This window comes from Mixophyes fleayi, chromosome 11, assembly GCF_038048845.1.
Source record: "Mixophyes fleayi isolate aMixFle1 chromosome 11, aMixFle1.hap1, whole genome shotgun sequence".
In the NCBI taxonomy this organism is placed as follows: Eukaryota; Metazoa; Chordata; class Amphibia; order Anura; family Limnodynastidae; genus Mixophyes; species Mixophyes fleayi.
Window position 1 is genome coordinate 24,596,130 of NC_134412.1, and position 126,815 is coordinate 24,722,944.

Below are 126,815 nucleotides of genomic sequence, written 5' to 3' on the forward strand. Positions count from 1 at the left end.
ACTCATAAGCTAAATGATCCTGTCACACAACAATGTTGGTCAAGGGGTAGTTGTATAGCGGGTGGTAATAGGGTAATGTAGTGAGGTTAAGAGGGTGGTTGAGGAATATTATAAGCTTGTCTGAAGAGGTCAGTTTTCAGAGAACGCTTGAAAGCTTGTAGACCAGAGGAAAGTCTTAATGTGCGAGGGAGAGAAAGAAAATAGTGTATTTGCACAAAGCGTATGCATTTCTGCATTAAAGCTCTACGGAATGTGCTGTACAAAATAAATGTTAATAATTAATAATAATAATAATAATTGGTATTATTATTTTCTGCTCTATAAGTGACTCTTTCTGTATTGCTCTAATTATGAAAATGTTGATTTCAAGCAATATCTAATAAAATCTTAACAAACATGAGGTATTCTAGCAATGCTAACATTGTGTACGTCACGCTTGTTTGTTGCAGGGTTTTGTTTTGTTTTTTTCAGATTTCAACATTCCTTTGTGAAAGCACCAATAAGCTGTGAAAATGACCTAATTATCTTTGCTCTTGAAACTGCTTTTGTGACACAATATTGTTGACCTTTACTGATGAAGGTGAGCACTGTGGCAGGCTACCAGCATGTTTATACAAAATATTTAACCATTCAGTGGATGATTGAATAATGTTGCCCAGCGGCTTCCTTCAGCTATTTTACTTTACTTTTAAATTGGATAACATAAGCTGTTACCATGGAATCCTTTGAGGGGATTATTGCAAATAATTAGTAGCCCTGAGGACAATGTGAGTAATAAACTACACCAACCCTAAATTAAATGTGCGGCCAAGTGCTCCTTGCCATCAGGACTCACCTACAGGAGATGCCTTGACGTTGGCAGGTGAACTTATCCCAGTATAGCTACTTGTGCACAAAATTCTCCTATTTATGTATATACTGACACATAGGGGGTATATTTATTAAACTGCGGGTTTGAAAAAGTGGGGATGTTGCCTATAGCAACCAATCAAATTCTAGCTGTCATTTTGAAGAATGTACTAAACAAACGATAACTAGAATCTGACTGGTCGCTATAGGCAACATCTCCACTTTTTCAACCCCACAGTTTAGCAAATATACCCCATAGTGATTTATATATTGTTTGTTTTAGAGTGCAGGACCATATTTTCTTTGGCTCTCACATACATAGTGGTCTTAATGGTCCTGGTTGCACTTTTCAAATAATGTAATTCACTTTTCCCATTTAATTAATTTAAAGAAGTGCCTCTTGTTTTCACTAATAAAATTAATACAGTAACTTCCATGATTATTACCTTGCTCTGGACCTATGTAATATTCAAAGTCTGAGCATTTATGCTGTTTACAGCGACACCTACTGTTAAAAAGACAAATGGATTGCACAAGTGGCTTACATCTGGGGGTATATTTACTAAACTGCGGGTTTGAAAAAGTGGAGATGTTGCCTATAGCAACCAATCAGATTCTAGCTGTCATTTTGTAGAATGCAATAAATAAATGAAAGCTAGAATCTGATTGGGTGCTATAGGCAACATCTCCACTTTTCCAAACCCGCAGTTTAGTAAATCTAGCCCCTGGTTTTGATTAATTTTAAGCCCATTGAAACTTTACTAAGTACAGAATATTTTGAAATCAAGGCGTACATTACAAGCACAATTATTGTAAGACTATGCATGATTTGCACCTAGTAGAGGTTACTACGGTGCAATGAGCAGGCAATTGGGAAAAATGCGTCATTAACATTGAAAACATCATCCTCCCAAAAATAAAGAAATAGTGATCAGTGGATCTCACCGTGCAAAAAACTCTTGATTGTGACAGAGTAAAGCACGATCCCAAACCGCACCATGAGACCTTTCAGTTTTAGGATAGAGTGGGGCAACCTAGTGCTTCAAAAGCACTAGGAGTGTCCCCAGGGGTGTGACAACGTCCACACTTAGGAAGCCAATTGCTACAATAATATATATTTTTAGTTATGGCTGAAAATACACTGAAGAACCAGCTCTCTTTTTTGCTTGCAGTTTTTTTCTATATTGTATGGGCGAGACATTGTCCTATATAAAGAGCATCAGAGCGGAACACACACATATATAAAAATAAGTTCCTTTGGCTTTCAGTATCATCTCTATGCGGATGATACCCAAATCTATCTATCCTCTCCTGATATCTCGACATCTGTGTTGTCCCGTGTAACTGACTGTCTTTCTGCCATTTCATCTTGGATGTCCTCTCGTCAACTCAAACTTAATCTTTCTAAAACAGAGTTAATAATATTCCCACCCGCCAACAAGAGCATACCTGACATTTCTATCTCTGTTGATAACATGACCATAAATCCCACCCCACAAGCTCGCTGCCTAGGTGTAATCCTTGATTCACGCCTATCCTTTGTTCCCCACATTGACTCTATATCTAAATCATGTTACATACATCTAAAGAACATTTCCAGAATCCGCACATATCTCACACAAGACACTGCTAAAACGTTAATTCATGCACTAATCATCTCCCGCATTGACTATTGCAATTCCCTCCTTACTGGTCTTCCCAAAAACAGACTCAAACCCCTAAAATCTATTTTGCATGCTTCGGCAAGACTGATTTTCCTTGCAAATAGCTATTCCTCTGTTGAATCACTCTGTATGTCTCTACACTGGCTGCCTGTCTTCTACCGAATCCAATATAAAATACTTTTACTAACCTACAAGGCCATCAACAAAGCTGCACCAACATACATCTCCTCTCTTGTCTCAAAATATCTCCCAACTCGGCAACTCCGTTCTGCAAAAGATCTGCGTCTCTCATCCACCCTCATTACATCCTCCCATTCCCGGTTACAGGACTTTTTTCGGGCTGCACCCACTCTATGGAACTCTCTCCCTCGCACAATAAGACTCTCCTCTGTTCTACAAACTTTCAAGCGTTCTCTGAAAACCTACCTATTCAGACAAGCTTATAATTTTCCTCAACCACCATCTTAACCTCACTACCTTTAGCCTGTTACACAACTTCACACAAGACAACTACCCCCGGACCAACATTGTTGTGTGACAGGATCATTTAGCTTATGAGTCACCCTACCTTTGCAGTCTGGCTGGGCCAAGATGCAAAATGTATACTTAACCTCATGTGTCAATCTCCCATTGTCCCATAGATTGTAAGCTTGCGAGCAGGGCCTTCTCACCTCTTTGTCTGTTTTACCCAGTTTGTTTATTAGTTTATTACGTTTGTCCCCAATTGTAAAGCGCTACGGAATATGTTGGCGCTATATAAATAAATGATGATGATGATGATGATTTAGGGGCCTATTTATGAAAGGTTTCCCCCCTGTAAAATCCCAGAAAACAACAGTTTTCGGGGATTAAACACTAATTTGCTATTTATGATAGCAGCATCGCAGCAGATATCATAGATATCTGCTGCTTTACATCTCCTATCGTTTTGCTGAGCACTCCCCATAACAATGTATGGGGAGTGCTCAGTAACGCTATTTAACAATGAATGTAATTAACTTTTCAAACATAATAATGTACGTCAGCTGAAGCTGGCGCACATTATCATTAATGAAAAGTTTCAGTGCTGTCAGCTCTGCTCCGAAGAGCAGAGCTGGACAGCGCATGTGTGGAGGGATCCCATGATCCCTCCCTGTCACTCACCGCTCTCTCTCTGCAACTATAGTTGCAGAGCGAGAGCAGAAATGTCTGTGCGCATGCCCGAGGGTTTCACTCGGCGCATGCGCACTGGTGTAAGAAGAGGAACCCCGGTCATCGGATGCTGCTTCGGGAACGAAGATTGAATAATAAGTATGATTTCCACTTTACAGGAACAGCAGTTTTTCGGAACTGCTGTTCCTGTGTTGCTTTTTTAATAAATATGAGAAATAGTTCAATCCTTATCAATGCGATAAGGATTGAAAACTATTTTTCATATTCTGCGAGTTTTGATAAATGTGCCCCATAGTCTTATCCACTGAACTTTGTGAGCTTGGTGACTGACTGCTATCTGCGTTGAGGTGGGTCCTCCCGAAACTGTCTGCTGACGGAGCCCTGAAAAACTTCTTCACCTTTCAAAAGTCAATCCAGCTGTCCATTTCTGTGCCTGCTGAGGAATGTGTTAAAATGAAAAATAAAATGTTTATCACCTCTTTAGGCCTTTTATTGTGGCACTGTTTATTTTTGTGATTATTAGGGTCACAAATTATCCACAGCATCACTCATACATCCCAGTAGTCCTGTTTTCTTAGTGCACAGTCTCAGTCTTACCATGCAAAAAGTTTCATGGCAAAAGTAACAGAGGTACTAGCGAGGTATATAGGGAGCATGGTTGGGAACATCTGAATTGTAGTTGGAAGCACCCAGGGTACAGTTACATCCGATCAGTAGGGTGGTCAAGTGTGTCTCAACTTTTTATTTGGTAAGTGGTCGTAGAATAGTTATTGCCATCCTCATTCTGTCAAATTAGCTTTGGATAGCTTTGCCTCTTACTAATTAGACTCTAATGTTACTTCTTTAAGTAGATTATTACCAAATACAGAAACTGTTTTGCTTTTGGTGACAGACTTTATTTAATACCTGATGCGCCGATTCTAGCAGCAGGAATCAGTACAAGGCCTTGTTAACCCTGCCTGGCTAACCACTCTCCTGTTCATTGCCCGTGCTTCAGTGCGCTGCCAAATCCCTTTCGGCACAGTGGATTAACCAGCTTTAAACATGAAATAACCTCCACTGACTTTAAGAACATTGGCACAATGTATAAAACAACACAATTACAATACCATGTAAAGAGCGGAGCAGTCTTTGATCTCTGAATAGAATTAGCACTGAAACAAACAACCAACTAAATAAATGAATTAAAATCAGGGGAGAAACAACAACTTGGAAGCGTAATCACATCGTCTGGACTGGAATCATTTCCTATTACTATTCTGCTTCTCAGGAATCCAAAAGGAAGCGCTATTTTCACCACAATCCCACCAGATTAACGGATCAATAACACATTTTATTTTTCAAGGCATGACTAGAAATAACTGTTTTTCATGAAATGGGAGCAATGTATGAGAAACATAGATACACATACTGTATTAACTTTGTGGCATACCTTTAGTACATACTTGCCGAATCCCCTGGGAGCTGCCGGAAGGGTGGGCTTGCGGCGGTGGGGGGGGGGGTGGGGTGGTGTTTCAGCAAATTGCTTCATTTTGGTCCCGCCCCCACTACATAATTGCAGAATTGCAGCATTTTGGATCTAGTTCTGCTCACTTCCTAGTAAAGTTGGCAGATGCAGGAGGCTGCCATACTCTACCAGGAGTCCGGGAGACCTACCCGGAATCTGGGAGTCTCCCGGACACTCCGGGAGAGTTGGCAAGTATGCTATAGTATAAAGTTTTTTTGTTGTCTATTCAATGTGGGCAACCCTCTCTTGCACCCCAGTCTGTAGATGGAGAGTGCAGAGGACCTATGTTTGTTTTTGTCTATACAATGATACAATGTAAGTCCCATCTCTCTTGCACCCCATTCTTTACATTAATTAATTGTGTCAGGTGAGTTTCAGGTTTCCCATGGCTTTTAGTGCTAGGGAAAGACTTGCCTTTAAAAGCTGTGTGCACCTAAGCCTTAAGCCCAGATAAAATAGCATAACATTTGATCATGTTAGGACTGACCAGAATGGGAAGACTTTGGCGTGAGCTGGTCAGCTTAACATATATTGCAATATGTGGAACTGACATTCCCTGTTTTTAATATAGAAAAGTAGTTAGTACAGCATTGAGTATGTGTGGTTGAGTATCTCTGTCCTTTGTCTATACAATGTGGGCAACCCCCTCTTGCTCCCCACTCTGTGCATGGAGTGCAGAGGATCTATGTATTTTTTTGTTTATAGTATAAAGTGCTATATAAAAAGTTCCTATTCCAAATGTTAGATTAGATGGAGTGATCTCACAATTACCAAACTTGTCGCTCTAAGCTAACTGAAATGGGCCTGATTCAGCAAGGAACGTAAATGCCGATACGTGCCGTATTTTGCAGTTAATTCAAACCTTATATGAAATTTTCTGTTACATATTAAACTTTTAAAATGTTTTCAAACATTTTTATTTTTTTTACTTTTTTTTTCCACAATGAAAAAAAGTATTTATTCTTAACACGAGTTAATTCAATGGGAAAAGAGAAAAACGATGGACGTTAGGATTGTCCCGTTTTGAAGTGTGAAAAACTTTAGACCATTTTTCCTTTTATGCAGAAACCAAAATGAAATTTTGTGACTTATATGGGGTCATTTGGAAGACACGTGTTATCTTGGGGAAGCTTATCATACTGAAAAGGCTTACTCTCCCACAAAAACACCGAGATGTTTCCATTCCTCCAATACTTTAAATATTTTGCTTATTTTGGGACTTGAGTATGATTCATAAAGCAGGGAATTTTCTAAAGTAACATTATTTCTAAATATTTCAAACCACTGTCAGCCTCTGAAAATCACCCCTGTTATATAAGGCTCTGGACAGTCATTCACAAAAACTGGTTCAGGCAATAAAGTGTTTCTACTGTAAAATTTTAACTATCATCATCATCATCATCATCATTTATTTATATAGCGCCACTAATTCCGCAGCGCTATACAGAGAACTCATTCACATTAGTCCCTGCCCCATTGGAGCTTACAGTCTAAATTCCCTACTATAGACACACACTCACAGACAGAGAGGGAGAGACTAGGGTCAATTTGATTTCAGCCAATTAACCTACCAGTATGTTTTTGGAGTGTGAGAGGAAACCGGAGCACCCGGAGGAAACCCACACAAACACAGGGAGAACATACAAACTCCACACAGATAAGGCCATGGTTGGGAATCGAACTCATGACCCCAGTGCTGTGAGGCAGAAGTGCTAACCACTAGTACAACTACTGTACAATTAATTGAAAAAGGTACATCGTGATGGTTTTCTGGGCTAGAATTTTTTGGTTTAATTTGCACCTTTCCCTTTTTATCAAGGGAAGTAGCTTTATTTTGTAGCCTTGAACCTGGAGCAAATTATTTGAAGACGTGTGTGTTGTTTTTTCAGACATCATATCCATAAACCTTATACACGCCTTTAACCACAAGTTCCAGATACTGTCTTCAGCTTGGTTTGCCTAATGTGACATTGGTGTATTGGTCATGTACCTGACATTATGGTATATGCTTTCTGAAGAAGGTGTCAGAAAATATGCCTCTTTGGTCACCGATATCATCTGAATGCAAACTTCTTCTCCCTCGCAGGTCTCGGTTCTATTCCCGACCATGGCCTTATCTGTGTGGAGTTTGTATGTTCTCCCCGTGTTTGCGTGGGTTTCCTCCAGGTGCTCCAGTGTCCTCCAACACTCCAAAACATACTAGTAGGTTAATAGGCTGCTATCAAATTGACCCTAGTCTGTCTGTGTGTGTATGTATGTTAGGGAGTTCGTGAGTAAGTTCTCTGTACAGCGCTGCGGAATTAGTAGCGCTATATAAATAGCTCATGATGATTTACCTTGTGCTTTAAATGTTTGCAGACTCCTTTTTGGATATATTCCTTACTGCGAGCCTCCTTTAAAGTGTTTTGCTTCTAGTGGGTCTAACTGCTATTAACCAATTAGAGAGGCTTTCTCGTGATCTGACCAATCACAGCAAAGTCAGTCTGTTTTGATCCCATAGTGCCTGACATAGTAGTACATATATATGACATACATGAAAACAATAGACAAAACAAGTACATGGGTACAGAGCAGAATAATAATTGCATGGATGCAATTGACATACGGACACAATTTAGCATCAGACATGACAGGGACGACCAGGGAAGTCAGACTGGACGCTCGTGAGATATCAAGTAGAGGACACTGCCCACGAGAACTTACATTCTCCCTTGCTGCCCCCCTCCACTGGAGCGACCTCCCTCGCTGCACCCGTCTGTCCCCTAATCTTAGCACCTTCAAACAGGCTCTCAAAACCCATCTGTTCCTCAAGACCATTGTAAGCTCCAATGGGGCAGGGACTGATGTCAGTGAGTCCTCTGTACAGCGCTGCGGAATTAGTGGCGCTATATAAATAAATGGTGATGATGATGATGATGAAGACCTACCAGCCATCCATCTAACCTTCTCCTTCCTACTTCTCCTCACCTCCTACTTCCCTGCTTGCGCTCCTCTTGCACCTGTTACCCTCCACGGACTCCTCTTGTGTCTGCTGTTTCCCTTCTGTCTCAATACCATTTCTTCTTCTCCAACGTCACTATACTTGCTATGCTTGGAGCTATTGGAGTCTTGGTTTTATTAATTTTGTCCTGTACCATTGTACCCTGCATGGTCTACTGTTCGTATTATATTTTGTATTTTGTACGGTGATGCAGAAACCTTGTGGCGCAATATAAAGACAAATAATATTAATTCTACAGGGATGCATTAGCTCACTATACTTCCAAGATATGAAAATGTTTCCAGGATTTCTTCTTATGCATTAATGCCAGTCATTCATATTGCAGGAGAATCCAAACATGTTTATATCTTTGAAGTATTTCTAGTCCATTAGATTGTGTAGATGTCACTTCAGTCTAAACACGCATGTGTGTGACATGTAAACATTCTGTAGTGGAAGCTTGTCAAGCCCTTGGAAGAAAAAGAAAACATACATATTTCATTTGTCTTACAACACAGCTCCTACACTGTATGAAGAGAAGTATGAGGAAACCACTGACGCATATGTGTAAAGTACTAATCGTATCCTATAAGCTGATCCGATATAAAGAGGTCAGTGTTGCAGAGAACTTGCAGTAGAAGTTCACATACCAGAATTTCAGAAATTTGAATTTGTAGCTGTAGGTTCTAAACTGCATTCTTAGTGTTACATTATATGGCAGAGTTCCAGAGTTCCAACTAACCCTGATATCTATAGCTAATTATACGGCCCATATGGTGGCATGATATGGCGGTGTGATGGGTCTATATTTTGGCAAGATGGACCTTATTGTGAGCAAGGAGTGGTTATGCTGGCCATAACACCTTAAATGGTGGTCATGTATGTGGTGGGAAAAATCTCTCATTACTCACCAATAACTAAAGTGTCCTATCTTCAAATCACATATTTCCACACAAACTAATACTGAAAGCTCCTTAAGATATGTACAATCATCAATTAGCAAAACTGTCATCACTATCACTGACACCAGAGGCTTCAGCTGTCCCCTAATATAGGGGCCAATGCAGAGTGAGTACTGTGTCAGTTTGCGTAGTCCATGCGTGAATTCCCTGAGCACATGCCCAGGCAGTGGGTGCATGCATATGTGCCCATTCAGATTTGCCTGATTCTGCCACTTACACCATCTGGACCTGGAGAGGCCGGATTGGGGCTTTTAACGTAGGCCTAGTACATTAACGCCATGCTTGCGCACTTTGGAATGGATGCAGATAGATATATGCCTGAGAAAGCCGTATTATGTATGGGTGACGATAACGGTCTCTAGCTTGAGCGAACCACTTATGATTGGCTGTTAGCGATTGCACCACAGATGCTGATTGGTGCTTTCTTCATTCTGTTAGGCTTTTGTGTGCGTGTTTTAAGGAAAACTTTTTTATTACACCAAATACTGGGCGTGGTTTAAGTTGTATCAGAGAGGGTTTTTTTTTTTAAGTTTTATTGATGTATAATATCGATTCCCATTCTTACATATAAAACCATAGGCAGAAGTGGGACCTAATTGTCTCTGGCAGATGCCTGGCATAGAGCGAGCACATACGCTAATGATGCCAACCTGCATGGATCTTAAGAAGCGTATGGCTCAGCACAATGGTGTAAATACGCCAATGGGTGGACCATGGAGCACTACAATTCCGATCATGTCAGGTTTACTGAATTTGATTGAAACATACTTTGTTGGCTTTTTAAATAGTCCTCTCAAATAATATTGGCTTACAGGGGCATATTCAATTTGGCCGCGATTACACGTGACTGCATGGGTCCCGGTACCGCAACATCGCAAATTCCCATGCTCACGACAATCTGCGATGTTGCGGTACCGTAATGACACTTTACACGCGCATAATCACGGGAGCGAATCCCAATTGAATATGCCCCATAAAGCCAACATATTAAAGAGAGATGGTAAAAATTGTATCTGACATGCAGAGTAAAAGGAATTATATTGTGTAAATCTTGAAAAATAGGGACATTTCAAGGGACAATCTTTAAAACCTGGAAAGTAGGGACAGTGGGCGGCTATGCTGGTACTAGATTTATTGAAAAAAAAAAGAAGAAGAAGAAGCTGTATTTTAGCTTTGATGTTTCTTTACCTGTTGAGGATTGGCGCAGCTTATTCAGTGCGGGCAGCTTTGTCGTGCTGTGCATCCTGCCTGGGTTGTGGCATGTTTAAGCTTCCAGATTAGATGTAGTGTTAACATACTTTATAAACGGTTATGGTATTCACACGCATTGAGCCTCAGGAAAGAAACAAATATAAAAACAGAAACCTTTCAATCAGTTTAAAGTGGCTCTAAGAACGGTGGGACCCATTAAATAACTTCCTGACAATTTAACACTTTTCTTCTCCTCTATTGCACAGAAAAAGTAATGACACATACACAGGCTTCCAGAAATTACATCTGTTTCTAAATGAGAAATTATAGTTACACAAGTGCTTTTAGAGAACTCAATGGATTTATAGATGACTATACAGTATGGACAGGAATTTTTCTTTTACAAACTTTAATTTTTAAGCATTTCCGGTAGTTTTAATGGGACTTTTTCATTGGCCTGGCCAACCTGTGGTTCATTGGTATTTTTGTAAACTACAAGTCCCAGCATGTTTGCCAGTAGATAGCCAGCCAATAGCTAGCAGGACATGCTGGGACTTGTAGTTTCACAGCACATGGAGAGCCACAGGTAAGCCAGGACTGTTTATCCCCCCTCCAGTAAAACGACTTCCACTCCGTACAAACCCTCAGGAGATTTAGGTCAATTTATTAAAGCGCAAATTTAAATTTTCTATTATAGAAGTATACCCACATTTGCCGACTCCGGTTCAAATGGTAAGTGTGGGGCATAGTGAGTGATTTGCGTCATCACTCCCCCCCCCCCCCCTGCTGCGCAATGCTGTGATTTGTGGGAAGTAGACCAGGAGGGCGGCCTTCTCTCCCGGAAGTTCCGTTTGACTCCCTTGAATTCGTGAGCCTCCCTGATATCACAGGAGAGTAGGTAAGTATTACTAGATTAGAATTAGGTTTTTTTGCACCATTCATACATTGATAGATACTTGCTATTGATTACAAGATTTTAAATTACACGGTAGTCTTGCTTCCCTGCCGGTTGTAGGTAGAGTTTCTATTTACTGCTACAAGTTTAGTCTTGCCATATATTGTATACTATCAGGGTCATCCGGCATTACGTGGGTCCGATTTGTTATGTGTAGCAGTTTTTATATATTAGCAAATTGTTTGGCAAATAGACCAAAAATGCTATTTAGATAATAAGATTTGTTGCTTTGTCGCATTGTCGTTATGTCGTGCTGTTGTGAGGTTTCCTTCCAACAGTCAAATACTTGTTTACAACCAAAAAATTATGTTTTCAATATTTGTCGCTCTGTCACTTTGATGCATTGTCGCTGTGTGGTCTAATAGGTTACTTTTTCGATACTAAATAACTGTCAGATTAAGATTTGGCAGCTTTAGCTTGAAGAAGATATTTGCCAACAAGCAAACAAGCGTCTTGTGTATATATATTTTTTACGCTTTAAATCATGCACAATCCCCCCCCCCCCCTCCCCGCAAGTGTTTGGACAGAGTGCATGAAAGAGTACTGCGGGTATGCACTCAGATATACATGAGGTGGACAGTTAGGCACAATTCTACAAATAGAAATATATTGCGTGCTGGTATATTTTGTGGTTAGTCAATTACGTTCATTGTATTCATCCTACAAAATTGATTGTGCTGTAGATGAAATGATTGGGTCACAACAATCTGTATCTAATCAGAGGTTCAGAATGTTATCGGAATCTCTGTGTATTTCAGCTTGGAAAAAAATCCTACTTGTTGTTAGGGCTATGGCTATTAGATTAACTTTTACATCCAGACTAATAGAGGTCTTCACCTTTAGCAACCGCCTTTCCCGTAGAACCGATGTTGTTCGGAAGTACTCGGATGCCCCCAGGACTTAAGCTCTAGGGTAGTAAAGGCTTATCAGTGTAACCGTAGTGCAAGGTGGAGGAAGCCGGAATACTGGAAGCAGGTCCTGGGGACAGTCCAGAGGTCGTGGGTCAGTAGAGAGCAGGATAACCAGGAAACAGGCCATAGGTCAGGGCAGGTAGCAAACAGGGGTAATCCAGTAAACAGGCAGAGGTCAGGGGCAATCAGCGTTCAAGTAGGGTCAAAGCCAAAGGTCTCAACAGGAATCAGATCAAATGCAGAGTATCCACAGGATAGAACAGGACAGAGCTGGTCAGCAATTGTGCAGCACACAGACGCCATAACCGGCAGGGAGGCTAAGCCCTCCCTGCCTTAAATACATGAAGTGGCCAATCAGAGGTAAGAGGCTCAGATGATACCAATTGTCCCTCCAGAATATACTTAATTAATTATACTGGTTTGCGCACGCGCCCTGCGACCGCAGATGCCGGGATGCGGCGCTGATTGCAAAGGCATCTCGGCCGTTGCCTTGGTGAGGGTCGGGACAGTGGTACCGGAAGTGACGTCCCGGCTGTTGTCATGACAGCCAGGACACAGGTGAAAGCGGGCGGACGTGAGCCGCCACTCACAGCAGATGTCCATGTGTTCTCAAGTAAGACAAGCAAGACATTGCTTCACTGATCTTAGTCACTTTAGGTTGTCTTCCTGTTCAGAGTTCCCGGTTATGGCTATTATACAAAATCAATTAGATGCTTCATACAGTACAAGTGTTCGGAAATTATGAGATTAGTGCAGTACCATTCTGGCCAGAGGGCCCGCACCTTAGTACATTTTTTCGTGTTGTGGGTCTAGGAAATTCTTCAGATATTTCAATCCTTTAATTTTGTTTACATTAACACTTACTGTTGAGAACGGATGAAAGGTGGAAAGCATCTCCAGATTTAACCATCTACGAGAAAGGAACATTAATCCAGATAAATCCCTATCTATTCTCCAATTAAGCTGTTGCAGTGACATGGCATGACAAGGAAGAAGGCGAGTGTTGACACAAAACAGACACCCAATTATACGACCACAAGCTATAATGAAAAAATTCACTATATTAAAAAAACATTGTTGCTAGTAACATTAAAACTATTTTGCAAGCCACTGGAATTTATTAGAATTAAATGACATATTAAATACTGATGGAATGTTGAAGGAAGGAATCTTTTACATATGCACACTGGATCTCCGGCCTGTTAGCTTGATAAAAGACAATTCAAACAACATTTAAAAGCATTAAAAAACTAATAATATATTATAAAGCAGATAAGTTTTAAAACATCGAAAGATCTGCTATGGTTTTGCAACGTTTAAATGTACTGTATGTTGTTTTTTTAAAACTACCTTGGGTGCTGGAAAGAAAACAAGCCTTCAAATTCGAATGCAGATTTTCCTGGCATCTAATTTAGGATACGGTTAATGCTACAAGGAGATAAAAAAGGCAAACTCCTTACATGACTTAGGCTAGGTCCACACTACAGGTTGTGGGCAGATCTCCATGGAGTTTATAGACTCACAATCTTTTAATCCGATGGTTATGACAGATGAAGAGCACAGATCTGAAGGTAAATCTTATAAAACCTGTATAGTGTGTACAGATCACTCGGCATGCTGATCGGGACTTTCAGTAAAATTGTTAACTATATCACATCGGGAGAAATGTTCTGTAGTGTGTACTCAGCCTTACCCTCCAATCACCGGGCTTAGTTCAGTCTCTTCCACCGCAGGGGTCAGGATAGGCAAACAAGAGTCATCTAACACAGGTACAGAACACACCATCACTTGGGCCTATTACCAGAATTTGGGGTTGTGTCAGGAGATGCCGCTCCACCCTCCTCGAGTTTCACTGCTCTGCTCTCATACATACAGATATTACAACGATGGACAGCTGTAATGCAAATGAGGTGGATTAAATGATGCAGAAGAATACACGGTAACAGCAACAATCCTGTTCTTTCAGCTTTGACTACCTGCTGCTGGTGTTGGGTCCTGGCAGAATGGGGCCAAAGGTCTATTTGCCAGTCACTTCCTGGATAGCGGACAGTAAACAATTTAGTGCAATGCTCCTCCCAACCAGGCCCGACATTAAACCAATAACACCCACTATTAATAGGAGAATAAGCCATACTATCAGGTAGGACTGGCGCCCTGCCCTTACTAGCAGTGCACCCACCTTGTTTGTCAGCCTAAGCATCCTGCAGTAGATTAACAGACAGGGATACGAGCCAGTCAAGCCTGGGGGATGATCCAACAATGGACATTTAATAGAGTGGCTGGTCTTTGGGGAGGCACCAGCTTCCTGGAAGGACCCCAATGCCAAAACCATCCCCCTGTAGACCACCACTGGGCCGATAATCCCAGGTGGGCCAGACCAGGGTCCCAAGACCCCCTTGTCAGTGCAACCCTAGTAACCCATGTTGAACACACCACTGCAGTCACCCCTCCATGTACCGAGCCATGGAGATATAAATGCTACATGGTCTACTGTAAATGGATACTCATATTTTTCCAGTGTGTTCCACAGATGTATGAAAATATATATTTATTCTGTAATGTGTGAAATTGACAGCAATGCTTTCCAGGAAATTAATTGTCCTTTTAAAAAGAGAACGCTGACCAATTTTTAACCATTAAGTAATAGAAATCTGTAAGTTCCAGCAAAACGGTTCAAGCGATATAAAACTGCACATTGTTTTATCAACTTCCACTCAACAACTCTACAGAGAGATTTTTATTTGAACTCCTCCAGGCTCTGAGCCGAGCCGAGGTGAGGTGCCGATGGGGGGGTCAATATCTCTTGTACCACTTGAGGTGGGGGAGGGGGGAGGTTCCAAGGTGGGGGATTTGTTGCCTGGAATTTTCATTTAAAGTACATATATATTGTGACAGTTTTGTCACAAATGAAATTCTCTCTTTATTTGAAGAACATGTCTTTCCTCGTAGACTTTGTGCATGTGTAATCTTATCTTTATTCTCAAATAAAGAACTTGGTAATGCTGGCATCCACTGAAAATACTCAGATAGCAACAGAAACTCACTTGCCCAAATATGGTTCCCGCTCTTCAAGACAGGAATGGTAGACCTTGACAAATTCATTTATTTAATCATTTTTAATTATATCCCACTACCTATCAACAGCAAATGAAATGCTTTCATTCTCTGTACAATAAACCTTATTGTTATTTGACAAGGCAGGATGAAGATAATTCAACTCATTTAATATATTAATGTAGGATCACATGTATCTAATTATAACTGCTGTAGAAAGACTTCACAAAAAGAATTCAGTTGCAACTTATATACAGTAAATCCGATGAACAAACCACCAATTTTACTATTTCTTGCTCTGCCATCTCAAAGTAGCTTTTCAGTCCACATTCATACATATATACTGGCTGCTAATCGTAGCACTTGTTCATGGTCTGCAAACTCAGTTTTGGGGCTAGATTTACTAAACTGCAGGTTTGAAAAAGTGGAGATGTTGCCTATAGCAACCAATCAGATTCTAGCAGTCATTTATTTAGTGCACTCTACAAAATGACAGCTAGAATTTGATATATATATATATATATCTCCACTTTTTCAAACCCGCAGTTTAGTAAATATACCCCAAAGTCTTATGACTGAGATACGAATGGGCTTATTTAATACAAAGCAGCGTCAGCGGTGTGTCACGGTCAACGGGTATCCTTAGGGCTAGATTTACTAAGCTGCGGGTTTGAAAAAGTGGGGATGTTGCCTATAGCAACCAATCAGATTCTAGCTGTCATTTTGCAGAAAGTACTTAATAAATGAAAGCTAGAATCTGATTGGTTGCTATAGGCAACATCCCTACTTTTTCAAACCCGCAGCTTAGTAAATCTAGCCCTTAGAGTCTGCTAGGTTCAGCGACACCTACAGGGAGGTGCGAAGTCTAACGGGACAGAAGGTTTTCACCACAAGGGAGTTTCAGCTTAGCAGCTTCTGACCCGCAGGATGCAGCCCTCAAGTAAGCACTCAGCGAGGCCCTGTGAAGAATGCAGGCTGGAAGATCTGCGGCAAGTAACCACCGAGGTCCAGGTAGCAACAAGCAGGAGACTGGATCAGAAGGTGCAATGTTCTGCAGCAGATATATACCAGGGTCCAGGTAGCAGCAGCAGGTGACTGAATCAGAAGGTGCAATGTTCTGCAGCAGGTGTACACCAGGGTCCAAGTCGCAAGCAGGTAATGGTAATAGAAGCCAGGGATAGTCATGTTCACACAGGGTAAAATAGACACAAGGGGGTATATTTACTAAACTGCGGGTTTGAAAAACTGGAGATGTTGCCTATAGCAACCAATCAGATTCTAGTTGTCATTTTGTAGAGTGTACTAAATAAATTATAACTAGAATCTGATTGGTTGCTAGAGGCAACATCTCCAGTCTTTCAAACCCACAGCTTAGTAATTATACCCCAAGACCTAGTAGAGAAAAGAGAGAGTGCAGCCAGGTGTAATTTATATCCTGCCCAATAGAGGGTGCTGTCCAATGGGAAGGAATGGGAACAGATAATAGATGGCTCTGCACATGTGCAGACCCAAATCAAAGATGGAAACTACAAAAGGCTGCAGCAGGAGACTGGACAGGGGAAGACCCAGGTAAGTGCACGGGGACCCGCCAAATGATCTACGGGTCTGGTGCGTGATATGATGATTGTCTATTGCCGCTTAGCGCCGCCATTTATCCATAAGCGATACTAAGCTGTCTTAGTCATATTTCCTTGTAGCAGCAAGGCTAAACTTACCCCTTCACCGGGCCAGTCTCCGGAGATATGCGCAGGAGTGACCTGGCTAGGATACGTGCATTTGTGACTTTCAGGTTCACTAATAATAATAATAATAATAAGGATAATTAATAATAAAATAAATAGTTTCAAAATAGATAAAAATGATGTAAAAAAATACATATTTTGACTGAAAAAAATGCTTTATTCAAATAATAAAGCATTTTTCCATTAATTTTCTTCTGTTGTCTCCATAATAAAACTAGAGATGTTCACTGACTCCTGTGTTCTGGTTTTGGTTTTGGATCCTGATTTTTTCTCCTAAAATCCCGATTTTTTTTTTGCTAATTTCCCCCTACATTATTATTAACCTCAATAACACTAATTTCAAGTCATTTGCAGTAAATTTTGACCACCTCACAGGTCACAATATCATTTTCATATACTTTCAAACAAAGACTGCCTGCCAGACCCATTATTTCTATTTCAACAATGACAATTAGCGATGGAGCCCTCCTGAATGTCACTGGAGACTTTGAAGAACACTGCTACCCCTCCTCTTTCTTTTCTACCTATGACACTGCCCAACTGCACTAGAGACTGCCAAGAACTGCGATACCCCTTTTGTGTCCCTCTGTGAAATGGCGCTGGATAGAATCCAAAGCTTGCGGTACTTATAGAGGGCGGCACTTATAGAATCCAAATCTCGCGAGATCCGACGACGTAATGATGTTGTTTTGCCTCGTTTTCAAACCCAAACTTAGCAGATCCGAGTACCGAGCAGGCTCGGCTCGGTCCTCGGATTTGCTAAGTTCGGGTGTGTTCGGTTCTCGGGGAGCTCCTCCTCCTGCAGTCACTGTGATGAGCACTGCTACACAAGGTAATGAGGAGAGGAATGCCATATATATAGACATGATCATTGAGCTCCTCCTCGTGCAGTCACTGTGAAGAGCACTGCTACACAAGGTAATGAGGAGAAGAATGTCATACACATAGACATGATCACTGAGCTCCTCCTCCTGCAGTCACTGTGATGAGCACTGCTACACAAGGTAATGAGGAGAAGAATGTCATACACATAGACATGATCACTGAGCTCCTCATCCTGCAGTCACTGTGACGAGCACTGCTACACAAGCACAAGGTAGTGAGAGGAGGAATGTTATACACATGGGGCCTGATTCATTAAGGAACTTAAATTAAGAAGTTTCTTATTTAAGTCTCCTGGACAAAACCATGTTACATTGCAAGGGGGTGAAAATTAGTATTCTGTTTTGCACATAAGTTAAATACTGACTGTTTTTTCATGTAGCACACAAATACTTGATAGCTTATTTGTAAACTGAAATTTAAAGTTGATATTTGTGTGCTACATGAAAAAACAGTCAGTATTCAACTTATGTGCAAAACAGAATACTAATTTGCACCCCTTGCAATGTAACATGGTTTTGTCCAGGAGACTTAAATAAGAAACTTCTTAATTTAAGTTCCTTAATGAATCAGGCCCATAGACTCGATCACTGATCTGTTTCTCCTGCACTCACTGTGAGAAGTAATGGATAAGAGATTAGGGAATGTCAAAGATAGGGTAGGGAAAAACAGGAATTATTTTTAAATATAATTTACTGTATTTTAGGAATGGTGCTTCTAAATGTATGAACTAATAGCACTAAGAGGCTAAAAGGCAAATATACTAATAACTATTTAACAAATAATCTCATTAATTAACCACTTGCAAAGGGCGTATCCAAGAAATACTGTTCCTTTTCTTCTTTAAATTAACTCTGTATTAGACCTATGTATCGCTATATATAATTTCTACAATACTTATATTAATTTGAGATGTTATATATATATTCTTGTTAACACAACAATCTTACACATAATATAAAACATTATAGCACAGATGTTACAATACATCATCATGTTTCCTTTACCTGGGCAGCACGGTGGCTCAGTGGTTAGCAGTTCTGCCTCACAGCACTGGGGTCATGAGTACAATTCCTGCCCATGGCCTTATCTGTGTGGAGTTTGTATGTTCTCCCCGTGTTTGCGTAGGTTTCCTCCGGGTGCTCCGGTTTCCTCCCACACTCCAAAAACATACTAGTAGGTTAATTGGCTGCTATCAAAATTGACCTTAGTCTCTGTCTCTCTGTGGGTATGTTAGGGAATTTAGACTGTAAGCTCCAATGGGGCAGGGACTGATGTGAATGAGTTCTCTGTACAGCGCTGCGGAATCAGTGGCGCTATATAAATAAATGGTGACGATGATGATATTCCGTGGGCCTGATTCATTAAGGAAAGTAAAGCAAAAAAATGAGAAACTTTGCGCCTTGGTGAAACCATGTTGCATTGAAGAGGGAGGCAAATTAAAAATGTGAGGACAACCTTAAATGTCAGTGTAAATATAGAGCTATCAAGTATTTGTGTGCTATATGAAAAAAAAGCCAGTATTTAACTTATATGCAAAATAATAAACTAATTTGCACCCCTTGCATTGCAACATGGTTTTGTCCAGGAGAAAACTTACTATTTTTTTTGCCTTGCTTTACTTAATGAATCAGGCCCTGTATGTTTATAATTATAATGTGTATGTATATGTATGCATCTAAGATTTAATTACATTTCCCAATACAACTCCCATTCAGACTAAAACTCTAGAGTCTGCACAGTCACAAACATCATAGAATTAATTTACGCTAAGTACAATGTATCAATCAAAAGCTTCTATTTTGCGCCATACTATATACTCCTATATTATTTCACATATGCTACCATATACTTTTGCATTACCCTATGTACTGTATATCACAAACTATATATGCACATTACCGATGTCATTCTCATATGTCAGTCTGCATGTTGTCTCTCCATGTTAACCTAACTTCAATATCAATATCACAATCTTAATTATCACTGTACCTAAAACATCCATTCATTGCATTTACCTCAGCATGTACCAAATAGCAATAATACCCTAGCATTATCTAAGCATTGTTATGCTTCCATAACATCACTTTTCCCATTTATCACACTGCTCCCAGTAATCACATCACACTGTTCCCCCATAATCCATACATCACATCTATTAATATCAATTCTTTCAGAATCTACAATATTCCTTACAAGTAGCTTATACTCAGCCTTTGTACTGGACTTGATTGCTCCTTGGGTAGATCCATGTGTGGGTGGGGTTAGAGGAGAGAAATCTCAAAGTTCTGTGAGTAAAGACAAAAACTCTGGGTTTACTCTGGTTTGTTTAACTATGTCTGTGGGAGGAGCCATATGCAGAAAATGGCCATCAGTACACTCATGTGTAATTTGGTTCTGACCTTCACACAGTCTGTATAAAACATACGGCACTGACCTAACCAGTTCCTTGCTATGTGCGATGGGGGAGGAGAGAGGTGTGTAATTTAGATTGCAAAAACTCTTAGTTTAACCACTAAAATGGGGATGGGAGATGTGTCCTTTCACAGCAAACAAAATGGAAACCCCTAAACCCCATGCATCCTGGGTAACAGATTCCATACCTGCATATTTAATTAAATGTATTTATTTTGCTTGCACAAAAAATGGAAAAAAAGAGCTGCCCCCTCCCCTTCATTCTTCTTGGTTGTTGGTTAAATGTGCATTGCCAGCTTTCTTTATATTCATGCAACTTGACTTACAGACTGCTCTATCTTTCTAGACGAACACATGGCATTAATGTGGCACTTACTAATGATAGAAGCTAATAAAGGGCTCATTTTGCTGCTTCAAATGTTTATAGAGATACCAATTATTCATACTACTGATGTGAGGCAAAGCATATATGTCAATGTTTTTGTAAATAGCTCCATGTCTCCACATTTAATAGACCATGTGAATAAAACAAATACATGTCATTGTACCATTAATTTAAATGATTATTGATTTGTGTTATGTTGCAAGACATACATAGTGAGAAAACAATGGACATCTCAGTGGCAGAAGTAGAAGTTTGTGGGCCCCAGAGCAACATTTCCAAAGGGACCCCCCAAAGTCTCTAGAGATGGCCATCTAGTAGGGTCTTGACCAGGGGCGGGCTGGCCCGGGGGGCAGGGGGGCATTGGCCCCCCGGGCCGCTCGGTCAGGCCGCTATTAGGGCCAGGGGGTAGGCCGGCCGGCCGCCCCCCCGGCTGCAAAATACTATGCTTTCCCCCGCGGCCGCATCTGATGACATCAGATGCGGCCGTGTCAGCGCACAGGCGGCCGCATCACATAACAGGGTGATGCGGCCGCCTGTGTGCCCCCCGGCCACGCCTCTCCCAGCCCGTGCCTGGTCTTGACTAGGGCAACCAATGATGTGTCTGCGTCGGGCAGTAGGTAGATCACACAGAGTCAGCAACCTGGCAGGTTAAAAAAAATACCCAAAAGACCTTTGTAATGTGTAATTATTTGTGATGTGGCCAAGTTCACATTCATATCAGAAATGTACCTCTGCCTTTTGGTGTGGGTTGTGATGGGTATTCAGTGGTGATCGTTACAGAAAGACTCAATCAATTGCATGTTGACATACGGAACATCATCATCAACATTTATTTATATAGCGCCAGCAAATTCCGCAGCGCTTTACAATTGGGAACAAACATTAATAAAACAATACTGGGTAATACATACAGAGAGGTAAGAGAACCCTGCTCGCAAGCTTACAATGGGAGTTTGAAACACAAGGGCATGTGCTACATCATATTGTACACTGGACCAGCTAGAATGCAAAGGTAAAAGTATTGAGTGGGCTGTGCGATCAGTCACACAGCAATGTTGGTCAGAGGGTTGTTGTCTTGTGTTAGCTGTGTAGAGGGTGATAATAGGGTAACCTAGGGATATTAAGATGGTGGTTGAGGAATATTATAAGCTTGTCTGAAGAGGAGGGTTTTCAGAGAACGCTTGAAGGTTTGAAGACTAGAGGAAAGTCTTACTGTGCGTGGGAGGGAATTCCATAAAGTGGGTGCAGCCCGAAAAAAGTCCTGTTGCCGAGAATGGGAGGATGTGATGAGAATGGAAGAGAGACGCAGATCTTGTGCAGAACGGAGGTGTCGAGTAGGGAGATATTTTGAGACAAGTGAGGAAATGTATGTTGGTGCAAATTTGTTGATGGCCTTGTATGTTAGTAGAAGAATTTTAGATTGGATTCGTTGAAATACAGGCAACCAATGTAGAGACTGACAGAGTGACTCAGCAGAGGAAGAACATGTGCGAGATCGTACGTCTGTCTCTTGGAATAGGGAGAATGTTCTGGAGGATTCTCTCTCCACCAAGAGCCCAAGCACAGCTAAGTCTTCCATATAGAAAAGGGAGAATGGTCTGCAGTGGTCTTTACACCCTCTCCAAATTGCCACCTGGGTCGTGTACCCATTCCATGGTGTAACCGGCTTCGGCTTCATTTGCTCTTCATTGCTCCTGGCAAACTCCTTGCTTCGTCCTTTTGGTTCTCATGTTCTTTGGACAATTTGTATTTAATTTTCTTGCAATTACCACTGACCCTTCCGTTGTGGATCCAGTTGTGACCGCTCATTCATCAGAGACACAGAAAAATCAAAAGGACATTTAAGTTTCAGTAACACCACCAGTTATTCATTTCGGTCACCATTCTGTGTTTCTAAACATGCGCGTCAGGATGGACTTACAGGGTCTACACCTTCTGCATCATTACAGCGTTCCTGCGGACAGCATTACTGGAGATCATATCTGCGTAGGTGCAATCTATGAATTGTAATCGGTCATGAGTCTGTCTTTCAGCTGTTTTCCTATTTTCCATGACTTACCTATAGAAGACCAAGCAAAGGTGGCTCTGAGTATTGTCTCTGTAACTGGCATCCTATCTCTTGTCATAGCTGCTCTGTTAGGTTTTCTGAGCTACCCAAGTTATCAACCCTTCTCCTTCAACATAGTTCTCAATGGTCCAAGCCCTCGCAAATCCCATATTTAAAAATGAAGTCAATGGGAAAACAAGAACTAATTCAGCCCAGTTCACATTTTAATAACAGACAAATAGTAAATTATCAGTATACACAATAAAATAACAAAAAACAATAACATTAACGTTCACTGATAAATGTGTAGGATTATATTATGTCATAGTGCTTCCAATGTAATCCATTCATAAAATGTATTCCCTGGCTACAGGTAATGGCAGGCACATAAATAAACACTTTATTGAAGTACATTCAAAGCATTTCCTATGCATGCAAAGTATTCAGTACAAATTTTTTTAAAACAAACCTTCATGGAGAGTCCTCAGCATTCAACCTATGTGGCACAAGTATAAAGAACTTGCATTGTGTGATAGGATTAAATAAACCCTGCTGCATCACAAAGGTTATGGATGGAATAAAATCAAGCAGTCCTAGGGGTAAATGTATGAACCTCCGATTTCTGCAAGTCGCCGGAAATCGGCGACTTTGCAGGTAAAATTTAAAGTGGTGATGGCTTGTAAAGTCAAGTTTGCCTTTAAAAGCCATTGCTGCTTTAAATTTACACTACAAAGTCGCCGATCTCCGGCGACTTGCAGAAATCGGAGGTTCATCCATTTACCCCCTAGTGTGTAACTTGTGCAAAGTTTTATTCAATTGCTCAGTAAGCATTTGTCAGAACAGTTTATTATCTGTAACATAGGGACTGTTGGCCTGAATTATCAAGGCATGCATAGTGAGCGCAACGTGCGTTTGTTTTAAAACGCACGAAATTGTTTATACCTTAATTCAACAAGTATCAGATCTAAAGATACGGACACTGATGAATTCGGGTGTAGGTCTGTTGTACTCTTTTACACAAGACGCTGAAGGATATGTCCAATATCTATGTGGATTATAAAATCACAAAAGAACACACAAAAAAAACACAAAAAAACAACTCAATTAAGAAATGATAAAACATTAAAAAATAATATTTTATCAGTATATTATAAATGTCTACTCTACATAAATGTTTATAATTGCTTCTGATTGTAAACACATATTATAGCATGAATACTCAGCCATCATCACTAGTAATTGGCACTTAGACTAGGCCTGTAGCTGGAGCAAGAGATACGACTGAAAAACAAGTACTTTTGAGATGCCCAAAGCTAGGAACAGACGCTGCTGCGGGTGCTCGAGATTGGCACGCAGCAGGGGCGGATCTAGAAAACGTCTGTACCCGGAGCGATTTAGGCCCCGCCCCTTTCTAACAGTTTAGGCTGCCGACGGCTGCACAGTATGTGCAGGTCCGTCCAGCCGTGACAGGTAGGGACAGTGTGCTGCCCGGCTGCTCTGATTGTGTAATCAATCAGAGCAGCCGGGCAGAACACTGTCCCTGCCTGTCACGGCTGGACGGACCTGCACATACTGTGCAGCCGTCGGCAGCAAGTGTGCCGATCGCCCCCCCCCCCTGGATCCGCCACTGGCACGCAGCAGCATGTACATTGACTATGGGAAAACACCCATTCTCCGCCTGGTTCCCTGCCTGAAATTGTAAGCTGTAGTAAGTGGCTTTTGTGCTCGAAGATGAATTGAGCGTTGCTGCGTTCTGGGCATGTGCAGAGTGATTTTGCGGATTATACGCACAAAATCACAGTTTATGTGAGAGGCACTATGTGTTTGTAAAGACTGGGTGAAATGGAATGCACAAGTCCTGGACAACACTGTCTACCACCTGATACGTGGATGCACATTCTGGATCCGTGATCCGTGATCTGTGATCAAGCCCTATGGAGTGAATGCAAATAAGATCTCCCTGTCTTCAATAGATTTCCTTTTATTAGTACTTTCAGTTTATAGTTCAACCTGCTGTAATAGAAACAGACTTGTATTCCATTGTTGTCAACACTACTAAAGGGTCACTAACTCTATGTTTCGTTGTATTTGTCTAAAAGAATGAAAAACGGTTTAGTGTGTACATGTTGTATGGATTTCCCTAGTCTTTGTAAAGGTCTTACTAAGCCTGGTTGCAAAGTGTAGCTTGTCTACAGAGCCATTGTTTTGTCTCCTAATATTTTGATCAACTCTCACAACCTTCTAGAAATCTTATTTATGTATGATAATCCTCTCACAATACAACCATTTGGCGACTCAGCCAGATCCAGAGGTCCAAGAAATTTGGAGAGAACATACAAAAGGTAGGCAGCTACGAACCAGATCGCTACCATCCTTTAAAGAGGAATAGCATAAAGGTATGTCTACTATGTTTTCCCCTAGACAAAATAAAGCAAAGAACATTATTGAGATTAAAGTGCCTTTAAAAGTGAGTGTCACTGGTAGATGCATATTACATAACAAGTTAACCCGTGCATGATACTCATGCATTCTAGTCAAATCAAGCTACTTAAGGTCTTAAAAAGGTTCTTGTCATGCATTTGGGCCTAGCCCAGGCCTCCTCAGGGGAAGAGCGTTACTTCCCGACGCAAGCGGCTTTTTTAATGTGTGTTCATGAGGTAAAATTACCTCATGAAAATGAGTTTGACCCCTCAACTCGTAAATTTAGCCTTTACTGCCCCTCCCACGGGGGGAAGGGGGGATGATGGAAGTTAACTGACTTGACTATTCTAATTTTTTTGTCAAATAATGTCAGTATACCAAACTTCAGGTCAATTGGATGAGCCCTTTCTGAGAAAATAGTTTTTTCCACACACACACTAATGCACGCCTCTACACATGTGTGTTCATGAGGTAAAATTACCTCACGAAAATGAGTTTGAGCCCTACCAAATTTCAGCCCTTTTTGAATTTTTTTCCCCACACACACTAAGAATTTAGTAGGTCAGTGTATAACTCTGCCCAGCAGGTGGCGCTGCAACTTGGTGTTTTTTTTTCACACACACACAGACAGATGCCACTAGACATTTATATATTAGATATTATTTGGGTGTAGGAGGATGGCATAAAGGGAGGGTAGTTTAATATATAGCTTTGTAAACTACTATATAATACATATATATTGGATTAAGGTTTTATTCATGTGATCTCTATAACTCAATACTTTGATCATACAGAAATACATTACAGATCCTGGAACATAACTACATAGTTTGTCACTTTTTCTGAACATTTTAGCCAGGTGAAATAATGACCTAAAATTGTTATTATAAGAAATACTGTCAAACTTTATCGTACATGTATTTATTTTGTGATGGAATAATATAGATGAATGCTGGTTGCCTGGCACGCATAGCAATTATCATCTATCAGACACATGGACTCCATGATAAAGCGCAGAAATCACCTGTAAACATTTCATTCACTACCTGTTTAGGATTTTACCTGCTAAACTCAATCTGGATTTTTTTTATTCAAATAGTTGCTTTAAAAAATATTTATATGTGAGGTAACAATACTGTTGTACAATTATAAAAGAAACTGTTTGTATACTGTGTGAATGATTAGTGATCATTTATGAAGCCCAAAATTGCCCCTTCGCAGTACACAAGCAGCTTTAGAATCACTGCAGGCTTCAATTTCCACAGCTGTGCCTAAATTTTTGCCAGGGCGCAGAGATTGACCAATCTGGGCAGAGGAGATATCCTGTGTGCAGTAACCTAGTTACTCCACCTGCCTGATTAAAGGATATAGGAATAGAATCAGTGCTCAAATGGGGAGGTATGTGCCGGTATGATATACTGGCATTTGTTCGCCCCACTTCACAAGCATCCAGGGCCAGTAGTTAGCGGGGGAAGCAAGGCGATGGAGCGCCATGCCGGAGAGGCACTCGGGTCCACCTGCCTTCCCAGCTTGTCCATCGGAGCTGCATCTGACGACAGCTCCCTGCTCCTCTCTGGTCCATTCTCACTGACAGTGTCGGGTGTGTCCGTGAGGAGCGATGCAGAGAAGAGCCAGAAGTAAGGAAGAAGAGAAGACAGAAGAAAGAGAAGAAAATAAGACAGAAGACAGTGAGGAAAGGAAGAAGAGAACACAGATGAAAATGAAGAAGAAAAGAAGACAGAAGAAAAAAAAAGACAGAAGGAAGAGAACACGGAAGAAAGAGAAAAAAAAACAAGAAAGGAAAAAGAGAAGACAGTAGAAAGGAAGAAGAGAAGACAGTAGAAAGTAGAAAGAGAAGAGGAGAAGACGGAAGAGGAGAAGACGGAAGAGGAGAAGACGGAAGAGGAGAAGACGGAAGAGGAGAAGACGGAAGAGGAGAAGACGGAAGAGGAGAAGACGGAAGAAGAGAAGATGGAAGAAAGGAAGAAGAGAAGAGGGAAGACAGGGAGAAGAGAAGAAAGAAGAAAGGAAGAAGAGAAGATGGAAGAAAGAAGAAAGGAAGAAGAGAAGAGAGAAGAAAAGAAGAAGGGAAAACAGAAGAAAGAAGGTCATAGATAGGTAAGTAGAAATGGAGGGGGACAGCAGGGGAAACAGGGTGATGAAGAAGGGCACATTGTGATTGAGGGGCAAAAGTGTGAATTCACTAGTGAGAGGGAATAATAGAAGGAACAGGGATAGAGAAGACCAAAGAATAAGGGAGGAGCGAGAGAAGCAGGATGTGAGGCACAGGGGAGAGCAGGTAGGGAAGGAGAGAGGGGCATACTTGCAATGAAGATAGGGGCACATAGGAATAGAGAAAGGAAACAGATAAAGGAAATATAAAGGGTTACATGGAAGATATAAGGGAGATATTTTGGAAAGTTATATTATGGAGAATTGAGGGAAAATGTAAGTACACAAAGGAGACATGAGGGAAAGGCGGAGGGACAAAGAGGAAAGGTAACTGGACACAGAAGAGGTAAGGGACATAGGCTGGATAGCCTTGCATCATTTAATATGCTTTATAATATACCACATAGTGTTAAAATGCATCTAACATTAATTTCACTCCATCAAAATCTCTAAACCTACAGGGTGCCTAGGTGTCCCCCAGGCCCCCAGCCGTTCATTTAAAAGTGGAAGTTTCATATCAGCTCTTCTAAATTTCCACTTCGACCTCTGACTAGAATTGTAGAGGACAACAATAGATTTAACAGGAGAAACACTAGGGGGCATATATTCTCCCATATAGCTTGATAGCCTGTATTTGTTCATGGATGTGGGCTCCATCAGCCAGTAGGGAATAGAGAAATCGAGAAGTGGGGGCATAAAGAAAAGGGAAAACTTATACCTAGTGATAGACTGAGCACAGGCAGAGTCTGGTCTAGTGAAGTGGAGGAAGATGTTTAGAGGTAATAAGGTAAACAGTAGGCAAGCAGTAAGTAAAGGAAATGTGAGCAGGAACATTGAAAAGTGTACAGTAAAAGCAATTAGCCTGGGAGAGAGAAGAGCGCAAGAGGAATATCAGAGAAGAAACAAAATAGAGTACTGTATGTTGGCAGCTGAAGAGATAGAACTGCGGGTACACAGCTGTGACTTGGGCAAACTTTTTTTCAATTGCTCAGTAAGCATTTACAGTCAGGTCCATAAATATTGGGACATCTACACAATTCTCATACAAGATGTGCTTTAACTGCAGACTTTCAGCTTTAATTTGAGGGAATTTACATCCAAATCAGGTGAACGGTGTAGGAATTACATCGATTTCTATATGTCCCTCCCACTTTTTAAGGGACCAAAAGTATTGGGACAATCGACTCCAAAGCTATTTCATGGAGATGTGTGGGCTATTACCTCGGTATTTCATCATCAATTAAGCAGGTAAAAGGTCTGGAGTTGATTCTAGGTGTGACATTTGCATTTGGAATCTGTTGCTGTCGACTCTCAATATGAGATCCAAAGAGCTGTCACTATCAGTGAAGCAAGCCATCATTAGGCTGAAAAATCAAAACAAACCCATCAGAGAGATAGCAAAAACATTAGGTGTGGCCAAATCAACTGTTTGGAACATTCTTAAAAAGAAAGAACGCACCGGACAGCTCAGCAACACCAAAAGACCCAGAAGACCACGGAAAACAACTGTGGTGGATGACAGAAGAACTTTTTCCCTGGTGAAGAAAAACCCCTTCACAACAGTTGGCTAAATCAAGAACACTCTCCAGGAGGTAGGTGTATGTGTGTCAAAGTCAACAATCAAGAGAAGACTTCACAAGAGTGAATATAGAGGGTTCACCACAAGATGTAAATCATTTGTGAGCCACAAAAACAGGAAGACCAGATTAGAGTTTGGCAAACAACATCTAAAAAAGCCATTACAGTTCTGGAACAACATCCTATGGATGATGAGACAAAGATCAACTTGTACCAGAGTGATGGGAAGAGAAGAGTATGGAGAAGTAAAGGAACTGCTCATGAGCCAAAACATACCACCTCATCAGTAAAGCATAGTGGTGGTAGTGTCATGGCGTGGGCATGTATGGCTGCCAATGGAACTGGCTCCCTTGTATTTATTGATGATGTGACTGCTGACAAAAGCAGCAGGATGAATTCTGAAGTGTTTCGGGCAATATTATCTGCTCATATTCAGTCAAATGCTTCAGAACTCATTGGACAGCGCTTCACAGTGCAGATGGACAATGACCCGAAGCATATTGCAAAAGCAAACAAAGAGTTTTTTAAGGCTAATAAGTGGAATGTTATGCAATGGCCAAGTCAATCACCTGACCTGAATTCAATTGAGCATGCATTTCACTTGATGAAGATAAAACTGAAGGGAAAATGCCCCAAGAACAAGCAGGAACTAAAACATTTGCACTAGAGGCCCGGCAGAGCATCACCAGGGATGAAACCCAGCGTCTGGTGATGTCTATATGTTCCAGACTTCAGGCTGTAATTGACTGCAAATGATTTGCAACAAAGTATTAAAAAGTGAAAGTTTGATGTAGGATTCTTTAGTTTGTCCCATTACTTTTGGTCCTTTAAAAAGTAGGAGGCACATATAGAAACTGTTGTAATTCCTACACCGTTTACCTGATTTGGATGTAAATTCCCTCAAATTAAAGCTGAAAGTCTGCAGTTAAAGCACATCTTGTTTGTTTCATTTCAAATCTATTGTGGTGGTGTATAGAGACCAAAATATGATAATTGTGACTATGTCCCAATATTTACGGACCTGACTGTATGAGAACAGAATCTAACATTTCTACAGAGACTTGGTCTGATTCGAGGCACGCATAGTGTTTTAAAATGCACAGAATTCGGGCATACGCACGCCCGAATTCAACAAAGAGCGGAATATAAAGTCGCAAAAGAATGCACAGAAATAAAAAAAATAAGTTAATTAATATCACCTGTTAATGATATTGGCATTAGTGATAAATCAGTTAAAAAAAGGTGTTTTTTTATCATTTTTTTTCCATACAATACATTTATTAGGAGCTTCTTTATATCTACTGAACATAAAATACATTTTTACAGTTGCTCCTGGTTTCAAACACATGTTCTAGCATGTATACTCAGCCATCATCACTAGTAATCAGGACTTAGACCAGCCCTGTACCTGGAGCAAGAGATACAGCAGAAATACATGTAACTTTAAGATGCGCAAAGCTTGAATTGAACGTGACTGCATACACTCAAGTTCGGCACGTCCCTATTGTACATTGACTATGCCCCTTTCCCTCCCAGCCATCCATCGTAAACTGTAGTAAGTGTCCTTTGCATACAAAGATGAATTGACCGTTGCTGTGTATAGTTTCATACGGCCTGGTGCTTGGCATGCGTAGATTAAATTTGCAGATCAAACGCACAAAATCTGCATTTACGTTCCTTGATGAAGCACGCCCTGATTTTATTTTTAACATCCCTACTGACTCTCATATTACTACTGCTGCCTCTAAATTCCTCACTCTCACTTCCTCCCATGGCCTCTCACAATGGACAACTTCCGCCACCCACCGCGATGGTCACTCCCTGGACCTAGTGTTCTCCTATCTCTGCGACATCTCCAACTTCTCCAATTCTGTATTCCCCCTCTCTGTCCACAATCCCCTTTTCACTTTACCCCTTGCCCCACCTCTCCCACCCAAAGTCGCACAAACACTGCGACCCAGCATTGACCCCATCATCTTTGCTTCCTCTCTCGAACCCTTACTTGCTCCTATTTCTTCCCTATCATGTCCCAATGCTGCTGTCTCTCCTTACAACACCACACTCTCTGTTGCCCTTAAGACTCTCAGCTAAGTCCACTGGTCACTTCTCCCTTCTCGTACTTCTCAACCTCTCTGCTGCTTTTGACACCGTTGATCATTCTCTTCTTCTCACCACCCTTCCCTCCCTAGGTCTTCGTGAAACAACTCTCTCCTGTTTGCCCCCTACCTCTCTGGCCGCTCTTTTAGTGTGTCTGCTTCTAGCTCCCCCCCCCTCTTCCCCTTTCTATTGGAGTCCCACAATGTTCTGTCCTTGACCCTCTGCTCTTCTCTCTCTACACCACCTCTCTTGGTGAACACATTTAATCATTTGGCCTCCAATACCACCTCTATGCTGATGACACGCAAATCTATCTTTACTCCCCTGACCTCTCTCACGCTGTCCTAACTCAGGTATCTAGTTGTCTCTCTGTTGTAACTACTTGGATGTCACAGCACTTCCTGAAACTCAACATCTCAAATATCCGAGCTCAACATCTTTCCTACTGTCAAAGTTGCTATCCCTCCCAATTTCTCCCTCTTGGTTGACAACATCACTCTTTTTCCTGTCACCCAAGCCCGCTGCCTTGGAGTCACCCTTGACTCAGCCCTCAGCTTTAACCCTAATATCCAGTCCCTCACCAAATCCTGCCACCTCTGCCTCCGTAACATTATGAAAATCCGTCCCTTCCTCTCTCAGGAAGTAACCAAAACCCTGGTCCATTCACTCATCATTTCTTGTCTCGATTATTGCAACCTCCTTCTCACTGGTCTTCCTCGCTTTCGCACTTCTGACCTTCAATCCACACAGAATGCTCCGGCTAGGCTCATCTTCCTGTCCCACAACACCTCTTCCACTTCTCCTCTGCGTAAATCCCTTCATTGGCCTCCAATCCGTTTCAGAATTCAGTTCAAGTCCCTTACCCTCACTTACAAAGCCCTTACCAACACTTCTCCCCCTTACATCTCTGACCTCGTCTCGAGGTACATACCTACCCGGCCACTCCGCTCCGGCTCTGACCTCCGCCTCAGTTCACCTCTCATTACCTCCTCCCATGCTCGCCTCCCAAGACTTCTGACGTGCTGCCCCTAATCTTTGGAACTCCATACCCCGTCTGACTCGACTCTCCCCCAACCTTCAGTCCTTCAAACGCTCACTCAAAACTCACCTTTTCAAGCTCGCTTATCCTACCACCTCCTAGCCATTCTATTCGTCACATCCTCTTCCTTGTCTGCCATCTAAATTTTTTCTCCAAGTTGGTTCTACTGATTCTCACCACCCCTCCCTTTAGAATGTAAGCCCTCGCGGGCAGAGTCCTCGCTGCCTATTGTCCCACGTCTGTCTCCTGTCCCTCGTACGTCCTATCACATCTTTTGCTGCATTCTGTGCGAGTCCCCATAGCATTACTCACATTCATCTGACGGGTATTACCTCATCTATTTGTTACTTGCTTCTGTATTCAGCGCTGCGGAATCTGTGGCGCCTTATAAATAAATAAATAATAATATTTTTTTTTATTTTTATTAAACTTTTCACTAATCTATTTCCAGTTTGCCAGCTATAAAATTAGTTACTGCTTTTATTCATTCAGATGGATTTCTGCAGAGCTTGTACATTGCATTGTGTGGCAATGATCTGTAATATACAGTATGTGTGTGAGCTATAGATTGCGTCTGGGTAAACAACTCTTCAGTTATCTCTGCTCTTTGGATCAGTGGATTATATTACCTTTCTTCTGCAACTTTTTGTTAGTAATGATATCCTGAAACAAATACCTGTGTTTGCAAGTTTCTACACCTTACAAGTGCACTTTGTAAATGAAGTCCACTGTCTTTATCAGACATATTCTATCCCCAGTAGGCTGAACAATATGGAAATGATAGTGTTGAAAAAAGTAATTTGGTAATAAAACTCCATTATGCAGAGTCGCACTGAACACCAGGGGTTAAATATATCAAGCTGCGAGTTTCCGGAGGGTTTGAAAAGTGGAGATGTTGCCTATAGCCACCAATCAGATTCTAGTTATCATTTATTTAGAACATTCTACAAAATGACAGCTAGAATCTCATTGGTTGCTATAGGCAACATCTCCACTTTTAAATCCACTGGAAACTCTCAACTTGATACATTAACCCCTAGATTGTCCATGCAGCTTCTTAGCGTGGAGATTTCTACCCTGCATATGCTGTAGTGAGTATGTTGTCAATAAAGGAAGCATAGTCTTAGTCCCTTTCTCAGCTCTGTTACACAGCTTGACTCATAGAAAGTAGTAGTTTGAAATGAGTTATGATCCGATGTTGAAACAAGAGAGATTTAACAGTGTATTGTGTGCGCGGCTATTAGTAGAAAGCAGCGTTTAATGGCAATTTTTTCCAATATTTTTATAAGGAAGTGAAGATGCTCCCAGTCACTGAAGAGATCCGGATCAGCAGCAGAATCTATAATAAATCACCTTTAAGATTTTCCCCACAGATTGTATCTAACCTCCAATAGGGTAGTGCTTCTATCTTTTCATAATGGAGAACCCTTAACATATATTGAGCTACCAATCCCAGCTGAGAACCCTTTTAAGAACGAGAATAGTTTGCATACAAGCGCGGCTAGGGCCGCTCAATCATCATTGTAGCATTATTGCTAAACACACTATCAAGTTTGTGCAATACTGTTATTGGTGATTCTTTAAGTCTAGACTGATTTTGTCTATATCTGTGGTATTACCAACTATGCAGGGAGTCTATATTATCACTGTGTGATTAATGTACTGATTGGTTTTTTATGCTCAATATTTTGGATTGTTTAATTTTATTTTTTGTACTTAATCTAATATATAAATGTCTAGTGGCGTGTGTTAGTCTGTGTGTGTGTGTGTGTGTGTGTGTGTGTGTGTGTGGAAAAAATAAAACCAAGCTGCAGCGCCACCTGCTGGGCGGAGTTATACACTGACCTACTAAATTCTTAGTGTGTGTGGAAAAAAAAATTCAGAAAGGGCTGAAATTTGGTGTACTAAGATGTTTTTATTTGTTAATTTAATTTGTTAATTGTTAAAAGTGTTTATAAAGATTTTAAAAAAATATATATATATTTCTTGAAGGAGAAGTGACAGTTAGGAGTGGTTGGTGGTTGCCGGGGGTGACAGTGGGGAGTGGTTGGTGGTTGCCGGGGGTGACAGTGGGGAGTGGTTGGTGGTTGCCGGGGGTGACAGTGGGGAGTGGTTGGTGGTTGCCGGGGGTGACAGTGGGGAGTGGTTGAGGCCTGGGCTATGGCCCAAATGCATGACAAGAACCTTTTTAACACCTTAAGTAGCTTGATTTGACTAGAATGCATGAGTATCATGCACGGGTTAACTTGTAAATAATATTAACTGTTGGATCAGCGCTTCCTTACACTGTTTTCTATTGCATTTATTGTTTGGACAGATTCAGATATCTGTCTGTAGGGAGCTGCGGTCCTCTGTTTATAATATTTATATGATCATTTAGCGCCTGATATTGTTTTTTTGTTATGAGGCACAGGGGAAGGAATAGGAGCAGCATTTTGCTGGTTTCTGACACTCTCTGCAGACTCCAATGCAATAAAAGATCAACAAGGGTAAGTAAATAGAGCAGTATGGTAGAAAGGTGCAGGGAGGGTGATGCCTTGGGAAAGACATTTAGACACAGATGATCAGAGTAAGGGATGGGGTGCCCAAATAAATCTAGCCTAGGAACCTTCATGTCTCTTATCAGACGTATACGACTAATTACATTTTGAAGGTGGGATTAAAAGGTTAATGTTTACACAAGTGAAAACATCGCCATTGAGTATGTCCTACACCACCCTTGGCCTGGTCTCCTCTTTAATTTAAATTGGTACCTAGTTCTATAAATATATAGCTAATTTGACACTTGATTATGTCTCATATTTATAATTTCTGAATTTAAGGTAACCTAAGGGCTTCCTGCATTTCAAGTGTCAAATATTTAGAATTTAACTACAGATCTGAATATACAGGGTGATTCAAAAGTCGCAGTACACCCTTTTATTTCAAAAACTCTACAGGAAATTGGGAAACCTGAATACTCCAGTAAGGTATGGGTGATGTGGTCTATCTTTTACGGTATGTACCAAACATGGGCGCCATCTTGAAATAGGCCAATCGGCCCAATTCCTGTAGAGTTTTTCAAATAAAAGGGTGTACTGCGACTTTTGAATCACCCTGTGTATATGTATTAATTTACATGTGCATATTATTATGTATTATCCTTTATTTGAGCCAAGATGCAAGAAACGTGGGGCTAGATTTACTAAACTGCGGGTTTAAAAAGGTGGAGATGTTGCCTATAGCAACCAATCAGATTCTAGCTGTCATTTTGTAGAATGTACTAAATAAATGATAACTAGAATCTGGTTGCTATAGGCAACCCACAGTTTAGTAAATCTAGCCCCACGTTTCTTGCATCTTGGCTCAAATAAAGGATAATACATAATAATATGCACATGTAAATTAATACATCTAAAAATGTGTATATATATATATATATATATATATATATATTCAGATTTGTAGTTAAATTCTAAATATTTGACACTTGAAATGCAGGAAGCCCTTAGGTTACCTTAAATTCAGAAATTATAAATATGAAACATAATCAAGTGTCAAATTAGCTATATATTTATAGAACTAGGTACCAATTTAGATTAAAGAGAAGACCAGGCCAACTTGGTGTTGGACATACTCAATGGCGATGTTTTCTCTTGTGTAAACATTAACCTTTTAATCCTTTGGACTTCTGCCTCTCCAAAGATGTGTGAGGTTCAGGATTGATTGCACAACTAATAATCCCTGGCACAGGAGTGCCTTCAAACTTACTCAACTCTTTCTGATGATTCAAATACCCAATCCTGCAAAATGATATAACCTTTTTTGTACATAGCCCATCACAAATGCTGCTCACTCTGCAAAAATTTGCCATTGTGCTGCACAGATCCATGTGTCGTTCTGTAAATATAAGAACACAGCCTGCACGTAGGTCTAAGTGTGGTAAGTGTAGCTGTTTATTTATTCAATCACTGAGTTGTGTTAGATACAAATCTCTAGCACGAAAAGCGTTCATATTCCTTTATTGATACGCATGTTTCTCTTCAGCACTAAACTCTATTTAACACAACATGAATCAAGAAGCTGGGCAATCTACACTGTATCCTAATAAGGAGACTAGTTCTCACATGTTACAACATCTAGAGGAAGTATAATCCAAACGTTTCACTCTAATCTAATAATTACCTAGCAGTCAGATTTACTGCAGCACAGTAGTTCTCTCCCTGCAGAATATATGTACATATTTACAACTGAGATCTTTGAGATCATTGTTTCCCTTAGTTTTGATCAGTTTCAAAATATCTCCATATGGATAATATGCTGTTTTATATTTGTGCCAATATAGATCAAACATAAATCAGTTCCTGTATTATTTTCCCTTTTGTAGAAATTAATTAGTCAAAACTATACATTATACTGACATACACAATTATAAATCACACACACATTATACATCAACTCCTACACACTCTTCTCATTCTGACCCAGTATTCGTCTTCCTCACCTCTCCTGAACTCCTTCCTTGTACTCTCCAAACTCTCCTGAGTTTGCTGCCCTCTCTTGTGCTTCATTCTATGCCTCGTAGAAACATAGAATTTGACAGCAGATAAGAACCGCTTGGCCCATCTAGTCTGCTCATTTTTAACCTATGGTAACCTCAAACCCTATTTGATCATTTAATCTTTGTAAGAATATCCTTATGTCTATCCCAAGCATGTTTAAATTACTCTACTATATTATCCTCTACCACCTCTGATGGGAGGCTATTCCACTTATCCACTAATCTTTCTGTGAAGTAATTATTCCTCAGATTTCCTCTGAACCTACTTCCCTCCAGTGTCAGTTCATGTCCTTGTGTTCTAATACTTCTCTTTTAAATAGATTGTAGGGGTTATAGTCTGATTCGGGGAAGACCAGTAAGGAGGGAATTGCAATAGTCCAAGCGGGAGATGATGAGTGCATGAATTAAAGTTGTTCTGTAAAGTAGAGTTTTGTGTGAGATATGTGCATATTCTGGAAATGTTTTTTAGATTTATGCAACATCAACCATTAATATAGAATCGATGTGGGGAACAAATCCATATTTAAAAGTAGGAATGTGTGTAAACATAGGTCTATGGTTGTCAAGAATAATGCACCCCCCTAATATGAAATATAAGTACCCAGAATTCCATTACCTGCATTGAAGCACTTAGCTTGCAGTGTGCTTTTTAAATGGAACTCTTCTTTGACTTCTAATAGCCTTGTACTTCATAGTATGATGTACCATATCCCATATATATTTTATAGTTGTTCATATAATGTGTATAAACAACATTGAATGCTTTTTTTGCTTTATTCCTCATTCCTCCATGAACCCATGTCTGACACCAATCCAGGAGCAGGCCCCACCCTACATGTACAACCAACCTATCACAGAGAAACATAATCCTCTGACAAAACAAAGCTCTGTCCCAGTTTTCCTTTCTCCTATTGTAAAACACAAATTACATAAGCAAGCAATAATGAGCTATGCTGTAAAGTCATTTAATGAAATGGTAATACAAATAGTAAAGTGTCTTCTTCCTCCGTCAAAACTTTATAAGTATATTACAAAAAACTAAAGCACACCTACTTCAAATATAAGGATATTAGAAGTCACCTTGGAGTCTCGTGACCTATATAAAACACTTCAGCCTGTGGGTTCACATTCAGCGACTTACCATATATTAGTTAATCATTGTGCTTATGGTTGCAGGTATGTACGGGAAGCTCAGTAGTTTTCCAGGATGACAGTGGCCAAAACTGGATTCAGATCAGAAGGATCAGTACAGTAATGATCAATAAAGTCTCTGCTCTCTATAACAAGCTCCCCAGCCATATCCAGTGGACCAAACCAGTGCCAAAGTTGGAGGACCTTTTAATTTGCTTTCTTTCCCTCTCAGGACCAGACGTTCTTCTGCTCTGCTAATAACACCAGTTATTCTGATACTAACACTACTACCCCAGGGTTACTCTGCCCCTTAGACTTTTCTTATGTATTTTACCAATCCTTTACCGCATTCCTAATAGATGCAAAATAAGTTGCTGACATTGATATTTAATGTTTTGATATTTAATGTTTTGATATGTGTTCATTGTCAAAAACAAATAAATGGCTTTGAAAGACGTATATTAGTATTTCTGAGTTTATTTTTATGTAAACAGCTCCTGAGTTTAGACAAAATAGAGAACCAGCTCTGTTTTCTATTATTAATAACTCCTGTGTTATGCTATTCTCAAAGGGAAATAATTCCTTACTTTGCATATTGGTTCTTCACTGTTTCTTTTCTATGCTTGTTCAGTAAACATAATAGAGCCTGAGTCATTAAGGCAAAAAAGGAGTAAATGCTCTCTGGGACAAACCATGGTACAATGCAAGGGGTGCAAATTAGTTTATTATTTTGCACATAAGTTAAATACTGTCTGTTTTTTCATTCAGCAGACAAATACTTGATAGCTTTATTATTACACTGAAATTTAAAGTTGATCTAGGACATGCCCTACCCCAACTATCAATCTGTCCCCACATTTTAAATTTACCTCCCCCTCCAATGCAACATGGTTTTGCCCAGGTGCAAAGTTACTCCTTTTTTATGCTTTGCTCTCCTTAACGACTCAGCCCCATATTCTTTATATTATTCTGCACATAGATCTGTATTTCTCTGCATATGAAGTTATTAACAAAATAAGGAAAGCGCCACAATCACGTGTTGTTAGGGTTTTAATCTGCAGATGGACTAGACTTCATTGTACCTTTTATGCATGCAACATTTAGACACGTCAGAGTGATTGGAAGATGATCCCACATGTAGGTTCATAGTGGTTATCTGCAGTCATCTTCACACTGCAATTACATCACATCCGAAAATGATCCAATACCTTTTGGACACCACGGCCATTTTCAAGTCACAAGCGCTGAAATATCAGACTAAACATCCCGATATCAGCTGCAAAACCACAGAGTGTGTGGTCTGCATGACATAATGGCACAAGCTACAATCAATTGTACTTGAACTGGATACATGTGATAACAATCTATGTCTAGGCCAGATACTGCATATTCACTGCTCTATCTGCCAATAAAGATAAACTATTCTATTTCTGTCTACAAATGAAAATGTATCTGCATCTCATGTGATCATTCAGAGCCAATGCACTGAAAGCTGGTAGCTTGATGATGTCACAGGATGTCAGAGAAGCGCACTGAGCATGCTCTGCCAGTACTTGGGCGGTCCACACTTATTAATGCTCATGAATATTTACAGTGGCCCAGAAGATTGCATACAAAAGGGTGACTACATACCTACCAACATGTCTGTCCACAGGAGTGGGAAAGGGGGCGTGGTCATGTTATGATGGGGGCGTGGCTACGGCACGGTGGGGTTGTCCATTAGATACCTCCCTTCCCCCAAAATTCCCACCAATGGGACAAATATGTTGCCAAGCCGGGACAAAGCCCTAAAATGGTGACTGTCCTGCTGAAATTGGGACTGTTGGGAGGCATGGTGAATATAGACAAAATGTTAGAGCTGTAACACACAGTGACAGTAGACGTATGTTGTCTTCTCCAGAGCCGTAACTTAGAATCCTAGTGCCTGGGGCAAGAACAACAAATGCTACCCCCCTAGCCCTCAATTTAACCAAATTAACCTAAAATATTCCTAAATTGCGCCCCCAGTGAAGCACACGATGGCCCCATTATAGGGAACTAAATATATAACGAATAGTCATGGAAATTGTTGATAAATCATTAATACATTTTGGGGAATGTAATGTATTTATCAGTAACATGAGGGGTATGGGGTAGAATGAGCGTGAATAGACCCATGAGGACTATGGGGTGAATAAGTGAATATAAACACATAGGGCCTGATTCTGAACTGAACATACCTGTGTAGCGTAAGTTATGAAAACTTGCACCACAAAGAGAGTGCAGGATATGGGTGTTAATGTGCTATTTTTAGGGGGGGGGGGTGACTATTTCTTGCATAAATTACACCCAACATGTGTCCAACTTGGCATCAGGCCCATTTTTGTTCTAACCTATGTTAATGCTGTATGATGCACTGAAGGTTTATAGTGTAAAATAACCTTACATATAAAACCTTTACCTGATGATTCCAGAAAATGATTGAGTAACTAATCAATACAGCTCTGCTAAAATAGGGATATCCTACAACCCTTCACTGTCAGCATTTTTGAGGACTACAGATCAACACCTAGGTTTGTGCCAACCCAGGAAAGTCGATCATTAAGAGATCACTGCATTAGACAGTCAGCGAGGGAGATGATTGAGCTCATGTGGATGTCAGTGAGAGACTTTGGCACCTAGTAATGTAAAGCTGAGGAACTGATGGTAAACCCATATGCCGGACACTGACAGTGATGAAGTGGCCATGTGCTGAATTGACTTCTCCCAGGCCTGGAACAGAGGCTTCTGGACGGCTTTATCTGACCTCTTACAGGTCAACCTCTCGCTGCACAGGAGCTACCAACAAAAATAAATCGCAGCGCCTCTCGGGGAGATACTGTGTTATATTTATCATGACCAGATCTCTCATCATTATGGTTTTACTTGAAATTACTTTACATAAAACAAGCTTTGTGTCAGTTTTCAAATACATATAAACTTTTATTTTAAAAAAAGGGTTATGTTTGCTTTATTGTTCTATGGAAGCCGACCTGTTACTTCCAAGCAGCCATTTTGTGAGCTGCACTAATATTCAGCCAATCAATTAACTAGGAAGGTGTTGTGCCCCTCAGTGATGTCACTGGTTCTTGACGTGTTGATAGGCTGCCTTCTCCTGAATATTCAGCTGACAATATGGCTGCTTCTACTGGATGGGTACACTATAATGTTGTATTACACTTCAGGTGTTAAATTATTCTCCTGCATATTTACATATGTAAATATCACCACATTGTTCTGCTGTGGTAAAAGGAATATATTTAGCCATTAAGAAAAGAGCTCCCTTCACTGACAGAAACCTCTCCCAGAATGTTTGATTAAGGAAATAAATGACTGCGCAATTGAACCTAACATCAAATAAACTTTATTAAAAACAGTATCAAAGCCATTTGTGTCAAAGTAGGATTAACAGCTTCTCAGGAAATAAAGGCCTCCATATTCGCCTTCGACATATAACAATATGCCAGTGTCTATTTTATTGGTTTATCATTTGCCAGTAAAATCCCATAAGCGCAGGATTTTTTTTAGAAATGCAAATAAAGATTGCGCTTTTTATGTCTCTCAGGTTTTTCAATTGTGCTTTTTTTTTTTTTTTTATATAGAATCCCAGAATCCTTTTGGGGTTTTGTGTTGATCAACACAAAGCAGGCAGAAAATGCATGAAGACACAATACAAAAAAAAGGTAAGAAAAGCAATTAAAATAAATGCTTTACATTACGACACCAACCATTGGAGAGAATATGGCCATGCCCTTATATTTAATTTTTTGTGGTTTAAACTTAAGGAGAGCACCAAAGCGAGCCACCGATTGCCTGCCATAGGTCAGAGAGCCCAAAATGCAAATCATGTCTACAGTACCCAATTAATTGGCCACCCAATGCACCACCCTGGTGACAATCCAAAACTGGGGTATAATAACCCAAAAAATGTGGTAGGAGAACTCCTCCAGGACCGACGCTCAGCCAGTGAAGACAATATCCTACTTTTTCTAACCTGATCTAGGTGGGCTCTACTGGAAAGAAGGGAAGGTTGAACATTTTCTGATTTAATATATGCCCACCCCTTCCGGGCATACAGAGGTCATGTCCTCACCTCTTCTTTCTCTTACATTTTTCTGTGGCCTACATGCTCTGGGAAAATCCCACTATCACCCTTGTCATACAGGTTCCTCTTGTCAACCTAACAACACCAGGATACGTGGCAGACTTCTGGCCCGCCAGTTGATACCTTGCGGCATGCAGAGAGTGGAGGTGCAGATTGACTCTCTTACATGTGTCTTGCATTTTTGACATGTTTACCTAGCGGTTTTTAAAATCATACAAAGACAGACAAAAGTTGCAGAGTTCTGACGTTTCATCTACAAAGGAACAGGAAGTGAAATCAATTAAAGTTGTGGGCAGCACGGTGGCTTGTTGGCAGCAGAGTGGCTCAGTGGTTAGCACTTCTGCCTCACAGTACTGGGGTCATGAGTTCAATTCCCGACCATGGCCTTATCTGTGTGGAGTTTGTATTTTCTCCCCGTGGTTGAGTGGGTTTCCTCCGGGTGCTCCGGTTTCCTCCCACACTCCAAAAACATACTGGTAGGTTAAATGGCTGCTATTAAATTGCCCTTAGTTTCTCTTTGTCTGTCTGTGTGTATGTATGTTAAGGGATTTAGATTGTAAGCTCCAACAGCACTGCGGAATTAGTGGCGCTATATAAATAGATGGTGATGATGAAGTAATAAGTTTTATTCCTCTCCGTTTTCTTGCCTCTGTAAGGGTGCATACTCGAGCAGAGTTCCATTCCAATGCAGCTCAAGTAGAACTTCCTAAAAGTAATAATTTATCCCTGTAATGAGTGCAAGGACCATTCACACCAGCACAGGCCAAATTAATAGTCCTTGTGATTGTTATATGGGTCAAGGATTCTGTGCACACTTCTTTTTAAACAGCATGCTGTTATTTTTTTTAAGGGCCGGTGAATGGAATGCAGTTCTAGAAGAGAGGCGATATCTACGTGCAACTCTCTATTAGATATCAAAACTGCATAGGCGTAAATAATCAAAAAACTTGAATGTACACTGTGTACTTGTGTTTTAGGCCAATGATGAAATACAGCTGAAAGATCAAAAACACTGATTTATCTGCTTAATGTGTTTATTTCTAAAGATTCAATACAGTGGACTAAACAGATTTCTGCAAAAAAACAAAGCATTCTATAGAATATCTTAGCAATTTATACAGTACCGATTTAACACTTCACCTGTGTTATAGGCACTAGATCTTATTAATAACTACATTTATAGCAGATATTTCCCACATCAGACCTACCACATTACATTGGCTATGTATGCCATCCTCATTATTATTACCTATTTGGGAGCTGCTATTTTTTTTAAAACAAAGGGATTAAGAAACGATTTACTTTGTATATACTGTATAGAGTTCAGTTCCATGTCACTACCCAGAACCCTCCACTGCAGTGAAAGTATGTTGTGTGATTTTGCAAGAATTTTTTTTTTTTTTTGGTGTGTCTTAAACCACTTATCACAAATTTAACATTTGCATTTAAACAGTATGTCCAAAATAGAATGCACTAAATATATAAATATTTTAGGCACTGCAGTACAAACATTGAAAATAATACAATGCAATGTATTATTATTATTATTTTGGGTATTTTTGTACTATATTTGGTGTCATCCTCCTTGTAGCTTAATAATTATAATAAAACAAGAGGCTGAGAACAGCTGCAAGACAACCACTTTAAAGAGCACTTCAGCTTGACACTAGGAAGCTACTTCATGCACTAGAAATCTGAGGACTCCCAGGGATCTAGAAGTAGCAGGCAGATCCACCCAGGTATTTTGCCTAGTGGCCTGGGTGTTATTATCAGGGTGAAATTATCTACAAAAAGGGGAGTGGAGTAGGAGGCACGTCATCAGAGGGGAAAAAAAAGAGAATTTGTGTATGAGCAAAGTATGTTTCGCCTCCTGTTGGGAATTTCACCTCGCGTGTGGCTTGTGCAGCAGCAGCAGCAGCAGCAGAGATCAGGTTATAAATATACAGCTCAACTAACCCCAAAGCAAGAACCAACAGGGAGGTCTCTGTGTTGTGCTATATGGGAGCCAGAAAGGTGGTCACTGGCCATAGCACTAATACAAGCTGCAAGAGAGGGTGGGGTGGTGACCCAGCTTGTGCACATTTACCTTTGCTGGTTGACTGTCTCCCCCCCCTTCCCCTGATTTCGTTTATATACTTCAGTGGAAAGAGCCTGCAAAATAACTCCCTGCAAGAATGAATTTTCAGTTCCTGGTCTGGACACAAGTTCTCTCTGCAAGTTTTGGAAGCAAGGTGTCCTGAAGGGAGCAACAGAACACCGGGACAGTTGGGTGCCCTTTAATTACACTCTTTGATTTATTTAATTTTTTTTTTTTGGAGTGACAAAATAAGATACAAAAGAAGTTGAAACTTTCTCCCCCGATCACATGTGTGCCTGGGAGAGTGTAGAAGTTACTACTGGAGGACGGTAAGATTTCCCTCTACACTAATAACTTTTTTACTTGCCCATTTTTTTTTTACTTTTCTTCCCAGTAATGTGTTTATCAGATAAATTCTTGCTGGCTGTATCTCATCTCCATCTGGTGTATTTGTGTCAGTGACTGATCCCCCCCCCCATGCTTGTCCTTGCTTCTAAATCAGTCATGTTTTGAAAAACATGTCATTTTCTAACCAGGTTGTGCCTGCGTGTGGTATTGGGTATTGGAGCTATTTCTGTCCAGCTGACAGTTGTGATATATTACTTACATTACTGTTTAGATTGTAAGCTCTATGGGTAAGGGGTGGCTTTGTTTTGCTACTCATTGATGTGTAATTGTCCTGCTTAGAATATCAGTATGAACTGTAACAAGCTATAGGTAGATATACATTTTTATCTTTCAATTGTATGTTTCAAAAATCGTTTTTTATTTAAATGACTTTATCTGGGAGTAAAAACTGACATTATGTAAATTTAATGTTATAAAGTGAGCTTATAATATCCCATTTTTTTTATGTTGTTATATTGTTGTGTTAATGAGATAAAAAAATGCAAAAGTTTAGATGTATTGCAATGCCCTGGCCTGCTTGGGATGGATACACTAAACTCTGGATCTATTTTAGTACTCTATGAAAAGTAACCTGTTCTATATCAAATGATAGAATGCAGAGAAATTAAAGAGATTTATTGGTTATGCGCTGGGCTGTTATTTTTGGTTGTAAAACCCAAGACAAATGTCTCGGTGTCAGATATAATCCTTGCTATTGCCTATATGAGTTGATGTTACTGTGTTATGTAAACAGTAGTAAGAAAAGGTTATGTGAGGCAATGCAGTACAGACAGCAAAGCTTACAATGAACTGCTGCAAATCTTGCACATGGAGCATCCTAAGAATGACTCCCAAGTAAAAGCCACACTACATAACAGAACACAGCAAATTATTTTGCACATAAATTTGCATTGTGCCCGTGATAAGTGAAAGGGTGAAAATGTTGACAGGAGGATGACAGAATGCTCTCTGATTAGTTCCCATAGGTGTTTGTCTTGATGACAGACAACACCAAAGGAAGTATGTTGTTTGCAGACAGAAGACTGGAACGTGAATTTGCCAAATTGCGAAGTCACTAAACTTGCTCACAATTAGGTCATCAGCTTCTAGAGAGCAATCCGGTTGCTCATTTCTGAAAACAGGAAATTACTACGAAACAAAATGTCATTTTTTTTTTTTAAGAAATGATGACACTGTAGTAGATAATCTTACATGGCCTGAATTAAATAGCAAGAACTAGCTGTTACCCACAGCCACCAATGAAGCTTTTGGGGTATATTTACTAAACTGCGGGTTTGAAAAAGTAGAGATGTTGCCTATAGCAACCAATCAGATTCTAGCTGTCATTTTGTAGAATGCACTAAATAAATGATAACTAGAATCTGATTGGTTGCTATAGGCAACATCTCCACTTTTTCAAACCCGCAGTTTAGTACATATACCCCTTTGCCTTTAATGTCATTAGTCTGATGCTGGGTAAGTACCGTAAGTGCATTTATTCATCCAACCATATTGTACAGATTTTAAATGAGTACTAGTTAAAAATGGTATTTTTCTGGCGTTTGTTGCTGCTTTTTAAGGCAGGAGCTGCAAACTACATTGGGCGATGAAGGGGCCATGTTTGTTTTTTGGGGGTAAAATTACGACAGTTTAATTTGCAGAATCTGATCAACGCCAATAGCTGATTGATTGCTATAGATGACAGCACATTTATTGTTAGTTTAGCTAGGTTTAATTAAAAAAAAACAACATTTGTTTTCTCTTGTAGAAGACATGAATGGGTTAAATCAGAAGGTTTGGTTTTGTGTATTAAAAGTAGTCAGATGGTGCTGTAAGTAATTTAAAGTCCTCCAAATTAGAATTGCTTGCAGCTTGGGTTGTTTTTTTGTTAACTTCATTCATAAAACCAGGCGCACAATCAGACAGGGGTGTGTGTGTGATCAGTCTGCAGCAAAAAGTTCCTTTACATTTTCCGTGCCAGCTGTTTTGCATTTCACCAAGTTGTGAGTGATCATGCGAGTTATAAGACAGGCCGGTTTGCAGAGGCTCTGACCTGTAACAACACGATAATCCAGAAACTTGACGCATTTTGTAGTCTTGTTCCCCTATAGAAGACTGCAGACTGCTAACAATATTTTTTTTTTGTTTTATAGAAGGAGGCTGTTTAGTTTCAATACTGTCTGCAATCTGACTCCCAGTTTAAACACAGTTTTATTTTTATCTCGTGCTTGAATTTATTTGAGTTATACTTTTTCGGTGATTGCAATACATCAACCTGTAAAAATCATTACTGTATACTTTTACTTTGCGTATAGAACACGGGGAACAATACCGTGCTTCGCTTAATTTAAGTCTCGCAGCTTTTGATTGTTTAAGACATCTAAGACTTCCTTTAGAAGCGAACACATGGGAGAATTTGGTACGTATCTACTTTGTAGCCAGCCATCTGTTTTAGTTTGATTTCCCCCCCCACCCCCTATGTGTCCATAGGTCACTTAGTAGTTGCTCTCCACCCTGTATTGGCTGTTCGGTTGAGCTACATAAACCGTTGAATCACGTAATGCATTTATTTTTTTTTAAATCAAAACTAAAGGAAATCCAAATGAGATGTCATGAACAAGTGTGTTTATACTAAGTCCCATCAAAGTAATAACTTCCTACTGATAATTTTTCAACAAATCTTTTCTTCTCATTTTGAGACAACTTTGGCATCTTACTCGTTCGCTCAGATGTTCACATAAAAGGTACATGTGATGTTTGACGCTCTTCAAAAAACAGAACATAGCTTATAGTTTATTTTTTTAATGTGAAACATCTTGCTTAGTTTCTTCTCACCGGCAGTACTCTTTAGCGTGGGAGTACCACCGTTACAGAGAAAATTGCTTTGTTTATGTTGAGTAAAGCTAGGTACACACTACACGGTTTTCGACCAATAATCGGCTCAATCAGCCGACATACGAACGCTCGTTCAAAAGTCGGGTCAGTGTGTGCAGTGACACGATGGTTGAAAGTCTGCCCAAATGGACGATTATCGCCTCATTTGGTTGGTCGTACCGTTTAATATTTTCAGTCCAATCTCGTTTCCGCTGTGTAGTGTGTATAAACTTCCCACCGATCCACAATAGTGAGTACGAAATTACAATCATTGCTCACGACAACATGGCTGTAAAAAGTCGCTAGAGGGACGTCCGCTCTTCCCTTTATCGTCCTAAACAAGGCTAGTGTGTATGCAGTCCATGGACCGAGTGATCGGACCATCGATCGCATGTAAAATCGCTCGGCATAAAAAGATGGTGGCAATTTCTGTAGTGTGTACCCAGCTTAAGCAATCATTTCACACCATGGTACAACACAACAAGGAGTGTTCAGATCTGACGCTCTGAAGGCTATGATACATCTTACCTTAGCGTAATTGCAAAGGCTCTATGTGTTTCTTTTAAGTTTCCATCGTGTAAAATAAGTAAATATTGTTGGGTCATAGATTCACACGGTATGTGGTCTGAACTTTCATTTGATAGAAATTTCAGAAAAATGTCTCACTAAATCTATCAGATGAGATAAGAGAAGTGGGAGAGGAACTGTAATGTGAGCGTTTGGAGGTGTAAATGAACTTTTATTGCTTTGGCCCAGTGTTTATCAACTAAATTATCTGGCAGTGTATGTTGGAGGATAGAGTGTTTTTTTTTGCAGTATAGTTGTTTGTAATTAATCACAGGAGACAGATCTTATGATATATAACTAATGGATCCTTATGATACCAGCTACACACAACTTTTCAGCTATGTAGCTCATCCCTTAAGCTCATCCCAGAATATTACTGCAGATGCGTTTTCTGTAAGGATTTTACCAACGACTGAAGCCCCAATGAGAATGCAGATTCATGCGTACACACCTACATCATGTACCTTCAGATCTGTGCTCTTCATCTCTCATAACCATCTGCTGGAAAGATCGCGACTCTGTAAACTCAACACAAATCTGCCTAAGCTGCTGGTGGTGAGTGCGTACACACTTCCACATTTGCCCGACATCGTTCCATCGTTGATCGTGATTTTTTTAATCCGTTTATAAAATCAAGACAAGGATACAATGTGCTTTGGTACGATAAAACATGTTCGTGGGAGCGTACACGCTAATGCGGTATCGGACCTAACGGTCGTTTATCGTGTAATTGGCGCGATAATTAGATAATCCTCCCCTTAGATTGTATGCTCCTCTGAGCAGGGCCATCTCTCCTCCTGTTTCCACCACTTCTAACTCTGCTCTCCAGCTACTTAGCCCTCCTCCTCAAAGGTCCTCCACCCCACATCCACTTTCGCTCCCTCCTCCCCCCTGGGGGTCTCCCTGTCTTCCACGCCCCCCTTCTTGGGCCCCATCATTTTCGGATCCTCCCTCCCCCTTCCCCGCCCTCTCTAGCTGTGCATTGAGTGTACTGAGTTGCTGTGTTTACTGTACTGTGCTGTCTCCCATTGTATTGTGATTTTGTTTGTCTCTGTACGGCGCTGCGGATGCCTTGTAGCGCCTTATAAATAAATATTAATAATAATAATAATTGGATGGAAATCCTGTAGTGTGTTCCCAGCTGTAGTGATCCATTCTTTACAGATCAAGTGATTTGTCTCATGTGACTAATCATACAGAAATGGGCCGCTAAACCTTGCCTCTGTAACCCTAGCCTTATCGACCTGATCACATTAGCACAGGTGAATGTATTACTTGGTTGTATCAGCGATTTCAACAAGTGAGCTACTGTGAGGACCCCACAAAACATGCATTGTTGGTGAGACCCGAGGACAGGGTTGAAGACCTCTGTTAATAACCTATTTGAAAATAACTCCATTATATTTATAGTAATAAAATACAAATTAATATGCAGACAATCCTGTTCAAGAGTCACAAAGAGGTTTGTTTATTTAAACTCGCGTTTTATTTTTACTAAAGTCAGATTCCCACGTACTGCCAGTCTGATTCCTGATTATGCACTTGTAATCATATCACAATAACCTTAGTTCATTGATGTTAACTAGAATTTAGCTGAGGTTATTAAAATTAGAAGGTAAGTGGGAAAAGCAGAAGTGTACTACTATGAAAAGGAGTCATTCTGGAAGATATATTTTTGTATGCAGAAAGAGGTGATAAAAAAAAAAAAAAAAACAACAATAATTTCTAAAAAAAAATAATACAAAAACTTGTCACGCTTACGAATTACACATGACATTAAAACATGACCATTATTAAACATATACCAATCCACATTACCGCTCAGTAGTCAAGGATTGTGTGCCCTTTATTTCTCCCAATGAGCACATTAGCTGAGGTTGTAATGGCCTTTTCTAAGACCTTTCTATCTACTCAGAGCTAATATCTGTGATACTGTAGTCATCAGAGATCATCAAGTAGTTTAAGTTTTAGGCCACCTATCATTTTAAAGGGCATATTCAATTAGGTTTCCTGTCTGCGGTAACACGCCGAAACGGGGCGCAAAGTCAATCCACGGTACCGCAATAACGTGGATTTTCGTGCGCACCCAACAGGGTTGCGTAGGAAAATCCGTGTTATTACGGTACCGTATTACCGTCAATACTGCGCACTTTCCACGGTAACGCGCGTTACCGCGGACCGGAAACCTAATTGAATATGCCCCAAAGTGTTTAAAGTGCATTATTGGAGCTTATTGAGCATGCTTTGTGGCTAATAGATAAAATAAAAATAATGTAAGTGAATGGAAATGTACCATATGTGGTTTCTGCCAACTGCTCGCTTTGCATCACAATCGTTGTTTGCAGTGGTCAGAGGCATTAACGCTTTGTAAATCAAATGGGGTTCTGCTCATCGGTGATAGTCTTTATATTAATACTGACAACGCCGACATCCTTATCCCCGACATGAGGACAACGAACCTGTAATGCTCGACACAGCTGTAACAGCGGCTGCTTGAGAAAAAGACCTTCAACCCCTGCTCATTAAGTACACGGTGTACTGTGCTGCAGGAAAGCTTTGAGATCCCACTTCTAACGCCCAGTTAAGGCAAGCAATGAACAAGGTTTGGTCGACAATTTATCCGGCGTTCTTACTCAATGCCCATGTATACGATCCCATGTGTACTTTTTAGAGTATATGTATTTCAGTTCTCTTTAAGGGTCTTATTTCGTAAAGGGTGTTTTCGCTGGAGATAGGGCTTCGCCTTATACGTCAAGAGGTCACTGTATCCTCTGCTTGCGTAAGATTTGCCGCATCTGATTGGCGGAAGCTTCCTCATGCAAACCATGGGAAGCCTACTATTTAACAAGGATTGCAGCCTTCATCGCAAGATTGCAACAGTAGAATAGATGCATGAAAACAGGATTTGTTGTTAGAATACATAATTTTTTTTCTCCCAATGGCTAATAGTTTTTAAATATTTTTATATATTTTTCTCTTATTGTTTTTTTTAAACTTTTTTTTTTGTTGTTGTTCACTAAGCGGAACTGAATGCTCAAGACTGCATATGCATGAATTTGCTAGCCGGGCCGCGCTTATATCTTGAGACTGGGGCAGTTCCAATGACTTGAGAGCGATCAGAAGCCCAGGGAACTGTAATGTAAGAAGTATATTTTTTACACTTAATACAGAAAGCACTGCGTAAAAATGTATTCTCTGAAAAATGGCAAGTTGTCATTAAGGTTGAGGTTCTAAAGCCCCGCTGTGTTGATATTTCCAAAATCCTCTTTTCAGCTACTGCATTCTGAGAACCTATTAAAGTGAATCCTACCAGTCCCAGTGGCTGATTGTCTGATTGTGTTACTGGTAATGAATCTGCCTTTCGATTTGATCTTTAATTTGCAAGTCTTTCCCTAACAAGCAAACTAGGATTTGTGGTCAACTAAAGACATCTTTAATCTGGCACGGCAAAAGAAAACCCCCAAACTTCCAGCTACTATCTGCTACTGGTAAATCCGTCTCCAACCCTTGATTCGATGGAAGCGACAAGCAAAGACTTCAAATGCTGTAAACTAAGCTATTAGATTATATAAAACAAACAACCCGAGCTAGTCAAGGAAGAAAAGACCTAAAGTCTATATGTACAAGTAACCCTAGAGGTTATTTATCTATAGATTGTATTACCGAAAGACTTATGATGATGTGCTATGTTACCCAATCTGCCTTACAATAATTTTCTTTTTTCTTTTTCTTGTACCGACTTCTCTCTTATTTTTCGACAAACCTGGGTCTCACAATCTCTTAACATCAAAGGACGAAAGTGTGTAAAGTGCCCTTCTGCCTTGCTACATAGTAAACTATTTTACTCTTTCTTTTTCCTCTGTTGTCTTTATTCTTCTCTCGCCCCCCTCATGTTTGAATAGCAATAGGAAAGTTGATCTCCCTCCTGTTAGAGTGTTATTAAGTTTTCATGTGAAAGATGAAACTCCTTCTATTTTACTCTTTGCTGATAGCAGAATAGGTGAGAGATAGAGGGAGGGGGGGGGGGGGGGAGAATCTCTATTCATCCTACTTTTCAGTTTGATGTAGGTGACCAGCCGACAGGTTTAGTGCTCGGAGGGTTAGATTCAATTCCCAAACTCTACGTGATCAGATCACTCTCTAGATCAGAGTTGGAGAAGACATTGCCTCCATCACAACATGTTCTGAAATATTGTCAAACTAGCAAAAAAAAAAGTAATAATAACTATTTATTAGCATAAAAAGAAGAGTCAAAAACCCGCCGGTCTCTACATCTTCTGGGATGCATCCACGAGGAGACCTTCGAACCAGGGAGACCAGAAAACCATCCTTAACACCAATATAGTCTCCATTCAAGGTATTTTTTATTTATTTTTATTTTTTATTAACGAACGATCTGGCGTTGTCTTGAGCAGCGTGGCGTGTTTGTATGTTTACAATGGACCAGTGTGCGACATGTGCTTCCTTTTATGGGCAGTGGCGATGTTTAACTAGCAAACACTGCGGCGTATTCATTTGTGTGTTTTCTGGGGTTATAAAAGTGAACTCGTGCTGTTGAACATTTGTAATTATTCTAGGCGTGCACCTGTTCTTTTCATTAGAGACAATGAAGACTGAGCCTTGATGCACCGTCATAGATCAGCTTGTTAAAAAACAATTCATTTATATTTAAATACTGCCTCACGAATAGTTTTCTTGCATTTTAGAGATTGTTTTTTGTTTTGTTTTTTTGTAGTTATATATTCAGCAATAACCATATATTATCATTGTTTTATAACTAAAGTCATGTAAGCTAATATAGGTCTTTTCTTCCAAGGTCTTCTCAGTAATGTAATTTTACCTCAGATTGTCGCGTCTGTGTCCATCTCTAATCTGTCCATTCATATGTGGGGAAAAAAATGGATTCCAATCCTCCTGTTGTCACTTTTCTTCCCCTTTTAGGTACATTACATCTATTTTAATGAATACACATTGTTGCATGCTTGCGTCAGCATTTTTCCCGCATCCAAACAATGTCATTATAGCCACCATGTTTATTATTGTCCATTTTACTGCATTGTGTTATTGAGGCTTTTATGATCATTTGTATATGGACGTCTGCTGAGACGTGTCCTTCTCATTGTGTATGTAATTGTAGCACAAGCAAAAGTGCCATGGGTGACACTAATCTTTTGTCATGTTGATATAGAACATACATTTTAGGCTTAGTATAGAACCAACCCATACAGAGATACCAGGGGCTAGATTAACTAAACTGCGGGTTTGAAAAAGTGTAGATGTTGCCTATAGCAACCAATCAGATTCTAGCTATCATTTATTTAGTACATTCTACAAAATGACTGCTAGAATCTGATTGGTTGCTATAGGCAACATCTCCGCTTTTTTAAACCTGCAGTTTAGTAAATATACTCCCAGGTCGTTACTCTATATAATGCCAGATTCACATGGCTCTGAGTCTGATGAAACCTCTGCTGCGTGTTCCGCAGATTTTATTTCTGGGATGTCTTTTAACCCATACAAATTCTTTTTTCTCATCCCATTTGTGAACCTGGAAAGTCTCTTTTTTTTTTCTCTCTCTTTCTGTCTCAGATGGTAACGTTCAGTTTTTTTGTTCAATTGAAAGCAGCTGCGAGGAGATGAGAGAGGAACTTCATGAAAGTCTTCCGCTAAAGGGGCAGATTGCATTACAGGGACTAGCTGTCCCCGTTTCCACAAGGCACAAATGCTCAGCAATGGCTGGTGAACAAAAGCGTCTGATTCACTGGGGAACTCGGGCTGCGGGTGCCAAGTTTGTTCAAGTCCAAAGCCCTCGTTATCGTCTCGTCTTAGCTGATTGCGGCCGGGTTACAGCAATTAATTCATCAGCGTGTCTTTTCGGTTAGGAACGCTTGATCCCTGTGCAAATTGAACTGTAAGGAATTTTATCTTAGACAAAAGTGGCATTACCCAACATAACAAATACATCCTCATGATTAAAACATGTTAATCCTCTATGCACACAAATACGTTTAGACAACCACAGAGAATAACCAGGCCCTTAGGTTTTTTCAGCACAGATTATCCGTGTTTCTTAGTAATGCTGATACTGGTCTAACAATCTTGCGTCTAATTGGCTGATGGAAATATCGGATTAAATATGTAATGCAAAATCAAGAACGTTGCTTTACGGACAGGATATCTCTAATACAGGTTACAGATTTGTCCTGGGCAACATTCATTAAAGTGTTTGCGGTGATAATCCAAAACAATAAGTGAAACCGTACAGCAGAGGTGCTCAAACACAGTCCTCAGGAGCTACTGACAAGTCATGTTTTCAGGATTTCTGTCTGTAGGAACAGGTGGGATAATTACTGAACAAGGCAACTAGATTAACTCACCTGTTCATGATTTAAGAAATTCTGAAAACATGACCTGTTTGATGGTAGCTCATGAGGACTGAGTTTGGCCACTCCTGCCTTAAGCTGGGTACACACTACAGAATTTTCCACAAACTTTTTATGCCGATCAATTTTACATGCGATCGATGTTCCGATCGCTCGGTCCATGGACTGCATACACACTAGCCTTGTTTAGGACGATAAAGGGAAGAGCGGACGTCCCTTTAGCGACTTTGTACAGCCATGTTGTTGTGAGCAATGACTGTAATTTCGTACTCACTGTTGTGGATCGGTCGGAAGTTTATACACACTACACAGCGGAAACGAGATTGGAACGAAAATATTAAACGGTACGACCAACCAAATGAGGCAACAATAGTCCATTTGGGCAGACTTTCGACCATCGTGTCACTGCACACACTGACCCGACTTTTGAACGAGCGGTCGTATGTCGGCTGATTGAGCCGATTATTGGATGAAAACAGTGTAGTGTGTACCTAGCTTTACAGATTGTAAGTGGTCCTGTGACAGTGAATGAGTTATACCCTACATTGATAAATAAATGGAATATATGATAGCTATACAGTGAAATTTAGTAATGTGTTACATCTGACTTTTTTTCTGCTTACCTGGTTATGTAATTATCAGTTCTAGATCTTAACGATGTCTCGCAAGCCAGATAGACCCCATGAAATTCTGTGTTCCCAGCATCCTTGAGAGAGAACCTATATATCCTCTAGTATGACTTATCTGAGATCTGTCGGTAACATGCCTTTATAACCCAGCCCTGTTATAAGATATGTAAACAACTTTAATATTGTGCAAGTTAAATTTTGGTGGTCTTTGATAATGCCCAATCTAATAAATTCTAAAGATGGAAGAAGTTTAAGTTTCACTTCAAGAGATTAAGGGCAGAAAGTGTTAGTATGTAAAATGTCCTAATACATAAAACAATGTTCTAATTAATAAGTCTTATTGGCTTTTCCGGTAATACATGTTTAATTGAAGTAGCTCCCACCCAGCATCCAAAACTAAGGACTCGTCCAAATTTAACGTGTTTCGTTGTTTTTACTCACTTCACTTTGTGGCTGGATCACTCACGCTAGCAAAGCGACACTTGTTGTGTTTTTAATCTCTGAGGGGTATATTTACTAAACTGGCGGTTTGACAAAGTGGAGATGTTGCCTATGGCAACCAATCAGATTCTAGTTGTCATTTATTTAGTACAGTCTACAAAATGACAGCTAGAATCTGATTGGTTGCTATAGGCAACATATCCACTTTTTCAAACCCGCAGTTTAGTAAATATACCCCTATGTGTGTGGACAACCCAGGCATTCTGACTTAGCGATCTTTAAGCCTGCAGCATTTCAGGAGCGCTACACTTCACCTCGGATTAAAATTGACCAGAAAATGTTGATAGAATGTTAATTATTAACAGTTTTCTAAAGGTGTCCAAACAATTCTTACATAAGCTTTATCATAGTTTGTGTTACATTATGTCATATGGCTTTTTCATCTATGTCTGTCATATGACGGGAATAAAAATATACAAATAAGTAAAATATCCTACCAAATGAATAACCAAATAAATATTTGTTTAGGTTTCAGTTGATAAATAAATACAAATAACTAGATGATTAGAACACTAGTCTCTGCTCATGAATCAAATTGGAGCATCACTCAAAACTGATTTATTGCTGATTATCTTTTGTCCAAATTATTGGTGAATTAACTCTTTATTGCAATCTCGCTTTACGCAGACGCTTTCTCTGATTAACTGAATATTGCAATATTCTATCATAAGGGCTGTGGATAGCCGGATGGATTAATCAACTGATTGCTTGGGCCTCCAATTAAATTTTTACGGTTGGGATATTTTATTTGTATATTTCTATTTTCTGACTGCTTTTCTAATCGGCAAATAATATTGGATTTTATTTTATTTTTCTGAGCAAACTTATATATGATAGCACATTGGTTAGACTTGGTGCCCCCAGGGCACTGTCTGTATGTATTCTGTATGTTCTCTCCTGTTTGCAGTTTCCTCCAGGTGATTCGGTCATTCCAAAAACATACTGGTACGTTACTGTTAGTGATGTGTGTGTGTGTTTGAGAAATTAAATAGTAAGCTTCACTTGTAGCCCCCAGCTTGCCTTTCACGACGGGCTAATAATTGGTAGGTAAAAATGAACTTGTCCATAATTTAAAATCCGGTTTCCTCCGCCCCACGCCACACCAATGTTTATGTTCCCGTGTTGTCGGAACTCGGCCCCACTCGGCTTTTTAAAGGGGTCACAGCAAAATCAGAGGTGTATAGCAAAACAGGCATGAAAGAGAGCTACAGAGGGTGTAGGTGGAGGGGGGCTAAGTTTCAAGGGCGCACGCAGGGGGGGTTCCTGGTTCTCCAGAAACACCTCCCCTCCGCGAAGAACGGGGACTAAACAGTGCCCCTACATAGCGGCACTGTACTGTACAGCAGCCACGCCGCTGTACAATACAGCACCGCCGCGGACGCTTCTTTGGCAGCGCCGCGGCTGCTGTATAATACAGTTCCGCCGAAATGGAGCTACTGTGCATGCGCGACCGCATGTGCAGCAGCTCTCTCTCTCTATATATTTTTTTTCGGGGGCATGCGCCCCTGTGTCTGTTGCCATTATTGCTTCTCCTACTCGCTTGCCCTCTAGCGACTGCCCATGGGTGACTCGCTGGGCTAGATTCATTAAGGTAAAGTGAAAAAAATAAGTAACTTTGCACCTTGGCAAAACCGTGTTACATTGGAGGGGGAGCTAAATTTAAAATGTGGGGACAGATTTATAGTTGGGGCAGGGCTTGTCCTAGATCAACTTTACATTTCAGTGTAAACATAAAGCTATCAAGTATTTGTGTGCTAGATGACAAAACAGCCAGTTTTTAACTTATGTGCAAAATAATAAACTAATATGCACCCCTTAGATTGTAACTTGGTTTTGTCCCGGAGAAAGCTTACTCATTATTTGACTTACTTCCCTTAATGAATCAGGTTCTTTGTCTTAAGCCTTTAAAACGGATTAAAACGTTGCTACTTTTTTTGTTTCAGTTTTTTCCTTTTTTACTTTGGAGAACAACTATTCACATACCGGTATATTTTTAAATTAATTTAAGTTTATACCTCTCCCTGTCATAATTTAGAACTCCCAAAAATGTGTCGCACCTTTCCACAGGTGCCACACTATTGGAAGCAAGTGATGGCCTTTCAGAGTCTAGATTGGTATATAATGGAGCACAGGACTAACATAAAATACTTTTCTGTTGTATTGAAAATTCTCATTAAGAGGTTTTCCAACAGCCGCCTGGAGCAGACCTAGAATGTGGTGTATGTTAAAAATCTAATCAGGGAAATATTTTGTTTCTTTATCATGTCGTTAAGTTCAAGATACTTCTTGCTCACTGGCAGCTAATGTTTACAGTAATTGGCAAGGTATTAAATGAAATGTATTGGGCAACACTACAGAAGTATGAATTTCGTAAAAAAAAAAATTATGTACATTTGAGTCCAAAGTATATAAGAGGTCTACCTGAATGTGACCATTATGATATCCGTCTTGGTGATTTGCTGTTTATAAATAAATACATTAGTATGTGTTATATGGGTTAGTAGTATCCCATATTTCCTTGTAATACAATGAGGTCCAGTGGAGTATTACTATCTAGGGATGCACTGAATCCCAAGTTTAGTTTTGTTTTTACAGGATTTGGCCGAGTTCTTGGGGTTAGCAAGAATTTGTTTTGTCTGAATCCTTAGGAATAGGCCAGCTAAAACCTAATCTGGCCTCATTTAGGCTGATCCTTATTATTCAATTAGATTTTAGATTCAGTATGGTGTTCTATTTGAAACGTGGCCTAATCCTAAAATATGAGTTTGGTGCATTCCTAGCAATTGGGACCGTATCTGCCAACCTACCTTTTGGTAACGGTCTGATCTTCGTTTTTACTACCAATTTTCCAGCAGCAAAGACCTGGGCTGAATGAACTTACTGGAATGAATGGTATTTTAACATCGATTAACTCATTTTCAAATTACAATAACTTGGGCAGAACGAGTGGGAACAGTGAGAGTAGAATACTGTCACGCTGAGCCAGTGGGCCAGGTATGTAATTTTTCTCATTTTTTTTTATTCTTTTTGTATTTACTGATATTAAAGTTGGCAGAACACTTTTCCTGATATGCAGAAACTTTCGGGGGATTGACAATAAGAGGTTCTGGTTCTTGGGAATTGTGGCAATGTCCAGCAACCTCCCCTTGAACAATCAATCATTGTTCTGCTTCAGGCATTAATGCTTCTGTGGTTGGGTTAAAAGCAGGGGCGGGCTGGGAAGGGGGGCAGATGCCCCCCCAGGCCGGACAGAAGAAAAACTATTTTGGGCTGGTGCAGGGACCAGCCTAAGTCTCTATTACATGGGTGGCTGGCCTCTCCTCTGGGACCAGCCACCTTCCATATTGGCCGCGGATCCACCTGATCCGTCCCTCCACTATGAGTGGCCTATCTGTGTGAGCTCTGGTGTCTGGCAGCCACAGGTGGTGAAAGTGACAAGAACAGGTAGGAGAGAGCAGGACTGTCTGCCAACTGTCCTGAATCTGGTGGGGCAGTCCAGAATTTGGGTGACTGTCTTGCTGACTACACTGTAATGTAACTTGCTGGTTCACACTGTACTGCTCATAAAGGCAGAGCTGCGTGCACCTAACAGTAGTGCACACAGTATTACCTGTGTATTTGTCTAAAATCTGTGCCCGGGCCCTCCCAGAGCCTTAATCCAGCTCTGGACCAGGGTGTCAGATTGTGCTCTGCTCCTCCCCTAATATTACTTGTTGTAGGTTAACCTTAAAACAAATAATGACCCTATTAGTACATAGGGCGAAGCAAAATCAAGCCCTTTGCTGGCAAAGACTTCAGGTTTTTAATGCAAAACAGGCTTTTTTTAATTTTAATAAAACCTAGTATAATCAGCCAGGTGTGTGTGTATGTGTGTGTGTGTGTGTGTGTGTGTGTGTGTATATATATATATATATATATATATATATATATGTGCGCTGTAGTAAGACGGAACATAAGATGCAATATAAAGTAAGGGTTTTTTTTCTGTTGCGTTATTTATTTACATTATTTAAGATTTATCATTTATAATAATAAAGTATCGCTGGGTTAAGCAACACTAAAATAGGCTCTTTTTATATTGATAAATATATATTGTACTGAAAAGCACCCTTTAAGGATGGGCCGCTACTTATGGAACAGTGTTGCGTGCTTGCCCCCCTGGGCTAAAGTCTGCCAGCCAACCCCTGGTTAAAACGTTCTCCCATCCATGTGTTATGACGAGTGTGATGTTAGCCATCTGCTGAGATGCTTTTTCACCATGACTGTATACCTAGAAGCCTGTACCAGCGAGATCCTGGCTCTGAATCCATTAAAAGCCTCACACGGGTCTATTTACCTTCTATAATGAGGTGTGATAGTCAGAACTCTAGAAGACTCCGCTAGTGTACCCCACACTGCGTTCAATCAGAGACTTTGAGGCTGTCTACCAGCAGGGGGCTGCTAGAGGCTTGAGGGCAGTTGCGGTACAGGTGGTTGTGTAGCTGTGATTTCCCATGTCTGATTGTGACCGTGACAGGCAGCTGTATTTCAGAACATGGGGAAACATCTGGTACGCAGCTGTGGATTCTGGAACCGACAGGGACAGGCTGAGTGTTGAAATGGTATAAAAACCTGTCTGACTAAGATGGAAGATTGGAGGTGATGCTGGTTAGGACAAATGTGTGTTCTCTGGAGAACATAACACTTTAATTTCATGTCTTGTTTTTCATCAGCTTGTCTGTTACAGCCTTAAAGTTATTTATGCTCTAAAGAAAGGTCAGATCCATTCTTGCAATGCCTTTCTCTTTATCATAATGTTTAGTGCATTGCGAGGTGCTTTAGTCTGCTTTCCAATTTATTTAACGGCGCGAGGTCTGACAGTATTGTATACGCTTTCAGTTAATGTATTCTGCAATATACTATATATTAAAAGGACAGTTTATGGAAGAGTTTCACGACTGTATAAACACACGAGATGTAAGATGTAAACTCAGTCTTTACTATAAAGGGCATGGCGGTCTAAGATGCATAGTGTTATGGTTATTTCTAATCGGTGGTATATAATTCTTCATAATAACAGGGAATGGCACCTTTTTCTCCTAAGGCATACTAGAGTAATGTAAAAAACGTTTGATTAGAATGGATAACATACCCGATAATATTAATATCCTATATTATAAAAGCACAAAGATTGCTTGTTTGTTAGGAAATATATACCTAAATATTAGGTTGCCTGTCCTTTTAACTACAGGTTCTAAAGGATAAGTGGCAGTGTTATCCTGAACGTAGCATTTGCCGTCAACTAATGATATCTTGTTTTTTATCCTATACATTGTAAACCTCTTTGTGTGCCGTTAATACCCAGGGGTGTATTTACTAAACTGTGGGTTTCAAAAAGTGGAGATGTAGCCTATAGCAACCAATCAGATTCTAGTTACGATTTTTTTAGTACATTCTACAAAATGACAGCTAGAATCTGATTGGTTGCTATAGGCAACATCTCCACTTTTTCAAACCCGCAGTTTAGTATATATACCCCCAGTCTTGTTGTCTGTATGTATATGTGTGAGTGTGTGTCTATATTAGGGAATTTAGACTGTAAGCTCCAATGGGGCAGGGACTGATGTGAGTGAGTTCTCTGTACAGCGCTGCGGAATTAGTGGCGCTATATAAATAAATGATGATGATGATGTTTGTTCCCAATTGTAAAGTACTTTTGGAGTATGCTGCTGCTATATAAATAAATGCTAACAAATAAATAATCAATAAGGCTGGTTATCCTCTGGTGTTGTGTCAGATGGGGTGCACACAGTCCACTGACCCGAAGGCATTCGCTTGTGGTAAATGCTATGGGCATGGGGTCCAATGTGTTCCTAATGCCATACCTGTTTAATGTCACCCCAAACCTGTAAAAATCATTCACACACCCCTCCCCCCTCAATTTCCTCCCTTGACAAATATACCCTTATGCATACCGTAAATATTATGCACAAAACTGTGCAGTAAGATCTTTGCTCCAGTTAATAACTGCCAAATGAAGGTCTAGTCATGAAGGTGTGAAAACCCTCCAGTCATCAAATGGTTAATGCTATTTTACAAAAGCTCGTTAGTGGACAATTTGGCAACGTATGAGGACAAATGTATTGTGTTTCATTATGTATCAGGATTTTCACTTTCAGCTTAACAATTAAATTGGTTTTTTAGTTCTCAAAAGTGCAAGAAAGCAATCCCCCGTTAAATTCTTGCCTTTACGCCATTCGTTGGCCCAGTTGTGTAAGACCAGAGTGTTTGTACGTTTAAGAAAAAACTTCACAACCACCAACAAAGCAGGCGAACAGCTCTAAGCTGGCACGATGAGCTACTTTTTTATTTCATGAAAATCTGCCATTTTAGTTATGTGTTTCCTTTGCAGAGCCACGTACATAAACGCTTAGCAATTACTTATATATTTGACCGTCATTGTGGGGGTCTGGTTAGCATTGCTACCTTGCAACACTAAGACCATGGGGTATATTTACTAAACTGTGTGTTTGAAAAAGTGGAGGTGTTGCCCATAGCAACCGACCAACCGCAGTTTAGTAAATATACTCCCATGGGTTTAACTAAACTGGGTACTATCTGCAAGGAGTTTGTATGGTTTTCCTGTGTTGGTGTGTTGATTTCCGCCTATGGCCAATTGATTACTGACTAATTTAACTCCGGTGTGCATTTGTGGTAGGCAAATTACTGTGCGCTCTCCACTGCGACAGGTACTGATGTGCATGAATAAAGTTATCTTTATAGCACTGCTGAAGAGCATATACTGACTACAGCTATATAGGCACTAAATAATTAGTGGTTAACAGTTTAAAGAAACCTAAAGAGATATTCAACCATACTACTGTATTATTTAATAAACTGTGTATTATTAAGAGTTAGCCTTATTTATACCAGAGTGGAAATAACTTATTGTAGTTCTATAAAGGTGTGTTTTTTATAACTAGCACTTTGCATTTAATGTAAGTCTATTTTCCTAACAAGTTGGATGTGTATATTGTATTACATAGTGGTACTCTCTGCTATTAGGCAGCCCTACTGCTTCCACTGTTGTCTCTTAAGGCTTTGTGCTTGTCTCCATTGGATCCTCACATAATGCCCCTGTCCTCTCTAACATAATCACACCGGTAGACAGGTCACTACTTCCCACAAGATCAGCACACTCGTCTCCTGCTGCTGTGACCATTCTGATGATCTGACTGGCTATTGCTGTGACCATTCTGATGATCCGACTGGCTATTGCTGTGACCATTCTGATGATCCGAATGGCTATTGCTGTTACCATTTTGATAATCTCACTGGCTATTGCTGTGACCATTCTGATAATCTCACTGGCTATTGCTGTGACCATTCTGATGATCCGAATGGCTATTGCTGTGACCATTCTGTTGATCTGACTGGCTATTGCTGTGACCATTCTGTTGATCTGACTGGCTATTGCTGTGACCATTCCGATGATCTGACTGGCTATTGCTGTGACCATTCTGATGATCTGACTGGCTATTGCTGTGATAATTCTGATGATCTGACTGGCTATTGCTGTGACCATTCTGATGATCTGACTGGCTATTGCTGTGACCATTCTGTTGATCTGACTGGCTATTGCTGTTATAATTCTGATGATCTGACTGACTATTGCTGTGACCATTCTGATGATCTGACTGGCTATTGCTGTGACCATTCTGATGATCCGATTGGCTAATTAACAGGGATAAGCGAGAGATGGGTATTGTTTATAATTAAGGGGTCAGATATTACTTAAAAACACCTTAAAAATATGTCTAAACCTCTGACTGCTGAGACTGTGTGTGGGTTGTAGTACATAAAGGTCTGCTGAGTATCAATTCTGATTTCACTTGCGTCAGCCGCAAAGAAGGAGGAAACTGTTTTGGAGAATGTTTTAAATACCTTAGCAAAGGGATGTGAAATCCTAAGAGTAAAATAGTCCTGATGGTTTCTCTCTCCTGTGTGAACCTCCTGCTTGTAATTTATCATCTCCATATCTATGGAATCGCTGTCTCTCTCTTTGTGTCTCTGTTTCAGAAAAAGGCAGCTCCCACCAAGTCCTCTATACATATTTATATATGCAAATATACAACAAGGTCTTGTTCTCTTTATTGAACAAAGTGAAAAGAAACCTCTTTTTTTTAAATAATCAGAATATTTATCTGTGACCTTTTTGTAGGAAGGTTTTTGGTAACAATTGCTGTAGATTGGGGTTACATCTCACAAGACCTCTGTTAAAGAAACAGGCTTTTTATCACTGTAAAATAAGGAGATAAGAGCTTACTTTGGTTAGTAAACTACTTACATTTCCCGGCAAGCTGAATGCTATTGCGGGTGATCGTGATGCATTGCTGGTCAGATCTGGGTATGTTGCTGCCATCATTAAGATCATTAACTCCGGGATATTCTTAATACATGGTGAAATCAAGTATAGAGTTGCCTCCCATTCCGATCAGCTGCAGTCACTTTTGCCTTTGGATTCATACAAAGTGTTGTCATGATTATGGATAGTGACTAATCTGGGCAGCACAGATCATGAGTTCAATTCCCAACCATGGCCTTATCTGTGTGAAGTTTGTATGTTCTCCCTGTGTTTGCGTGGGTTTCCTCCGGGTACTCCGGTTTCCTCCCACACTCCAAAAACATACTGGTAGGTTAATTGGCCGCTACCAAAATTGACCCTAGTCTCTCCCTGTCTGTCTCCCTCTCTGTCTGTCTGTGTCTGTGTGTGAGTGTGTGTCTACATTAGGGAATTTAGACTCTAAGCTCCAATGGGACAGGGACTGATGTGAATGAGTTCTCTGTACAGCGCTGCGGAATTAGTGGCGCTTTATAAATAAATGATGATGATTCTGATATGTTTCTGGATAAAAAGAAATAAAGTTATAAGTGCACACTATGTTGGCATTTGCTCAGTTTGGGGTCAAAGGTGAATTTTTTGAGAAGGAGTAGGGAGATGCATCTATTTGACCGAAGTTTGAATATCTGCTATATTTTGTTTCTTATCTGTATAGAACTTTTCATATATTTCCGTTTTCCCTCGCACTGAGCAATGAATACAGGCTTGATTCCATCACTCTACATCTGATCTAATTTTCGTCCTTCGTACTTCATTTGTCTTCTGCCTGTTGTCTGGATTCATCTGTTCACCTCTTTGGCTTTTTTCCTTCCCACATACCTCGTCGTTCTGTGCCAAAATGGTTCCTTATCATACTTTCCATGCGTCCATTTGTATCAAGCTGCCATCGTCCAGGTTCTGTTCTTCACTTCTATTTCAAGAGCTCTTTTCGTCTATATTCTATTATATTTTACATGTTTATGTTTCTTTTTTACGTATTTTTACTGCCATGTTTCTGCAGTTCTATACTGTGGTTTTGTTTGCTGTGATGTCGCTTTGTGTGTCTCTTGTGAACTTGGTACTTTGTGATATCACCAGATGACTGATGCAGAATCTTATTGTCATGAGATAAATAATTAAGAGTCACTGAAGTTCTAGTCTTGGTGGAATTTCCTGTATAGTTGTGATACTTGCCCTGCAGTGGAAGGGAGCAGGTTAGAGCCTGTCCTGGTGTTAAGCTGCAAATACCATATTACAGCACTAGGACTCCCACCCTTCTCCGCGTTGCCTAAAGCTAATAAAGGGTCCTATATTACTGCTAAGATGAACACAATAGATTTAAGAACATTAACGCCCTAGTCGCATTCCAGATGATTGTGATGGTGACCTCATTGGCAATGAAGAGGTCGCAGTCTTTTAATAGCTTCTCAGGTGTTTCGAGTTGTCTTATTTTGTCCACAATTGACTGATTGGAGCCTCAGTGGATTATTTGGGGTTATTTACTATGAACCAATTCGTTAGAAGACACAAGTGTCTGTTATTGGGTTCACCTATGTCACATAATCGTCATCACCATTTATTTATATAGCACCACTGATTCCTCAGCGCTGTACGGACAACTCACATCAGTCCCTGCCCCCATTGAAGCTTGGTGTCTAAATTCCCTAACATACATACAGAAAGATTAGAGTCAATTTAATAGCAGCCAAATGACCTACTAGTATATTTTTGGAGTTTGGGAGGAAACCGGAGCACCCGGAGGAAACTCACGCAAACACGGGGAGAACATACAAACTCCACAGAGATAAGGCCATGGTCGGGAATTGAACTCATGACCCCAGCGCTGTGAGGCAGAAACCTACCAGTATGTTTGTGGTGATGGACACTTAGAAGACTGCCAACCTGCTTACAGTGTTCTGCTCATCTACATACAGGGAGGTAGTCATACAGTGGGTTGACCCGATATCTAGCCTAATTCCAGCCCCAAATCCTTAGCCAGCCCCAGCTGCTATTTCTAGGAGACCAGTGTTCTGAGATAGACCTGTTATTACAAAGTCTAATGGTGGTCCTGTTGTCTTGGTGGGTTTTTTAAAAAGGTCTTTGCTTTGCACTTTGTACACTTCTGTTCAGTCTAGAAAGACCACAGTGCAGTGCTGACGAGTTAACTAAACCTTTTTTCCCTGCTTTATAATGTCCAGCAGTGCCAATACTTCTTTGGACCTGCTGTGCCCCTCGATTTGTGCACACGTGTCAAGATTTCTGTCGGGGTGCATAGGGTTGTGGATCAAGATGGCCACATTAGAGAAGGAGCAGGCGTCGGGGAGAAGTTGGGTGGTTCTTGAAAGTGTTCCTAGTAAGATAGAGGAATAGTCCCACAATGCACCTTGATTTATAAAGCAGTGCAGAAACAAGAATTAACTTTGCAGAGTGAGGTTATTGTTAGGAGAGGATTGATTTGATTGGTGCATTTTCACAGGCGTTCCTTGCTGTACACAGCAGTTTCTACTCTGCTAAAGGACGAACAGTCTGCACCAGCTCAGCTGGTGTAAATCAGGTCCCTGCACCTGCCTGTTCCACCGCGGTGAAGTACATTTCCAGGCGCACTGCAAGGGGTAGATTTATTAAAAATCGGGCTAGGTGGTGATTTTAAAGCCCCACACGTCACCCGCGGTTTACTATTCCAGACAGTCCCATTTACTATAAGGTGATTTGAGGCTGGGATGTTAAGTGCCTGCCGATGTGTTGTGGATTGAAAATGGCCAATCCTCTGGCTAAACCGCCGGTTTAGTAAAAAACCGCCATAAAAAAGATAGATGATGTTTGCGCTATTTTGACATTCAGAACGTAGGAAGTGGCAACATTGACTTATAAATTACAGGGGGCAATCATTATTGATTAAGGGGCAAAATGAATTTAGAATTGACTCTTGGGGTAAATGTTATTTGTCATTATATTAAGGGAACAACATTATTGTATTATTATATCATGGGGGCACTATGCAATGCCACATGTTTGCATCCTAAAAAAATAATCATTACCCCCATTAGCAATCAAATAGTATTGTCCCCTTAATATAATTATATATTCATATTGGCCCCTTAATATAATGTAAAATAATGAACATTTTTAAAAACCACCACTTTACAGATTATCTTTGTTAAAATCAGAATGATAAACAAACAAACAGCCGGATTTACTAAGCTGGGGGTTGGAAAACTGCCATCCAAATGGCTAGAACAAAAGAGGTGGTTGTGAGAGGGGAGATTGGTCAAAGTGCTGCTGTTTGTGCAACCCTGCTGTATGCCAACATAAGAAGAAGCAACATTGACATACTGGGGCAATCATTATTTATTGATTAAGGGTCAAATTGAATTGATAACTAACTTATGTGGGCATATTTTATTTTTCATTATATTATGGGGACCTTGTTTTCTTCTTTCCTGGTCTATTCCCCCTACCAAAAACAAAATTACCCACTTGTGCACTGCTGCTGACTGATACAATATGTTCAAAGCTGGCATTTCCATGGGGTTCGGTTTCAAATGTCAACTGGGACTGGCTAAGCATTTGGGGATTAGGTTAAACTGCCTGTTTTTTATTTCTTTATTTTTTGTTTTAAGCATTGCACTCTGAATGGGGCCTGTCATCGTCATCATCATCACCATTTATTTATATAGCGCCACTAATTCCGCAGCGCTGTACAGAGAACTCACTCACATCAGTCCCTGCCCCATTGGGGCTTACAGTCTAAATTCCCTAACACACAGAGAGAGAGAGAGAGAGAGAGAGAGAGACTAGGGTCAGTTATTGAAAGCAGCCAATTAACCTACCAGTGTGTTTTTGGAGTGTGGGAGGAAACTGGAGCACCCGGAGGAAACCCACGCAAACACGGGGAGAACATACAAACTCCTCACAGATAAGGCCATGGTCGTTAATTGAACTCATGACCCCAGCACTGTGAGGCAGAAGTGCTAACCACTGAGCCACCGTGCTGCCCTTTATTACAGGTGTCAATTTTGTGCAGTTGTTATGACATTACTCAGCGTGCACCTAGAAATCTGCTTTTCTGCCCAGTAAACTTATCGGGCGATTGCCTTCAGCAATTGCGTTGAGAGGTTTGGATGATTTCAGGGTTAGATGTTTTGTATGCGCTGCTAGTCTTCCTGTGCAGGGGACGGCTGGAGCTTCTGATCACCTATTTACAGTGCAGCTCTTGGAATGTCTAATGACGTAGCATGTGACAGGGTGCAGTGACCACAAATTGAGGCTGCTTCTAAAAATACATTTTTGTGTGGTGTCACTCTGAGAAGCAGGCTAAGGGTTTTGTCCACTACTACAATCTTTCCAAAAATAAAAAATTAGACATTTCGAAACCATTTGAGTATTGAGTCCTTAGGACAGTAATAAGGATTTATGAAATGCAATAAATCTGGACCCCCTCTGCTTCTTTATTTACACAAGTCTGTCTAGTGAAAATAGTGTGAAAAGTCTCCAAAGTTCCACCTACTACCATTTGAGAATTATCCTCTTCAAAAACTATTACATCTTTCCTAAAATACCTGTAAAATGTGTATTGAGATTTAGTGGGCCTGATTCATTAAGGAAAGTAAGGCAAAAAAAATTACTTCGTTTTCTCCTAGACAAAACCATGTTACAGTACAAGGGGTGCAGATTTGTTTATTATATTGCACATAAGTTAAATAGTGTCTGTTTTTTCATGCAGCACACAAATACTTTATAGCTTTATGTTTACACTGAAATGTAAAGTTGGTCTAGGACATTCCCTGCCCTGACTATAAATCTCTCCCCACATTTTAAATTTGCCTCCCCCTCCAATGCAACATGGTTTTGCCAAGGTGCAAATTTACTCCTTTTTTTTTGCCTTACTTTCCTTAATAAATCCAGCCAAGTATGTGTAAGTAATAATACAAGTACAATGTATATTATTAAGCAATGATACCTGGAAGTATCATCATTTGGAAGGTATTTCATATTGTAGGGAAATGCAGTTTGGTTTCTCCGGATGAACATAGCAGTCTAGGTCAAGTAAATGTTTGTGATGTCATGTGTGGTTTAATTGGTTGCAGTGATTTATTATAATAGTGATGGCTTAAAGGAAAACTTTGAAAGGTGACCTATCCCATGGTACTTAGTCCCTGATCACCTTCATAAAATGTATCCAGCTTCCTCCAGCTTGTGCTGGACAGAGTGGTCCGGTAGGAAGCTTTGCACACATTTGGTGGGCTTGTCCCAGGATCACTCTCTTTTGGAACAACATAAAAATGTTACTTGAGAAGGTCAGGGGGCTTTCTATTAAATTGACAATCACGAATATGCTTCGCTGTGCCCCCCTCTACCACACAAACCAATGTACAAACTCGTAATGCATATATTGTGCACTGTGAAATTTCAAATCGCCCACGTATGGAAAAATTGTAGTCCCCCCCCCCCAACATTGCACGAGGTTATAATAGTGATGGCCGGTGGTTGTGCCTTTGGCCCAGAATTATAAACGGCACCAACAACATTAGTACGTGAATTGAGAATTCAAAGATTACTATGGACCTAATGGTGGTGGGCAGACACCTATTATATCTAATCTCTCTAGGTTTTAATACTGATTACTGATCTTTTACCAGGACAATCCCAGATTTTGCAACGCAGAGTATCCATTTATCATATTTAAGATCTATATTGGTTAACACAAGTAGTAAAGTCAGAAACGTAAAAACTTTTTACTTCGTGTGGGACCAGAAAGGAAGAAAAGGGTTACAACTACAGCCCGAAATAACCCGATATGTGGTTATATGAGTGTTAAATAAAAGGAGAGTCTTATTCCTGTGTCTTGGTTTCCCCATGGCTGTCCCTTATTTCTTCCACTGGAAATCAATGTGCATTTTCCTAGTATTCAGACACCTAGGGCAAGATCTACTAAACTGCGGGTTTGAAAAAGTGGAGATGTTGCCTATAGCAACCAATCAGATTCTAGCTACAAAATGACAGCTAGAATCTGATTGGTTGCTATAGGCAACATCTCCACTTTTTCAAACCTGCAGTTTAGTAAATATACCCCCTAATGAGTTACAAATAACCACTTATCATAAAGATTTCACTGTAACCAAGCTCCCGACCAGCAGTATGGTGAGAGTCAATGGTCAGGACTTACGTTTGGGTCTTTGCAGTGGCTCATGCAGCAGCCGGCAGAGAACATTATTGCTAATGACACCTCTTGTGTTTAGGTGTTTTAGATGTGCTGATTAACTCATACTTGCCAACTCTCCCGGATTGTCCGGGAGACTCCCGCATTTTGCGAGAGTCTCCCGGACGAGTGTGGCAATCTCCCTGATAGGAAGGGGGAAAAATTTAGTTTAAACGCCGCAATTTCGCAGCCCCGCCCCCTGCACGCCCACGTCCCAGCCGGCATCTCCCGGAAAAAGAAAAAAAAATGTTGGCAAGTATGGATTAACTAGCTGCAGCCATTCCTTCTGCTCTAACTACCACAAAAATAGTATTGGTATTCATGAAAGTTTCATTTTTGTGCTACATAATGCAACTTTGCCACCTATTTTGAGGAGACCCAATCAGCATTTGCGCCTCAGTGATGCCAGTAATTGATAGGCTGCATTTTCATGAATATTCCGTTTTATAGACTTTTGATTTTATTTCAAAGGTTTTCAGCTATTAAGCTATTGATAATCAGTTTAGACTTTTCACAGTACTCGCAGAGAGGATGTCTAAGTATTAAATACTTGTTTCTGTAAAAGTAATTTGAGCTGACTGATCCAGGTGGAGGTCTGCATAGAAATGATAGCCTTGAGAGCTAATGATAAATGGCCATAATTATAGTGCAATTTATCAGTCAGTTTGAGCTCTGTAACCTGGAATAATAAACCAGCTAGGGTTTAGTAGCAATAGGTATGCCAAATGCTAAGCAGAACAGGAGCACATAAAACTTTTTTTTCGTATGCAGTCTCCACATCGCACCTAGTATGGTGTGTATGACAGATTTGCACATCGTGATATACAGGGTGTAATAAAATGGTGCAAACTGTTTTTAGGACACATAAAACAATACGTACCAAACTTTACAATGTCTGACAACAACTACAATCTTTCCTATTTTGTATAGTGATACATCTTCCAGGCAAGAGACAAACACATGTGCCTCGTGTTTAAAGCCCCAGTAAATATTAGCTGTACGAACCAAAAGAAAAATGTAATTTGGAACTACGAAATATGTGTGGCACAAGGGCAGTAATGTTTCAAGAGGTCATGGTAAATTCACACAAAAATAAGATGTTTTATTGTACATATACGAATTTTGATTTTGAGGCTCAGAAAAATTGTACTAGAGCCTGATTGTCTTTTTAGCAGACAATGTTTGTTGGCAAATAGAATGTATCTAACATTGTCTGTTGGCAGATATGATGTATCTAACAATGTTTCTTGGCGGATAGAATGTATGTAGCAATGTCTGTTGGCGGATAGAGTGTACCTAGCAGTGTCTGTTGGCGGATAGAATGTAGCTAGTAGTGTCTGTTGGTGGATAGAATGTAGCTAGCAGTGTCTGTTGGCGGATAGAATGTAGCTAGTAGTGTCTGTTGGCGGATAGAATGTAGCTAGCAGTGTCTGTTGGTGTATAGAATGTAGCTAGCAGTGTCTGTTGGCGTATAGAATGTAGCTAGCAGTGTCTGTTGGCGTATAGAATGTAGCTAGCAGTGTCTGTTGGCGGATAGAATGTAGCTAGCAGTGTCTGTTGGCGGATAGAATGTAGCTAGCAGTGTCTGTTGGCGGATAGAATGTAGCTAGCAGTGTCTGTTGGCGGATAGAATGTAGCTAGCAGTGTCTGTTGGCGGATAGAATGTAGCTAGCAGTGTCTGTTGGCGGATAGAATGTAGCTAGCAGTGTCTGTTGGCGGATAGAATGTAGCTAGCAGTGTCTGTTGGTGGATAGAATGTAGCTAGCAGTGTCTGTTGGCGGATAGAATGTAGCTAGCAGTGTCTGTTGGCGGATAGAATGTAGCTAGCAGTGTCTGTTGGCGGATAGAATGTAGCTAGCAGTGTCTGTTGGCGGATAGAATGTAGCTAGCAGTGTCTGTTGGCGGATAGAATGTAGCTAGCAGTGTCTGTTGGCGGATAGAATGTAGCTAGCAGTGTCTGTTGGCGGATAGAATGAATATACCAATGTAATGTTGGCGGATAGAATGAGGAGTCTGAGGGACTTCATTTTTTCACTAGCCAGAGGTCAAGACATTCTGCCTTCATTGGAGTGTGCAGATGGATATGATGTGTTGCTGGTACCGCAGGATACAATAGTATCATCAACTCCACCCACACCTGAACTATCTGTACCTTAATTCTCAAGGTCGGAAGGATGAAATCTCATTCAGGGAGCATTATAGAGCCCTCTGTACAAAAGAAGATTTTAAATCTCTAATGCTGAGTGTCGAACCAACCTTTGAAGCAGAAACTGCAGACCTGCGGTCAGATATTGGTCAGCTGACTGACAGAGGGGAGGAGACTTTGACAGCTCAATCAATATCAGAAAGAAAACCACAGTCAGTGGAACAATATTAGCGGCTTCCTGGCCCTACAGGGGAAAGAGTAAGTGCTTTCAGGCCTCTCTCCAGGGTAATATCGCATATGTTGCTTGGGAAGTCATTGTCTATGCCCATATTTTTAATACAGCTCACCCAGCCTTGAGGCACAACTTTATGGACCCCATGATGCTAGTTGCCTCCATCAGTGTTACTTAGTGAAGCAAGATATTATGGCAAAGATTGTCCTCAACTTTGAAAGTTCTTCAATTCACATCTTGGAATAAGAGTGGGAACGTTTGACCCATAGATGCTCCCTGAAGCCTCGGCTGGGCTCTTTCAGAACTTGTGGTGTCTCTTTCAGCTTGACAGCTCAGAAGAATGACTGATCAGAGGATCCCAGTCACCTCTGTTCTTCCTTGGGGCATCAGGGTATTCCATTACCTTATCCTGTTCTCTGGTGAGTTCATGTTCCATTTAATATATACACAGTACTTTTGTGCATGCCCCATGGTGGATAAGTGGGTAAAATTCTTTGAAATCATTTCTATATGGCTATGAGGGGGTACTCTCAACCTGGAAGCCTCAATATACATACTTGGTAATATCTAACTGGTTAATACAGCTATAGTGAGCCTCAGTGGAGCACGTTTTGTCTTGTAAGTGTTCCAAGGAGTAATACAATGGCAAGGCAACTCCAGTGAGACCTTAATTCAGTTAAGGAAAAGCTCTCCTGGGTCTAGTAAGGAAAGCCCCACCGTGGTCTTTCACCGACTTACCATCCTTATGGTTACATATATCTATGAGTGAGGAAGGCATGTTTAACACTAGGTGGAGTTTGAATACCTGTTCTTGCTACGACTTTCCCAATAATTACTAAGGTATCCATAGAATGATGGACTTCTTGTTAGATAGGGAAAATAGATCTCAGTTGGGATCCTGGAAGAATAGTTTGAACCTCCTGGCTTTAGCACAATGTTTTTTGGTATGTTACTTTTGTGTCATGTATTTCCCGAACCTTTTTGTCTTCCTTTCATTCCTTGTGTCTTTGTTAACAGGGCAATGTTCTAAAGATAGGTGGAAATGTTACATTATATATGTTACATATCCAACATCTCTGTTAGTTCCTATAACGTTAATAGGTTTGGCTCCTCTCACGAGCATTATAAACTGTTCTTACTACAAGAGGTTCATTTTAAAGAAGACAGAGCACCTAGGATTACATAAAAAGTGCCCACAGTGGAGAGATGTTTGTATTGAAAGACATTTGGTTGCAGAGGGAGCTAAAGGATAAAGATAGATGATATTTGCTCATTAAAGGTACCATTCAAAACGCTATGTATTGTAAATGTCTATTCACCTTACACTAATCCAATTTTTTGAATCTGATGCTACCTGGATAGATATATTCAGATATGGTTTCACTATTCTAGTGAGTGCTTCGACCCACTATTGGATTCGTCATCTGGAAATATTAACCTGTCATTAAGTGTTCTAAGACACTTTGTAGAGAGTTAACTTGGTTGATTGCACCTCAGGGACAAGGTGGTTTAAGTGAGAATAGTCCTATTGTTAATGGACCTTTAATATCTATATTATATTAAATTAACACCCACCCACTCAATAACCTCATCTGAACAGGGTTTCTGTGAAAAGTTCCCTACTTACCCCCTAACCTCACACTTTTACTTTTGAATGAATGAGATTAAATTTATAGCACGCTTTGGAAAGCAGAACTTCTGATATGTCATAAAATTACTAAAACTGAACACTTACATAGAAACAAGGCAGTCTTTGGATAATATATCAGCTCACATATTGGGGCTTACAAGCAGGGCTGCCAAGAGGAATTCAGGGCCCCGGTACAACAACTTCATGGGGCCCCCCTTAAAGCTGAGAATGAAAAAAATTTTGCAAACATTTGCGGCACCAACATATTTTGGTGCGGCTAAAAAAAAAAAAAAAAAATACCAAATTTTTTTGGGCGCCACTAAAAATTTGTATGGCCACGACCACAATTGTACGACCACACACACATGTGGGCGTGGTCATACAATTGGGGGCATGGCTATGAATCACTTGGCGTGCCCAGGAAACCCTCTTACAGAAAAAAAACTTGCATTGCTGTGTTACCAAAAATTGGGATTGTCCCACTAGAATCACAATATTTCTCACACTCTCCTGCTCTGTCCTACCTGTTCTTCTCACTTTCACCAACTGTGGCTGCAGGTTTCCTTAGCTGCGGCTTGGCAGGAACCTGGAATGTTGGGGGTCCTATTTGGAAAAAAAATGGGTACTTTTAGAAAATTACAGCCAGCACCAGCGTTAAATCAATAGCACCCACGATTAACAATTAGGCCTTCCTCCAGCCCCTATATTAAAATAATAGGTTTATTTATTAAATGTGAATACTATTTTCCTCCCTACAAACAGCCCCAGCAATAAATTAATAGTATTTACATTTCAGAAATATACCTATTTCCCGCAACCATCACTGCCATTAAATAATTCATAGGCACATTTAATAAAGAGACCTCAATGTCCCCCACATTCAGTAGCCCCCAAACCACCCCATCTTAAACTCTTTCATCACTGTGCCATGCTGCCCCTGCTCTCCATCACTGTGCCATCTTGTTCCCCCTCTTCATCACTCTGTGCCTTTCTGCTGCCCCCCCTTTTTCCCTCATACTGTGCCTCTCTCTCCCCCTTTTTCCTCATGCTGTGCCTCTCTGTACCCCTCTTTTTCTTAATACTGCGCCTCTCTCTACCCCCTTTTTCTTAATACTGCGCCTCTCTCTACCCCATTTTTCTTAATACTGCGCCTCACTCTACCCCCTTTTTCTTAATGCCGCGCCTCTCTCTACCCCCTTTTTCTTAATACTGCGCCTCTCTCTCCCCTTTTTCTTAATACTGTGCCTCTCTGTACCCCTCTTTTTCTTAATACTGTGCCTCTCTGTACCCCTCTTTTTCTTAATACTGTGCCTCTCTGTACCCCTCTTTTTCTCAATACGTGTGCCTCTCTGTACCCCTCTTTTTCTCAATACGTGTGCCTCTCTGTACCCCTCTTTTTCTCAATACGTGTGCATCTCTGTACCCCTCTTTTTCTTAATACTGTGCCTCTCTGTACCACTCTTTTTCTCAATACGTGTGCCTCTCTGTACCCCTCTTTTTCTCAATACTGTGCCTCTCTGTACCCCTCTTTTTCTCAATACGTGTGCCTCTCTGTACCCCTCTTTTTCTCAATACTGTGCCTCTCTGTACCCCTCTTTTTCTCAATACTGTGCCTCTCTGTACCCCTCTTTTTCTCAATACTGTGCCTCTCTGTACCCCTCTTTTTCTCAATACTGTGCCTCTCTGTACCCCTCTTTCTCAATACTGTGCCTCTCTGTACCCCTCTTTCTCAATACTGTGCCTCTCTGTACCCCTCTTTCTCAATACTGTGCCTCTCTGTACCCCTTTTTCTCAATACTGTGCCTCTCTGTACCCCTCTTTTTCTTAATACTGTGCCTCTCTGTACCCCTCTTTTTCTCAATACTGTGCCTCTCTGTACCCCTCTTTTTCTCAATACTGTGCCTCTCTGTACCCCTCTTTTTCTTAATACTGTGCCTCTCTACCCCTCTTTTTCTTATTACTGTGCCTCTCTCTCCCCCCACCGTTGTTCCTCACACTGTGCCTTTTTTTTTTTTTTACTTACATTAGTATTAGCTGTTTTCTTCTCTTCTCTTCTGTCTTCTGTCTTCTGTCTTCTGTCTTCGTTCTTCTGTCTTGGTCCTGTCTGCCCTGCTCCTCACTGACTGCCGGGAGTGACTTGATGACGCCACGCCCGGCAGTCAGTGTAAACAAAGCAGAGAGGAAGGAGGAGGGGCCGCCGGCGCCGCTATTTTGTAAGTACCTTTTTTTTTTTTACTTTTTTTTTTTACAACGCTGCTCCCCCCCCACCAACGAAGGGGCGGAGCCCCGAACCGCCGCAACCCCCCCCCCCCCCCCGCCCCCCCAGCGCAAAAAAACAAAAGGAAAAAAAAGCAAGTTTAAAAAAAAACAAAAAAACAAAAAACAAAAACCTGAACAGTGAGAGCCCGGGCCGGGCCCCCTGGCATGCCCGGGCCCGGGTAATTAGTACCCGCTCCCCCCCCCTCTCGGCGGCCCTGCTTACAAGTGGTCTATCACTTCTTCTCTGTTAAATACGGCTAAGGTTCTCCACCTGCAGTACTGGGAACCACGTAGGGCACCTTCTATTGGCTTAAAGCAATGGGCAATCCAAGATCTTACGAGGAACTGTCTTACACTAAATGTTGCATGTATAACTATTTTTATTTTATATTGGCCATATGGATAGATTTTAAGACCATGCATGAAATTAAGCCTTTGGCAACCCAGTGAGAGTTTAATAAATGTGTAGACTGAGACCACCAGAGCCAGCCAGAGAGCCAGCTGCACAATTAATGTGTTAAATGTGTGAAATTTAACAATCCATTAGAGTAAAAATTATATTATGCAGTGTACCAAACACTGTAAAATAAATTTTGTTAAGTACTGTCGACTGTGAAGCACAAACTGAAACGTTAAATTTCTAGCAGGAATGAAGAATGTAGTGCGTATCACACGCTACACCGAGAAATATATACCTGATGTGCAGTTTGGTGAAAAAGTTTATTTATTGCAGAGTAAAAGTGAGTGTTTGCACTACAGTAAAAGGGATGTACTCGCTTTGTGAGCTATATTAAAAATATGGGAGTAGACAATGACTTCCCAAGCAACCTATGAGATATACCGTGGAGAGAGGTCTGAAAGCACTCGCTCTTTCTCCTGAAGGGCCAGGAAGCCGCTAATATTGTTCCACAGACTGATAGAATGAGTTGGTCTGACTTTAACAAGGAGACCCGCAGCCAAGGGTCCTCCTGTCATTTTGGGAAACAGCCCCAACCAGAACATGCTGGTGATTGTAGAAATGAACTGAACTGAAGCGCCAACATTTCCTAACAGTCAGGGCCACTGGGAGTTGTAATTTCAGATAGTAAACTGCTAGTCAATAAACACATTGATACCATGTAATAAAATCCCTTATTATAAATAAACACTCACCTTTTCCTTCCTTGCCATCTTTATTGCGCTCCTAAATCCATAGGGATCTTCTTTTCTTCTTTCTTGAAGTAATCCTTGGAACTTGCTCGGCAAGTATCCAATCAGAGCGTTTTTCACCTGATTAGAACAAAAGAAGATCTATCTTGATCTATTCACTCTCATTTAGTGCAAGTGGGTCAGGGGCTTTCCTCCAATCTAAACCTTAGCTACAGGATTCCTCGCTTCCTCCTCTGTTGCTGTTACTTATATCTGTAAATCACTATACTGTCTACTCTATCCTGTCCTCAGTTATTTGGAGGTAATCTCTCAATGTAATCTGTGTGTTCCCATTCTGCGTGTTTATGTAAGTTATCTTTGAATCCTATTACTGTGTATAGGTAACAGTGTAACATATGCAGATGAGCAGTTATCTTCCTATATCTTGATCATTTCTCATCCTTAAATTGAAATGCCGCTTTAAATCTTCATGTCTTCTCGGTTGTATTTGTGTAATGCAGAGGTCATGTCAGACAAATCATGACAGATCTGTAGACAACTCATTCAAAGTTAAATGCATTGGCACACCGAACCTATATAGGAAAAAACAAGGTAGCATTTACGCCAGATGTACTTGTGTATATTTCCACCACGATAGCGTAGAACGGTGTTTTGACTGTGTTAGTAGTAAATGTTAAAGTCCCATTACACAATGGACAACACATGGTAGTTAAGCTGGGTACACACTACAGAATTTTCCACCAACTTTTTATGCCGATCAATTTTACATCCGATTGATGATCCGATCACTTGGTCCATGGACTGCATACACACTATCCTTGTTTTAGACGATAAAGGAACGAGCGGTCGTGCCGCTAGCGACTTTTTACGGCCATGTTGTCGTGAGCAATGATTTTAATTTCGTACACACTGAAGCATCATTTGCGGGTCATGTAATGAGATACCAAAGACATTAGCATAAAGGGGCAGAGCTTTCACTATAGTTAACACCCAAAGCTGCATAAAAAAGAAGGCAACACTGTCTCTACATTCATTCCTATTTTTTTAATTTAAAAACCTTGAGAATACTTGTGTTGAAATGTATATGCTGTGTGGAACTGTTCTGCCACAAACCACTAGCACCTTTAAAGTGTAATACTATTTTTTTCAATTGTCATATTCTACAATAAAAAGTTTTTTGTTTTTTCTCCTGCAATAAAACTGTTGCAAGGACACTGTTGTGGGGTAAATGTATCAAGCTGAGAGTTTTCCGGCGGGTTTGAAAAACCAATCAGATTCTAGCGATCATTTATTTAGTACATTCTACAAAACGATAGCTAGAATCTGATTGGTTGCTATAGGCAACATCTCCAGTTTTCAAACCCACCGGAAAACTCTCAGCTTGATACATTTACCCCTATTAGTTAATAAAGGTTAATATGACTTTATACGTTTAATAGTTTATAAAGGTATAAGTTTATAAAGGGTAAATATTCATAGGTTCCCAATATAGATGCAAAGGGTAATAACACACGTGCTTTACACAAATGTAATGGTCTGCAACCAGACAGGTGCAATACACATGTATACAAAACACAAGTCAGTGATGTGCGGATACCGCACCACGTGGTAATTGTGAACAGATTCAGACCCGCACAGCGAAGCATTTGCGCCTGTTGCTTGTGCCTGAGGACTGGTCCAAATACACGTTGATGATGAAGACGGTCACTAACACTAGCTAGCTGTAGCTGCTTCTGATTGACTGGTTGCGAATTCTCTTCTGAAGTTTCTTCATCGTGCTTGCTCACATTCTGACTCTGTCCTCCGGAAGGACAGGTCATGTGACAGGGGTAGGAGGGTGGGTGGTGACGTTTTTGCGTCACCATATCTCCACCCCCACTATAAAATGCCGAAATTCACAGCAATGAATAGCCGGGCCCGTGGCTTAATGACGCGATTAAGCCCCGCCCTGATATTCAATGGCGTGAAAATCTGCATTTTTTAGAATCGGGTTGTTTGCCTACTCTTCCAGGAGTCCGGGAGGACTTCCCCAAATTCGGGAGCCTCCCGGAAATTCCGGGAGAGTAGGCAAGAATGTTCTTCATTGATCATACATATATCACAGGATTTTGTGGACGTCTTTTAAAAATATTTTTTGCAACTTTCATTCATACGTGAGAAATAATATTATATCTTCTGTATTATATCAAGCCTAATGGCAAATGCATTCTTTGTTATCTGAACTCTAAAGGTAGCAAATTTTTCTTGCGCTGTTGATGTGGTTGTGTGTATGTGGGTGTATGTATGCCTGACGTAGACATATAGTATACAGGTGCAGAGCAATAGGTGTTAATCAGCATATGGTGTAAATACAGATAAACCAAGCTGCACTCACTTAACCTAACAGAAGTCCTTAATTTCCGGCGAGATGTTTGCCTACATTCATACGCACTTTACATGTGGTCTGTCTGCAGAGTTTTAGACGTTCTCCAGTTGGGAGGGTTTTATTGATCTAAACACCCTGTGACAGTGTAATCATACATGATGGACTGTGCACTTCCTCTCTTTTTGATTAAAACACATTCCACAAGTTGAGGTGGGAAACAAACACTTTCTACATTTTCATTTATCATCTTGTAGTTTTTTACTGGGAGGAAATCCACACTGGCTTCATAAAGTTATAACAGTCTTCTAATTTTCTATACAATTCCATGGCATGGGCAATCTGGTGGCTCAGTGGTTAGCACTTCTGCCTCACATCACTGGGGTTATGAGTTTGATTCCCAACCATGGCCTTATCTGTGTGGAGTTTGTATGTTATCCCCATGTTTGCGTGGGTTTCCTCCCACACTCCAAAAATATACTGGTTAATTAGCTGCTATTAAATTGCCCTTTGTATCTCTCTGTCTTTGTGCATGGGGATTTAGATTGTAAGCTCCAATGGGGCAGGGAACTGATGTGAGTGAGTTCTCTGTACAGCACTGTGGAGTTAGTGGCGCTATATAAATAAATAGATGATGATGATTGTTAGCTGAAACTGACTAGGGTCATATCGGTTATTTTTTTTAAGCACATATGGCAGCAAATGTCTTTTCACAAAAATAGGATTCCTTATTTCAACTTACACCTATTAAAACACTAATACACTTATAAATCCTTTAATGCAAAAATCAGTGTATTTTGACTGAAAGTCATCATTTCAGTATTTTTCAGTCATGGTAAAGGATTTATTTTTTTTTTTAATTTTCACACATTCACACATTTGTCCTTACAATGTAGACTGAGGTTAATTTACAAAGCTGCCAAAATGTGTAGAAAATTCAGCTATTGGTCCGCTGTGTGTATGAATAAGTTTATTTTGCGTCGCCTAAAAAGACGACTTGCATAAAATTTGACACGGTGGCGCATGCACACGACTTGTTCCCATAGTTTGAGTTTAGAACATCTTATACCTGCCCCCACTTATGCTTGGTGAAGCAGGAGAGGGGCGTTATAAATTCAAAACAGTAGTGGTGTAGAGGCGTTAGAGATGCATTCGATTGTGCCTTATACGTTTGTCTAAGATACGCCTTTTAGGAGGTGTATCTTTGCATGCCCCAGAGGCCTGGTACAGTTAGTGATGGTGACAGACGCATGTTTATTAAGATACGTGCAACTGAACATTGCTGCAGAAAGTATCAAATTTACGGGTAACTCTAAATCGGTTCCGTAGTTTCTGTTTTGGGATTTGCCCCATATAAATGCATTGTTGCAAGATACAGAAGTAAAAATTAAGGATTTTGCATGGGCTAAGGAGCTCTGTGGTCACCAGTAATGCACGTTCTCTCTGCAGCATTCTGCAAGTATGGTCCCAATTCTCCCAACGTCTTCAATTACAAAAGCACAATTTTGCACTACTGCATTTGCCACCATCTTGCCATGTGCTTACCTGTATGAACAGGCACAACAGCTCATAAATAGGTGTTTTTAACAAGTGAAGACAATAAAATGGCTGCTATATACACCCTACTTTAAATGGAAAATGGATATGGAGGTCATAAGGTTAAATTACACTGTAATATTCAGTTATTATCCATATTTGCATAATGTTGTCAAGAAAACATTTAATATCTGGTTGTGATTGAGGTAATCTTTCATCCCTTTGATCACCTTTTTTCATAAAGCCAACAGTGGACAGGGGGGGGGGGTCGCAGTGGGTGTAGCAGTGGACAGGGGGATGGCACAGACCCTTTTGGGTCTGACGTATACATGAACTCCCTATTGGTTCCCAGAAGTGTATATTTGGTTCATACAGTATTTCATAACCGCATCTGTCCTGTACATTATTACATTGTATTACTTTGAGCAGCTATGTCATCATCACCATTTATTTATATAGTGCTACTAATTCCGCAGCGCTGTACAGAGATCTCACTCACATCAGTCCCTGCCCCATTAGAGCTTACAATCTAAATTCCTTAACATACACACACACTGACCGAGAAAGACTAAGGGCAATTTAATAGCAGCCAATTAACCTACCAGTATGTTTTCGGAGTGTGGGAGGAAACCGGAGCACCCGAAGGAAACCCACGCAAACACGGGGAGAACATACAAACTCCTCACAGATAAGGCCATTGACGGAAATTGAACCCATGACCCCAGTGCTGTAAGGTGGAAGTGCTAACCGCTACGCCACCGTGCTGCCCTGCGTTATAAACTATGTGTTATAAACACACTGCGTTATAAAGCTATGTGTTATTAACTATGTTTTAAGGTCATTTGTATCCAGATATATACTTAGCTGTATGTTTGAGTTTTCTGAGCACAGGGGAAGCTTAATAATTTTCTCTCAATTTTTTTGTTTTGTAATAAAATAATACTAAAAGGGATCACACAATATTTGTGATCCAGTGATAATATAATGATTTTAAAATGTTTGTTGTTAACTTTTCAAATTCTCCTGGTAGAAAAAAATAAACATGTATTATAGTTTCTAACCTATCAGCTTGTGTGCTGGATATCTCAGTTTACATATGTCAAGTGAGCAGTCTTATATCAATACAGCTGTCTCTTCCTGTCCCTACCGTTTTCACTTGAACAGGGCTTGGTGTGCCACCAGGACTAGTGTTTTTTTTTTTTTATTATGTTAAAACACAGGACCTGGATGCGTAGTGCAGAGCACTTTCGTCTTGCATCACTGCACCTTGTTGATATGCCCAGTGCACACCGCTGTAAACTAGAACTGTGCGTAGTTTTGCAGGGAAGAGGCTCACTGTGCAAATATGTAAATGTGACTTCAGTGTCCTAACGCACAGCACTGGAGAACCACTCCTTTGGGTTCCCAGGCAAAGCAGTGCACCGGGGCCTATATATGTAAAAAAAAAAAGTGATATATATATATATATATATTATTGTCTTTTTTTTTTTACATATGCTCATTCAGCGTCCCCTTAACTTACCTTCTGATCCCCTTCCCCTCTTTTTTTTGAGTCTTCGCTCCGTGCTGCATTCACTGTGAGCGCAGGACGGAAGAGGGGACCAGGGAGGGAGCTGGATCGCCACATAACCTAACCACCTGACCTGAACGGTCAGGTGACTGCAAAAGGTAAGGGCCCCCTTTCCCGCTGGGCCCCCGGGCACCTGCCCATCGTCGGAAAGATGGCCCTGCTCCTTTCTTCATCAAATAACATGTATCCAAATTCTATCTGTAATACTGCTCAGTTATGCCTCATTCCAGTACCCAGCTTCATAGCTCAGTGAGGCACACAGTGCAAGACATCACCCAGGACTCTGTGGAATATAGTTAAGTAGAGAGTATCACAGGGTCCCCTTAGTTGGTTCACTGACTGATGTGGTGCCTTGAGGAGGGGGCTAAGAAGGGAATACCACTTGGATGTAAATGTGTTTGCCTATATGTGGTATGCTGTTACTGAGGACATTTTTTCTGAGTTTACAATAAATGTTAGTATTATTCTTCAGTCATAGTGGAAACTAAAATTTCTATCATGGGTTGATACTCAGTCCCTATAGCCTAGCCCTATTTGTTTTTTTCTTATTGAAAGCCCGGTATGGATTCTTTCATACCCCAGGTGCAAAAAATTCAGCAAAATCCAAAAAGTACTAAAGGATGCGGCAACTTCAGGCCCTCCTCAAAAGAGGAAGGGCCCTCTATCTCCGACCCCCGAGACCAAACGGTCCCTTAGGGAGTCAAGTGTTTTTAGCCCCCTCCCCCCCCCCCCCCAACATTGCAAGGCTAGGGAGGATCCCTTTACCCAAAGTTCCACCGAGGCATCACCCAGTGTTCATATACTTGCCCAACCTCTGAAAGAGGCTTTCAGGGGGCTGGAAACCTCGGGGCCATATACCCCCATCCACCCCAAGATCGTTGGGGAATTGCAGACCCCATAAGGGCCTACAGCACCCCATTGATCTTGTGAAGAAACACATAGGAGTGAAATAATTAGTGCCAGTTGGGTACGGCCCCAGCCAAATGGCCGGGCAGTTTTACAAATTCTCCTGCCCAGCCAGAAGGCCAGGGCAAAAAAAGACGATGTGTAAAAGAAAGTGGTCAGAATGGGTTACCACTCCGGAGGCACATCTTGCCCCAGGCTTTCATCGCAGCTCCCAACCTCCTGGCCAGAGGGCCAAGGTAGCATCTCCTGATAAGAATATACTACACTTCATCTTAGCCAAAAGGCAGAGAAGTGATTAGAGAGTAAAAGCGAGGCACTCACACAGATAGAAACCTGGGGTCATGGTTCTGAGTATTATCACAGATATTGCATGTTAGGGCAATCCCCCATATTTGCGACACGGCAGAATGCCTTGTTTGCAAATGAAAGAGGGTGGTGGACATTCCCTTCAAATGGAACCCTGAGACAGCAAACCACAAATAAGGTTTATAAATCCTTTTATTATCCGGTTGGAAATTTAAATAAAAATAAGTGAGTTTTCTGCTAGGGCATTAGATTGCCCGATTTTGGGGAGCCGTTACAAGGGTATCTTTGCTTACAAGCCTCACTGCAAGTTAAGCATTAGGTTTTGTGAATCCAGGATGAAAGTGTAAGAACTTGTAGAACGACACTTGTCTTTAGGGCAGCGATGGGCAAGAGGCGGCCCTCCGACCCTTCATCTGTGGCCCCCAGCTTCGTCCTCCTTTAATGTTTGACTTGTAACTCTTGTTTATCTTACATTAAAATGCATGCTGATATGTTATTACAGAGGGATATCTTTCTTTGATTAAATGTATTATTTTAGCTTATTACTAAGGTTAAGGGTAACTTGCGGCCCCTTTGAAGCCGTCTGTAGTGTATCAGGTTGCCTATCGGTGCTTTAGGGGCATGGGAATGTCAGAAATGATTGGGGATTTCCCTTCACCAACAGTGTTCAACCTAATTCTAAATTCACTATCAGTTAGCTGCAATGCTACTAGAAATCAGCTGGACAGGCAGACTAGGCTTCCCCACATCTGGTGTCTGCTTGCACTTGTCATCTTTGGATTAGATGAAAAGAGGCACCAGCCAATCAGGTTGCTAGCTTGTTGGTCGTTCATCGTACACCATTATATAGTTAATGTTCTGGGTTAAAAAGGGACAATGTTCCTGAAGAACTAGCTGAACCAATATGAAAAGAGATTGGGCTAGATTTACTAAGCTGCGGGTTTGAAAAAGTGGGGATGTTGCCTATAGCAACCAATCAGATTCTAGCTTTCATTTATTTAGTGCTTTCTACAAAATGACAGCTAGAATCTGATTGGTTGCTATAGGCAACATGCCCACTTTTTCAAACCCACAGCTTAGTAAATCTAGCCCATTGTGTAAGATTCATAAACTGGGCTGGAAAAGGTAATGTAGAATTCAGGAGCCAGTCTGTCAAATCTAGGCACTATTAGGGGCGGGTATTCAATTGTCAGCGAGTTGTTTTTTGTTTAAGTCATTTTAACGCTGTTTTTTATCGCTTTCGAGCGGGTTAACTTTACCCGCGATTCAGTTCCATTTTTAACGCTACGTTTTTTTTCATGAAACGGTCCTCTCGCGCTCCATTAGAAGGTCTATTGAAAGTATAGAGTGTGCGAGTTAAAAGCAATTCAATTGTTTTTTAACGCGGCGTGTTAAACAGGAAAAAATGCTGTTTCATCTCGCACCTCCTTGGGGTGTGTTAAAAATAAAAAACCTCTGAAAAGTATTTGAAATCATGTAAAAATGTTGAAAAAAAGTTAAACTAAATGTTTAACACTAATGCCTAACTTGTGTAAGATGATTTTCTTGTGAAAAAATATTGAAATAAAAAATAAAATCACTAATTAATTATGTTTTTGGTAATTTAATTATGAATGTAGTAATGTGTTTTGACATGGTATAGATGACTGTATGGTAAAAAATAGTTCAATAAAAAAATATGCTAAAGAAAGTACTGTAATGTAGATATTATCAATGTGTAATGCAATCTAATGTATGCAAAACCTTTTTTTTGTGTTATAAAATGACAGCGTTAAAACTCTCCTTCACTCCTCTAAAATCGCGCAAACACCATTTTTAACGCACGGGGGCAGCGTTCCCTCTTGTGCAATTCAATTGCAAGAGTTTCCCGCTACGCTAACTCAAAACGGTCGCTATTGCCGGCAAAAACCTGCGGGAGATTGTTTTTTCCCCCTACGTGCTAAAAAAAAAAAAAAATCTCGCTAACATTTGAATACCCCCCTTAGGATCTTATACCAATATAATGACATCAATATACTTTTTATTTAGTGAGTTTAAGAATGAGTAACTCAGTATGTGCTTTTTACTTTGCTGTTGCGGTATTTTCTTTTGGGTGCTCTTTTTTTATGTCATTAAAATTTTTTATCCAAACAGCTTTTCTGCCTGACTCTCGTTCCAAAGTTTGACTTTATCCAGAAAGTATTTTGCCACTTCATCACCTTGTGAGGTTCCTGACATCTCCCATACTTATTCCTTTGAGTTATCCCTCGTTGTGAAGCCCTGCTTCTTCTCAAAATAAAAGCATGTTCTACGTTACAGGAAAATATTCAGACAGTGTAAAAGGCAGGACGTTGGATGTACAATGCAAGGGGCACAGGGATCACAAGATATCCAGCTAACTATAGGAAGAAATCCTTGCCCCTCAGCCATTCCTCGTTGGAGAGTTAGGTTACTATAGCACCCTGAGGTGTAGCAGTGTTGGATTACAGCAATGCATGAAAAATATGTCTGCCTGTGTATGATCCCTGTAGAACTTGCCTATGTGGTTAAACTTGCTTAAAATACCATTATGTGCATACCATACACATGGACAAGAGGTGCAAAAAGGTGACACACTCTCTTTTTAAAAAAAAAAAAAAAAAAAATGTATACAAGGAAATACTAATTGGACTTAATTTCCATTAAAACAATACAGAGAATTGTATTCATTAGATGCATATTATGTTGCTGCCTATCAGTGACTAAACCTACTCATGTATCGCCTGAAAGAATAAGGACAGGTACCTGGTGGCGTGCCTTTTTTTTTTTTTTTTTTAACGCTAGTGAAAACGTGAAAAAACGCACATGTGATACACGTTTGACAATCGTTTGTTTCCTGGGGGTAAATATATGAAGCTGAGAGTTTTCCGGCGGGTTTGAAAAGTGGAGATGTTGCCTATAGCAACCAATCAGATTCTAGCTATCATTTTGTAGAATGTATTAAATAAATGATAGCTAGATTCTGATTGGTTTTTCAAACCCACCGGAAAACTCTAAGCTTGATACACTAAAGGCTTCATCCATAGTAAACGCATGTGGATAGTACAATATTCATTAAGAAAACCGGAATGGAAACAGAACGCCTACTGCATTACTAGCAAACAGTGGTGGTGGGCAGTGGCGGAACTACCATTGGTGCAGCAGGTAGGGTGCACCAGGGCCCATGGAGATAATGGTGCCCGCTGCTCTCAAAGTCCACCTAGAAATGCAATTGCCGGTAAAAATCAACTGGAAGGTGCCAAATGAATCTCATGCAGATGGATCTCTGGCACTTCTGACCAGCCACAGAGCTCAAGTCCTTGTGCAGGGAGAAAAAAAAAGTACACCTACCCTTAAAAGAGGCTGTCTATTGCTGACAGCTCATTTAAATAGTCCCATCCCGCGAAATGGACTCTCATTTTTTCACTTGCGTGCATAGCTAATGCAACTAATCCACACTTGGCAAGGAATGTCCCCGATCCACCCAATTCCTCCCATCAACTTTTGTGCCCGCTGGTGCAGGCTTTGTGGCCCACAAATCATTTTCCCCAGTACCTGAACCTCTTTTTGCCCCCTTGTTTTTCTGTAGCCCTCTTTCTGCCCCCTCATTTTTGTGTAGCCCACTCTTTCTGGCCCCTCATTTTTCTGTAGCCCTCTTTCTGCCCCCTCATTTTTCTGTAGCCCTCTTTCTGCCCCCTCATTTTTCTGTAGCCCTCTTTCTGCCCCCTCATTTTTCTGTAGCCCTCTCTCTGCCCCCTCATTTTTCTGCAGCCCTCTCTTTCTGCGCCCCTCCCCCGCTTTCTGTAGTCTGTACTTACCTTCTTTGCTTTTCTCGCTTCTCTGCTTGATCGCAGCTCCGCTCACTGGCAGCGTTGTGACGTCACGACGCTGCCAGAGCCGGAAGCGGGACACACATAACATATTTAATATTAACTTCATCGTTTTGCAACACTGTCGTTTTCAATTTCAAGGTCATAATCTCAAGTAGTTTTAAATTACTTCCAGGTACAGGCTTTTCTCCTGGATTGTTATTTTATTATTCCCTGCTGTGGTTTTTGTAAAGAGATGTAAATGTACTGTAAACTATTTGATAGAAAATGTATTTGTTGAATATCCAATAGCATGGTCCCTGTCCGCTTTTAATAATGTGATATTCTTGTTTCGGAAGACACCAGTGAGAATAGAGAGTGCGCAGTAACAGTGGCCCTCGATCCAGTACTGCATTCTACCTATGGAATCAGTTCACTTAGCTGCACATTATATATGTAGACCAGTGATGGCTAACCTGTGACACTCCAGGTGTTGTGAAACTACAAGCCCCAGCATGCTTTGCTAGCTATAAGCTAGTTATCTACTGGCAAAGTATGCTGGGGCTTGTAGTTTCACAACACCTGGAGTGTCACAGGTTAGCCATTACTGATGTAGACTGATTAGCAGAATCCGTGATTTTCTCTAGACTGTTAACGTTTCATTTTTATCATGGCTGCCTGCAGTGTTGTGTTCTGGTTGGAGTTATGTGCTGGATTATAATATATAGTTCATTTTCTGTGGCATCATTAGGAAATAACACTAAATGGTGATTAGAGAGAGTCTAGTGTGGCTGTCCTCATACTATCTGATGGGGTCATAGGATCTAAATGGAATGTGTTCCTTCTGTAGGTGAATTGAACGCATTACATCTGTGGCGGCAGAGAGTCCACGTTGTTCTTACAGAAACATCTGAAAATAGGACTCATCAGAAATTGGTCTAATTATGACCTTTATAACTGTATAGCTAACAATCACGTGAATCATTTCTTAACTGGATACCTTCTATTTTGTTTATATTTGGTTTTAAATGGCTGAAATAGAGTTCCTTGATGTGTAGCGGCTCTTGAGACAATAGATTGTATATGGTACGTGATTATACTAACATTAACTATGAGCTAGTAAGACTTTCCTCTAGTCTTCAAACCTTCAAGCGTTCTCTGAAAACCCACCTCTTCAGACAAGCTTATGATATTCCTCAACCGCCATCTTAATCTCCCTAGATTACCTAAATACCACCCTCTACACAGCTAACACAAGACAACAACCCTCTGACCAACATTGCCACACACACAGCCCACTCAATACTTTTACCTTTGCATTCTAGCTGGTCCATTGTGCAATATGATGTATCAAATGCCCTAGTGTTTCAAACTCCCATTGTCCCATAGATTGTAAGCTTGCGAGCAGGATTCTCTTACCTCTCTGTCTGTATGTATTACCCAGTATTGTTTTATTAATGTTTGTTCCCAATTGTAAAGCGCTACGGAATTTGCTGGCGCTATATAAATAAATATTGATGATGATGATTGTTGATGAGCTAGGTACATATCATACTGTTATGGCAGTCATTGTATACAGTGGGCCTGATTTATTAAGGAAAGTAATACAAAAGAAAAAAGGAGTAACTTTGCACCTTGGCAAAACCATGTTGCATTGGAGGAGGGGGGGGGGTAAATTTAAAATGTGGGGACAGATTTATAGTTGGGGTAGGACATGTCCTAGATCAACTTTAAATTTCAGTGTAGAACTAAAGCTATCAAGTATTTGTGTGTTACATGAAAAACAGCCAGTATTTATCTTATGTGCAAAATAAAAAACTAACATGCACCCCTTGTACTGTGACATGGTTTTGTCCAGAAGAAAATAAAACATACTCATTTTTTTGCCTTAATGAATCAGGCCCAGTAAGTGCAACTGTCATATAACAGAAAAAAATAAAATGTTTTAGCTTTCCAGTTGTGTCCTGTACTATACATAACAAAGCTGTTGGTTATTGTAGCCCACCCATTAGCAGAGAACTCTAGTATGACACTATTAGTAAAGCCTCCTTAACCCCCCACCTAGTAATTCCACAAGGATCCCTTCCCCATGACACATGCAGAGCCTGAGAGTCGTCTTATCCCCACAGGACCCCCTCCTGATGCATTCTCCAGGCTGCAGTACCTAAATAAATGACAATGTGTAATGGGTCTATGCTGCTGATTGCACAAGACGCGACATCTCACCGCTCCTGACAACCTGACGTCCTGCGTTCTTTCACAATTCTCCAGACACGGCTGCCTGGAGGATACATTGAGCAGGATGCTCCGGGTTAAGTAACTCAGACACTGGGAATTGTTTTCGTTTTAGGGAGGCTTATGTCCAAAATTATTAAGCAAACTGAAGTTAACATTTAAGGAGAACCTGTCAACCTGCCTTTTGGGTGTAAAATTAGCACGAGCGCTTAGAACATTGCATTGTGCGTGGCAGGATTCCCAGTGCTGGGAGAGTTATAAAACAGAACCATGATTCCCTTCGATGTGACTTACAAAACTGTGTCCTAAAATGTTTGAGTAGCAGTTTCATTTTACAACTAAAAAAGAATAACAAGTGAGGCAATAAGCCGAGGGATTTTAAAATGATGTGTGAGGCTGTGAATTGCACTTACCAGCGAGGGTTAGTGTCTGGATGTTTACGTTGTCAGGCCAATGGGATTTCCACTGGGAGGTGTGTTTTGTCCATATAAATTCTCCTCCCAGAGGATTCTGGTTCTTCCAGTTGCTGATCGGCATCGATACCACCCACCCGCCCTACTTTACCTAATATTGATGTCTTCTAACAGATTTTCTTTTCCTGCTAGAGAGGAGGCGCAGTTGGTAGGAGAGTGGTACAGTCAGCGACTAATTGAAGGTGCTACCCTGATTGGCCGCTCGTCGCTGCCCCTTTTCGAAGTACCATGACTCTTGACCCTTCTGTGTGGAGGGCCCCTTGTTGTGCTTTACACGGCATGACATGTCGAGTCTAGAAGGGGAGCAGTCACGTGACGCTAGATTTGCACTGGCCAATAGTAAAGATATCATTCTTGGTTTAGTTCAGGCCTGTCCAACCTGCGGCCCTCCAGATGTTGTGAAACTACAAGTCCCAGCATGCCCTTCCAGCTATCAACTGGTTGTCTACCAGCAAAGCATGCTGGGGCTTGTAGTTTCACAACACCTGGAGGGCCGCAGGTTGGACAGGCCTGGTTTAGTTGTTAAGCGTCCCCCCATAGTTATTGGTTTAAAGATTGGCTGCTTAATTGACTGCTTCGCTCTCTCCGCCACTAAGAGGTTTCATTCATTTTAATGAACTGCGACCTTTAATTTCCAAAAATTACGAGCGTCTGTGTCTTATTTTGGTTGACAAGGTTACACACACATTGCATGTTGGTATAGAGCGAGAAGGTGATATTTCACACTATTATTTTAAAGAAATTACTTACTACAGACTTTTCATGTTCCCCGTTTTTATTCTGAAAGTACCTGTGGATGACAGTGTAGTTGCATTGTAAACGTTGCAGGTGTAGTCGCTATCTGTCCACAATTTCATAATACCTGGAGATTTGTAAAGATTATTGAAATGATCTTTTAGCTGATGGTGGCTGTCTTATTATGCTGTTGCATGCACATGTTTACATAAGGCTGGTGACTAAGTGGTATTTGGAACATGCCAGTGACTTCACGTTTTACATGCATAGGGGAACTATTAGTAGTAATTACAGGGGGGCAGGGGGTGAATGGAGGACAGTACATAGACCCCCTTGCTTTCACTTGTAGTGAATGCAAGTAACTGGAGCATGCAGACCCTAAAAGATGATGCTGTCGTTGTTCCTTAATCCCATCCCTATATTGTTCACATGCTTGTATTAGTGTTACAAAATGTTTGTGAAACCATGATTTTTAATGCCAGTGGGTGATATGAGTGAGTTCTCTGTATAGTGCTGCGGAATTAGTGGCGCTATATAAATAGATGATGATGATGATCATCATCTATTATATAGCGCCACTAATTCAGCAGTGCTGTACAGAGAACTCATTCACATCAGTCCCTGCCCCATTGGAGCTTACAATCTAAATTCCTTAACATACACACACACAGACCGAGAAAGACTGTGGGGCAGCACGGTGGCGTAGTGGTTAGCACTTCTGCCTCATAGCACTGGGGTCATGAGTTCAATTCCCGACTATGGCCTTATCTGTGAGGAGTTTGTGTGTTTGCATGTGTTTCCTCCAGGTGCTCCAGTTTCCTCCCACACTCCAAAAAACATACTGGTAGGTTAATTGGCTGCTAACAAATTGACCCTAGTCTGTGTGTGCCTCTCTCTGTCTGTGTGTGTGTATGTTAGGGAATTTAGACTGTAAGCTCCAATGGGGCAGGGACTGATGTGAGTAAGTTCTCTGTACAGCGCTGCGGAATTAGTGGCGCTATATAAATAAATGATGATGATGAAAGACAAAGGGAAATTTAATAGCAGCCAATTAACCTACCAGTATGTTTTCGGGAGGAAACCGGAGCACCCGGAGGAAACCCACACAAACACGGGGAGAACATACAAACTCCACACAGATAAGGCCATGGTCGGGAATCGAACTCATGACCCCAGCACTGTGAGGCAGAAGATGATGATGAAGGTGCTTAAATGGAATAATGCATAGATTCTATAGAAGACATACGTGCACACAATATATGACTTCAGCATCACTTGCGTTAGTAATGACATGAACTGTTCCACTATAGAACACATAACTTTCAGTGGAGGCAAAACAAACGTAGATGTGAGAATCATTTCATAAAATTGTGTGTTAGTCTGAATTGATACCTGTATATTTTAAGAAATAGCATAATCAGAGGAGAACATTGGGTGCCTTTAAGCCACTCTTTTGCATGCCACCCCCTATAATCACTTAGGTGCAGCATCTTCCTCCCACCCAAATAAGAACCAGTGACTCAATTGAGGTACGAGGTGCTCAGTGTTCTGAATTAATTTGCGTGCTGCATATTCATAAACATTTTGTCCGTCTCCACTGAATGGAGGTGACAGATGCACTTTTAAAATACAAAAAAAAAGTCTTTAAATTGGAATTAAGTGAAGTGCGCTCTCTTGAAGTTAAAGAGGCGAAAGAGGACTCCATATTCACAGCCTGCTTTGAGGTCGCCCTCTAATTTCATGGGGTATAAAGGACAGTGCAGTTAGTGACAAGATGTCACTGGATGCATTACGGCTCCTTTACATCAGGAGGGTATTGTAAGCAATTATACAACCTGTCAAAGGCTGTTATTGTATTACCAGAAAACCGCAGGGTGTCTGATTCCTCCTGCAAAATATCCCGAAACCAAAATACCAAAGGAGAGAGTGCGCTTTGTCGGTAATTGTTCACTGACATTTCATCAACTCTTTCTGATAGTAATTACTGTTTTTGAAGTATATTCTCATTTGGGAATAAGGGAACGTTAAATAGTTTTGATATTCTAGTCTGATTTCCTCTTGGGGGATAAAAAGCTTTCCCAGTTACTTTGTGTGTCTGACCGGGTCTCAAACAAGTTCTTGGCCCGTGTGAAGCAGCCTGGGGACGGCCTCTTGGAACAGACTCTTGCTTCCAGCAGTATTAGTTTTTTCTTTTCATTGTGAACAAGGATTATTAAACTGGATCCTGTAATATGATTACTAATAAAACATATGCCTTGCATGTTAAAGAGGAATTATAGGAAAAAAGTGAAATAAACGTGAAGGCTTTCTTTCTATGATGAGTGACTTTTATTTCGTATTACCGTTTAGTCTTGGTAAACCAGTCTAGTAAAGATGGCCACTTATGCCATTCATAGCCAACCAGGGACCCTTCTGGGGCCCCATGAGCGTCCCTCTAACCTTCAAAAGGGCCACACATTGGGCCTGATTCATTAAGGAACTTAGGCAAGGAATTGAGTAAGTTTTCTTACTTAAGTTTTCTGGACAAAACCAAGTTGCAATGCAAGGGGTGTATATTAGTTTATTATTTTGCACATAAGTTAAATACTGTCTTTTTTTCATGCAGCACACAATTATCAACTTTAAATTTCAGTGTATAAATAAGCTATCAAGTATTTGTGTGATGCATAACAAAACAGCTAGTATTTAACTTATGTGCAAAATAATAAACTAATATACACCCCTTGCATTGCAACATGGTTTTGTCCAGAAAACTTAAGTAAGAAAACTTACTCAAATTCTTGCCCAAGTTTCTTAATGAATCAGGCCCATTAACCTTAATCTCAGTAATAAGTTAACACAAAACATTTAATCAAAGAAAGAGATACCTATCTATAATCACATATCAGCAGGCATTTTAAACAAATTTTGCAAGGTATAAAAAATAAGTCTGGCATTAAAGCAGGAAGGAGCTAGGGGCCACTTATGGAGACTTTGAGGGCCCTAGGTGGCCCCAGGGCCATCTGTTGCCATCACTGGAGTATGCTGGAATATCAGGCAATAGGCCTGATATTGAAGTGTGTACGGCTCCAAAATGTCAAATAATTTAGTCAATGTCAGATCATGACCGGACATGTTGGAATGTGTAGCCATTAGATTACCGCTATCGACCGGTGTATGGTCATCTTCTAACCACACTAACAGGCCTCGGGGTATGCTGCAGGATGTGTGAGGTCATCTTAAAATAGGCTCTATCTTTATATTTGAAATAGTTATTAGGTACCAGGTTCCCTTTTGCCTTGTGGCGGAAAGAGAGGCTTTCAGTGAATACAATAAGTCAAAGACTATAGAAAGCTATTTGTATAATGGAAAGCCTAGCTTGGTTATTGGAAGCTGCGACAATCTAAATGTTCCTTCTTTTTTTCGTTTAAGGAACATTTTCAGGTTTAAACAGTTAAGACATAAAGGATCATTCATGAAGCTGAAAAATTGTGGGCCTGTTTCTTCCACATCTATATGCAGATGGATAGGAAGATGTATTCTGTTGTGTATATATCACGGTGTTCTGTCTGAAGTTTCTGTACGATTCTGAGCTTGACTGACATGTTGATCTTTGTATTGGATAACTTTCAGAGAATAGCGCTCACACCAAATGAAAAATATTGCCTATATTGTCTTAGGTTTGTGACACATGGTGCAAATCCTCTTTCTTGTCCTGCTCGCCATGATTGCTGGAGATATCTCACCCAATCTTGGGTCACATGCAATCCCCACTTGCTGCTCACACAATGTGATCAACCATTGTATCATGTGTTATCTACAACAATTTTACTAACGACTGAAAAAAATAAAAGCCACGATCAGCATGCCGATTCATGCGTACACTCTATAAATGCTTTAAAAGATTTACCCTCAGATCTGTGCTCTTCATCTGTCATAACCGTCGTCTGAAAAGATCGTGATTCTGTAAACTCTATGGAGATCGAAGAAATACAGTAGTAAATTTATTAATAGTGTCCCCTTGAATAATAGAATAATTAACAGTGCCCCTTTGTACTTAATAATAACTGGAACATGAGTTGATATGCATTAAAATTCTTATTCATCAGTGTACCCAACATCATCGGATCTAAAAATAGCATCATAAATTATAGGCAGTGAATATAGTTTTAGAGAGTGTGTTTAAATGAGTTTTATACCAATATTCATATTTGTAGATACCAAGTATTTTTATAATAATCATATACTCACAAAGGGTTATATGTGGCATTTATGACCAGGGGAATATCAGTATTTGTCACATTTGATATGAATTATAAGCACACTGTCTAGACTTTTATTCCATTTTTTTACCCTTCTTTATATATTATGGGTTTTTTCCTACTAAAGACATTAGAACTTCAGAATAAAGCCCAATGTATATATAGTTACTTATTTTATTGCTAGTCATCTCAATAATGTAGCAGCCTTATATTCTACCTATATCTGTATAAGGGATGATGTGTTTCAGTATCTCATTGATCACAGATTATACTGGTGACAATAGTTATCATTAGCAGCAGCTATTTATATAGCGCCACTAATTCCGCAGCGCTGTACAGAGAACTCGCTCACATCAGTCCCTGCCTGCCCCAGTCTAAATTCCCTAGTATATACACACACAGACTGAGAGAGACTAGGATCAATTTATTAGCAGCCAAATAACCTACTATCATGTTTTCGGAGTGAGGAAGGAAACCAGAGCACCCGGAGGAAACCCACACAAAAACGAGGAAACTCCACACAGATAAGACCATGGTCGGGAATTGAACTCATGATTCCAGTGCTGTGAGGCAGAATTGCTAACCACTGAGCCACCGTACTGCCCTCATTATAATGACACGTGTATCCAAATTTCCCCACAATGTAGATTTATATCTTGTTCTATATGATAAATAGATTCAGAAAGATTAATGGGACCATTTTATTTATAGTATTGATTATTTTCCCATTATTTCCAAAAATAATGCATTATAACTAACAGTTCTGATCATAACATCCTTATTTGTCATCTACATCCATGCTGAGGATAATGTGTCTCAATGTCTCCTTTATCATATACTGTCCTGCTACCATTAGTTATTATATTGACATCCAGTATCTCATTCTTCCCTCTATGTGGATTTGTATCTTTTACTATTTGTTATATTGATTTACGGTACTTTGCAATCATGTGAGGATTGATAATACGCTTCTGCAAATGGCTGTTTATTACTGATCCGCAGTATCTGTATTGTTATAATCGTTATTCCGGAGCTGATAACAACACACAGTTGTTCGTTGTATCTCTGCCTCCTAGTGATTTAGTAGCTAGTTATCGAGCTGCAAATCCTGATTGCTGGGTACGGCTGGCTTGGAATAACTAGGTAAACTTTCCCTGCTGGTCACAACTTACTGGCTCTTTTCCTATATTTCTCTTGCTGCTGATATCTGCATCTTTCTATAGTACAGGTCGCCATTACAATTGACAATGGTATATTGTAAAACAGCCTGACACGCGTTTCGCTAACTGCTTTTTCAAAGGCTAAAATTGTACTAGTGTCAGACTGGGTTATTTATTGATCCTACCAATAAGCTACAATCCTTTACTAAAACCATTGGCTGAAGTTTGCGCCAATATAAACTAAATACATTTGTAATTAAAGCTGATAATGGCAATCGGCATGATTGTCAGCCAATTGCAGTCTGGGGGAAGATCTTTCTATTTCACTAATAGAAGCATACATCCGTCCTAACTAAATACGTCATGTAGAGGTAGATCTCACTGTCTCACACATAACATTGCTCCAGAAATGGACCTTAGTATTTGTTAAACAAAGTCACTATATTGATCTCAGTGGTCGAAGTGGATATTTAAGTGGTGGTATGTAAAATGTAATGGGAATGAAAGTGACCAGGATTTGATAGATTTACAATAAAGGCAGTAGGAGAAGTGGCGGTATGGCACACTACCGTATACACCACGCGCCGACCACATTCTATAATATCCTCAGTCAACAGATCAACTCCCACAGATGTATCACTACATTAAGTCTGTTTGCATACACTGTAATTTACCTTGGTGTACATGCAATCGCTTCGTGAGTAGCTGGGGGAGTTGATCTGTCTGGTCCTTGTTGGTGGGGAGGATATCGTTTTCGGAACCACTATGATTAAGGATAATCTGGTAAATACAGTGGTCGAAGTGGGAACCTCCTACTGCTTTCATTGTAAAACTATCAAATTCCATTCACTTACATTTTCCATTCCAACACTTCTAAAGTTTGGTTCGAACACTGGATAAATATATATAATCAAGCAAAATGTTACTATGACACTGACCTTGTTTACAACCATACTCAAGCCCACCTCTGATGTAGCACTCTTTGTTAGGGAGAAAGTGAGATCCGCCTATACATAACATGATTGGCTGTAGTTAGCGAAATACAGAGTTTCGCCTGATTGCCTGACAACAATGCCTATAGTCATTATTGGCTTTAATTATGGATGTATTTAGGTTGTATGGACTCGAATTTCAGCTATTGGTTTTAATAAAGGAGTATGTATTAGCGACTGATTGGTAGTATGCTCAATAAATATCCCCCCGTCAGGCTCTAGTACAATTTTAGCCATTGGAAAATCAGTCTGTGAAACGGGTGTCAGGCTGTTTTACAATATATCATCATCATTTGTAATGGCAATCTGTAGGTACTACAGAATCTTGCAGATACTATTAGCAAGAGAAATATAGGAGAAGATTGTCGTAGGAAGCGGAAAAGGGAACATTTTGTTACATATTCCAAGCCAGACATACCCAGCAATCAGGATTTGCAGCTTGATACGTAGCTACTAAATCACTTAGAGGCAGCCAGTACAAGGGACAACTGAGTGCTGTTATCAGCTCTGGAATAACGATTATAACAATACGTACTCTGCTATTTGCATAAGCGTATTATCAATCCTCACACTATCTTTTTGGAGAATACAGACAGGATTGCTCTGGTAACAAGGGCTATCACAAAGTACTGTGAATCAATATAACAAATAGCAAAATATGTAATTCCACATAGTGGGGAGAATGAGATACTGGATGTCAATATAATAACTAATGGTACCAGGACAGTATATGATAAGAGACATTGAGACACATTATCCTGACAAATAAGGCTGTTTAGAACTGTTAGTTATAATGAATTATTTTTGGAAATAATGGGAAAATAATCCACACTATAAATACATTGGGTCTTATAAAAGTTGAATAAAATCCTAGACATTGTGAATCTATTTATCATATAGCAAGATAAATATAGATCTACATTGTGGGGAAATTTGGATACGAAGTGTCATTATAAAAACTACTTTCACCGGTATAATCTGCAATCTATGAGATATTGAGACATATCAGGCCTGGTTCATTAAGGAAACTTAAGCAAGTAAGGCAAACCCATGTTGCATTGGAGGGGGAGGTACATTTAAAATTTGATGCCAGATTTATATTTGGGGTAGAGGATGTCTAAGGTCGACTTTAAATTTCAATGTACAAATAAGCTATCAAATATTTGTGTGTTACATGAAAAAACAGCCAGTATTTAACTTATGTACAAAATAATAAACTAATTTGCACCCCTTGCATTGTAACATGGTTTTGTCCAGAGAACTTGAGTTTGAAAACTTACTCAATTTTTTTCTTAACTTTCCTTAATGAATCAGGCCCATCATCCCTAATACAGATGTAGGTAGAATACAAGGTTGCTATATTATTTAGATAACTATTATATAAGTAATTTTAACACACTCTATCAAACTTTATTAATTTCCTATAGCTTATTTCTCTGTTTTTAGATCTGATGATGTGGGGTAAACCTATATATATATATATATATATATATATATATATATATATATATATATATATATATATATATATATTATGCATAGCAATGATATATTACAATTTTAATTGCAAATATATTTTTTTTCGGTCTTAGTGTATTACATTGAGGATCTTCTGTTTCTCATTGTATTCCTAAAATAGAACTTGGCATAAGGCCATTTTAGACTTACAGTAAATCCTCAGCTATAGCTTCAAAAGGTTATGCAAAAATATAAAAATGAATGCAGTGTGTGAATGTATGGATATATATATATATATATATATATATATATATATATATATATATATATATATATATATACATATTTTTAGATAGATAGATATCTGTGTGTGTATGTGTATATATAATATATATATTATCCAACTGAGCAAATTTCCAGCATAAATATGTAATACATCATTCTCCTGTCAGCGGGCATCCATAGCAAACATCTGCCATCCTGCTAATACTAATATTCCAGAACAGAGTTAAGAACTATGACAAATATGATTATAGTTTCTGAGCAGTGATGTCATTCCGTGGCATCTTGTACATAGGCCATTGTCCAGGCTAGTGAGTAATGCAGCTCAGTGTGTGTTAATGTCCTCTCTAGACAGCAGGTCAGCAGCATGTGGATTTGCAACATTCTGATTCTCCCATCAGTTTAACAGCAGCTTTGCCTGGTTTAATGGACGTATAATCGAGTCCAGAGCCAATATTACAAGTTCTTTATATTTCATATGGGAAATGTGCTTTTCGTCTGCATTATGATCACGTGTAGGGGGATTATTGATCCTCGTCTGTAACATTTCTTTGGGCATATATAGAAAGGAAGTTGTTTCAACAAGATTATCCACTTAAGTACAGAAAACGTTTGCAGCTGGGGTGATAGATCAGTTGCAGATAACTTCAGATGTTGCTGTCTGAGGCGTCTGCAAGACATCTGTAGAGTATAGATCTTAAGATGACCAAATAAACTTGCTATGATGGATCCGAAACATTTACCCTAAAACAAATAATCATACTCTCATTTGCCCAGGTACCCTGATCTTGTCTATACTTAAATAATGCACATGTTTAGAAGAGGGACACTCTCATTAAACAGCACGGTGGCTCAGTGGTCAGCACTTCTGCCTAACAGCACTGGGGTCATGAGTTCGATTCCCGACCATGGCCTTATCTGTGTGGAGTTTGTATGTTCTCCCCGTGGGTGCGTGGGTTACCTCCGGTTTCCTACCATACTCCAAAAATATACTGGTAGGTTAATTGGCTGCTATCAAATTGATCCTAGTCTGTGTGTGTGTGTGTGTGTGTATTAGAGAATTTAGAGTGTCAGCTCCAATGGGGCAGGGACTGACGTGAGTGAGTTCTTTGTACCGCGCTGCGGAATTAGTTGCGCTATATAAATAGCTGATGATGAAACAGAACTGGTGAATCGGAAGTCGTGGCTTGCGTTTGTGAATTGTATGCATTTCATAAAAAATCCTTGTTGGGCCTTATTATAAGCTCTTTATTGTAGTAAAAATGTACATCTGATTAATAGATAGATGAATATTTATGATACCTGTGTAAAACTGCTGAAAACATGGAATGAAACGTAATCCGTAATCTTCCCTTTTATTGTTTTTGTCACGGTCATATATCACTTTAAACTATCGTATGCTTTCAGTGTCAGTCTATTGCACTGCTAAACTGTTTCAACTGTGTACAAATCACTTAATTACCTTTAAATCATAGCTGTCATCTTTTTTGTTTTTCTTTCCTGTACTACAAACATGTTTCTTTGCCAGGGGACGTGTAATACGCTTGTCATACCCTTGTCTCCTCCGCCCAGGGCTTGCGTTTCCCCCCACACTGTGAAATCTGGAATAAACTGTTAGAGTAATCCCGTCACCCGTATATTTATTTAGAAATTAAAAGGTGTGACCCCTTTAGTACCGTGGGCCACATTAGCCTGAAGTGTTACGGTGATGATGTCACAGAGGGGGTGTGGTTATTTTTGCTGGGCCAAGCAAGCCATGTGTACTGCCAAATGAACATGTTTGAGACATGTCAGAAACAAAAGGTCAAACAGCTAATATTTGCATATAATGCACACCAAGGTCTACTTTTTACTGTAGTTAAAGATTTTGCAAACATTTCTAAATAATTAGAGATGTTTACTGACCCCCGTGTTTTGGTTTTGGTTTTGGCAAAACCGCCCTTGTGTGTTTTGGTTTTGGATCCCTATTTTTTTCTAAAATCTCATAATTTGGCTTTTTTTTTTGTTCCTACATTATTGTTTACCTCAATAACATTAATTTCCAGTCATTTCCAGTCAATTTTTGTCAAGTGACAAGAACACTGCTACCCCTCCTGTTTCTGTGTGAGCAATGGCACTGGAGACTGGAGAGTGACAAGAACACTGCTACCCCTGTTTCTATGTAAGCAATGGCACTGAGCAATGGCACTGGAGAATGGAGAGTGACAAGAACACTGCTACCCCTGTTTCTGTGTGAGCACTGGCACTGGACCTCCTGGGGAGGGAGGTACCTATGGAATCCAAAACCCACGAGATCCGACAACACAACAATGATGTTTTGCCTCGATTCAGATCCAAGGACCCGCGAAAGTACTGAGCCGGCTCGTAAGCCTACTCGGATCCCCTTATTTCGGGTGGGCTCGGTTTTCAGAAAATCGAGCCCGAACATCTCTATAAATAATGTGCAGGATTTTTTTTTTCCAGAATTACTTTAGCAAAATAAATAGGTAGCAGGTGATTTGAGACTGCAATTGCCCTATCTGCTGCCGTTCAGCATATCTAGCGCGTTGAGCGTTGCAAGACCATGTGACCTCTCTGTCTCTGGGATCCTGACTGATGGGGTGCTGCTTGCCTGTGGTCATGTGACCTAAGCACCTGCAAGATGACTCTTCTGTAGGTGAACTAGTTAAATAGCATCTGCCACTGAATGAGTGAAGAGAATAAAGACATCTCCTATTGTCTGCACTTGCCTATGATCTTTCAACAGATTTTGTTCCGGGATTGTAAGGGACTTTTAATGCAGCAGAGATGAAAAGAAAATTCTGTTTGCTGATTGTACTGTTGGAGGGATTTGCTGCCCATGATAACAGGTGAATAAGAGAGATGTGTAAACAGAGCTAAGGATCACTCAGAAGGGCAGCCTTTCTCCTAGCATTTATTTAATGCAGAAAACCAGCATTTAATCTCTGGAAGCTTTGTGTCGTCGGTAGCACACACATGTCTTTTGCTGGATGCAATTCAGGGATATACAAGCTGTGCTTCTAGCTATGACCGGGACTGCATGCTAGGAGCTGAGATTCAATGACAGCTGGAGATCCCACAGGTTGTCTAAGGCCTCAGACCCACTGGTGTTTGTTGTGCAATCAAAAATTAGATGTGTTTTTACTCGCGTTCAGGAGCTTATTGAAAGACGCCCAAGAGGATAGTGTGGGTAATGCTTCTGAATTCGAGTAATATCCTGCATGGATATAGGATAACAATGTCTTGTGTCACTCGCTGTCTCTCGGCCATCACTTCTTCTATGTCCCAGTGATTTCTTAAACTGGATATTGCTAAGACTGAACTAATTCCCCCCCCCCCCTCCTCCAGGGCTCCCTCACCTCCCCCCCCCTCTTTCTTTCTGTTGATAACACTCTTTAAGTCCACTACCTACCTATTGATCATCCTCAACTTCTCCCTCTCCTTCAAACCTCACATTCAGTCCCTCTCCAAATCCTTCCGTCTCCACCACAAGAATATATCCAAGATAGAGCCCTTGGAACCTATCAAAGTAGTTTTCATTCCCTTGTAATCTCTCGCCTTGATTACTGTAACCACCTTCTCTCCGCTCTACCCAACTTCCACCTTGCCCCTCTTGAATCTATCCTCAATGCTGCTGCCCGCCTTATTTTTTTCTTCCGCCGCTCTATCTCTGCTCTTCCTCTCTTCCAGTCGCTACATTGGCTACCCGTGGCCTACAGAATTAAATTTAAACTCCTTGGCTACAACCTCAACCAATCCCCCCACTACCTACATCTCCAACCTCATCTCTACCCTCAATCCTTACCGACCATCCGCTCTGGCAACAACCACCGCCTAACTACCACACTGACTACCTCTTCCCACACCCGCCTTCAGAACTTCGCCGAGGCTGCTTCCCACCTGGGGAACAATGTCTTGCACCCTATCCAGTTAGCCTGTTCTCTCCAAGGCTTTAAGCGTACCCTTAAAATGAATCTCTTTATTCAAGCCTATCAGCCTTCCTCCTGACTCTTTTGCCTCGGATATCTACCCCACTCCCCCACTCGTTACCACCCTATTTGTGTCTCCACCGTTCCTGTAGGATGTAAGCTCTCAGGAACAGGGCCCTCTTAGCTTGTGTTCTCCTGCTACTATTTCATCACCCCCTGTACCTCTTGGCCTGCTTCCCTAGCCCGGTTTTCTTGAGCCCAGGTCTACTTCACTTTGTATTTTATCTGTGTATTATTTGTTAAATAAGTAGATGTTTGATCTTTGTATAATTTTGTTTTTCATGCATTATGTAATGTGTCATGGATCATTGCTTTCTGTGTAAATGTCACGTACAGCGCTGAGGAACTTTTGTGGGGAATATAAAAAAAGATAATAATAATAATAATAATGTTTACATGTGTTGTACTTTGTAACTGTAGATGGGTCTGTTATTGGAACCCATTGTTTCCAATGTCAGCATACCTACTCACAATTTTACTTGCGTTCATGTACCATGTGATTATCGCAAGTTCAGAACACTGAGGTCAATTAAATGACCTCCGGTGACTACCTGAATGCAGCAAAAATGCTAGTTAACAACCACATGTCAAATGTGTTTGTGTATGATATGCTGTGTCACTAGCATTTTTTTTTATGTAATTTGTTTTTAATTTTAATTAAACATTTAAAGGGGCAGCACGGTGGTTAAGTGGCTAGCACTTCTGCCTCACAGCACTGGGGTCATGAGTGGAGTTTGTATGTTCTCCCCGTGTTTGCCTGGGTTTCCTCTGGGTGCTCTGGTTTCCTCCAGCACTCCAAAAACATACTGGTAGGTTAATTGGCTGCAATCAAATTGACCCTAGTCTGTGTATGTGTGTATTATGGAATTTAGACTGTAAACTCCAATGGGGCAGGGACTGATGTGAGTGAGTTCTCTGTGTGGCGCTGTATAAATAGATGATGATGATGATGATATGGGGGGTGTACAACTGATGAACCAGAATACAAAAATAAAGTCATTGGAAAACATTGCAGTCCATCAACCAATAGTAAAAGACACAGACTGTAAAGGCAAACAATACGTAACAAATAAGAGAGAGAGAAGAAAAAGTAAAGGTGGTAAATAAGAGAAAGCAAGAAGAAGATTGGGGGGAGATGGGGGGAAAGGTGAAACAGGACTCCTTAAAGAAGTTATGTCTGGTTGTCATTAACACTTTTAAACGCAAATCAAACACCATTCGTTACAAGGTTAATTGGAGTATAAAAGTCTGGCAGTAAATTTTCTTCAATATTTTCTTTTTTTTAACATTGATGCAATTGCTGTGTACAAAAATACTGTTCATATTTCGGGCAGATCACAGGATGGCATGAATAGGAGAAATTATTTGGTCAGGGTTTGTGAAAAATCCTATTTGTAGGAATATTTGCACATATTGCAAATGGTCTTCCCAAAAAAACAAATCGTTGTTTATTGTTAGACGTTAAAAAGAATTCAGAACGTAGTGAAAAGAGAAAGATCGCTGGTCTGTGAAGGCAGAGACATTTCAGTGAGCAAAGCTGTAGACATAAGTGAAACAATTGGTCACGGACAATTACCTTCCCATCCAAAACAAACCAGCCTAATGTGTGTTTGGAGAATTGGAGCCATAGTCTAACATTAGTCATTGTGAGAATGAGTATTGGATTTACCTATAGGCAAAACCTTTAGAGCAGTGTCTTCATGTTAATTGCACAGGCTATATACAATGCTATATGACGAGTTATTGCAGGCTATACAATGATCTATTCAGAAACACAACACAAACTACTTCACAACAAAAAAATCATATCCATAGACTGAACGTTGGTGTTATAATAATAAGCAGATGGGATATAATTCCTAAAATACCCTTTAAAAATGACATGTTTTTTCTGCAGATTGCCTTTGACATTCTCCTCCTCATTAAATTGTATAGCAGTGCTCCTCACGGTGACTGTGAGAGGAGGCACTCAAGTATCACTGAACAAATCTAGCAATAATATATTGTATTTTTTAATTTTAGGAACTCTCTGAATATTGGAATTCCTGACAAATGACTCCATGGGGTAAATGTATCAAATCGTCTAAAATGGAAAAGTGGAAGTTTTGCCCGTAGCAACCAATCAGATTCTAACATTTTTCTAGAATGTACTAGATAAATGATAACTAGAATCTTATTGGTTGTTATGGGCAACACTATTTTTTTTTTTTTTAGAAGGTTTCTCACATTTATCTGCATATGTTACAATGTTGGATTATTCCTGTTCCAATTTTTATTTTTTGTAAATTTAACAAGGAATTGTAGCTTTTGACTGGGATCCAAGCACCTTATTATATTCAGTCTTCTACCCCTGCTTATCTGGGATGTCCTTAGTTTTGATTTAGGTGGGGATAGACATCCTGTAGCCAATCAGAATGCTCCAAAGAATGCGCACAGGGTGTCAGGCACACTCTAATGTCGTCTCCTGCACCCTTTACCTAACTTTTTCTTTTTATAATTAAATAGACAGCGCAGACCTCTGTAATGAGCCCTCTGCTGTGACCGCCGATAAGGGCATCTCATTGACTCCCCAGAATGCGGTACTTAACTGTTCCTCTCTGGTCAAGCAGCAGCGGACTGGAGATCCGCACAGAAGCACCCAGGGTATGATCTGTTACCCTCTGTAGTGGTTAAGAGCCCCGAGTCTGTGAGAACATGGCTGGATATAACAGGGGTGTTATGAGGAGCAGAACTAAATAGTGGAATAATCAGGGAACCTTAACAGCACAGGATAGTGATGTCAGGCTCCTGACACACTTATTTCGGAAAACTGGTGGTGTCAATAGTACTTCTATATGAAACTAAGTTCATACATCCGACTTGTTTGGCAGTGGACGAATTGTATAGGTTCTCTGCCAGTGACCTAATGCTTAAACTTAAATTGTACACTGGTCCGAAGACCTGTCATTCAGCTGCAAAAGTAGGGGATGCAAAAATACTTCCATGGCTATCTCACATGTGTATCTATAAATATGTAGGCTTTGTTTATCAGGTAATTGATTGATAAGACTGCCGAGTTTTCTCATATTTTTAGACCAGAAAGGAAGAAATGCTCATTACAGGGGGTAATATAATTTAAGTGACGAGCCACCTCTCAGCCTCCCTTACCTGTGTACCGGCGTGTGGTGTAACTGGCTGAGTAGGCTTAATATTGTCATGGTACGAGAATGTTTTACACGTCAGTCTAAAACAAAAGCTAGCCAGTATTCCTAATGGAAGGTGCATAATCTTGTATCTGCTGATGCTTTCTGGCAATGGTGGTCTTCTACTAGATATGTGAGCATGTGAAATGCTTGTTGACTTATAGTTCTCAAGGAAGAGAGTTTCACTAAAAGGTAAAGGGAAAAACCATAGGTGAAATTGGGTAAAACAAATATGTGGGTACAGAATGTACTAGTGACTGAAATAAGAGGCGTTCAAACGCATTTCCCCGGTGACTGCCATTTCCTTTTGGGTACATGGGTGTGATATGGCTTCTGAGAGTGTTTTCTACCCCTCAATAAGCTCGTATTAGTTGTTGTTGCAGTGGTTGTCTGTAGTATGGCAGGACTGCATTTACCAGATTTACTTTGGCTCTTTTGACTTTTTCTTAGACCCACCACCGTTGTAAAATATAAAAATATATGTAACGTCTGTTTGACTGGGGATTGGTGCTCGGGGGTCATCCTCCACTCTTACCCTGTAGTACCACTCGGCAGCTGCTCAGTGTCTCTCCCACCTCAGCGCACTGTGGGATAAATCAGCAAACAGGTGTTCCTGCACATGCAGATCTAACACCAGTGAGGCAGATGCAGTGTGGATGCAGCAGATACAGTTACCAGTGAGTGCCTGGAACCCGTTTATTACATCTTTTGATTAAACTAATGTTATGCACGTTTTGTCGCTATCCAATAACGATTGTCGAATCCTGATGTGTGGTTCCAAAGCACAAAGTAATTTAATAGCCAAAAGTAGCAGAATAACAATGCGAAATAAAACAAGTACAGCCATTACTTATCGCAGGCGCTCTGGATCCAGTGAACAGTCATTCAGGTCTGAAGTCTATGGTCAAAGAAGACTGGTCACTAGGTCCAGACCCCCTGCTTATATGCAGTCAGAAATACAGTAATACAATGTAGATGATGTGGCTTTCTTCTATTGGTCCAGATTTCAGGAAGGTCCAGTGTACTGCAGGTCATAGGCCAGTTCAAACCAAAATATCCAAAGGTGGGGGTCAACTCTCCAGGGGATACACTCCGATTTTCCCACCAAGAATCTATTTTCAACTAGTCTATTAGCATTATACAATCAGTATCACTTTAAAAATTTATTCCCTAGCATCGCTAACTAGAGTATGCAATGTGCGATCTCTTCGGCGAATGAACCGGACAGCTGCTGATTAATAGGGGATTAAAATGATACTAAACACGACATAGTTCCTGCAACCTGAACCTTTGATTTCACTAACATGTATATATCTTATAATACTAAACATAAATACTGCTATATTTTGACATAAATAACTATGTGTTGCAACTACAATTAATGTGTACTAATTACAAATGTGTGTGTTCGTGTGAATGTGTGTAAAAGTGTAAAACCTGTTATTGCCACGTGTTGCAGCTGGATACGCCCCTCCACGCCGTATCGTGATCTACACATAATTTCAGACAAAGACAACCAAGTTTGCTCGATATTAATTGAAATGACTTTATCCAATTTGCTGACTTCGACACTAACAACGAGATAAGTTTTATTCAATACAGACTTTTGCTTTTCTCTTCTCCAGTGCACAATACTTAGTTGCACCAACTTAGTTTCCAGTTGAATGACTTCTCATGTCCGTACTGGCTGTAGTAATCGCCTGCTCATCCTCCAGGTGAACACACACTTGCATGCGACGGTGTTGGCCCCGGGATTACCACAGTGACGCCTTTATAAGCACCTGAGTCCTCACCAATCTTACCACACCTCATCAGGCATTACTGTTACCTCCTGTACGTCCTCCGTGGACCCCTCCTGTGACCTCCACTCAATCCACTTGACTTGCTCAGGTCATGGCAAATTTCTTCCTTCCTCCGTCTTTTCTTTGATGATCCAATGTTTCCAGGCACTGACAAAGGTAAACTGTTTAAACAATATAAACCTGGTGGATTTATCCTGCACACATGGTTCAAGTTAATGATGTACTATATTAAACGGAAAAAAAACACACAAAGAAGAAGCAAGCCAGTGGTGCGGGAATAACTAGACGTAATTATATCAAGATCCAAACTTCCTGCTGGACCGTGCTCCCCGCAGGCCTACAGACATTGCAAGATCTCCAAAACATCACGAGTTAACCTGTTTTCTGCCAACACAAGATATACAGGGATTAGACTGTTTATAGGAGATTAAGGCAGCAATTTGATGGGTTTTCTTTGTATCCTTTACTGTATCCCACTGGGTGAGTATTGCTGCAAATAAAACTTAAAAGCAGACCAGTGATCTGTATAAGTTTAGCAGCCGTTATCGGCATTCAGCCGGACTCATCATGGCAGCCTTTCAGAAACAAGGCCAGGCTTGTTCCCTGTGCTGTAGGGTAGAGCAGCACTTGATCAGCATACGTCAGGATGCTGTCAATGTTGCATCCTCATCCCTTGTTTATTCGACATGACACTATATGGTCATCATCATCATTTATTTATATAGCGCCACTAATTCCGCAGCGCTGTACAGAGAACTCACTCACATCAGTCCCTGCCCCAATGGAGCTTACAGTCTAAATTCCCTAACACACACACACACACACACACACATACACAGACTAGGGTCAATTTGATAGCAGCCAATTAACCTACCAGTATGTTTTTGGAGTGTGGGAGGAAACCGGAGCACCCGGAGGAAATCCACGCAAACATGGGGAGAACATGCAAACCCCACACAGATAAGGCCATGGTCAGGAATCAGACGCGGGCTGGGAGAGTGATGGCCGGGACGCACACAGACAGCTGCATCTCATGAAAAGGGATGCGGCCGCGTCATTGATGACGAGGCCGCATCCCCTGTCATGTGATGCGGCCGCCTGTGCACTGACGCGGCCGCATCTGATGTCATCAGATGCGGCCGCGGGGGAAAGAATTGTATTTCGCAGCCGGGGGGCGGCCGGTTGGCCTACCCCCGGCCCTAATAGCGGCCTGACCGAGCGGCCCGGGGGGCCGATGCCCCCCGGGCCAGCCCGCCACTGTCAGGAATTGAACCCAGTGCTGAGAGGCAGAAGTGCTAACCACTGAGCCACCGTTCTATGTGGTAATGTGTCATTTTGTCACGTCCATGGATGGGTGAGTGGATTTGTGTAGAACCTGTCAGGTTAGTGTTAGATTTAGACTCCTGCAACCTCACTTTACAAAAGGACAATAAAAAGGTATCAGGCATTATTGTTTTTTTTTATGTATACGTATATATAACTCATATTGACGTATATTAACTCACATTTTATCTAGCCTGGCTGCAGGGACTCCAAATCACGGCTATGCGAGAAAATAGTAATCAGGGAGCACACCCCGGACTTTTTCCAGGCATAATAAGCTTTATTCTACAACATACAAGGTTGACATTTCGGGCTTCGCACATCCCTTTATCTAGACTTGACAAAGCCCGAAACATCGACTTTGTTATGGAATAAAACCTATTGTCCCTGGAAAATATCCTTTAAGTGCGTCCTGATAGCTACAGTACTTTAGCCAGAAGAATATTGTAAGGCTGTTGCCTGCACTCAGCTACGAGGGAGACGGGAGAGAGAGATGTTGTTGGTAGTTTTTTTGTTTATTTGTTCTTTTATTAAGTGCGGAGGGGGGCGGGCTGCCCCTCGCATCATCAAGGTCCCCAACACTTTGAGCAGGATGCGGGAGCATCCTGGGAGTCCGGGAGACCTACCCGGCATTCGGGAGTCTAGGCAAGTATGACTTGACACTAAAAAATACCGCCTGTAAAAATAGCGTATTTACGATAATGCTGTGTCGCAAGATATGTCCAGCTCTGCACCTGTAGCATATGTGCCAAGTTTACAGCAGACTTGCATACATGTACATACGCCTACACAAAACCAGGTCATAAGGACAAGAAAAGTCTGTTAACATTTGATAGCAAAACACATTCATTATTAGGCTTGATTATAATACAGAAAAGTAGCAAAAAAAAAAAAAAAGCCTACAGATTCCTAATATAATAGATGCAAAATCAAAGCCGAATCCACCTATCAGCTTCAGAGGTGAATTCGCAATCAGCCAATCAGAAGCAGCTAGCTAGTGCTGGTGACTGTCATCATCTAGCAGGTGGAAAAGACATGTATCTGGACAGGCTCGTCTGCCTCTGCTGCATGTGTGTGACCCGGCCTCCGATAGACCGCCCCTTCCCTACTCTGTTCCACCTCTTAAGTTGGAAGGAGGTGCAAGTGTTAGACATGCGCGACTCTATTGCCGTGCACTCTCCTTGTGGGCGTGCAAAGTGCAAATTGCGCACGCAAACTTTGGGAAATTCAACTCGTCATCAGCCCCTAAGTTTGCACAATATATGGAAATAAATGTCAACTGCAAATCTCGTCTAGAGTATTAATATCATTTATTTGCAACATATTTTACAGCAGATGAACAAACTGTCGACAACCCAGGAATATGCAATAAAAGTAAAGGTGACAGGACCCTGCTTGCACAAAGTTAATATGTAAAGAGTAAGCGAATAGTTAACATTGACAGAAAGAGCTGTATAAATAACAAACAAAAGCGCCAGAGTTTGCAAGGATTGAGCCACGACGGGTAGGACAGCTCACTTGCACTCGGATAACCATGCCAGTAAAAACAGCTGGAGGCCCAGCTCCGAGAGAAGCCTGTCCCCAGGGGGGAGCCAATCCGTGTCAGCACGCCAGCAAGGCAGCAGCTGGGTGGCACAGTCCTTATCAGTAATATCTGCCTTAGAATACAGTCGGGCGGGTTGTGATCTGCTCTTCAGTCCCCGTGCGAGGATTAACCTGAGCCTGGGGTGGAATTACAGAAGTCTATTTGATCTGTGCCGGAGGAGCGTGCTCACGGTCTTGGCCAGGGACCAAGCTGGTGTGGATGAAAGCAATGTGATCTCTTCCAAGTCTGCGTCTGTGTGCAAAGTGTGTATCGGTTTCTTAATATCACAGGAGGGAAGATAATTTGAAACATATGTACTGTTTTCAGCAAGTCTCCTGGATTCCAGAGATGTCAAGATCAAAAGCGTATCCTAAACATTCGTACATTTCCACACATGCTTCTTTTTTTCATATAGTGTAAATAATACTGAATATTTCAGCGCTCTTCTTAAAAAAACCTGTAACGCTCTATGGGTCGTGCACTACCAAGTAAATGTTATGGCTATGTCCAGCAGTGCAGGGTTTAAGTTACTAAGTGTCTGCAGATGAGCCCATCTTGTTGGAGAACTGGTGCAGGTAACTGATGTCCTTGACAGATGAAGACTGTCGGCCACCTAGACATCATAAACAATTGCAAGGCGGCTATTAGCAAACAAGTAATGCAAGGACAAACGCTGGATTTGTAGAGGGGGTTTCCACACCACGCCACTAGTGGGCGTGACCAGCATGCATGGGAGCATGACTATAATTTTAGACCGTGCTTGGCTGCTCTCCAACTCTTCCTATCCCCATAATATACATGGGCAATGTGCGTGTGCTACTGTTAGGTGTACGCAGCTCTCCTTTTTCAAGCAGAGCCGTGTGAAGCGGGAGCAGGATCCAGCCACCATAATTATACAGTGCCCCAGGCTTGGAGGGGGGGGGGGGGTTTCCAGGCACTAAGAACCCCCCTCCCCCTCGGTTTGCCTATGTTATGTGTTTATTCCTCATGTGACATTGCATTGTCTACACTGCCATTGTCTTCATCATGAAACCAACCCAAAGTGACTGTCATAATCATCAACTTTCCTCCCATTGTTTCTTTTTTCACTATTTATTTATTTGTATATTTTTATATTTAAAGATAGGTAAAACATTTTTTTTTAGAGTTCCCAATTGAAAAAAAATATTTATTTAAATAATGAAGCATTTTTCCTTTGAATATCTCCTGCCATCCTGAAGAAGGACTGCAGTGGTAAATGTATCACCGCAATCCTTGTTAATAAGGCGTTCCCATGCTTTGCTATCACCGGAGAAGTAAATCTTAGTGCCGTCCTTTATTCACATTAAAGTGATCTAAACTTATGACTGTTACAACACAGTTACCCTCTCCTACTAACTTGCTAGTGATATATAACAAATTGCTTCTTTCCTGCTAACTCTTGACAGATACATTTTGATGCAATCCGTTTCTGGGGGTGTGGCCAACGTGCAAGGGGCGTGGCTATCAGTTTAGCCAGTACTAGGCTGCTCTCCAACCCGTTCCCATCCACTTCACACGCCGGGGCAATGCAGCCTGCAGTTCTGTTAGGTGCTCCACTTCCACAAGCAGAGCAGAGACCATTACATATTGGGCCCAGTTGATTAAGCAAAAAAAACGAGTGACTTTTGACCTTGGCAAAACCATGTTGCATCGGAGGGGGAGGTAAATTTAAAATATGAGGACAGATTTACAATTGGGGTAGGGCATTTCCTAGATCAACTTTTAATGTCAGTGTAAAAATAAAGCTATCAAGTATTGGCGTCCTACATGAAAAAACAGGCAGTATTTTTATTTGTGCAAAATAATAAACTCATTTGCACCCCTTGCATTGCACCATGGTTTTGCCAAGGTTCAGAGTTACTCATTTTCTTGCTTTCCTTTCCTTAATGAATCAGGCGCATTATGTTTAATAATTAAGCCCCCCTTTCCTGCAACCAGCTGCTATAAATTACATTTATAGCATTCACATTTAATAAATAGACTGGTTTCTCCCCAACCAGCTCCACCATTAACATTCAGCATTAAATAATCCCATTATGTCACCTTAAATTACCGTGACCTACTATCATCTCCCCATCACTACCATGACCCCGCTATTAAATAGCCCCCACCACCAACCCACCGATAAATTAATATCCCACTACTAAAAAATTATCCCCCACCCTCACCATTATATTAATAGTCCACATCCTAGTTCACATTACTCCTTGTTCAGAGTACATAAAGAGTCCATGGCAGAAACAGACGTTTTCTGTCGGCCTGGGATCAATCGATCCATCACCCCATGCCCAGGCTGTAGGGGTGAGGGGTATCTGAACAAATGGAAATCCCCCATAGGTCCGCGCCGGAAGCAGGATGAAAAAATGCATCAAATATAAACCACAATGATTTCTGCGACACAATTATTGTCTCTGTATTACCCGCATAGTATGGTACATTGCCATTATCCATGTAGATATTTTCATTTGTTAGCGCCCATTTTTCTGTCATTGAATGTGGTCCTGCTCAAGGAATGGAAAACATGTGATGGTAATGCATGGTTTTTGTTTTGTTAGCAGATTGGGGCATATTCAATTAGCCGCAATGAACAGCAATTCTTCTGGTACTAAGGTACCGCAACATCGCGGATTTCTCCTCACGCCCCTATGGGGAAGGCGAAGAGAAATCTGCCATGATACATCGCCGCAAAGTGCCTCGGAACGGTGGTGAATTGAATATGCCCCTATATGTTTATATGTGAACCATCGTACGCGGAGTAAAGAGGAGTTTAACTAATCTCACCTTACCATTGTTTACGAAGCTGCATTTTGAAATTCATTATTTATTTGAATTTTCTAAATATTTTTTTTGTTTACTGACTGAGAACTGCCAGTAGGATTTTTCTCAAAGCGGATGGTGTTGTGTGTTTTTTGCGCTTTACTGGTGTGTAACCAAATTGTCTTAAGCAATTCTCTGATTGGTTGTTTCAAATGTTTGCATTCAACATGGCTAAAGAAATTCCCCAGTTGATACATTTCTCCTTTACTAATATATATATATATATATATTTATTCTGTAAATATGGCTACCATGCTAAGTAATGCTATCCATGACTTATAACAGTCAGGTGAGGAGCTTCCACTGTTCTTCCTGTCTGGGCTGGGAGGAATTTCATAGAATGAGATGTTCTTTTGTGAGGAATGTGGACGTGATCTGTCTCTTGTGCCTTTTTAGCCCTGGATCCAAGCACTACTCATTGGACTGTACCTGAGGATCATGAATGACAAGGCACACATCACTTCCGCTTAATAAGCCTAATTTTATTTCTGCCCTATTCAGGGATTGGGCCTGCTGTGGTCAGGAAATAGCCACCTCTCATATATCTTCCCCCGACTGCTATATGGCTGTACATTGGGTGAGGTCATGTCTTAAAGCGGCCATCTCCCTTAGTGCTTGTTTAAGAACATGATGCAATTAGCACAAACATGAGTTAACACAGGGCAACCAGTCTGATTTGTTTCCATTCCTTTGCACTAGACCAGGCTTGGCTAACCTGTGGCACTCCAAGTGTTGTGAAACTACAAGCCCCAGCATGCTTTGCCAATATAAAGCAGCTTATTGCTGGAAGGGTATGCTGGGACTTGTAGTTTCACAACACCTGGAGTGCCACAAGCTAGATTGATGGAAGCTCAGCTTTGTTTTTTTAAAAAAAATGTTTTACCAAGTAATTAGTAGACATAAGGCGCGCTTCTTTAAATGAATGAAATGTGTACAAGTTTTATCAAGTAATCCTAATGATATCTCCCTAGTTTTTCATTGCTTCCTTACCAAAAGAATATTCAGAGTTTAGACTTAGTTACTTTTTTTTTTCCCTCCCCTCTGCATAGCCAAAGGTACATAGCTATAGGCAAATACAAAATATTACAATTACTATTTGGCATATTGCCATGAAAGGAGTTTATCTGCGACCCTCCCTTCCTACTCTAGGTTTCCCCATCTGTGTCTCGGGATTAGCAGGCTTAGAGATACACTAAACAACCTCATAGCATGTTTAGTCCCTGCAGATCCAGTCAAGTATGGATTTGACTTAATTGTGTAAATTAACAAACTATGTCAAAGGAGCTGAAGGACATTTCCCCCCCCCCCCCCCCCCTCCTTCCCTGTGATGTTCAGCTCTTGTGAATGCTGACAACGGAACTTGCTAAGTGCAGGATTCCATTTCCAAACTATTAGAAAACTATTTTGATTCAAATTTCACCATTTGCTGCTACCAAGAAAGCAAAATTTAATTTGACACCTCTCTGATGAAAGAGGCGTCTCCGGATAAGTACGAATGTTATGTTTCCTAATAGTTTTACATTATTTGTTAACAGTTATGTCGTGTCTACATATTACGCAGCGCTTTACAGAAAATATTATTATTCTATAATTATCTGTAATAATAGATACCAATTTCATTCATTTAAAAATGACAGCAATATATGGCAAGATAATATAATACACTTTTATTTTTCTATGGAGTTTAAATACTGTAGGTGAAGTTCCCTGTCAGCTACAGACTTAGGGGCATATTTAAGAATGTCATGTTAAGGTACACCAGCTTCAGCGTAATTGAAGAAATCTAATGCTGTCGCATGTGTGGAGGGATCACATGATCCCTCCCTGTCACTCAGCGCGCTCTCTCTGCAACTATCGTTGCAGAGACAGAGAGGAGATCTGTGTGCGCATGTCCAGTTCTTGGAACTGGACATGCGCAATTGAAGAGTGAAGAGAAGACCAGGAGACAGCGCTTCCGAAGAGGGGGGTAAGTATGATTTTTTTTATCACTGAAACAGCAGTTTTTCGGAACTGCTGTTTCTGTGCAGGGCTGTACATAAATGTGAGAAATAGTTCAATCCTTATCATTGCGATAAGGATTGAAAACTACTTTTCACTTTATGTGAATATTGATAAATGTGCCCCATAGTGCCATGTACATTGCCGGCAGTTGCGGTAGAATCCTCCGCTCATCTGTCAAAATCGCAGAACGCAAAGTGTCTCACTGACCTTCTGGAGCTAATTGAATTCCCCCCGCCCCCCCCCCCCCCCGGTAGAATTTGTATTATTATTATAATCATAAATTATGTATAAGGTATCACAAGGGTTCCATAAAGCCATACATAGGGGGTTAGAACAAAATGACACAAGTACAAACGTGACAAAATTATATAAATACAAAGCAACAAATGTAATAAATACAACTGCCTTCTAAGCATCATGTCATTTCTCGCACCTGTCCTTAGCGGAGTGGTTGCCATGGTAGTCCAGAATCATGATGAATCATTAATAGCAGTCTGAAGAAACAAACAAGGGTAAATGGTGAATACCAACATTATACCCTGCCACAGTGGTTTATGTAAAAAGGAAACACACCTGATTTTGTCATGGGATTGCTATTTTAAGCTGCTCATAGGAAGCAGGAGTGTGAACAGACCAATAAAGGTTTAATTTCCATGTTACACAGCAAGAAGTGTTAACCTAGGTATAATTGCGTTTTCAGGAATATCAACGTTTGTGTTACTGTGACTTTTATCTCTATAGTGTCCTTAAGCCTTTAACTATAAAATATTACAAAATACATACTTCTCTAAGGGGATCGTAATTAGGGGATCCTTGTGTTGTTTTTGCAGGGCGATCGTGATGGAACTTTTTTTTTTTTTTTTTTAGACCTTTTCTGATTAAAGTGGTTGGACAGGTATTGAGCAGTGATAGAACCCTAACGTACAACAAGCTACTGAAAAGATATTTTGTGACAATTACAAATATATATGTAAAAGCTTCCATATGATTTAATATTCTCTGCAGAGAGCTGTGCAATATGATTGGTGCTATAAAAATAAAGATAAAAATCCTGTATAACATTGCTTACAAGGGATGGCTATCTGCTAACAGTAAGATAGGCTCAGATGGGCTGAGTGCCATTCAGTGGTCATCTGTCCAATGTGCGCAAGGGAAAATGCCTCTGCTGCGATGAATAACATTATAGCGCATGTATTCAGTTCTGAGATCCAAAGAACGTCTCACTGTATATTTGTGAATATTTTAGCAGATCTTTTATATTATGCAACATGCATTTTAGACTAATTATGTTGGAGCAGAAAGGAATTGGTCTCTTCACTGCACTAAACCATCTGTATGTAGATGAGCAGATGTGAGCTGAGAATATTAGGGCAATATGTGGATGTTAATGAATAAAGTTCTCAGATTAAAAGACTCTACAGACATACGTTTATATAATTATTCTGAGAACAGTACTATTAGTGGCAGAATCCTAAAGAGGAATTCCGAAAAATCTTATTGTTACTGCCCTGCAAACACTTCTAATTAAATAAATTCCTGCACTGGGGCAGGGACTGATGTGAACTATTAAATATTTTCTCTAAAGTTTTTCAAAGTATCTAGACGGCACCTTATATGTAGGCGCTATATAATGAAAGTTAATAAATAAAAAAAAGTAAATACATTGTCCTTCTAGCAAGTTATATTGCTCCTACCAAGTGTGTGTGTTGAATTAACCAGCGTGTCAGCCATATCTCATAGTTATGGGCAGCCTGGGAAGAAGTATTCATAAAAATTCTATAGACAGAAGTAGTTGTTAGTTTCTGTGGATGCCGTATTCATTGCTCTCTTCGATCATCCTGGCTCATGGGATGGCTATAAATGCCTGTAGGTCCACCATAATTGGACCTATTGGCAGGCCCGGCACTCCCATTAGGCAAGGTTAGGCAATTGCCTAGGGCGCCGGGCTCTGCAGGGTGCCTCAAAATAAAAATAAAAAAACGGAAATCCACGGGGAGGAGAGGAGGGAAGGGGCTATTGAATCTTACCTGCATGAAGCTGCTCCTCTCTGCTCTGTCTTCTCCCCTCCGCTCACTGACAGTGACAGGCCGTGATGATGTCATCATCACGGCCCGACAGTGTCTGTGAGTGGAGGGGAGAAGACAGAGCAGAGAGGAGCAGCTTCATGCAGGTAAGTTAAAGAACGACATGGGGAGGGGTGGGGAGGCTAGCTGAGGGGAGGGAAGCGCAGCGGCGATTTTTAAAGGGGAGGGGCGGCGATTTTTAAAGGGGGGGGCGGCGATTTTCACACTGTGCCTAGGGCGCCAAGGACCCTAGCACCGGCGCTGCCTATTGGTATAGCATGCAGTTAGCTATACACATTTGCAGTGGTATATATCTAGGGCAGGCCAACCACTGGCTCTCCAGGTGTTGTGAAACTACAAGTCCCATCATGCCCTGCCAGCTAACTTTTTAAAGCAGTAACTCCTACATCTGGGAGTTCCACAACTTTTATCACAGTCTCCTAAATCTTTATTCAATGTTTGACTGCATACTGCTGGCTCTGTGATACCGCGGATCATTAGCGGAGGGCAACGTAACCACTCACATACAGCGGTACCAGTGTCGTAAAGGTGAAATGCAACGAGGGCAGCCGCGGAGGTTCCAAAATTAGATACTTCTGAATTCAAGAATAACGAGCGTCTATCTTAGATTTGATTTGTGTTGCTCATTTCATTGTGTAGTTATCTTGAGCTCACTTGTGTTTGGCATTTATGTTAAGTATATTGGATAAGTTTGCCGATTTTAACAGTAATGAATGCCTGTGCTTCACTGCTAAATGAGCGATGTTTTCTAATTGTGTCGTTTCTTCTCTTCGCAGTTGTTTGAGGTGGATTAAGTAATGGTCCTCCGCCCTTATGTCATGGTGATCTCATACCTTTGTGCCATCAGCGCTGCCCCCTTCCAGAACCAGAGCACTGACCGCGATTATGGCCCTGAGAATTCCTCATATACCTCAGACCAAACACAGGCACCCTCTAATCTTACCGAGGGACTTTACGAAGGGATCTTCCCAGACTTGGAGACCACCTATTCCGACATGTCCGGTAAAGAATGGAACCTTTATTCTCCTAGAGTGGCCCTCTCTAGTCAGGAGCCCTCAGGACCTCCACTTTTGTTCTTGGCTGAGGACAACGTTTCACACTATGAACCAGCCAACAGGACTTCCCGTGTCAAACGGGCACGGGGCTCAGAGTCAATCAGCCCATCTCGGAGGGGAGATCTTTCCGTATGTGATAGCATGAATGTCTGGGTTACAGACAAGCGATCAGCTGTGGATGATCGGGGTAAGACCGTAACCATCATGTCTGAAATTCAGACGCTCAGAGGACCCCTGAAGCAGTACTTTTTTGAAACCAAGTGTAACCCCGCTGGTGGCACGACTAATGGTTGCCGAGGGGTGGACAAAAGACAATGGATATCGGAGTGCAAACCAAAACAGTCCTACGTCCGGGCGCTGACCATGGATGACAAGATGGTTGGGTGGCGCTGGATCCGGATTGACACAGCATGCGTCTGCACCCTGTTGAGCAGAAGTGGAAGGACGTAAAATTGGGGAAGGCAGAGGGTAATCTTCTCCTTGGTTTACTGTGGTTAGGGGAAACGGATGGAGCTCCTGCTGTTTTTCCTTAAGCTGTTTACAATAAGGCGTAACGGCCTATATAACACATTCCTGGAGTCTCGCCGCAAACGTACAATGTTTGGGGGGATGGAGAAGTCATGAACCAACAGCTGCCATCAGGAGTGGTTTAACTTTACCATGTTGGGAAGGAGCACAAAACTGGATACAAACAGACACGCTGCAGATCTCGGTCCCAGAGTGTCACCCGTCAGTGCTTTCTAAATATAGTGCCTTTTCTCTCTGAATGTGCACAGTAAAGTTAGCAGTGAAACTGAATTTTGTTACGAGTTGCCGATGGCAGCCAGTTCAGAAGAGGCACCGTGGATAACCTAGGTGCTCCCCCTTCGAAGCTGAAAATCCGACTTACACATCTTTGCTATGGGCAAAGTCGGAACTCAATGACGTCTTAAATGAAAAGACCCGTTTGCATTTGTTTATTAATTGTGTAAAATGGACCTGCTGCAGAATGTGTGTTTAATCTCCCCCTCCCCCTGTACTAGGCAGTTTACATTGTAAGCTATTATAAAATTGTTATTCTATTTGTAAATTTTATATATCTATAAATATATATGTGTATATAAATTGAGAAATATAACTTATTGTAATTTTCTTTTTATGGACCGCATGTTACAGCCCCCCGTCATTGCTTCCTGCCCATCAAAGCTGCTTTCTACCCCATATTTATTACCCCGTTATTCACTATCAGAGCATTCCCCCCCCCCTTCCCCCTTCTTCCCATTTGGTTTTCTTTGTTCACTGGGTACATGTTTCCATTAATAATGGTCAGTAATTGGCTTGGGTTTATCAGTAAGTGGAATTATCATAAAGTAATAGAACGTTTAAATGTTCTGTAAGATATCCTATAATTGAACTTAACTTATTGGTGAAGAAATGCATTTATTCTATTAAGTGTATTGTTTAATTTGTCCCTTTTATATGTTCGGTAGGTCATTCTTATAGCCTTTGTGTTTTAACGGTTGCTAAAGATGTTTGAGGGCCGACTGAGGGAGAGATCTATCAAAGAGGGCTATTTGGACCAAATCTACTATTTTGTAGTGATTTATGTGGTGATTTTCAGGCGATGACCTGCAAACCAGTGAGAGGAGTGAGAACGCCTTATTTAATTCAATGGACAATACATATGAATATTCACAGAAAACCCTTAGGGCTAGATTTACTAAACGGCGGGTTTGAAAAAGTGGAGATGTTGCCTATAGCAACCAATCAGATTCTAGTTATTTATTTAGCACATTCTACAAGATGATAGCTAGAATCTGATTGGTTGCTATAGGCAACATCCCCACTTTTTCAAACCCGCAGTTTAGTAAATATACCCCTTAGCAGTAGACTGCTGATTTAAATGAACGGGGAAAATAGTCTCTGTGAAGTAAATATTTTTTTCTTTTTTTTTTAAGATAAAATAAAATACTAGTGAGGAACTACAAATCCCAGCATGCCCAGTGCCAGTCCCAGTGCGCGGGACACACTAGAACAGGCATATTTCCTGCTTTGTTACCAATCCTATTGCTCAGTACCAGCTCAGCCAATCACACGCCATCAGCATGTAAGCATTGCATGTGATTGGCTGAGCTTTTCCCATTTATTTCTATTGGCAAGGCATTTTAGTGGGCTTTCTGCTCCCATTTGAAAGACACTTTCTCTTCCAATTAATGGGTAAAATTAATGATTTTGCTCGGTAGAGTAAAATCAGCGAACATAGTCTAATTTTAAAGTAAATTGATTTTCAATAGATTGGAGAGTTTGCGGAATTAGTTATCAATTTATTTATGGCGATTTTTATTTTCTGAATAAAATCTTCCATTGATAGATCTTCCCCTAAGAGTTCTCCTTAGAGAGATAAAGGCAGCAACAGCGATGCCTGCAGGCTATTGACGGTACTACACAGTGGTATAAAAATGTGTGCATAACTTGAATGTATCCTCTACACAATATGAGTAACCTGATTTTGTGAACAGAGAAAATCCTTAGTTAAACTGCACTGGTGTGTAGAACTGCACAACACAGCAATCACCGCAGATACAAATGATTAAAAAAAGTAACAGGTTATGTATAGGAGTCAGTCTTACTTTTAGTCACATGACTTCATTTGACCAATAAAACCGTAAACTAAATGATAAAATTACAGTTTTACGGAAGTAGACTTGTCCAATGATATATAATATATGGATGACTTTAGATCAGAGACTTCGTGGCTCTTCTTGGGTACAACCCTAAAAGTAGTTTTGCGCTTAATATCGCCAATCCAGCTGGCCAGCTGGCAGCCTTTTATATACTACAGCTTGTCTCCATGTGTACTCTGTAGTTTACTTATGCCTAATAACAAAGTACTATTGCCTCAGACGCAGTACATATTGATTCTAAATTCTATCATTTTTTCCACTCCTGCTATACAGTATATACACTACACATAGATATACTGAAGGCTAAGAGCGCGGTATTTATATCATTGTCTATTTATATTTCTGTTGATAACATTACCATAAATCCCACCCCACAAGCTCGCTGCCTAGGTGACTCACAACTATCATTTATTCCCCACATCGACTCTATATCTAAATCATGTTACATACATCTAAAGAATATTTCCAGAATACGCACATATCTCACACAAGACACTGCAAAAACCTTCATTCATGCACTCATCATCTCCCGCATTGACTATTGCAATTCCCTCCTTACTGGTCTTCCCAAAATCAGACTTGAACCCCTACAATCTATTTTGCACGCAGAGACTAGATTGATTTTCCTTGCAAACCGTTCTTACCGACATACATCTCCTCACTTGTCTCAAAATATCTCCCAACTTGACACATCCGTTCTGCACAAGATCTGCGTCTCTCTTCCACTCTCATCACATCCTCCCATTCTTGGTTACAGGACTTTTTTCGAGCTGCACCCACTTTGTGGAACTTCCTCCCTTGCACAGTAAGACTTTCCTCTAGTCTTCAAACCTTCAAGCAATCTCTGAATACCCACCTCTTCAGACAAGCTTATAATATTACTCAACCAGCATCTTAATCTCCCTAGGTTACCCTATTACCACCCTCTATACAGCTAACACAAGACAACAATCCTCTGACCAACATCACACAGCCCACTCAATACTTTTACCTTTGCATTCTAGCTGGTCCAATGTGCAATATGATGTAGCACATGCCCTTGTGTTTCTAACTCCCATTGTCCCATAGATTGTAAGCTTGCGAGCAGGGCCCTCTTACCTCTCTGTCTGTATGTATTATCCAGTATTGTCTTATTAATGTTTGTTCCCAAATGTAAAGCACTATGAAATTTGCTGGCGCTATATAAATAAATGATGATGGTCTAATTATAACCCCTGACACTCCCTTAAATTATGCAATACAACAATACAGACATGCCTTTCATTACCCTGCGTACTTCTAAATTAAATATAAGCATTAAATAAGAAATTGTAGCAGAAGTTTGGTTAATTTTAATATGTAACAAAAGGTTTTGCTGAACGTTGGAACATCTGTGGCTTAAATATTATTAAAATACAGCTCACTGTATACTCTATAAACATTTACATATAATGATCAATTACTAAATGTGGACCAAGATTTGGCTCTTCTGAAGATTGGCATCTTTAGACATAGTGCAAACTGCACAAACCTGAACACTGAAGCACAGTGCCTTGACAGCAAAAATGATCGTACAGCTTCATCTGTTTTGTTATGGGCTTGTTTGTTTTTGGGGGGGGGGGGGAGTCTCCTGCACCACCTGTCCCAGGTCACTTTTAGCAGAACAGTGGTAAATTACAGTCCAGAAGTGCTGAAAGCATTATTTATGATATCATTGTGGAACCATTATTTTTGATAATGATATGTACAACTGTAGCATGCAAGACTTGTGTTTCTTGGGGTAAAACACGGCACGAAGCACCTAAAACACCAAATACATAAACCGTTTATAAATTCCAATATTAGGCATTAAACAAATCTTACAAAGATATTGGGATTTAAATAGCAATACTCCACACCGCTGGTCACATGTCTCTTAAAGATCAGTCTCATTATTAATTATCAGAATGTCTGTTTATAACACGTTCATCTTTCATGTCCCTGCTCATATGTACTTGGACAAAAATAAATGGAAAATACTTTAATTTGGGGACTGTCTTTAATAATGAACCCAGAGTGGTATTATTTCTGAATGTATGTGGTTTACAGACTCTGCAAACCTTCTTTTTCTCCATCATAACTTATTTGTGTTACTATTTTCTATGACAAATAGTCTGATTATGTTTTTTTTTTGTTGTTTATGAAACTCCTTTGAAATGGAAACAAAACAAATAAAACACGTTTTTCCTATTATTTTCTTATTTTTCTCTTTTGTTCACGTTTGCTTGTAGCCAACATTAATGTAAACCGAATGAAAAGATATATTATGAATTCAAAATGGAACTATGGAACTCAGAGCTGGAGATTATATTAACCTTGGATGTAGAGGTTTTACATTTAATTTATAAATTATACTGTTTCAATCATACAAACAGGTGTTTAAATGTAAATATTTGGTTTAGGGAGTGTTAATAATGAATATTGAAGGATATAGAACAGTCAAATATAAAATAATCCCACTTCTAACCCCAAAAAATTGAATTCAGTTTACTATTATTAAATTCCAATATTTATTCCTTTTTTTAAAGGATATTTATTTTCAATAAAAATAATTTTATGGAAAAACTAACCCAGTTTTGGCTCTATCCCTGGTCCCGTATGAGAGTTATAGATCTGACTCCTGAATAAGAGCATCTTACAGGTTACTATAATGTTATTCCACTAGGTAATAATGATCTCGTCTACTGTTATACAGATCCCCAAAAAAGTCTGGAAAGCAGAGGTTATGAAATATACTGTAGTAATACAATTGAGTGCCAGTGACAACCTAATCACCTTTATTTATAGATCTATGGTAACTGCAAAGTGGCAGCTATTAATAGGAGCGGAAACAGGAGTATCAGTTACGCTTATGTGTAGTGTCTATAGCTGCTGCAGTACCTCTTTGCTGGTTACTCTGGCAAATTCCTATGGACTGTTTACTTTGGATCAGGACTGCTGGGTAGCGGGCAGAGCGCTGAAGCACTGGGCTCAACACAGGACAGACGGGAGAAGGATTAGAGTGTTAACTTTAGTCCATTGGTTACAAGTACAAAGAAGGATGTTAGTAGTGACAATGTTTATTGCTCAATAGCTCTTATAAGAGTTGTTACACACACAACACCACTCGGTTGTTTCAAGGGGGAGGGGAAGAGGGATTAACCCCCAGTTCCCTTTACACTTCCAGGCTGATCAGCCTGGACTATGCCTTTCCTTGCTACAGTCATGTAAGTGGCAGGCGTATTTACCAGATAGGCGCCAGCTCTATGGGTGCTTGAGCCCCCCCAATATTTTTGCAGCCACTATCCATGAGTTACCCATAGTAGTCAACTTTTTAAAATGAACGCGGGTGCTCATCTCCTTCCACCCCCTTTCTGCCCTAGCTGGGCTGAGAGATTTTATCTATAAATCTCCCACCCAATGTAGTAAACTGTCCTGGCATAATTTTTTAAACATTTCCCACACAATGTATTTGGTATCAGAATTGCAGTGCAGCGAGTGCAAATATGTCCAAACAATGCAATTCTGACCTAATTGGCTGTAAATTGTAGAACGTGCAGACTCCTAAAGAACGCCAGACACGATCAGCTTCCGATTGGGACCTTTTAGACCGATGGAAAATCTGATTGGACTGTGACTGAATCTGACCAAGTGTTCGGTCATTGTCCATCCACAGTACTACTAAAAGCAGCATATAGTATATAACATATACGGTATATACAATACCTACTGTGTTAGACTGCCATGCCCTATATTGCACACTGTCATAATAATTACATGTTACAACAACAACAACAAACAAGTATGCCAGCACAACATTGTGTAATATTATTGGATTCAATAAGTGAGCAATAGTATAGCAGTCTGTTTTGTAAGAATGTGGGACAGTTGCAGATATTTTTTTTTATTGGGTTTATTGCTTAAACTTGTTCCTTCTCTAAAAGTCATGTCCTCTTCCTTGGGTGCGATTTGTAGACGAGCCATGTTTTTAAACAATTATGTAAGTGCCATCCGATTTCTGACATCCTATTCTGACATCTAGTTTTACAACTTTAATAATCCAGCATTTAAATGTAAATACGAAAATGCTGATTTATTTTTATGTGAAGCATAAATAGCACAGGACTTTCCATACCTTGAAGATAAAATACATTTACATATATTTTACTGGGTTGCTCAAAGGTGCATATTCAAGTACCAACAAATATTCGGGTGGCAGTAAAACAGAGAGCCTCCGAGCATGTAACACCTTCTTTTTAAACTTTTACCAGATTGTTTCGTCAATAACGATTTAATAGCTTTTGCAAAATGAAGCCAGAATCTTTCAAGCAGAAAGTAAATACACAAACAGGATTTTATACCGCGCAGGATGCACTGTGCTTTTCAGAACTTGCTGCAGACATTCCGAAATGTATTTTCAATGAATTATGGAGGAAAGATTAGCAAGAAAGACAGAGACGTACATTTTGTTTTGGTCTTGGAACAGTTTTATGTCTACATATTTTGTATCGCACTAGCAAAAGATTTTTTTTTCCTTTTAAGATATGCTCTCTATTTTATTTCTATTATTCCCTTGGGCTTTGCTCTGGACTTTGTTGTCATTGTTTCTGCCAGTGTGTGTGGCCATGTGACCTCCTGGGGGTCTTTAAAAGTCTCTGGTATTTTCACTTTTTCAAGTTTACTGGTAAGTTTTACAACCAATAGAACACTTTTAGAATAGTCTGGTCTGTTAAAGCCCGGTCTGCTCCTGCACATAAAATTAAAAAACAAAACATTGGGATGCAAAAAGATTACAAAAGTTAGCAATACACTAATAAAATGCTATATATATATATATATATATATATATATATATATATATATATAATCTACTATATAAATGCCTAGTGGCGTGTGTGAAAAAAAAAAAAAACAAGCTGCAGCTCCACCTGCTGGGCAGAGTTATACACTGACCTATATATTTCTTGAAGGAGAAGTGACAGTTGGGAGTGGTTGGTGGTTGCCGGGGGTGACAGTGGGGTTTTTAACACCTTAAGTAGCTTGAT

The 126,815-nt window shown here is 40.5% G+C and overlaps 1 protein-coding gene across 1 annotated transcript; it reads left to right on the forward strand.

Annotated features, from left to right (window-relative positions):
- Positions 1–43,580: 43,580 nt before the first annotated feature.
- Positions 43,581–120,374, forward strand: NTF4 (neurotrophin 4). The gene is made up of 2 exons (XM_075189683.1): positions 43,581–44,203; positions 118,832–120,374. The coding sequence occupies exon 2, from the start codon at positions 118,853–118,855 to the stop codon at positions 119,558–119,560; it is 708 nt and encodes a 235-aa protein (XP_075045784.1). The 5' UTR covers positions 43,581–44,203; positions 118,832–118,852; the 3' UTR covers positions 119,561–120,374.
- The last annotated feature ends 6,441 nt before the right edge of the window (positions 120,375–126,815 follow it).

What these genes read in the sequence shown, in the direction of transcription:
- NTF4 (XM_075189683.1), top strand. Translation starts at nt 118,853, where the DNA reads ATGGTCCTCCGCCCTTATGTCATGGTGATCTCATACCTTTGTGCCATC.